This window comes from Scardinius erythrophthalmus, assembly GCF_964197995.2.
Source record: "Scardinius erythrophthalmus genome assembly, chromosome: 13".
Taxonomy (NCBI): domain Eukaryota; kingdom Metazoa; phylum Chordata; class Actinopteri; order Cypriniformes; family Leuciscidae; genus Scardinius; species Scardinius erythrophthalmus.
The window spans coordinates 24,570,998-24,690,910 of record NC_138233.1 but is presented as its reverse complement, the minus strand read 5'-3'; the positions used below and the strand labels follow the sequence as shown (position 1 = coordinate 24,690,910).

At 37.4% G+C, this 119,913-nt stretch overlaps 1 protein-coding gene across 1 annotated transcript; it reads right to left on the bottom strand.

Annotated features, from left to right (window-relative positions):
• Positions 1-6,892: 6,892 nt before the first annotated feature.
• Positions 6,893-117,947, bottom strand: htr4 (5-hydroxytryptamine receptor 4). Its single transcript, XM_081382394.1, has 7 exons — positions 117,611-117,947; positions 88,230-88,311; positions 72,635-72,748; positions 67,427-67,627; positions 55,327-55,480; positions 44,764-45,320; positions 6,893-7,367 (listed from the first exon to the last, which is right to left on the bottom strand). Exons 1-7 carry the CDS (start codon positions 117,684-117,686, stop codon positions 7,280-7,282), a joined length of 1,272 nt encoding a protein of 423 aa, XP_081238520.1. The 5' UTR covers positions 117,687-117,947; the 3' UTR covers positions 6,893-7,279.
• Between the last annotated feature and the right edge of the window lie 1,966 nt (positions 117,948-119,913).

The window sequence follows — 119,913 nt, the reverse complement described above, 5'->3', positions numbered from 1 at the left end:
TATAAAGTTCGGTTGGTTTTTGAGAATACTTTTAAATGCACACTTTCTCATTGATTTACCCATAAGGTCCGTCCTGTGATGCTTTTAAACAGCATTGAAGGAGTTCACTTAAATTCTGGAAGGTAGAAAGGTTGCAGAATGTACAGCAATGTAGTCTACATAAAACTAATCCAATGGTACAAAATGTAAACAAACATTTGACGTGCAAGTAGGCTAGTTCTTCTCATCAGCACTTTTGTGGAAAAAATAAGGTGAAGAGGGCTAAACGTGTCTATCCTTCATCGGTAACACTTTACAATAAGGTTCATTACTTAACACTTGTTAATGTATTAACTAACATGAACTAACAATGAGCAATACATTTGTTACAGTATTTATTAATCTTTGTTAATGTTAGTAAAAATACAGCTGTTCTCATGTTAGTTCACAGTGTAACTAATGTTAACTAATGAACTTTATTGTAAAGTGTTACCCCTTCACCCCATCTCTTTCTGCAGATCTGGGACATGCATCATCTCTCTGTCTTCTTTATCAATTCATTTTGTTTATCTGATTTCATGTTTATATGCATATTCATGGATTATCTAAATTCATTCATTATACATAACGACTGATTGCGCCGCCTAGGAGTTCATCCCAGGTTTCCACTTCATTGCAGTCAACTTTAATGGTGATTATTGACTTGTTCTCTCAACTAAAAAGTGACTAAAAAGAAAGATAATGAATATTTAAAATAGACCACATGAGGCGGTGGGACTGAATGAATAGGTAAAAAAAATGGACTCAACCTGCAAATGACAGAGCACTTATAAACAGTTAGTACAGCAATTAAATATCTAACTTAATATCAAGTTCAATATCACATTATATCCACTATAATGAGTCTTTTACATCCCTCCCCTCAAAAAGAAAAGCAAAAACTCCTGTCACGCCATATTTAGAAAAGCAGTCCATCAATATGTGCGTCTCTATGATTCTTAAATTCTTAGATTTGTTCCCTCCAGCCTTGAACATTTGGTTACATCCCTGCTTTGATCTTTATTACCCAGCAGCCTGAAGGACTCATCCGCTGTAAGTTACTTAAGTCTCTCTCATGTAAAATCAATGAAATAAATAAATACTGTGCATTAGGTTAGAAATCAGCGTGAGAACAGCTTTGAAAGCCACTTCCCAGGAGATGGCCATTTAATTAGCAAAACTGATGGTTTGCATTCCACATTTTCAGAGATATTTCGGGATAAACGTGAAGCTTTTTCACTTTTTCTCTCCCCTTTTCATTCTCACGATTTGCTTATTGCTGCTTATGCACACGTTTAAGATGTACACATGTTTGCGAACTGGTTTCCGGCACCGAAAGCGTGCTGTATGAATTGATGTCATTCCAGTGACTGATGTGGCCTGGGCAGACAGAAAAGAAAAGCACCATTAGATGTATCAAACAGCAGCCCCATAAAGAAAAACTGCTGTGTCTCACAGAATCTGAAAGCATTTCAAGCTCAGGTCAAAGTTATAAACCTTTGAGAGGATAACAACCACCTATTCAGTTTCCACTGCCTGCGTGCCTTGCTGCGTAAGCCTTATGAGTTACTCTTACAGCTAGGGAAAATAGCACTTTTGTCCAAAAAGGACTGAAAAGCATGCAATACTCTTATGAAAAGTCCTTTAAGTCCGCCTGATTCATTACAAGTCGAGAACAAAGGGCAAACGGCATGTAGTTTGTCTAAAACAAGGCTAACGGTCGACATTCCTTTGTAAATCATCTCATTACAGGGCTTCTCAACACACCTCAGTCTACCTCCGGTGACTTTTTCAACTCTTCAGTCAGTGCAATACGTCAGATTTAAAACTCGGGCTTAAGGCCTAAATTTAAAGGTTAGATTCATTATTAGCATCCCACGTGGGACGTGAAAGCTTGAAATATGCAAAAAGGCCAACACGAATTAGCAGAGGTCCCACAAGCACATTAAGCGGGAGGAAAATAAGCAAAATAACCTCATAGCTAAGTTGCATTAAAAATTGAAGAGCTGAAAAGCAAACTGAGAGCTTCACACGGAATTGCTAGGCTGTGTGTTTGAGTGCTAATTGCTATGTTCGATTTCCCACCGGCCAGTCCGCTTAGACTTTGATTAAGCCAGAGCTCACCAAGCACAAAGGCCATTATCACACTTGACATTTGAGTTGTGTAAATGAAGCATTTTGAGAATTTCACCTAAAAAAAACGCCAAAGTCTGTTCTCCAAGGCTGATGAGGGAGCACTTAACTCAGCAAGTCACTCCAAAATGCAATCAGGGGAAAAGACATTCCTCAGCCCTTCAGATAACTCCCTCAGTATGGCTCCCGTGATCAACCGCAAAGCCGAAATGGGGTCTCGGGTCACACGGATTTAGCGATGATGGCCGCGATGATGTTTTTAAGACCACGCTTGAGTTATTGACCCGACTGCATCACTATTACCTCATCAAAGTCTGAGAAAAGTTCTACAAGTCAGAAAGCTTCCTGCACACCAACTTGGAAACGTCGACGCATGCTCTTAAAAATATCCATAGACGTCATAATGCCAAGGTGAAAGTTCAATGAACGTGACTCAGGAGAGCATGAGGAGAGCTTTTAAAGCAGTTTATGGTCCATCAAATTGGTGAAGGGAAATGAGCTCTGGCATGGGTAAAGGTGAGTGTGGAGTTGTACGCTCTACTGGGAGTAAACCTGAGCAGTCTGCACCTCATTACTGCCAGTCTGTTGTTTTTCACATTGATGAATTATTAAATGCTGGGCTTCCATCTCTCAACAAGAAAGGTGGAGATTGTAAGCATCTTAATGTACATTAAGGGTAGGTATGATAGACAGAGAGAAAACACAAAACACAGGATTAATAACATCTCGTAGTCTTTAATTATAATTTGTTTTAGAGCTGTCACATAGCAACAGAAAAAGTAATACACATAGCTCCCTGAAAGAGAAGCCTTACATGAAAATATCAATCTTTAATCCACCAAAATAAATACTGAGTTTACAAAAGTTCGACAACTTCTTGGGAGATTTACAACACATTCATGCTTAGCACTTCTGCCTTCAGGGCTCTGAGGTGTTCGATTACGCTTCACACGTGAGGCTGCCGGCCAGGGAATTATTTCCAAAGAAATCCTGATGGGAATGTCTACCCTGAAGGCCCGTGAAGGTTCGGGGAGAAGGTTCTGAATGTTATTTATGTCATATCTGACACAAATCTTTTGGCCCGCTCTTTTAGAAGCAATAACTCATGGCTCATATGGTAGTGTTTTTGGTTCTGTCATGGTTATGGAGTGTCATCATTTTCTCAAATCCTTACATATCCATCGGTGCTCCTTTTCATAACTCAAGGGAAATCTTTTTCAGCTCACAGTCATGGTTCCTAAGCTTCAAACATTACCAAATCTCCATCTTTAAACAACATAATGACATCCAAAGAAAGGAAATTGTGCAAGCTGTTCACCGCCGTCACCAACAAATCAATTTGAATCAAAGGGTACATAATCGAAAGTGTACTAATGAAATGAAATCAATAATTTGGACTTTATAACTCATCAAAGCCCTGCAGTTGGCTGGGTTGCTGGGGAACTCCTTTGATTGTACATTATAACCTCTTACAAAGGAATATTTTCAACCACAACCAGCATTTATTGGTGTTCACTTGCACAGTTTCTCTGCGAATCACAATGTTCTGTACATCCTGTGAAGGCATGACCAAGTACATATTTGATTGTAAAAAACAAGTAGCCTAGCATACAGCTCACTTGGACATTGCTTCGAATGACACTGGATTCATGGTCAGCATTTGCAGATACACCAGACTGGAAGAAGAAACGCATTTGACTAAAGCATTTAAAAGGAACACACGGACCACTATCCAACCTTTTGCATAAAAATATACTCCTATGTACAATACAATCAAACTAAACTCTACCTTTAGGAATGAAATATCGCTTGATAAAAACATGAGAAGATGAGAAAAAAAAAAGCTATTCTCTCAAGCTAGGTAATGTAGCTCTGTTCGCATTCAAACAAATTAAGCCATGATAGACTCTTCCAATGGTTGACCGTGTCTTGTTTGTTCCTTCATCACGTCACCATGCCGCGTTTATGAAAACTGATCATGAAAGTCAAACTCATTCATCGACTTTCAACATATTAGTGACCAGAATACTGAATGACTTGTGGATGAATAATCTTCATATTATAAAAGTGCTAAAAGTGCTTTATTTGCAGGAGAGGTCATCATTTTAAAATAAACAGGACACTAATACATGAGGACAGTGCTGAGCTGTACATGTTTGAGATTTTTAGTGTTTCACTGCCTGTTCATCTCTGCAAATCAGCAAATAAAACCAAACCTGCTTTTCTGATGAAACTGGCAGACACAAATGTAATTATTGAAAAATATTTACATCTTTTAGATCAATTCAAGCAATTGGTGTAATTAATTGCAGGTAGAGGCACGGTTCAGCAGACTGGCAAATGCTGAAATGAGGGATGGAGATTGTTCTGGGTCACTTCTGCTATATCGAGGCTCTCCTAGGAGCAAGTTTGATGTTTATTGGGGTCCTCAGCTCTGGAAGAGAGCTTTATTATGGCACATCACTGCTTTGGGAGATTTTAGTTATAAATGTCAAGGAACAAAAATGCATGAAATTTCCCCATGAAATTTGCATTAAAAAAAAAAGAAGAAGAAGCTGTATTTACTCTCCAGATGCCTAGGAAGCATTCACATGACAGACTCTTAAAGAGATAGTTCACCCAAAAACCATCATTTACTCAACATCATGTCGCTCCAAACCTGTATTGGCTGTACATAACTTCGCTGATTTTCAACCCGCTTTATATTGTTGCCAGTAGTATATGTAAATGAACAATGTTTACTCATTCTCCGTGTTACCTGGACCGAGAAATTCACATTTATTTGTCAGAAAAAGACTTTTGTCTATACTTGTGCATTTTTGTATCCCTGCCCACAGACAGTTGGACTGACAGAGGGTTATTAACAAAACAATTATTGTATACGTGCAATACTGTATATAAACAGTACCTGTATACGTGACAGCGTTTTTCTTCGGGGGGGTTGGATGGAACTGACAGAATGGCATCCAGTTAGAAATGTCGACTACAAACACAGAGTTTTTTCAGATTTTCCATTGCGCCATTTGCTTCGTATTTACAATTCTTCACAGCCTTTAGCCACGCACTGAATCCTTCACTTGAAATCGAAAGTAACTCCCGCTAAACGTTTACACTTTGAATTCTTTCACCCGGCAACAATACAAGTCAACACTATTATGATTACAACTTTTCTTAGAAGTATTTACTACTAAAGCAAGGTGGCATTAGACTCTGGTAAGCATATCCATAGCATACTGGTGGAAGTAACCTTGGATGGCAACATGCCCAGTGCATTATGGGCGTTGAAGTTTTCCTACCTATTAGACATAAGGGAAGACAACAGCCCTTTTTTTCTCTGTTTTCTTTAGTCAGGTTGCACTGATTAAAATGTTTCGCCTTTCTACTGTATAGGCAGCCAAATTTTATTGAAAGCCCATTTTGCCAGCAGTAAATTACTTTAATTTCTTCTGTGGAACATGAATAGAGAATTTCCTCTTATTTCCATTAACATACTTCCACTAGGCTAAATATTTCAGGCAAAAAAGCAAGTCTAATGTCAATAGCGTAGAGATGTATGAAGCACAACTCACACAGAAGTCCCTTTCAGACCAAGTACCAAGTTTTCTGTTGGTCAACGCGGTGAATTTGCGACTGTTGTAAAATCCGTGTGGGAAATTCTCGATCGCGTTGATTTCTATCGAAATAACTGGAAAATTAGCTGAACATCTGTAAATGTGACTGCACCTTAAAGGTATAGCGGAGGATCTTTCCGAATTTTAGATAAGACCAGCCCTCTCCACTTTTTGAAAAGTTTGATTGATTCACCAGAATGATTGACAATTAGGAGGACCAATAGTATAGGTGATCCACCCGGAAGTAAAAAATCCTCCGCTATACCTTTAAGTTGTTATTCCCTTTGAATTACTGGCGTTTCTCATCATTGACATCCTTTTTGTGTTCCACAAAAAAAAAAAAAAAAAAAAACAAGCCCGTATGGTTGGAAATAACTTGAGGGTGAATAAATAATGAATTTCCACTTTTTGGGCGAACTATCCCTTTAAGTACTTTTGGAAGAACAACTTCAGGCTGTTTCCTTTCCTAAAACCATTTTAGCCATGCAGCAACCGATGGTCATCTTCGGCTAAGACTGAAACACTTTAAGACACGGTGAATCACGTCAGAGGAGATCCTCGTAACAGAAATCATTGTGAAAATGGAAGCATTTATGCGAAGCACAGAGCTGACCTGACTGAGAACGGCCACCCGTGGATCTGAGCTCAGAGCACAACTTTGTGACTAGTACATCTCATTCCCCAAAGAGCTTTAGAAGTCTTAAGTACATAAATGAGATTTCAGTTCAGAATATGAAAATGATCCAAAAAATGAGATAGTATGTTTGTTTTTCAAACCAATTTCAAGGCTAGAAGAAAAAGTTAATTTCCTGTCATATCATTTTGAGGAATTTTATGCTGTACCTTTGAAATAGACCGTATTCACTGAAAGATATATATATTAAAGAATAAAAGGATATACTGTATATATCCTTTAATCACGATTAATTGCTTCTGACATAAAAGTTTGTGTTTAAATAATATATGAGTATATAAATGTACATACACATATTATATAAACAAACTTTTAGATGCGATATATAAAATTTTGCGGGGGGAAACTGTGAAATCGCTCCTGCAATGCTCCCAGCTCTACCTCTTAATACTGTGATGTGATTTTTTTTTTTTACTCTTAACTATTTTTTTTATTTATAGAACAAAAATAAATCTTTATTTAGCGTTTGAGCCGTACCTTTCGGGAAGTGTTATCCTGACTCTAAAGCTAATGAAAGCCTCTCTGGATAAAGCTTGAAAGATGTATTTTTGGTTTGGAAATAATATTCCCAGGAGAACCAAAAAGGAAATAAACGCATTTGGGGGAAAAAACTTACCAACATTCCTTTACAATGGCAATTCATATCCTAAAATATAGACTTTTGGCAACATTGTTCTTTCCTTCATTGTTCAGCAGCTCTCTGAGCAAACAGTTCAGCTCCCAGTCCTCAAGTCCTGGAATGCTCCGGTGGCGTCTGAGCTGCAGGCAGGGCGGTAAGAAATGGCACCTTCCAGTGATGGTCCTCATGAGAGTTTGGCCTGTGTCAGAAACATGACTCCTGGGACTCTGTGTCGTTCTGTATTGACAGTTTCTCCTGTTCAATGTGGTTTCCATTGTGAAGAACTGAATACCTGAAAGAAAAAAAAGAAACCAGGACACCGCTTCAGTTACAGTGACACATGTAAAAGCACTCATATTCGTCTCTCTACAAGCTTTTAGAAGAATTTTCAAGCAATGTGGGGAAATATAAACCACCTCACCTCATTTGACAGAAGAGCCATTGTTGGCCTTTTCACTAATATGAAAAAAGGTTCTTTAACAAGGGCAGAATCTTTACATCACCTACTTCTGCTAATGGTGAGGGCCAAAAACAGCCCAGGTTTAAATATGATATCAAAATGGGGCTTTTATAGCTTTGAGGCCAACTATATGACAGAATTATCTTTTAGCACATGTGCACAATTACAATCTTGCTTACGTGACTTTTGTTCTTTTTCATATAATTTATTTATAAAGTACTTTTAAACTAATCAGTAGACCCAAGTGCTGTACACAAAATGCTACATATAATACACAATATAACAATACCATACACGTTTAAAGACCAGAGAATACAATTAAGTTTTTAACCAACCTTTTAAAACAGTAAAAGACGTAGAAGCTCGGACCAAAAATATTTTTGTTCAATCAAATACTTTCTAGAATGAGAATAAGGTCCCTTCCCTCATTACTGAACAGCAATGGATAGTAGAAATATATATTTTTTAATTGTTTAAAAATGGAGACATGCCATTCAACAGCTCTGATTCATGTATCTCAATCAGTAAAGGGTTAGATTTCCAGGGAATGCAAGAACGGACAAAATGTATACCCTGAATGCAGTGTAAGACAGGTAAATGCATTGAAATGCAAGAACAGGAAGGTTACTGATGTTGATGGAAGGTTACTGTAGTTTTTGCATAGTTAAATCTGATATAAATTAAGTTCTGCAGCAAAGAAACCCTCCAATACTTTTTCATACAACAAAGATTATAGGAGTGTTTCACAAGAAAATACGATTTCAGCCTTTAAAAAAAAGTACATTTAATAAAAAAAAAAAAAAAAATCGGAATTATTTACTAGCATTTTCTGAGTGAAAATTGTTTCAAAAGAAATCATACACCAAATTGTTTTTAGTGTAGCCAGAAAAAAAAAAACCTACACATACATTTGGGCATGTAGATAGACCTCCGCTCTGTCTCGTTTTGTTAAATTACTGAGACAGAAAACATTGCCCCATGCGATTGCTCCTTTTCTGTCTGTAGCCGCACCAGCCATGAACCTCCTTTTCTTTAGAAAAAGAAAAAAAAATCATTACAATATTTATTTATAAACAAGCAAACTAAAGGCAATTCCTGCAGAGCAACTGGGCATGAAATTTACCAGAACAAAAGGAAAACCTCTCAAAAACTCAACAATTCCGGGATTTTGAAAGGAAACATGCGTAAGCTTTTCAATGAAGCAGAACCCAAAATTACTACCACATTGCCACTGTCTAACTATACCGTTCACTGAGAGACAGCTCTGCACAGCCCGAGCACAGCCTGAGACATCTGTCAAATTAACATGATCTACTGCAAACATACTATCCTCCCCAATACCCTTCAGTAATAATGTCTTGATCATGCTGGTACATCCAATCTAGACATTAGCTGGCCGGATTAGAGGCAGAGCTCCTTAATTTACATGAACATGAGCTTTGGGTCATACACACACACACACACACACACACACACACACACACACACACAGGAAGGGTCTACACATCATTCTGACAACTTCATTCTTAATTATGTGTGTCCGGGCATCAGGGAAATGCACTAATCAGAGCCCCGAAGACTGATGGGAGAGAAGGCAGTGGCGTAGGGCTTGATTTAACCCTATTTTACTACATACACTCCGAAATGTATTAATTACAACAATTTTTAACAGGAACTTATTTACAGTAAATCTAGAGAGATACCAGTTCAAGTTTATTTTTGACATAAACTGAAACTATAGATGATGTTGGAGGGCTGGTGTGAAATAAACACACTGAAGTTTCAGCCTTCTCCTGGGAAATCATTTAGAAACGTAAAGGCAACTGCAGTAGAAATATGCATTTTCATCTTTCATCTTTCTGTGAAGGCAAACAAACATCATGACTTTAATTAAATACTTTCCAGTAGGAAAAATTTTATTTTTTTAAAATTGCTTTAAATAAACGCTTCAACTTTAATTAAAGTAATTTATTCCTGTGATGGCAAAGCTGAATTTTCACCATCATTACTCCAGTCTTCAGTGTCACATGATCCTTAAGAAATCATAATAATATGTTGATTGGGTGCTCAAGAAACATTTCTTATTATTATCAATGTTGAAAACAGCCGTGTGTTATGGGTTGGTTGCCAAATAAATAGCCTTTAATGACAAAAGCTCAGGAGAACAGATACAACCGAACAATCACAAACAAGAACGGACAAAGAACTAAGGAGAACTCAGGGCTTAAATACATGGAACAAACAAAAGGAACTTTCAGGGTCTGTTCTTTCTTTTGATATATGGCATGTTCAGATTTCATACAAACAAATATTTTGGGGGCCATGAACATTTTGTGAAAATTATTTAAAAAAAAAACGCTGGCGGTGACTGGTAACTTTTTTTTAAAAAAATTTAAAATTTCATTTTCAAAAAATGAAAACCAGTAAAAAATGCTGGCAGGGAAAGAATTGATATAACGTGTTTAAATATTCAGTTAGACACACAAGTACAAGCAGACTAACAATCGTCTAGAGATAAATGTTTTACAGTAATAAACCACAACTTAATATACCGTGTGGTGCCACTTATGAGAATAAACATTAAATATATTTTAGTAATCCTTTCATGTATATTCATACACAATGGCATTCAAAAGTGGCATCCCGATAGTGTTAAAAAAAGCAAATGTGACATAAAACGCAATCGTAACCTTTAGTTACTCTTCCATCGCAAATCGATGCGTATGGTCGTCTGCTAGTTATTTTAGTCGATAAAGTTTTAAATATGGATATTTTTCTTACACGAATGCATCGCTTTGCTTCAGAAGGCCTTTATTAACCCCCAGGAGCCGTGTAGATTACTTTTATCATGGATGGATGCACTTTGATGGACTTCAAAACCTAAACGGCCATTTGCTGCCATTATAAAGCTTGGAAGAGCCAGGACATTTTTTAATATAACTCTGATTAATTCGTCTGAAAGAAGAATGTCATATACACCTATGGCTTGAGGGTGAATAAATCATGGGCTAATTTTCATTTTTGATTGAACTATCCCTTTAAGTGATGCAAACTCCAAAATATATTCGTTTACAAATCATGCACTATGGTAAAGAGTGTTTTGAGGTCATAACGTTATTGGTGCAAGGAGCTGGGTGAAACCAAATCTTTATTAATTCATAATCTGCCCCTGTAATTGTGTATGAAAATGATTAAAAGTGCTTGATGTTCCTCTAGTGTTCATTTTGGTTGGAAACTGCAGGGATATGTACGTATTGGTACGTATTTAGCATTTTGCAAAAATGTTGCCACAGGTATAAGTATTTCCAATGAGCCGTGTTGAAAAATGCCATGTTTGGCAGGAAAAGAGTTTTCGATACTAGCATTTTAATGATATGCGTTTGAAATATGATTTCATAGCTGTTAAAATCACTCCATTACAACAAACCATGTTTCTTTGTTTGTGGAAACATGGTTTGATGCCGCTTTGATGGTCTTGCCGTACTTTATAGAGTACTATTATATTAGATCGTAATATTTATTAGATCACAATAAATTATCTAATAAATATATGCATGCTGTTTGCATTCTTTTAAATGATTTTTTTTTTTAATTAAAGCATTATTTGTATATTCAATAGGAAACACAAAGTTCTCAGTCACCGAGCCATGGGGTTTGCACCTGGACTCTGGATCAGGATTTTCAATGTGATCACCGAACGTGACAGACAACTCGCAGGTCCAGGCAGTCTTGCTGCAGTGATGACGTTACAGGCATCTGCGTTTCTCCACGCTCACTGACGTATGAAATTGGCAGCAGCTTACCTAAAATGCCTACAAATTCAGATCTGAGCTGCAGCATAACTCAGTCGCGGAGAGCAGAGAAACCGGAGTTACCACAGCAACCAGAGCAAAGAAATGACCAACCAACAGTGGCAAAATATGTTCAAGTTCATCACAAATACAGGATTTTTTGACATTGATATGGGAACGATCCCACCAATGTTTCCTGTGAGCTTCACGCGTGAAGGGTCACACGCTTCTAATGTTGCTGCAGCCCAGACAGACTCAGAATGACGTGTGAGAGAAAAAACAATTAATTTCCTGAACGAATGGATGCGGCATTTCAACTGAAGTCCATTTCCATGTCCATTGATTTTCAGTACGGAACTGAAGCTGTCAGAAATGTTGTACGTGGAAATATGCAGCTCTGATTAATTTGCAAGATAAGTGTCGCATCCTAGAACAGAAGTTCGTAGCGCGCAATAAAACAGAACAGCCTAATGATAAATAGCAAAATTAATAAAGGAACTGGTCCACATTAGATTAATTTTCTATTTCTAAAAAGTAGGATTGGGCTGATCAATCTTGAAATGTCAATACTTCTGATACTGATGTATATAAGCAGGATGTGATTTTATAATGATTTCAATGTAACCTTAATGCATATGGTACCACTCAAAAGTTTTTTTTTGTACAGAAATGAACAATTTTATTCATCAAGGACACATTAAATTGACCAAAAGTGACAATAAAGATGTATAATGTTATAAAATATTTATATTTCAAATAAATGCTGTTCTTTTTAACTTTCTATTCATCAGAGATTGATTTCTGAAGGATCATGTGACACTGAAGACTGGAAAATTCAGCTTTGCATCACAGGAATTTCAAAACCAATCAAAAATAATATTAAATGGTAATAATATTTCACAATATTACTGTTTTTACCGTACTTCTAAGCTTTTGTACTTTTGGTGAGCATTAGAGACTCCTTTCAAAAACATTTCTTCCCCAAACTTTTCAAAGGTAGTATATTTAAAGGAGAACTTGGTAACTTTTTTAACTTAATAAAACTGTCTAGAAATCGTTTGGATGGTTAAACAACCTGTTCTGGTGATATTGGTGACTTTCCCCGCTCCCCCCAGCGTTCCCAGGCGGAAAACCAACCTTGCAACTTGGGGACTACCGTCCCGGCAAGACAGAAATTGGAAGTCTTGTGAGAAGCGAGAACGAGAACGAGCGCGAAACACAAATTGCTTTACGGCAATTCGACATAAACACACACGCATGTATGATGTATTACCAGATTTTACCCACCTCAGTAGACATAGCTCCACACGATACAGTTGGCTTGCTCCGATCATAACAAACGCACATGAGCAGCGGTAGAGAGGGGGAGGAGGCCGCCGCAAGTGAGTTTTTTACGACTGTGTTGTGAAATATACGCCCCCCCACAGCTGTAGGGGGAGCTCGTGGGGAAAACATGCGACAACAAAAGGGAAAATCAGCGAAGAAGTGACTAGAGTTCGCTAGAGTTGCCGAGTCCTCCTTTAAAAGTGAAAACTCTGTCTTTGTGGTCAATTCGTTGCAAAGGAGTAGAATCATCTCTCCTTTCGCTCACCTGAACATCATCAGAAATACTGAAAAGATCAAGCAGTCAGTCAGTTATTGTCAGCCTTGATAGTACTTGGTAACAGATCAAAATGAAGTGTTATCGCCCATTCCCACAAAGAAATAGATTTTCCTTAGCAAGAACAAAGAGGGAATATTTGTCCTAACTGCCCACTGTAAATCTACAACTGAGAGAGAGAGGGATAGAGGGCAGAGAGGAGAGAAGGAGGGAGAGAGATTTGTTCATTATCACTTCTACGCCACAGTTTCCTGACATCATTAAAGTCAGAACGCTCTGTTTAGCTGTGCAAGTCACAGTCGCACCAATGCATGGCCATCTGGAGTGCAGAAAAGCAAAAAAAGCCATGCCTGAAATACTGTAGTGGTGAAGAAATGATAATCTCTGCTTTATTTAAAACTTCAAAAAACGCCTTATAATCAGTGCTAAATGTAAACTGTGGCATTTTTTTTATAAATTATTTTATTCATTATATTGTTATTTAATTTTTATATTATTTTTTGTTATGCCTCTGGGTTTTAATGAATTTAACAGACACACAAACTAGTACTTTTCCATCCTTCCATGTAAATGATTTTTTATTACAACCTGCCAGTATTAGGACAGTCACATCTACTGATTTATTTAGTACCAAGGGATAATTCAATGTTTATGCTTCTGTTTATTCCTAATTTAGTCTGTCATTTTGTGTCTGGCGCCATACTGAAGGGAGGGGTTGTGTCGGGCACATCATTTTGTTTCTATCATTACTGTGAAAAAATAGAAAAAAAATAATAATAATAATCATATGTTACATTTTTAAATGCAGGTGATTGGTGACTAATGCTAGATATGTTGGTCTGAAATCGAATATTGGCACAAAACCCAGAAACATGAAAGTTGAATTTGACTGCTGATACAATAGGTTAAAATCCACTATTGTCAGAATCAACAGACCTCGAATAAAATAAATGCTTCCAATAAATAACAGGCCTGAATCGCCACAATATCATTTTAAGCAGAGAGCTGAAAGGCAAACTATTCTTCCATTTACCACACATACATCTCATGCAGCTGTTGATAACAGAAGACTCATTTAATTGGAGCCCTAAAGCCTGTTTATCAAGCCCTCTAATCTGATAAACTGACCTCTTAGTGATGCAGTTTGTGACATGCTCACTATCATTTGAGTTTGAGAGAGGAGGCAAACCAGGGAAATCTCTCCTAGCTGAACTGTTTAGGATTAACCAGTAAAGGCAGGGCAAGATAACTTTCTTTGGTGTCTGATACCATCTGCAATTCCAGGCCACTTCACAAGAAGAGTGGCTAGGCAATATATTACGAACTTATCTATTCAGACATATTCCAGTTCGCTTCAGATCAGACAGGGCGCTGCAAAATGAGTCCAATCTCATCTCAGTGCCTGACGCATCGCAGCTCTCCTTCAGTGTCAGACTAACAGGCCTTGACAGTCCTTGACAGCGAAACACTACTCACTAGTACTTTTATGACTTCTTGATGTGAACTGGAAACATGTTACCATGCTTTTATCATTTATTTACACTACCATTTTGGGGGCAGCAAGAAATGAATACTTTTATTCAGCAAGGATGCATTAAACTGATCAAAAGTGACAGTAAAGACATTTATAATGTTACATAATTTATCTATCTATCTATCTATCTATCTATCTATCTATCTATCTATCTATCTATCTATCTATCTATCTATCTATCTATCTATCTATCTATCATCTATCCATCTATCTATCTATCTATCTATCTATCTATCTATCTATCCATCTATCCATCTATCTATCTAACTATAATATAATTAAATACTGTGCATCATTCATAATCAAACTGTATTTGTTAAATTATTCCAAATTTTGTTTAATTATGTGTATTTAGAATACATACAATGCTTGCATGAAATTAGCTTATGTAATCGAGACAAAGGATACAACAGATAATTGTGGAAATTATATTGTGGTGGAAATATTTATGACTGAATTTTCCAGAGGTGCAGGTATGTCCACAGACACTCTTACATATGGTCTCTTTGAATAACATAAAAAAAAAAACTAGCTTAAATAAAAATGGCATAATACTGTGTTTTCAGTGATTTCACTATGAGTGTTAACTGAATGATTCTGCACTCGATATCATTGACTATAGGCTCAGTCTCAGACGACACACACACCCTGAGTAACTTCCACTGTTCAGGGAGCACAACTACAATGAGCACTTTCAGAGGAAAAAATACTCAATAGATTTGTCTAAAAGTCTGAAAAAGATTAGAGATCGACCGATATGGATTTTTTAGTGCCGATGCCGATACCGATTTTTTTTCATCAGCATTAGCCGATGACCGATACGGGCTGCCGATTTTCTTGGGCCGATATTTGGAGCCGATACTGCATTTGCTCACTCAATTTAAATCATAAAAATGACACAATGATGATAACAAATGTTACAAGTCTCAATTTAAAAAAGGAACATTTATTGAACTTAAAAAAAAAAACAATATTTGACAACTATTAAAAACGTGAGGTAGAACAAGTAAAAAAAAACTTCAGTGCTAAAATTACTGAAAATAAATATTTAAGCATAATTCAAATTCTTTAAGTAAATTCTGAAATAAATATTTAAGCATGAATAAAATAATTACACTATTGCACACAGTAGCAACAAGCAAGCAGCATAATAAACTGTCTTTGCTATGCAGCCATGAACTGCGCTCTCCATGATGACATGGAGGAAGGATTAATTTATTTCCTGCCCTTTACGACTACATATATTTCTGGAGATGAGAAATAAAAACCCGCCCTGTCCAGCTATGATCAGCTGTTCGGCCGAGTATTCGATGCTGTCGTATTATTCCACCACGCTTGCGGCATTCTGAAAGGTTGAGATGTTTTTATCTCGATGCGGCGCGGACGCGCTTGGAAAAAACAAGCGCGTCGCTTCCATTATGAGCGCGCATACCGCGCGCCTACATTTGAATTAATGAACTTGAGCGCGCAAAAGACGCGATATGTGAACAGGCCCTAAAAAATGTATTTGTTTTCATCTCAACACGGCATAGGAGCGCCTGGACAAACGAGCGCGCTGCATCGCATGCGTGTCGCAACCGCGACGCTTCTTTTATGAGCACACGTCCAAACCTCAGCCAGGTGGTCGCTGAATAAAACTCCCACAAATATCACAGAACAACGTCGGCATTATTTAATCCTATGACCAGTGTTCGTAACAGCTGCCGTATGCATATGGATAGCCTCAAACTTAGCTATTTGCAGCTCCCTAAATACAATGACAAGCATTTTTATAGGCATTCGCGTTTTCCATTTGGACCCACAAACTTGCTTAGTTGCACGCACATATAGAGCAACGTGTTTCCACTTTTATGGTGTAAAAGTGTATGGCAATATTTCAGCTAAGTCAAACAGTTAAAATATGCTTTGAAAGTTTCAAACTTGCCGTTGTCTTGAAGAGGCTTCCAGCACTCTGCTAGTGTGGGAGGGGCAGTGCATGGGCTGCACGTGAACTGCAGCGTCTCCAGCAACACAGAGCTGCCTGCGCGCGGACGCCTGTCTGTAAATAATGCCGGGAAAAAACTATCGGCGAACACAGCAGCCGCGTATCGGCCGATGCCGATACACGTCAAACCCGCAAATATCGGCCCGATTTATCGGCCGACCGATATATCGGTCGATCACTAAAAAAGATCACCACCAAGAAAAATAAGTGTGGTCAGTCAGACGGCCCCTTCTAGTCTAAATGGGCATTTCTGTCATTTACTGTATGCCTTAAGTCAAACGTATGGCTACGGGACTCTAGACCTTCACTGTCAGCCAGATGGTAATGTCAATCCACGGCAGATCATGCCATTTCCTCAGCTGGCACGTATATATGTGTGTGTTTGTCTTCCTAGAACTGTCTGAGGCTTTTCAAACACACGCTCACAGACAGAAGACCTGATTATTGTGGAGTTGAGTGGCACCAGAACAGGACCATGCCCTGATTGTTTTCTGAAAGAAATAAGACACAGATATGGTGTGGAGGAGGCTGGCGGCAGGATTGAGAATGAGACAGACAGAAAGTTATGAAAAAAAGAGAGGAAAACAAAGGAAGGAAGGACAAATGTACTTATAGGAGATAAATAATCCTGCAGGGAAAGTAAAATCTGAATGCATCTGCACCACAAGGAAAATGAATAAACATGATATATCCCTAAATGAAAACTTCCATCTTTCCATCTAGGTCAATATCCAATTCATTTTTCCATGACAAAGACCAGAGTAAAATCTGCTAATACAATTTCTCAAGTCTTCCTTCTGGCGAAGGCTGAAGTTAACAGAAGGACAGCATCAATGCAGAACTCCTAATACCACACTGCATGGCAGAGATGGGTTTAATCCTAACATCCAATCCCAGCAGACCACTCTTTACTCTTTATACTCTTTACACTCTTTACACAGGATTATCCAGCAAGCCTAAAAGGCAACTGCACCAGGTAAGAACCAGCGATTAGCGCATGAATAATGGAAATAGCTAGACTAGTCTGTTATCAGTGAGGAAAGCCCTGTAAGATAGCAGCTGGTGTGTACCTGCCTGTACCGCCTCAGGTAACGGCTTATTCTTAGCATTCATAATTCAAAATCAACAACACAAATGGGTAACACTTTATTTTGATGATCCCTTTCGAACATTCTGTTGACTATAAGTAACTTCGCAACTACATGTCAACTAACTCTCATTAGAATAGACTGTCTGCATAATATCTTCAAAATATTTATCTTGATGTTCCTCCAAAAGACACGTTACTTATAGTTAACAGAATGTGTTCTGTTGACCATCAAAATTAAGTGAAACCCAAAAATGTTTGTTATACATTTGTAACAGTTTTAACCTATGAATCACTCACTCTTCAAATGTTTACAAGGATATATTTTCTTCTTTTGTTCTTTATCCGATCTTTTATCCTGTGTTTATCCCATTTTTTTTGCATGACAGGTTTAATTATTTTATCACACAGCCCTAAATGTTTCTTATGATTCATTCAAACAGTTCTTAAACAAATATAGATAATTTCAAGAGCATCACTATTGGAAAATAAATCACTAATGTGATCTCTTCAATAGGCTACCTTAATTTTTCTCATAGACAGCAATGACATTAAATGGAGCGTCACTTTAAAGTCTCCAGCTTCTTGTGTTTTTCTCTCCAGAAAAAAATGTGACGCACTTCAGATGTCGCAACAATGTCTGTGCTTAAATACATTTCATTCATACAGTTCTCATCAGTTGTTGGATTTTAGTTATATTCCTGGAATTATGATTTCAGTTCACAGCCTTTCTATTCCTGTCCAGTTCAATCTTCCCAAAAAAGAAAATCTGAAAAATAAATTAAGTGACTCATTTAAAAAAAAAAAAAAAAAAAAAAAATCTTTACATGACATGCTTCATTTCTAGGAAGTGTTCATGTTCTAACCATCAGTCGAGGATAATTTAGATTCTGTATTGTATATGGTATTTCTTTCATCTGAATGCCAGTCTTCTTCTTACACAAAAGCCAGTGATGGACATGACAAAATTGCTTGCCATTTTTTACAGCGATTTTCATGTATTTAAAGCAATAGTACATGAAAGCAGCAAAAATAATCCCACAGTATATTAATCCTTTGCTATAACGAGAATCAAAAGGACTTTGTGCTTTATGGCTGAATCAATTAATAAGATGACCTTAAGACATTTCCCAAAGGATAGGCTTGGGAATTTGGGATAAATTTTAGGCCATCATATCCATTTACCACACACACATCTCATGCAGCTGTTGATAACAGAATACTTGTTTAATTGGATTTTCAGTTATTTTAAATGCATCCCTTCATAGATATCCCTTTAAGCTAAATTAATCTTAATGAATGTACAGTATTTTTGAAGCTCAAATTCAGTGGCATGAGCTGGTCTAATAAATACCAGAGCACAGGAAAACAGTATTAAATACAGCAATAAATATCTATTAAAAGAGAATCAGTAAAGATTTTACTTCACATTTTTAGTCTTATCAAGGCCGTAACCATGTCTTGAACATTGAGGCCATGTCTCAATTTTGTATAAAGCAACTAAATAGAACAGTGAAGGAAATTCAAGGTCTAATTCTATTTGGAAAATAATTCTATTTTTTTAAATACTGTTGCATTACAATATGAGGCTTTGAGCACTTTTATTTGTATGCCTAATATGTCGAAACTAAAAGCATAAAAAAAATTTGTCTTGTCACACTCAGTTAGGAATTACATGAATCACGTAAATGTTCAATTAAAAAAGGACACATTTGAGGAAAAAAGTCAAGTCAGGTCAAGTCAAGTCACCTTTATATATATATATATATATATATATATATATATATATATATATATATATATCACTTTATACAATACATATTGTTTCAAAGCAGCTTTACATTGATAAAAGGAGAATGATTAAATGATGCTAAGCTTTTAAAATAAAATGTGTCATTGTTCAGCTGAAGTCAGGTCAGAGTTGTAAAGATCTTAAATTATTACATTAGTTAATTTCATCTATAGAGCAGTTCTGCAGAAAAAAAGTTGAGTAGTTTGCATCACTGTCAATCGTTTAACATTTATATTGTAAAACAGCTGACAAGTATTAATTGTTTCGTCTTACCTCACTCTATTTCAATGTAAAACTAATGCTTTGCGCTGGAATTCACGCTATGCTTCTGTGAAAGGTAAACCCTGTCTACTTTGATTTTGAGAGTCACTGCTTTTAACTCTTTCCCCACCAGCGTTTTTTTTTTATCATAAAAAAAGTTGCCAGCCACCGCTAGAATTTTTAATAATTTTCAAAACATTTTCATGTACCCAAGACTATATTGTTGTATGAAAAAGCAACATTTTCAGCAAAAAGCTGAGAAAAATAAGCATTTTTATCAAAGACTACATCTGGATGGGATTCAAAATGATGATCAAAACATAGATGAAGTAGATCGAGTCCATCAACACCCCCAAAGCACCATAGTCCTATAGTTTTGATGTGTAATGTTGATGATCACGTTATTTTACATATGCATCTACTTACATTATGCTATCGCTTGTTTTAGCCTCTTCTTCATATGTCTTTTGATCAGGAGATTCTGTACTCTTTCAGAAGATATGTTATAGCGCCCCCTACAGTATAACAGTGAAATCCATTTTATTCTAGCTTAATGCATTCTTTATTTATTAATACTTGTATGTGGGTATATTTAATAAAAAAGCAACAAAAGTTGAGAAAATCAAGTCTTTGTCAAAGGCTATGTATGATCAGGTTTAAACATTAAACGATTTAACGATTAACGATTGTTTAACGATTAAAACATAGATTGAGTAGATCGAGTCCACACCACAAGTCAACACCCCAAAAGTTTGCATTTCATGAAATGGCTGACATTTCATTCGGTAACATTAGGCAGTTTTGATTTATGTTGTTGAATGTTTGATGATCATGTACGCTGACACTGCCTCTTCTTAACTCGTTTTAGTGCTCCCTACTGTATAACATACCATATAACAGTGAATTCACATTACATCTTTACGTTTTACATCTGTGCCCAGAGGGTAAAATAAACTCAGAGAATACTGTATGAAAATGTATATTTTAAAAAGTCCTCAGTCACTATAAACAGACCGTGAAGTTAAATGGCAGATGGCGTGATCACAAGAAATGCAATTAGAAGAAAAATAGTGGTTTACGAGAGCAAAAGAGCAAAAGAGGAGAATAATGCACCTTTTGGAAAACAAAAAAATCACCAATATTAAAAGTTTGGCTGAAATTCCCTCAGCTGTGAAAAATACTGCTGGACGAAAACAAGGAATGCTGGGCATGGCTGGACTTGAAGTGCCCCATTATTCTCATGCAATGATTGCTGTTACATAACTTATAAGAGCTAATAATAGAGCTACCTGTTTGTTTTTCCTTTATGACCTGATATAGAAACAGCACTCAACCACAAAGACTCCTCTCGGTTTATCAGGGCTCGCCCCATTCTGCTTGAGTTAATGCACTCAGTGGGGATTCACAGTTTCCTTTTAACTGCAGAGATTTGACAACACTCTGAGCAGTTTACTGTGAACAATCCTAATGCTCACCACATTGATCCACTCCTCGAATACTGATTTGTTAGCATTAGTGAATAAAAGGGAAATTTTCATAAGGCTCTGAGTATGTTACCTTTAGGGGAGATTGCGTTAAGCTGTTCAGGGGTCAGATTTACTAACAGCTTGCGCCAGCGCAAACTCTTTTCATGGCGTTAAAAACTACTGTCAGGATTTACTAAAGACACGCAGTGAAAAATTAACGCTGAAAATGCACGGACGGTTACTCTTGCGGCTGACTTTATTGCATTTGCAGGAGTTTCTCTTTCACCAGGGGACACTCTGTAATAGTGCCACGCTACAGTAAATGCTCAGCCTTTTTTAAAGCCCACTTAGAGAGAAGTAACTAATTAGAGAGCACCGACTAAACTTTTCTGCAGAAAATGTGAGTGGCGCTCGCAAAACTCAGCCAGGGTATTGCTGATGTGTTTGGAGTGGCTGTTAGGCTGTTCTGAGGTGAGAAAAAAAACACAAATATAAATAAAAAAGGAAATAAACTAATTAAGAAACAAAGTTACAAACAGATTAAGTACTTAAACGAATTGCATGAAAAAAGAGATAAACAGGTGGAGCTGCTCAGTGAGGGAGCGAGATGCTGATAGTTCAGTGCATATGGCAGTACCATTCAAAGAGCTATGATGACCATGATGCTTATAGCTCTGTAAATGGCGCTGCTATCTGCACCACACAAGTTCTTCCTGACCCTCTTCCTGTGGGTCTTTGCTGTGTCTTGGGTGTACAATAAATCCACAAACAGCCATGAAATTAAAAACACAAATCAAATATGGTAGACCAAGATTACATTTGGCTTTTAAGAGAAATGGTGTAACAATCAGCTCCTTTGTGCTAGACTATTCCAAGCCGAGAAGGTGGAAATGAAAAATTGCAATGCCAGAGTTATGAGTACTCTATCCATGTACACCCACTCAATGGCTCCCAAAATTCACACTTTAATCCAGCTGTTTACAGACGCAAATGCACCGAGCCAAGTGACATAATTTTCTCAAGTAGAATAATATTCCTGCCAGAAGCCACTCTCACTGAGCTTGTATTTAAATAAATGAAACATTAAATAATCAAATAATTTGAGGTCTCTTACCACTGTGTAAATATATATATGTTCTATCAGGCAAATCCAATTATTTTAAAAGAAATACCACACACTGTTGAAAGTCATTGTGGAGCGACGGTGAAGATATTTTCCCTGTTCAAACAAGCGTGACATGTTTCAAGATTAGTTAAACCAGGCTTGAACATATGAGTGTATCTCATCATGTAACATAGCAAAGCAAAATTAAGCACAAATAAGAACCTGTCATTTATGCTGATTTTTTTTTAAAAAAGAAAAGAAATGGCCTTAGCTACTTAACCATTTGATGTTGGTGCATTGTAATTACATTTAAAATGCATTTAATTAACATTACACTTTACACTGTCAATTTCACCCCTACCTGTAACTCAACACGTACCCCAAAACCTCTAACCCCTTTAATCCTAAACCTAACCATACATCAAACTTATTAGCAGTAAACATGGGAATTTTCTTTAAACAAAATATAATTTATTATTTTTGGAAAATGAAAAAGAAAAAATGGCTATATATCTCAAAGATGTCTCAACAGAAGCTGCATTGTTGTAATTGCAGTACTTACAGTGTGTTTTGAACACTGAGTAAAATCATGTGCTCTCAGTTTTTTTTTCTTGACCTCAAAGAAACGTAGAGCTCTTGCTGCCTCCACTTAATTACTAGGGCACTTGATAAAAGCCACTGCTCCTCTCCAGTCAAGAGAACAAATACACGGATACATTTCACGGTCAAAGCTGCCGTTATATACAGCTCTTGGCCTCGTCCTGCTCGCCACATGCTGCTTAATATCTGTGTGCTCAAAATGTAACCGTGATACATTTTTAGTGATTATGTGATGAATAGAAAGTTTGAAAGAACAGTATTTATTTGATTAGAAATCTTTTGAAACATTATGTCTTTACTGTCACTTTTGATCAATTGATCAACAGTCTTTGCAAAAACAATTAAAAGTTGTTTCAAAGAAAAAAAAAACCTAAATATCTGAATAACTGGTTACTACAAAATGCATTTACCTGGTTAACACAAATTATGAAGGTTATGACTGTATGCTGGTGTTTTTTTTTTTTGGGGAGGGGGGGGGGGGCATTGTGCCTACCCTATAAAATAAATATACCAAAATGTATTTGAATACATTTATTTTATGCTAAGTACTGTATACTACAAATACATTTACATATTCATGTAATTAATATAAATACCCGGCAATTGTACTTTTGGTACTAAATTGATATACTTAAAGTCAGTTAAATTGGAACAACTAATTTTGTACTTAATGCACTTTAGTTATCCGGAAATAGTGCTGAGGTCCAACTAAAGATATACTTAAGTATATTTGATTGTGTATAGTGGAACTATTGCAGGTATACTTTAGGCACTATCTTGCATTTAAAGACTGATATTATACAGTGATCATACTATGATATTTTAAGCTTAATATTAAGAAATGTGCATTGTACAATAAAGAAGTACTCCACATAAATTTTTATTTTAGTAATATTTATATCTGTAAGTCTCAAGTGATATGTCAGTAAATATGTTAATGGATTTGTAATATTCGTAGTATGAAATAAATTTACTTGATATATTTTGGTATATTTTCACTAGGGTGAAAGCAGCATGTCATCAAAAAGCAGGAAAAGAGCCAAAGGTCCGATCTTTGTGAACCTAACAGGACTTTATAACATTAGGACCAAAGCGAGAGAATGAAATCTGACTGAAAATGTTATTGTCAGTCCCATCCCTCTAACCTCATGTCCACTGTAATAATCCATCTGCCCTGCCAAACGTCTTATTAGAAGCAATGGTCTATCGGCTCTGGTTATGATCCTTTGTTTTCAATAACCTGGGCCGCTTGGCCATTGATTTGCTATAATAACAGTCAAATTACCAGAAGCTCAAGGCTGTGAACGTTTCATAGCTCTGGATACATCAGCCCAGACAATTAGAAGAATATTGATGTCTGATGTGTGTTCACTCGCGGCCCTGCACGACGCTCCTCTGAGGTACGTTTGTGCATGTCACATTGAACAAAGTCTGTTCCACCGGTACAGGGAGATAATCATTCACTCTCAATGCTGAATAATAATGTTCTCTTAAGCTAACACAGAACTAGCTGCCCCTGACATCCTGTTTAAATGCTGCCTTCTCAATTTATCGCACCTATTGATCTTTAGAAACTTGTGATCTGAGAAGAAAGCCTCAAAACTTTGAGCTGATGAGACATCAACACTGCAAGTAAACATGAGTGAAACTGCAATTATTGGCAAAAGATAATTTAGCGAGACCTGTGTCGCGATCCTCACATGGTTCAACCACGAGCGTGTGCTCATTTGGAGGAAAGCCGGAGCCTGTCTCATGGAAACAAGCTATGAGCATTTATAGCACCTCAATCATGATACTTAGATCTGTTTTTTAATGCTTTGATATAGAGGTGGGCGATATGAGTAAAGCAAGACAAGGCTGTACATCATTATATAGTTCTTTTTTTTTGCTGGAAACTGATGAAAAAATAGTTTGCTAACATTTTAACATATGGCTTAATTAGTTAACATCACGCAGTTCATGAATTAGGTATTATGAATGAAAAAAAAACAATTTTTAACAGCATTATTAATATAGGTTGTAGATAATTAATAAATATTTAATAAATATACATTCTATTTATTGTTCATTGTTCATTCAATTAAAATGTATTAAAGTGTATAAATACGTATTACAACTAAATATGTAATGTTCAAAAGTTTTAAGTCCCTAATAGGGATGGGCATGATTAATCGACGATCGATAATCGATCGTTAAGAATTTCGTCGATCACGTTTATTTGTTATCGATTAATCTAATGCAGGTTGCGTTGCGTAGTGTGAGTCTTGAAGCAATGAAATTGATTTTAGCGCGGAGGTACCTGTGCATCCCGGCAACGTCAGTCCCCTCAGAGCGGGTGTTTTCAGCGGCTGACTGGCTGTCACCAGGTTGCGGTCGCATCTGATCCCAGATCATGTCAACATGCTTATCTTTCTCAACAGAAATCAGTGGACTGGTGCAGAAGTTCTATGGGAACTTCATGCGTTTTCTCAGATCGGATAGCTATCTGATTTATCAAAACGATTCCATTTACACCCGGTCATATAAATGTGTTTTTGCAAAACGGATATAAATCCGATCTTGAATTCCCGCGCTACATATTTAAATTGTTGCACGTCCGAAAGCAACTGATATGAGCTGCATTTTATTGATCATCAGCGAAAATTTCTAAATCAAAGACTGCAACAATATTGCGGCAACAGCCCTGGTAAGATCATTTCGGTTCTTTACTTTTAATGAAGATGATTGTGTTTTGATGAATGACTTTCACTTTGATTTGCGATAGTTTGCACGTTGGCTTGAATAGATGCTCATCTGTGGTGATGCGTGTTCCAGTAACGCCGTCATATCTGGCTATAACATGACATATAGCCTAGGCCTATAAAACGCTCTCACATGTTTATTTCTTAGCATTTTTGGGATAAGTCAAATTTACATAATAGTTTCAACAACCAGATGCATTTACTCTTGTCCAGTTTCGTCTGGAATGCGTCTCAGATCTCCTCCTGAAGTGGTTTGAGCGATCGGCTTTAAATCCGCCTCGAATGCGTTTCGGAGGGCATTTACATTTGGTCTTTTCACGATCGGATAGTTATCCGATCACAGAAAACGGATGAAGTGGCCATGGGTCTCTGTTTAAGAACGCCGGCTCGCTGTTCCGCTGTTTTAGAGCATCTTCAAGTATAACGTTACCGAACGTGCAGTTTCAATGCCACAAGTTGATCTTCTTGTAATAAAGATCTCATCGAGGACAAACAAACTGTATTTTTGTATTTTCATTGCATTTTTAATTTATAAAAAGTTGAAGAAATAATGAATTTCAATATAAAAATATTAATGATTAATCGATAGTCGATCGTTAATTCTCCCGACGATCGACTAAGAAAATTTAATCGAATGCCCATCCCTAGTCCCTAATCAGAAATGATAGTCTGTAAAAAAAACACGGTAAAACTGTAATAATATGAAATATTATTACAATTTAAAATAACTTTTTTCTATTTGAATATACTGTATATTAAAATGCAATTTACTCCTGTGATGCAACGCTGTAGTTTCACTATCATTGTTCCAGTCTCCAGTGTCACATGATCCTTCAGAAATCATTCTAATATGCTGATTTGGTGCTCAAGAAACATTAATTATCATTATCAATGTTGAAAATTGTTGTGTTGCTTAATATAAAGTTCAAAAGAACAGCCAAATTCCAATTATCATCTCATTTGATTATTTAATCACGACTTGCCTAACGGCACAACGTCACATACATCAACAACATATGAAGCAGCCCATATGGAAGACACTAGCACGCATTTCAGACGTGAATCACGGCAGAGTCGACGAAGAAGCGCGGTCGGAAGAGTGCAGAGACGGCTCTGCGTGAGTGGTATTTACGACAGTAACGTTAAATATAAGTACTCCACAGCGACTCTAGGGGTCGCTGTTTGAGAAAACGGACAAAAACTGCATAGTGTGCCTTTAAAAACAAAAGACTAATAAACTGGATAGTGCTATCTCCGAAATCTGATAAAAACTGCATATCATCTGAATTTTACAGTAATTCAGCCAGTTGTTATGTTGCTTCTTCATCACTCTCACGTGTAAATTGCATGAAGGAGACTTACAATGAAAGCAATGTACCCATAGCATATTTACTGCACTATAAACATGGCTTAGCACAATCCGAGGTATCATTCAAGGTCTGATATCATTTGAGGTGTTATAAGGAGTTTGTTCAAACCCCAACCCTCAGTGTGAATTCTATCAGAAGTGATGTTTACCTTTAGTAATTAATAGAGACTTTTTAAAAGAACACATTATTTCAACCTTTTGAAAGTATCATAAAGAACACGATAATTGGATTGCACGATATGATCCACCTGTGCAGGAATACTGAATGAATGAACCGCCGTTCACAGCGGCAGCGGTAAACAAAAATGCTGAATAATGAAAGCGCCACTATTGGCTCACTAAAGCATGAAGAAGTATCTAGCGCAGAATAAATCTGCATTTACAAATACATAAAGGACACACACAAATACACACACGCGTTACAAACCATTAAGCATTTTAAATGGAGACGACAGATGCCATGCTGAAAGAATACGAGGCGAAGTCAGATGCTGAAAGAAACCTTGAAGTGATGGGAAAGAAAAGAGTGTGTGTGAGTGTGAAAAGGACTCACTTGAGAACTCCCCACACAGCACTAGACAGGAACAGGCCTAGTGTTGCAGAACCAGAGGAGCAGTTTGGAGACAGAGGAGCAGCCGCTGGAGGAGAGGAGGACAGGGGGCAGCAGAGGGCAGCAGGACACACGAAGGACAGAGAGGAAGAAACAGGAGGAGAGAACAGGGAACGCAGGTTATTTCCATCCGGACTGATTTATTGCATACTTTCAAACAACAAAAAATACTATAGGAGGGAGAATTAAAACTGCAAATAGAAGGTTTGAGGATTATATTGGCCATACAGACATTGATGCTTGTCTGTGTAAACTTTCTGACATTTTGATTTGGAAAACATGAATATCTGAGTGAGAATTTGAACAGTCAAAGTACAGGAAGTCTACAATTCACTGGGGCCGTTCACACAGGACACATTCTCACATCAGTGTGCACAGGTTTTATATACACACAAATGTACGTCTTTGACCATTATGCAAAAAAATATGAAAATTCTGCTTTGCATCACAGAAATAAACTACACTTAATATATATATATATATATATATAATATAATTACAATTTAAAATAACTGGTTTCTATTTGTAATATATATATATATATATATATATATATATATATATATATATATATATATATATATATATATATATATATATATATTACAAATAGAAACCAGTTATTTTAAATTGTAATTATATTTCACAATATTACTGTTTTACTGTATTTTTGATCAAATAAATGCAGCTTTGGTGAGAATAACAGACTTCTTAAAACACTTTTGAATAGTAACATAGCTTGAATGATATCGAACAAGTTACAAAGTAAATACTGGTATTGGGTTAGGGATTTAAAAAGTCCTAACCCCAAGTATGAGCTTACAAAAACAAGAATGAGAGATACTGAAAGAAAACACGGAGAAAGAGAGAGAAATATGTTATAATTCGAAAAATCTGTTTCACTGTAACAAAAGAAAGTGTTATTCTTTGGGGTGTTGTAAATGATGCTGTATTCTAAGTTTATTAGCTGAGAAAGTGTAAGGTTATTGTAATAAATTAAGTAAAAAAAAAAAAAAGTTATATAGAACAGACTATAAACAAACAACCAAAACACATGCAAGGCAATAGGTCGGGCATGACTGTGAACAAATTGGGACAGCTTTGATACGTCACTATTTGCTACTCATGAAAAACAACTCAACAAGGTCAACTTGTGTCAATGTAAACACACACACACACACACACACACACACACACACACACACACAAACGAAACGAGTGCTACTATATCCCTTAATAAGATATTGAAAAACTTTGGCATAAAGTATATCCCACTTTGTGCAAAGTAAACACCTCTCAATGAATGAGAACTTGACAGATTGCCATGGGTTTTATGTACCGTGTAAACACAGCTCTTTTCCGGGTTTTAAGTAGGTGGCACTTAAAATACACAGTATCTATGGTTCCTCTTTGTTGGCTTCATAATAGGCCCATAACATAAATTACTCAAACACAGATGCTCATGACTCACTGTGCTGCCTCTAATAAAGGTTACGGATCAACATTCAATCCCCAAGCTGATGATAAGGATGCCATTCATATATGTGCGTTAAAGCAAACAGTGCTGACGCGCAGACTTATAGACCTCTGTAATGAAATCCTAACTCCTGTCTTTAAAAAGTCTGGCATCAATAAATAGTGCAAGTCAACTCTCCCTGCAGAAACCTTAAGCCAAGTGTAATAAAAAGGGATGCACACCGGCAGCATGAATATAAGAACTCTGAAGGTGCTCTTGTAAATTCCTTCGTCTCAGCCGTCACATCTTCAGTAAAAACAAAACCGTGTTTCAATACACTGTCTTTGCACTGTAAGGCCGATCACAATTCAGTATGCAAATATTGCGGTAACACCTATTTTTCCGTCAATAATGAATAACTACACAGGAACAAATGAGAACAAATAATATTAAGAAGATATGGTATGTAGATCTTCATTTATGGTCTCATAAAGCCCTTCGAGAGCATGTCTTCCTTCACCCTAAAACTGCATAAAATAAATAAATGGTAACACGTTACAATAAGGTTCATTAGTTAACATTAGTTAATGTATTAACTAACATGAACTAACCATGAGCAATACATTTGTTACTGTATTTGTTAATCTCTGTTAATGGTAGTTAATAAAAATACAGCTGTTCATTGTTTGTTCATATTAGTTCACAGTGAATTAACTTATGCTAACAATATTTTAATAAAGTATTAGTACATGTTGAAATTAACGAACAAAGATTAATAAATGCTGTATAAGTGCAGTTCATTATTAGTTAATTCTAACTAATGTAGTTAACTAATGTTAAATAATGAAATAATGAATGTAAAGTGTTACCAAATAGATTATATAAAAATAATTATTAAATAATATATTAAAATAAGGCCAATATTTAGAACTAATATTTAATGTATTGTGGGGTTGTTTTCATGACAATTAAGCACATTTCTTCTAAATTTTCATTAAATTAATGTGTAAACTGTTAAGGATACAACATAGTAGTATCTGTTGCTCTCCTTTTCATTTTTTTTTATTTTTATATTTAATAGTTAATTTAATTATTGTATATAATAAAAATAGCACCATAGCGAAACATTATTGAAACAATTCTAAGAATAATGAAACATTACTGAGAATAATGGGGGAGGGGGGCTCGATAGGAAAATGCTGGGACTCATTATGGTAATGAGAATTTGATGGGCTTAATTGTGATGCAAACAAAGTCACAATGCATAAAAAAGGTCCTAAAACAGGCTGCTATTTTTTTTTCTTGGTTGTCTTTTTGGAGGAAATGTGACCAAGGTCACGATCATTTTGATGAATAAATCTGAATCCATAACATGTATTTACCAAACTTGAGTAAGATTACAAACCTAGTTTCATAACCACATCATTTAATCATTTACTATAGAAGCCATAGGAGTGTGTGGTGAAGTGTGCGCACAGTTAATCTCATTTCTTGCTAGCACAAGCGCACTGACAGCACCAATCAGAAAAAAAACTCACTAAAAATGACAGATATTGCTTCCTTCTCACTAGGCATTTTGTTTGATCTGGCTGTCAGTCCTTGTTTCATTTCGAGGAAGTTTATTTTCAAAAAGCAAAGCACTTGAGGCTCGTCTACGTCCGAACATTGGTAAGAGCTGACATATGTGTGGTGTTGTTTCAGTCTGAGGTTTGTTGAAGAAAACATCCTGTCCCGAGTGAGAGATCGCTCATCCAAGATAACATATGCTTATCATCAAAATCCAGACCCAAGAGCGGGAAAATACTTCATCAAATGCAAATCCAATACGATGGCCTCATTTACGCCGACCCTCTGTAACTTGTACGACATGTATGAACGATAACGACACAGATGAATGATATTGTTGAAATCACTTTCAGAATGATTTTTTCCAGCTTTTTCATTCAGAATCCATCTGGTTTTAAAGAGCTTGAGAATTTAAAACGGCAGACAACATAACTGTAGTTTGCACTTATAACAGCTTAAACAGAGTGTTATCATATGCTGGTGTGGACCATAGACTGTAAAAGAAAAATGGACGTAGTGTCCGTGACGTGACCCATAGGTTTCTGAAGAGCATTTTTGAAGCCCAAAGTGGGCGGAGGCGGCCAGCGCCATATTGGCAGTGCGTCACCGCGCGTCACTCCCGGATAAGCGAAAATGGGCAAAGAGGCGGGATTGCTGAGGTGACGTGACGACAAACAGACCACAGACAAACGGCTAGTAGTGACAGCAGTGGCAATCCACCTGTCACTTATGCACAACTTTAAGGCTTAATATAATTTAAACGGATGAGTTATAAAAAAATTCACCCCCCTCACATTTTTCATGAATGGCAAAATTAGCTATATAGACCATAACCACTTTTTGTACCAGGCTGTAAACATATTTTTTTTCTGCTGTAAAGTTGGGCATATTAACATGGGGGTTCTATGGGATTGGCTCTCTTTTGCAGCCTGTCTCTAGTGGCCAGTCGATGAATTGCAGTTTAAGTCACTTCCGTGTTGGCTTCAAGAGAGAGACCGGAAGGTTGCCGCTTGGTGTGGACGCTAGTTATTAGGGGTGTAATGGTACATGTGTTCGTTCCAAACCGTGTCACGGTTCGGTGCATACAGTCAGACGACGAATACAGTCAGTCACAGGCGATCCACACTCCAATCCAGAAGAGGGCGGTACATTACACGCAGTAATGCAACGCTGTTTGCTTAACACCACAACAGTAAAAAAAGAGCAGAAGAAGAAGAAACGATCTATGTTTTCTTTATTTTACAAAAGCACAATGTTTTGTTTTTATTGTGAGTGTACACAAAAAAAAATAGTTTACAGTTTTGAATGATGTCTTACTCTTATTAGTATGTTTTAAGTTGTTAAGTTGTTAAGCTAGGTAGAAAAAGACTACAGAAGTGCAAAAAGTTGTATTTTTCATTATTTGATTTATTTTGTACTTTTATAACACAAGAGATGCTTTTCAGTTTTGTAGCTGATTGTGACCAAATACCAAATACTCTTTTTCAGAGTGCATTCTGTTTACTGCTTAGTGCTTAATACACTAAAGGAGGCTGTACTGCACCAACTACCTCAGGGGGGACTAAATGCCGCTAGTTGAAACAAATTGTAATTTGCACTTCAGTCTGTTCAAAATAAATAAAAAGAAACCTAGCATTGGGGATTTGTTTTAGTTTTTTTCCTGTTATACCAAACTCCTATCGAACCGTGACCCCAAAACCCTAATAGTTATCATTACAGTTTTCGTTATAAAGTACTTGGTGTGACAGGGCCTTTGCGTAATCCATGGCTAAAGTCATCAAAAACATCTTTAACAGTTTCCCTTCATAAACTCCATGGGTCATACATCAATATTAATGTTACAGGCAAAAACACTGCAAGCTTGATGGTTTTATAGGGGCTGGAGACAATAATTATACCTTTAAAATATGAGGCATGAATTTGAACTGGCATCAGTGGAAGTGTAATGCTGTATTAGACTGAGTTTTGAGTTTGCTTCTGAACAGCTGATGACGTGCACAAAAGCCAGCTGTCATCGGCACTGGCTGCGTGTTGTGCCGTGAAACGCACTTCCATCATTGCAGACAGGACTCACTCGCGCAGACATGCATGTAATCTGTCTCTCACTGAAACATATATCACTGCAGCTCAAGCGCAGCTAACGCATAAAACTGCTGTTGGTTTTAGTAGTGCCACCCGGGTGTTATGTAGCTAAACTTTGTTTCGCACGCACACTGTGTACTAAAGTTTGCACAGGGCAAAGTTTCTCACAACCAAAACCTAATTAGCTGCCTTGCTGTTTAAGATTTAGAGCATTGCTCCCTGAAGCGCATGGGAGATTCAGCTGATAGCAATTGAGTTGAACATTAGCATAATGCTAAGCTAACAACAATACAATTATGCGACCCACCTTTCTACAGTATGATGACTTAAAATGCTAGGTAGGAAGGGCACTATAGGTTTTAGTGTAGGAAAGGACTAATCTTTCAGGAAGAAGACGGCTTTTAAACAGACTGTCACTGAAATGTGCTGACTGGTTCATCGTGATGTGCCCTATGAGACGTTTGAACGACTGATATCTCAAGTGAATACCAGCAGACTGTGCAGAGGCTTGTGTGTAATATGTAGGTTTCTTGCCTCCCCAGACCCCATTTCAGATACAGCTCAATGCCCTCATCTCTCACAAACCACTAATGTGTTCAGTGCATAATGAGTTTATGGGTCAATGACAAATACGGATGTCTAGGATGCTGGGAAGGTGAAATCCTTGAAAAATCTCCCAATAAATGTGTGTGCTAGGTTATTAGGAATGAAATCCTTTTTTAATATTGGTTTCATTGGTACATTTTTCAAAAGCATCTGTATCATTTTCAAATAAAAACAAAACAAAACATATACTGTATTTATTTTTCTGACCACTACACAATATATATATATATATATATATATATTAGAAATGTAAAACTTAAAAAAATTGATAATAAATATATAGTAAATATTATAAATAATTAAAAAAGATTAATAAGTAATTAATCCATCTGACTAACTAATCCCATACAAATAAAAAAAAAATCAAACCACATTGACTATGATTTGGCAGACAATCACAGTCAATCATATTGATTATTTATATTTAATATTGTTATATAGATAAATAATATTAATATATAGATATATTAATATTAATTATTAATATGTAATATTTAAAGAAAAAACTGCTTCAATTCATATTTTTAAAGAAGTAATAATAATATCATGGCAAAATTTTGTTTTCAGGAATTTCAGTATTTTATGAGATTTTTTTTACATCACCTAGACATTTTGACCTTTTAAGGCCATTAACCATTAAGGCCATATTAAGGCGTGTAACCCATTGTTGGTGAGTGTAATGTTTTATGTTTCAAGTTTAGTTCATGTTATTTCAAGTAAAGTCAAGCCAATTCACGCTTTGTCAAGTCTTTTGTTGATTTTGTATCTGTTAACGTTTTCAATAAAATTCAACTCGCCTTCAGTGGACTATGTTACACACTTTTGTCACATCATTGACTCATATATAATAGCTCTGCGAGTTTATTTTAGGGATGGATTTTGATGCAGTCTGTCAGAAATGATTGGGCTTCCTCATTAAGCCAACCATAACTTTCACATGTAATTCTTAATAGGGGTGATTTATGACATGCAGTACGAGCCAGAGACCTCAGCCCAACACAAACACAAACCTCTCAGAGTAGCAGGCATCACATTTACTTCTCTGCCTGGCCTCCATTAAATCACCCATGCACACAAAAGTTGCCATTTATTTTGAATCAGGTGTGTGTGCTCTTGTCCTGAGAGAGTCCTACTGAAAGAACAATTAAGAATCCACTAGATCAAAAAATAGTGCTGATGTTAGATCAGGACCCTGGAGCATTTCTAGGCATTCATGACCCTGCATTTTTACTAAATCAAGTTTCTAAAGCAAGTGCTGCTTACTCAGTGAATATTTCTGCTCTGCATGTGCTTCAGTTAAACAGCCGAATCAAATTTAAGGTGAATAACACAACAGGGAAAAATGTTTTGTTGAAAACTGAGATCTTTTCACAACAATTTGAAGTGAATAGCTGATCTGTGTGTTTGGGGTCCTTTACATTTGTAGTGTGTCCTCTCTGCACCAAAGCTGAACATGAAAAATAATGATATATATTAGGATTTACAAACAAAACCCTGCTATTATTCTATGACAGCTCATGAGACAAGCATTAAACAGCAGTCATTAATGCCTGAACTACATCGCTACTGATTATTAATTAAAGTAATGCAGCTGATGCCAGTTATTAGACAGATGCATTGAACACTCCACAAAACAAATTAGAGTCTTAATGTATGCATACGTGCAGTATATATATAATACAGATGTTTTACATACAGTATGCAATACACTACAGACAATTTTTGTTTTTGTTTAGTACACTGCAAAAACCTTCAGTAACTTTTACATTATAATCAATAATAACACCCACCTACACACACACGCTTCCCCCTTATTTTTTTCTTGGATACATAATTTGATATGTAAGTCATAAAGTCAAATAATCCGATATTACAACACACTTTAATTTGGTGGACAAATGTTTAATAATAATATTGGGCCTGCTGTAATCTCTGGGCCGTAAAAAAAAATATAAAAACATATTTTAAAACATAAATTAAAATTGCTGATTTTAAGATGTAGAAGAGATGTTTTAAAGTCACAGCCTGTATAAATGTTTTATGTATTTTAAATAAATGAATAGATCAAGGCGAAACAAAAATGAGCATTACGTCATTGACCCATTTACCTTACAGTGCTGATCTTTATCAGCAATCATTTCTTGACAAAACCTGAGTCCACGCTTGCCACGCAGACATTCAGACAGAACCCAGAGGAGTCTTCATTGCCCAGATGAGTTTAACATCTCCATGTTGAGCTGCGGGTGAATTACTAAATAATTAAGACGGAAGACAGCAGGCCTGTGTTTAGATCTGTGTCGTCTGTGTTAATCTGCCTGGATCCCTAAACTCATTTGCCTGTCCCACAGCTCCTGCCTCCAGCGTCTCCGGCAGAGCCCCTGAAATCCCAACATACTTCACTCCAATGTTTATCAGCCAGATTAACATGTTGACAGCCCCACCATTTGGAAACAGTTCCACGATTAATGTCCCGGGCAGGTTTCCAAAGGGCTGTGAAAAACAAAGAGCGGTAGGACATACTGAAGAGCCGTTACAGTCATTTGCACAGCCCGATCTGGACCCGTTTTCACTGGGACGTATTTAGATAACAACTTGGTGGAGAGGCCTTTGAAGACTTTCAAACATCTGTGGATTCGTTGTGCAAGCTGGGTGAACAGCCAGTGTCTCTGATCTTGTGTGTTTGTATGCTGTGGAGGTCTGGAAGGCTATATTAATATCTTGGGTTTTAACATTGATAGTGAAAAGTTCCTGCTATCTGTATTAGTTAAGTATGAAAAAATTGCTTTATCACAACAGTTGACATAAATTGGACTGCTTTAATTGTTTAGTTAAAGGTGCACTAATGATTTCTGTATATAACCATAATAGTTTGGACTTGTTTGGGGAAGAATAAAAGCTGTTAAGTTCACACGTCTCATAGCGCACCAGCAGTCTCCACCAGTTAAAGCAAACATCCTGTTTGCATTGTTTGTAGCTGATGAAGCAACTGAAGCACAGCTGCTTATACATGAAGATGGATTTGATGAACAAGTAATCCAAATATATGTATTTCTCCCTCAAAATTTATTTTTGATTCATTTTTAGTTAACAGTTTTTCTGAATTGTTAAAACATTTCTTGAAACCATCACTCAATTTCTCAAAACCTTAAACACAAAACCACAATCATAGAACCTCTTAGCCTGGCAAACGCCCCACATCAAGATGTTAGGTCTGGGAACTCACCATTGGCAGGGCTCAATCCGAGGGGTGGGATAAATAGTTGTCTTTCAAATTCCCTCTGCACGCAATAGGACAGCACTGCAACCAACCAGAGCGTTTTCCCACCAGCGGAGCTAGTTGATAGATTAAACTTTTGCCGTATCTGGTCGGGAAAAAACTACGAACACATCTTCCTTTTTTAAGACTGATTTAAGTGCCGTTCTTTTACTTTGTTCTTTTCTCAAAGAAAAGCTTAACTCCAAGTCTTCCAGGGTCGCGGCCAAAGCCGGTTCGAAAGATCGTTGTTTGCCAGCAGCAGCAGCAGCCATTTTCTTTGTTTTCAAGTAGCAGGGAACCGTCGCAACTCTGTCATCATTATGTTAAGCCCGCCCGCCGACTCTATACACAATGTGATTGGCCTGACTAGAGTTTGTTTTTTCCATTTCGAAAGCCAACGGAGAGTTGCTAGACTACTGCAAAATAAAAAGTGCTGCCGCTAGGGTGCGTCTAGATTTCTAGGCTAAGAACCTCTGACTCTTCTGGCAATACTGTATCCACTGCAAGTATAGTATTGTACTTAATATTGAATAGTAGGCCTATCGAATGTCTGTAAATTCACCTCTTGTATACTGTGAAAATACAGTGACCTAACTGCAAAAGCCAAAAAGAAAAAAATCTAAATGAAAAGCATGTTATAGTACAGTTTTTTCCAATTGCTAACACACTAAAATGACATGCACAGCAAAATGATTTAAACTGACACAGAGAGCAAAGCCTCTTCTCAAGTCTTCAAAAGTCTGAACACATTTTCTGCTTTACACACATTTTGCAATTCAAAATGGCACTTTTTAAATGCACTGAACACGTTTCTCTGCATAAGACACAACAATCTGACATAAAGTCACACGTTTGCCATTTCAGAACACTGCCATTCAAAATAAGACTACATGAGCTAATTGGCCAATAGCCTACATGTGCCCCCTGGCCAAACACCTCAATGGTTGTTAACACTTCAGTCTTTTTCAGTTTACTGTTTTTTTGTGAGCATATTTTTGTTCAGTGCAATGTAAATATATCTGCTGTGCATATGTTGCACTGACTTGTTTAGTGAAAAAAAAAAATGTTTCAACAGCATCTGTGTGTATCTGCAAATATTTCTGTGCATGTGAACAATCTGAAGAATTTTCTACAGTTTGAACTATTTTAGTATTATGGCTAAAGATTAGAGTACTTTTCACTATGCCCAAAAGTTCTGATAAAGTTCCCTTGGCCTTTGGAATTAAAATAGCCCCACATCATCACATAGCCTTCACCATACCTAGAGATTGGCATGGAGTATTTTCCATAAGATCATCTCTCAATGCAAATCAAACCAGCTATTAGGCTAACTGAAATAAAACCATGCCAATCTCTAGGTATGGTGAAGGCTATGTGATGATGTGGGGCTATTTTAATTCCAAAGGCCAAGGGAACTTTATCAGGATGCATAGTATCCAGGATCCATGAAGTAACTGGCCTTTAAAAATAAAAATCTGCCTGCCTCTATGGGAATTTAACATAGGGGTGTCCAGACTTATGCACCCTGTATTTTAAGGAAGAACATTTATTTATTTACGATACATTATTCAGTCACAAAGAAAATTGGTGTCCTTAAAGGTTGGATTTTTCCTATTTTTTTTAATTAAGGCATTAAGTTCAATTTCCAAAAGATGATTTTTTATTCCTCTTTTTAGTCAACTTTAGCATGGGTGTCTAAACTTATGCATAGCACTGTAAGTAATAATAATTAAAGGAGCTCTAAGCGATGTTGGGTGAAGTCACTTCTTGTTGACGTTCAAAGTTTTGTCAAACAAAACGGAGGCTAGCTTGACCCTCCCTCCTCTTCATCCCCCACCCCAAATTTTTAACGTTAGTCGTTATCGTTGTCATCTCTCCTCTAGCTAAATTCCCTCTTAATGCTTCTGTCTCCTCCACTCCCCACACCCCCCTTCATGTGCATGCGCACTAACCCCCCAACCCCCACCCCCAAATCATTTTTTGTCAGTTATAGGCTGGAACACTGTTTGTTATGTTTTTCGTGGTCCAGGCTGGGCCAGTTTGTTTTTGTTGCCGTTTGTGGAGCCTGGGCTGTCTACAGAGACCGTGTTTTTTACAGTGTGTTCAGGGGACAGGCAGCTAGCGGATAGTGAGGAGATGTTTGCTGTATGTGACAAAAAAAAAATTGGCCTAAAAAACATCGCTTAGAACACCTTTAAATAAAATAAGACAAGGAGAAAGAAATATCAGTAAATTGGGACATAAGGCCTGTGACATGGAAATGACAGTGACATGCCACTCTGTAATTGCTGTCCCTATAAGGCCAACACTGTTGACAGCGTAGTGTGTCTCATTCCCTTGAATCATTTGGTTTGAGTGGTCACTGAGAGACCTGAAGCAGAAAGGACATTGGACACTGTCAAAACACATTATTCTGATCATGTCCAACTAGGTGTCACAGATAAGGGAAATAGCAAATGGCTTTTCTGGACATACACTGCAAACCTGAACGAAGAAATTATCCAAATGAAATGAGTTTATTTCACTCAAATATTGTATCACTCATTGTACTTTATAGAAAGATAAGGGAACTCAATAACTGATTATATTAAGCTGAAAATAAACAGTAAACTTGGAGATTTATTATTCAAATAATTCCTGTTCTTTTGAACTTTACATTCATTACATATATATGTACTAACATGTAGTTAAGGTTGCCTTTATTCGTGCATGAATCCATCTATGACTCTGGTATTTAAGGTTAATGTGTTGACTTAATAGTCCATCTTGAGGTAAGTATTAATTCAATCATTAGTACATACTTATTCGTGCTACCATTATCATTATTTTTTTCACAACAGAGTGGGCTAATACAAATTACACACAGAAATGCACTTAATTGTAATGAAAATACTCAAAATACAAATAAAAACTTTTTATTAAATGAAAAAGAGCTTCATTAATTTAAATGAAATATGAAACGTGTCTTATCAGTTTTCAGATTAATCCATGTGGAGTGTTACATCTACTCAAATTCCATTTTCGTCTAGGAACAACTTCCATTTCACTCGTCCTCTTTAAAATGCAGGAACTAAATGATAGATTAACAAATGCATTATGGCTGCCTCCCTATGCCAAAGTGTAGTGTGACATGGCCAAACACAAAGACATTGTCTAAATGGAGGTAGTCCATTGGAGTCTCCATGGAAACAAAATCCACAGATCTCTTTTGATGAAGTGATTTAAAAGACTTGCAACATATGATTAGAATGAGAAGAGACACCAATATTCACAGTGTGCTCATTATTACCACGACTGTTTTTGCCAAACATATGGCAAACAGAGCAGCACTGATCTTTATGGAAAGCTGCTGACAGAGTATCAGAATATTTTCATTTGGCCTCTTCCCAGCAGGCCTACCATACCTACTATAAATTATTGAAAAAATAAATCATTTATTTATTATTGATAACAGTATTGCTTTTGCTTTCTTTTCACTGCTTTGAATTGTGACTTAGTAATATGGAAGCTTGTTTTCGCCACGGAATAAAAATAAAAGTCAGAATTGCAAAATATAAACGTGCAATTGTGAGAAAAAAAGTCAGAATTGTGAAATAAAAAGTTGCAATTATCTTTTAACTTTGTTTTTATACTGTGGTGGAAACAAACTTACGGTTCAAGTGCTGCGTTGCAAAATTCAGATCCAGATAGTCTATTTAAATCATCTGATAATAGATCTTTGTGAGCATTTAAATACATGTAAATGATTGTGAGCATCACATTTTAACCAGGAAGTTCCTATTCTACTGGCTGTAATAAAGAGCTAGGATTAGGGTAGGATTAGGTTTAAGGATAGGGATATGGTTAGGACAACATTTTCAGACAGGAATATTGTTCAATGATCTTACTTGGCAAAATCACAGTGACCCAATATGCAAGATTATGCAAGATGCCTTATGTCATGCTGTACATTTTACTTGAAAAAAAAAGGACAAAAGAATGTGTCACTGCTCTGGTATGCTGTAAAATATGATCTTTAAACAAATATATATATTTGAAATGAAAAATGGTCTGTTGCTCCCACACTGCCACTATGTATGCTCCTCAAAAGCACAATAAGTTACATCATATTAATGTCTTTTATGGCCTTCATTCAGCATATTGTACATCTTTCTTTCATGTGTGGCTGCATTAATAACAAGTTACATCCTTGCATTCTAGATTTCCCTTGAGGGATTTGACCAGCTGTCTTAAATCTTTAATCTTTGCTGTATCAAAAATAACATGCTACATTGTGGTTAGAGCCAGAGGGAACTCCCCTCCACAGACCCCTCACAGCGAAGAGCATCTTTCGCTCCTCTCATCCTCTGATCTACATATCACCTCTATCAGAGCAGTCACCACTGACATTGTAACCTACATTACTACAGCAGGGCTCTCAAGTTTGTTTTGAAGACAGGCAAGAGTGACATTTTGAGAGAGAGAGAGAGAGAGAGAGAGAGAGAGAGAGAGAGAGAGAGAGAGAGAGAGAGAGAGAGAGAGAGAGAGAGAGAGAGAGAGAGAGAGAGAGAGAGAGAGAGAGAGAGAGAGAGAGAGAGAGAGAGAGAGAGAGAGAGAGAGAGATAGTGTGTTTTGTTCTGTTTGTTGCCTTTTTGGACTTGTTGCCTTCCACCTGCACTGTCTCTTCCTCTGTTTCCGCCTCTAATGGGCCTACCCTTTTCGCCACCTTCTCTGGGTCAGCATCCTCTAACCTGGCCTTTTTAGGGGACTTCCTCTCAGGGCGAATGAGAGGATGCTTAATTGCTTTTTACCTGACATCTTTGAAAGACAGATGCAATGATTAATGCATCCATGGCCAGGATATAATTATAAAATATGACATGATTTTAAAAGTGACCTATAACATCGACTATGCAATACAATTTAATTTATTTAGTGCTAATAAAATGATTAAGCCTATTTGGAGAGAGAAATGTTAATAATGTGACAATACGTCAGTCATCATGTGATAACGAAAATATGACTAGGCCTAGACTACTTGTTCTGAGCAGGTGTTGTCAGTGAACAGGCTGTAAAACTGCTGGCTAAGTTACAGACACTCATGAAAAACTGATGCTAATTATCTGGGAAACATTCACTAACAGCAGTCAAGTTGTCACTGTTTGTGTCAAACAAGTTGTGAATTTGTTGTAACATTAAAACAGGAGATCATGACTTACTCTGTGCTCAAAGTGATGCTCGGAGCTCCAGTGGTTTCCTCTGTGGATGAACGAAACTTTTGGAAGACGTTGTAGCAGAATCACGTGAACAATTACAGGATATGCTTTTTTTTTTCATTGGTTGTTGCGTTAAATCTTACCCAGATACAATAGTGCTATTTTCTGATTGGCTATTGTGTAGCCCCTTTCTTTTTTTTTATTGGCTGATAAGTGGCAGGCTCGACTAAGAATTCCAGGGGAGACGCAACAGGAAAGTTTAAAGGGTCAAATCATGACAGATCAAATAGTCTTGACCTTTTGAGATAAAACAGTTTGTTGAATTATGAAAACATAATGTAAGTAACTAAATGAGCTCCTACTTCAGAGTAGGGTCTAAACCAGTGCTATAGGAACTACCAGTGACGTTAGTGTATGCTGATTAGCCAAATGCATGTAAAACACCAGCACCCGCCATTTTTAAAAAAAACGCTGTGTACATGCACAGATTATAGCCTTTATATTTACTCCACAAACTTAACTCTACGCACATGGAAAACAGTGATAAATAGACCTCTCAACCTTTAAGCTAAGGAGAACCTTTAATACAACGCGACTTTGGACCAAGCAAAGCATGATAATGTATTTCTGCTCAGCTAGCGACATTGGGCATCAACCATACGGCAAACGCTAATAATTTTTCATATACCGTCTACTTTCTCTGTATAACAGTTCTATCTAATAACGTATTAGACAGGACTGTTAAACAGGTCGTAAACTAATGAAGACAGAGAATGGGAGCGCTGTGTGCTCAGGCTCTGGCGTTCTCAGCACCGTCAAAATAAATGTCTGCCGCACCATCGAAATAAAAGTTACAACAACAAGCACGGCTTACGTCACTTCAGAGTTCCTACTGGCGGTGCGAAGGCAACCAGGAAAATGTTCCTCGGGGAACTATTAGTTCTCGGGGAACCACCCTGGTGGCTAGTTTCTAGAACTAAGTACCTAGAACTACCCAGTGCCAAACCCCCTACTAGTACCTTTTGAAAGGATACTGACCCAGTGACAACTTTTGTACCTTTTCTTTTCTGAGAACATGTGAATTTTTTATAAAGAGCAAGTTCCCACACTAGGATTAAAACAATCTTGTACCCTCATTAAAATGACTGACCAAATTTACACATCATTCCTGCCAAGTAAAACCCAATAGCATAAATACTATTATCCTAACAGCAGAAGCATTTATTAATTAATTAAAGCGAAAGAAAATAGTTATAAACTGTTCTTTGGTAACAAAAAATGTCAGAAATGGACCTCGGCAAAATATAAATATTTTTTTTTAAATAATATACAACTCCTTTAAGACATATTGGATAACTGCATAAAACAGCAAAAGTTTTTATGAGACAAGACAAAGTTTTGTGATAAAGTATATGCATGAACAACACTTATAGACTTAGACAATCTTTCTTAGTTCCACGCCAAAATATTGCAGGACAGAAAAGCTCTTTTTTAGTGAAACAATAACCCTTCTCTGTCACAATGTTTCTGAGAATAGTTTAAAAATAAAGCAGATGGGGAGCAAGAGTTCTAGCAGATGTGCAGTCTAACTGAGATGACCAAATCTCGGGTTTATGTTCCCATGACACATAACAGCAGAAGCTACAATATACAGATGTTCATGCTCTGCTGTTTTCGGAGTAAATGTTGTTAGGTCAAGAGGTGAGCAAACTAGAAATGCCTGATGGTAGTAGAACACTACACCTGACTGAATGTGAAAGGTGTACACAGCAGGACATGGACTTATTCTTTGCTGCCTGTTGCTCCAAGAACGTCTACAAATGACCACCAGAAGGCAAATACAAGCCAATACACCAAGCAACCAATGAAAAGAAGTAATATATGCAAATGAATCAATCTGGAAGTCTTCTACTTTACTGAAAATGAACACCTTTAGGGGTGATTTCACACTTTGATTGCTTGGCCCGAACCTGAGTTTGATTGCTCCCCCTCCTTTGCCCCCGCTGGATTGTGTTCACACTGTATTTTTTGAGGGGGTTCAAACCGCTTCGGTCATCAAAGCGGCAGCTGTTTACACCTTTTGCTGGGTATCAAGACACAGGGGAAGGAGGCAAAGTGCATTGCGTGGCTCGCCTCACTTTTATATTTTGGTTTTTGAACCTTTGGTTTTGTTTCTAAAGCGCCATCTATCTGCCATGAATGCACTGCAAATGTTCTAATAAAAACAGGAGTCCATTTCTGCTAAAGGCGAACAAAAAATGTGATATACATTCTCTCTGCTTGCAGTGCATCAGTCCCAGTGTTACTGAAGCATACGTTCATTTCCACAATGTAGTACGGTTGCATTCATATCAGCAGCAAACCGTACCAGACATCATATGAACCGTACCCCAGACCACCTTTTTAAATCGGGGTACAGTTCGGAAAACAGCGTTCACATCAACCAAACAAACCCGGGTAAGCACCAAAAGAGCTAGTGTGAAAGCCCTCTAAATCAAAGAAAGATTATGGACCAGGCAATTTGTTGTCTTTTGTTACTGATTTTTGTCTTTTGTTTTTTAGATGTGGCTGTTTAAATAAAAAAAAAATTATTGTGAGCTTGCAGTTTATTATGGGTGGGGTTTAAGCAGACTAAATTATTGGACAAGTCCTTCATAAGTCAACAGAGAGAAGTCAGTCATTTTCACAAAACGATTGACCTTTTGATTAAACATTAATAAACATCTACAAAAAAAAAGAAAAAGAAACATAGTTCTGGACCAACTGTTCACATTAATATCTATAACATGCATTTACAAAATAGATAGGGCAAAAACAATTTCAAGCTGACTTAAATGTAGTCAATATTTCGTCATGTTATTTTCAGTAATTTTAGTAAATTTTTCTCTGAATTGACTAGAATTATTTTTGGATTTATGGACAAGAAAGCTTTTTTGTCTTGTCTATGTTATTGTATCGAAAGAAAATATCCTTTTAACGTCATTAAACATTTTTGTCAGTATTTTCTTGATGAGATGTTCCTGACCTTGGTTCCTGACCATAATCTGTCCTTTTTCCAAGTGTACATGTTACCAGATCCACCTTAGAAAAGAGAGACCAAGGGAAATATAATTCTTGTCTCACTTACTTCAGGACGTGTGTAGAGCCGTTGATCTGCGTGGCCGTGCAGGTCGTTCCAGGGCCTAGGATGGAAGATCGGCGGTAGCGCTTGTGTCCGCAGCAGAGAATGATGAGGAAGGCACGACGGAAGGACTTGTTAAGGAAGGCGTAGAGGATGGGATTGAGCATGGAGTTGATGTAGCCCAGCCAGAGGCAGGCCGCCCAGAGCTGCTCAGGAACACTGTAATCTATGAAGGGGTCCACCACGTTCGTGATGAAGAAAGGGGCCCAGCACAGGCAGAAGCAGCCCATGATGATACACAGAGTCTTGGCCGCCTTGGTCTCGGTGCGCATGCGGTGGTTGCGTTGGTGGTCTGCGCTGTCTGCGTTCCCTGCTCCTCCGGCCCGCTGCAGCATACTGATCTGTCGGGCGTGTGCCCGCGCCGTGACGTAGATGCGTTGGTACGCCAGCACCATCAGGATGAGCGGTACGTAGAAGGCCACGACTGAGCAGGTCAGAGCGTATGGCTTGTTCACCATGAACACACACACCGTGGAGTTGCCGGAGAACTTCCGCTTCTCTATCTGTCAAGAAGATGTTGACATATTCAGCTTACACAAACACAAAAGAATGTATACTCTAAACATTACAGGTACCAAAAGGGGGTTTTCACAGTGATGCCATAGAAGAACCATTTTTGGTTTTCCGAAGAAACTTTTTCCACTATAAAGTAGAAACCTTCTGTGCAATGGAAAGTTAACATGGATGTTAAGATTCTTCATGGACCTATAGATGCCAATGAAGAAGCTTTATTTTTAAAGGCTACTTGACACTGCACCATCAGACACGGATCAACATTGACAGTCACCAGATCACAGCATTTCTCAGACATTCCAAGACCAATTCCAATTCAATGTTCAATCAGCGAAAACAAGCATCGACCAATGCCAACGGATGCTGTCAGGGGTAACACGCTGATTGACAAAACCTGACAAATGTGTCTGTTGGTGCAGTGTGAATTGGCCTTAAGAGTTAAAGGGGGGTACAATGGTGTTTCATGTATTCAGAGTTGTTTACAGTGTTAAAGAGATGGATTCTCATGCTTAACATGGCCAAAGTTTTTAAAAAATATTTTGGACGAATAACGGAGAATTTCTGTGCCGAAAATCTTACTTCCGGGTTGGTACAAGTTTCGGCTGTTTTTTTTTTTGACCGTGGATCTAATGACGTAGACCAGAGTGGAACTCCTTATATGAGCATTTCTCCGGAAAAGCGCGACCGCGCACCTCAACGCGCTTCAACAGGAAATCATCGTCAGCGCTGCATAGTGTCTCCAAAGTGTTTTTGGTGAGGGAAAGCTTACCAAAGAACCCAGCGTTAGGAACAGTGGATGCAGAAACGAGTTGTGTAGACTGTTTGTTCACAGCATTTCGACGATGAAAGTTTTATAAACAAAGCCCAGATCGACGGATTCTCTCTATGGCTCTGGCTTCGCCCCCACACGGCCCGCCTCCAGACGCTCGTTTTTTTCCGGAAAGACTCGGTACAGCCTATTTTCTCTTATAAATATAATAAAACTAAAGACTTTTTGGAGATATGAAGGATGCAATACTACTCTATAGGTACTCAAGATTAACAGGAGATTGAGTGAAAATGAGCATTTCACCCCCCCTTTAAGGAAATTATTTTACTAGGTTTCTAGGTTTACCATTACCATAAGGTTGGACCCTGTCTTTGGCTTCAGGGAACAGTCATTTGAGGAGACCTTTTAAGAGCAGAGGTGACTACTTACAATACTTCTTCTGGTAAATCACAAGGACCTCTAGATGTGGAAGAGAACTTAACCAGAGGGCATGAATCTATAAATATCTTGCTCCCCAAATACACTATTTAGAGACTCTCACCTCTTCATATTAATGAAACATGCTTGACATTCAAATACTATGATGTACAGCACTATATCAGTTATATTAAGTTTGTAACTGGTAAATTAATTACACTCTCCTAGAATTAAATTCACCCTCTGATGCATGATGTCCTTTGGAATGGAAAGATTTTTAAAAGTCATATTAACCTTTCAGGGTGTGATGATTTAAATAATGATTAAAAAAAAAACATTCAAATCATCATGAATGATGACTTTTGACCCTTAGCCATAATTATATTTGAATTTCATCTTTATGGGCAAATATAAGTGGAAACTATGGAATGATATTCCGGACATTATTCAAAAGGAATTGCAAATTGTATTTGCAATTGCGTTTTCAAATTGTGGTCGCATAAAATGTGACATAATCCAAACGCAAATGCAAATCGCGCATTAACGTTTGCATTTTCGTTTAAGCGAACGCACAGTGACTGCCAAATTTAAAATGGAAATGCAAAGTCAGTTTGCAACTGTGTTTCCCATATCTAACGAGTCTTGACCCTGTCATATTTAAATAGCAATTTCAATTACCAAGTCTGCTTTTTCACTTTCTCAGCGTCGCGTATGTAGCCAGCCAAAACTCAAATGAAATCGCAATTCCCTTAGTATTTCCATTTCCGATGCCTTACACGGAAACCTGTCAATCAGCGTCAAGGGTGGGATTATGCTATGGGGCGTGTTCGTGTTGGGACGTGACGTCACTCACAGTCGACGGTTAAGAGGTGATGCCCTGAACAGACAGACGGCGATTTATTTTAAACAATGGAGGTAGTTGGTGAAATTGTGGAGGACCTGATGCTCGCGCAGCAAGTTGATGACAGTACATCCTCTACAGATGTAGGTAATGTAACAAAAGTCACAAAATTCCATGACACTGAGATAAAGATTTGGTTTTGGTTTAGTTTAAAATGAATATTTCTTAAACCATCATGTTGTCTTTGGGTTCTGTTTGGATCTCATTTGATATTTTCCCCCCATTCAAAAAAACATATCTCCCTTATCTCAGTGTCATGGAATTTTGTGACTTTTGTTACATTATTTGTCTAAACACACAAAAAAACCTGGGTTTCATTTAATTGGTCTGAAAGTAGCCTATGTATAATTTTGTTTTTGTCCATTTCACAGTTGAGATTAATTTAAAATGATTAAATCCCACATAAATCTAAACAAATAGACTACACCATAAATGTAAAGTGGAACAAACATTCTCTCTCTCTCTCTCTCTCTCTCTCACACACACACACACACACACACACACACACACACACACCAGCCGCGGCGCTACATTTTAGGTCCGGGCCCATCCATTTCTACTATGGTTTTGTACGTTTCTTCATTCGGATCTATTTGCGATCCATTCAATTCTAAACAACGCAGTTTACATGCTTTGTCCTTGTTACATTATTCATTAAGTGATAATAATAATTAGTCATAATAATAATTAGTGATAATAATTATCAGTGAACTTGATAAATGTTGCAGATATGTTTTACTATGCATGCAAACAAATGCCTTTCAACTTATGCGTGCAAAATTCAGAATAAAATGAATGTGCAGCAATTTGTACAAATAGAGAGTCTGTACTATACATGTTGTAGCCATTAAATAAGCTCATTTAGTTTCATATTTGTTAAAATATTATAATGTTATTTTTTCATCTATGTTGATTATGAAAAGTGAACCGCACGAGTAAGATAGGATGCGCAATATATCGAGAGATGTGGGTCAGACATGATTTTGACCACTTTTTGTTTTGTAGAAAGCCTTTTTAAGTGAATTTCGTTTTGTATAAATTGTATCTTAATTTTAATATTTTTTTTATCAACCAATAATTTTTTATTGCCTGGATTTAATAAATTAAAAAGAAAATATAGCAGACAATAAAATCATTGAGGCGCCCGCGCGGTCATTGCATTGCTCGTGAACAGGAGCGCATCTCATCCTAACTTAACGAAACTCAACGTATGCCTCACAGACATGAAATATATCTTAAGAAAGCCCAAAATGTATTTTTAACAATTTAAAACGAAAAGAAAAAGGCTACTCTCTGATTATGTAATCCATGATGTGCATTTCTCTCTATAGGCGCGTTCACTATATGGAGATGACGATCGTCAACTTCATCTTTACAGCTGTTGTTGCTGTTAATAAACTAAAAAAATAATAGGCCTATAATTTTATTAAACAATAAATTAAATTAAACTGTAATTGTCTTAAAAAAGCAGCAAAAAAAAATCAGTTTTTTTTTTTTAAACCTATGCTAACTACGCATTAAATTCAGGTATAGTTAGTCGCTGTCCTCGGTGCCGCAGAAAAGCACTGAAACGGAGATGAAGGGGAACCCGTTTTTTGTTTTTGGCTTATTTTAACTGGCCCATCCAGTTTTCTGGAGGCCCACCTACAATCAAAATCCTGCGCCGCTAGTGACACACACACACACACACACACACACACACACACACACACACACACACACACACACACACACACAGGTTTAACTGCAACAGACAGCATTTTTATTGAATTATTTCGCAAATTGAGAACACTTATTTGAAGGGGTGAGACCTAGCACCGACACTCATCTCTTGTGCTATGTCCAGTAAAGGACGTCCAGGTTCTTTAGTTGTCCTGTCCTTCACAAAAAGCCTATTATTAGCTACTTCACTGAGGTTGGCGAAGACAACATTAGGCTACTGATGTTGATGTTGGTCAAGGCCACGAAAACATTTAACTTATCCAAAATGAAATGGCTTCTGAGTAAGAGGACATCTGTAGAGGATGTACTGTCATCAACTTGCTGCGCGAGCATCAGGTCCTCCACAATTTCACCAACTACCTCCATTGTTTAAAATAAATCGGCGTCTGTCTGTTCAGGGCATCACCTCTTAACCGTCGACTGTGAGTGACGTCACGTCCCAACACGAACACGCCCCATAGCATAATCCCACCCTTGACGCTGATTGACAGGTTTCCGTGTAAGGCATCGGAAATGGAAATACTAAGGGAATTGCGATTTCATTTGAGTTTTGGCTGGCTACATACGCGACGCTGAGAAAGTGAAAAAGCAGACGTGGTAATTGAAATTGCTATTTAAATATGACAGGGTCAAGACTCGTAAGATATGGGAAACACAGTTGCAAACGGACTTTGCATTTCCATTTTAAATTTGGCAGTCACTGTGCGTTCGCTTAAACGAAAATGTAAACGGTAATGCGCGATTTGCATTTGCGTTTGGATTATGTCACATTTTATGCGTGCACAATTTGAAAACGCAATTGCAAATACAATTTGCAATTCCTTTTGAAAAATGTCCGGAAAATCATTCCATAGGAAACCATGACGATTTTTTTTTATTATTTAAAAAAAAATATATATTGGAATTAGCCGATAAGTTTTTCTGTTAGACCGAAATGTAGATATGTAGATATGTAGGAGGTGGGACTTTTATTTTGTCATTGGGCATGCATGTTTGACAAACTTTAAATCCTTGATTTCAATCTATGCTGCACTATATCCAGTGTGCCGCTATATCATATTCATATCATATTCACTGTGTGCTGTATGTAAAATTAGCACTACCTTGTCTTCATGTAAAAATATGATTCCCAGTGTGCACAGATTTACCAGATTACTGAGTGCACTGTTGGTTACAGTGTTTAGTTCCTTATCTATCTCTAAATTAAATAGTGTGATACCATAGCTATCTGCTTTATATCAGCCACCCTGCTCTCTAAGATACTGGCTGTAAAATAATGTAGTTGTTAATAGTAATTGTTAGACCCCTACCTACATTGCAGCTACAGTTGTCAGCTACAGCAGCTCATAATATATGCCTAATCATGTTATTTTGTTATTTTTGGGAGTGACATTCACCTCATTAAATCCATTCAGGTTGTCACTGCAGTGACGTCACTCTCTATTGGACCCTGACAGCTCGTCTAAGGTGCTGCACATAAAAATCTATGTGAGTGTCTCAAAGTCTGTCTCTCTCTTCCATATAGCTGCTCCCATCAGCTCTGCTGTCTTGCAGTTATCCATACTGTACAGTGCGTATCATAAAGAGGACACTGCCACACCTGCAACCCTCTCCACAAATTTAACTTTTTCTCAAACCCTTCGCCTGACTGGGAGGGGTGTGGGTACTGGTTTATTCATCTCCAACGAATGGAAATTTAATCCTTTATCATCTGTGTGTGACACTAGTTCATTTGAATCGCATGCAATCACTATCACCATCCCTATTAAAATCCATTTTGTAGTTGTTTATTGTCCCCCAGGTCAACACGGCAATTTCTTGGAGGAGTTGGATGTGTTACTCTCATCCTTACCTGAGGATGGTACTCCTCTGGTAGTTATTGGAAACTTTAACATCCACCTAGAAAAACCTCAGGCTGTTGATTTCAACACTCGTTTTACCTCAAGCGAGTATCTACTGAAGCTACTCACAGGTAATACCAGATAATCAGGTAAACAATTTGACCTTATTTACATGCGCTACTGCTCCACTGACCATACACTGGTCACTCTACTGCACACTTCAGATTACTTCCTCCTCACTCTTATCCTCAACCTGGCTCAGAAACCAACACACACTCCTCCACAGGTCACCATTCGGCAAAACCTACGCTCACTCTCACCCTCCTGCCTATCCTCTTTGGTCTCATCCACACTTCCTCCCCCAAATCCGCTCTCATCACTTGATACTAACAGTGCAACTGATACTCTTTTCTCCACACTAACATCATGCTTAGACAACTTCTGCCCCCTTTCCTCCAGGCCAGCCTGCGCCACCCCCTCTGCCCCCTGGTTATCTGATGTTCTCTGCGAACATCGTTCTAAACTCAGGGCTGCAGAGAGGGAGTGGCGCAAATCAAAGATCCCGCTGACCCTGGTTTCTAGGGCTGGGTAAAAAAATATCGATTTCTCGATATTAATTGATTCTTATTTTTACGAACCGATATCGATTCTTAAATCCCAAGAATCGATTAGTCATCCTGTTTTCAGTTGATGAATGAATGTAACATTGATCTTCTCTTCCGCCTTAATAATAGTAGTTACCACGCGAAATAAACATGAATGAACATCTGAAAGTATGTTAAAAGGTAGAGTACACCTTATCGAAATCCGTATCATGTGACATGGAATCGCTCAATCAGTGTTTCAACCATGGAAAGACGTCAGTAAAACAGCTTGTAAACAATGTCATGTAATGTCACATTTACCTCAGAAAAACCATATCCAGTGACCATACACTCGTTAGTCAGCTAGAAAAATTAACTCTAGAGAGGAGCATTTTGCACCATATTACATATTCAATATAATTTTTAATGTTCTTCAATTTTTAATGCATGTTTGAATAAATCTGGCAGGTTTTTATGACAGACACCATTAAATGTTAATATTTCATATTACTTTATTATTATAAAAATAAATAAAAGTGTAATTTTAGTGTTTGTATACAAATCAGTAAATTTTACCTTCAATATTATAGTAGGTTAATGAAGCCTAGTAGGCTACAATTGACTTCCATAGTTTACAGCATAGCCTAGGTTAAGAGATTTGTTTTCCTTGAGAAAATATGCCATGTATTGTACCTGATATCCAAAATAATCAATATTGAATCGAATCGAATCGGAATCTAAATCTAATCGAATTGCAAGCTTGTGAATCGAAATCGAATCGAATTGTGAAATTTGTGTCAATACCCAGCCCTACTGGTTTCTATCAATCCCTTCACTCTTCCTTATCTGCTAATGTCTCTACTGCTAAAATGACTTACTACCATGACAAAATGAACAATTCTTCTGACTCTGACTTTTCAAACCCTCCTCCTCCCCCTCCTTCATCAACCCTAACAGCTGATGACTTCACTACATTCTTCATAAAAAAAAAACCCAACAACCATCAGCATCAAATTTTCCACACCACAATTCGACATGCACATCTTAATAGTTGACACACACATTCTTCCCTCCTTCTCTCCGCTCTCGGAGGCAGAAGTCTCCAAACTCATCCTTTCCAATCACCCTACTACCTGTCCACTTGATCCTATGCCAACTCATCTCCTTCAAGCCATTTCTCCTTCAGTTGTACCTGCACTCACTCACATCATCAACATCTCTCTTCACACTGGTACCTTTCCCACATCATTTAAGCAGGGGCGCGGTTAACCCCACTGCTTAAGAAAACCACTCTAAATCCAGCACATCTAGAAAAAAAATACTTTTTTCAAACTCCTGGACAACAACCAGTCTGCAGCCACTCAACTGAGACTGCCCTGCGCTTGGTTATTGAAGCTCTAAGACTGGAAAGAGCAGCTGCCAAATCCTCAGTACTCATCTTGCTGGATCTGTCTGCTGCTTGACAGATCCTCCTTGTCAAATCTCCAAACGCACTCCAATGGTCCAAGTCTTACCTCTCAAGTAGGTATCGTGGAGAGGTGAGGTGTATAAGTCACAACATCTAGCTAACATCTGTGCCTCAGGGCTCAGTGCTTGGATCACTTCTCTTCTCCAACAACATGTCATCTCTAGGATCTGTCACTCAGAAACATATATTTTTCTATCACTGCTACGCTGATGTCACACAACTCTACCTCTCATTCCAACCAGATGATCCGACAGTAGCTGCTCACATCTCAGCCTGCCTGATAGACATTTCTTGCTGGATGAAAGACCACCACCTTCACTTAAAACACAACCAGCACAACTTCTACATTCAGCTAGGTTCGTCAACCATAATTCCATCCAGGGCAGCCAGGAACCTTGGAGTTGTGATTGATGATCAGTTGAACTTCACAGACCACATTGCTAGAACTGCCCGGTTCTGCAGTTATGACTTATTATACAACACTAGGAAGATCAAGCCTTTCCTATCGGAGCATGCTACAGCATCCTGAAAAACATGCACCTTGATTTCCACAAAATATCAATCAGCACAACTGTTTTCAACATTAATAATAACAAGAAATATTTCTTAAGCACCAAATCAGCATATTAAAAATGATTTCTGAAGGATCATGTGACACTGAAGACTGAAGGAATTATGATGAAAATGTAGCTTTTCCATCACAGTTAAATCACATCATAGTTAGTTTAACATTACATTTTAAAATATATTCAGATAGAAGCCAGTTATTTTAAATTGTAATAATATTTTACAATATTACTGTTTTAATGTATTTTTGATCAAATAAATGCAGCCTTGGTGAGCATAAGAGACTCATTTCAAAAACATATAAACAAAGAAAATAGCATTCACCACAAACTTTTGAATGGTAGAATATATACAAACATATTTCCTGTTTTTGGTCATATAAGCCCTTTAAAAATCACAGAAAACCATTTCAGATTTTATGAAGCCATGTTCCAATTAGAAATGTTATTGCTTTTAAGTAAAGTGCAATTAGTGACATCCATTAGAAACATGCTTAACCCCACAATTCACATCAACAACAACTAAGATTAAATGGCTAGATATTGTAAGTGAAGAGAGCTTGATGAGAGTAATTAACACAGTTTTTTTTTTAAATCTGATCTAGGTCTGTGAGAACCATAAAGTATACACATGCATACAGATATACTGTTTACAAACAGACTGTTAATGATTTGATCCACAGAAGGAAGTGCTATGATGAGAAACATTAATCACTGTTCATCTGAGCCTCTCTCCTGCCTGCTCCTCACATTACTCTGAGCCCTCCAAACCATAAACCCAACACCAACCCTATCATTAATAATGAGAAACTTCTGTACATTTTCCTCTCATGAACTGCAAACAAATTGCACATCAGTGTCAGACTGCTTTTTTCTTTTTCAGAATAAGCTGGACTTTGGCCCGTGCTATCATTGATATTCAAAATCAAACCGCTAATTAGTTCCTTTGAGAAGAGCTTTTGGCGTAACTGGACGCTTCTCTGAAAATGTGAAGTATAGGTAGCTATTAATGTGGAATAACCCAGGATACTCCAGACGGCATGCTAAGTGTTTACTTAAAAGAGAAAGCATTCATTAATTCTTTTAGATTTTTTTTCTCATTCAAAATGTAGTTTGAAGGAAGCTAAAATGAATACACAAATATTATCCTATACACATGGGCAGAGAAAACCAAAACTGTTTCCAAAGACCGAAAATGGCAAAGCAAAACAGACATGGTGTCACATGAATCTCATGAAACATTACATTTACAACATGCACATGAAAACCAGAGAGAAATACTTTCCACGTGACATTTCCTTTCTCTAGCATGAATTTAATTATGGTGCATCGCCCAGGGCCATTTTTGTTTGTTTACTGGAAAGTAATGAATTAAGTTCCCTACCTGAGACTTTGGCATTTAATTCATTCAATCATCCCAACCCTCAAAGCTGATCTTTATGAGAGCCCCTATGTACTTCAATTGCTTTAGAAACATTGACAGTGGCTTAGGTTCTCTGCATGGATGGATAATTGCCTTTTGAAAACTGCATATAGAGCAGAGAAGATGCCTGAAAAAGACTTGTGTCGCAAGTTTCTCTCATAATCACTCCCTGGATTTTTATAATCCACACTTGATTACAAGGTGAGAGAGAATGAAAGAAACATCATTGCAAGAATCAGACTGTCAGACTGCCTTCACAAACCTTATCAGCACAAACAGTCTACCATCTGACGGTTGTGACTCACCAAATCATTTATTCCAATACTATTCCAGCCTTGCATTATGGGTAAGAAGGAAATAACGGTTGGGATTATCCAGCATCCTCCGATCATTAAAGTCACTCTCAGTGGTGTCATCTTATTCCTGTAGACCAGTGGCTGGCAACAGATGGCATAGTACCTGTAAGAAAGGGTAAAATAAACAGTATATGTTGAATATTCTTCATTTGGCCATGCATAAAGTGTATACAAAACAATTGAGACAAAATAATTGTGCATGAATATGTTGCTGAAAAGTATTACGATGTGAAAGTGAAATACAATAACCTTGAAAAACCTGAGGGATGATGACCTGCAGTGCCCCTGACTGACAAAATGTCAACCTATCAAGCATCTGGAAAACAGATTCCGTCAACCTGCTATAGCATCTTAACCTTTCTGATCTGCCAGTCTATCCAGCTCAAGGTTGTTGGTTAAATGACACTTCTGACATTAACTATTAGTATTCAGAGATACCAAAGAGTCCTAAAATTATGTCAACACAGCCAGACATGTACAGAATTCCATTTGGCCCTAACAACAACACTGTGAAACAATTGTAAACTGATATTTATAGAAATTTAAAGACAAACTACCGTTCAAAACTTTTCGGTTAATTTGGTATGATTTTTTAAACGTTTTTGAAAGACATCTCTTGGAGAAGGCTGCATTTAATCAAAAATACAGTAAAACTGTAATATTGTGAAATATTTATACAATTTAAAATAACTGTTTTCTATCTTAATATTTTTTGAAATGTAATTTATTCCTCTGATGCAAATCTGAATTATCAGTATCATTACTCCATTCTACAGTCACATGATCCTTCAGAAAAAAAATGCTGATTTGCTGCTCAAGAAACATTTCTTATTATCAATGTTGAAAACTGTTGCTGCTTTTTTTTTCTGAAAATATCTTTGAAATAGAAATATGTTAAACATTATTAATGTCTTTACTGTCACTTTTTATTAATTGAATGTGTCCATGAAGAATTAAAAGTATTATAAAAAATAAATAAAAAATCTTTCGATCCTAAACTTTTGAAAAGTAGTGTATGGATTATACTGTATCAAATGGAATATTATTGAAAATTCATTCACAAAGGTCTATAACCATTTTGTTTCCCCAAGCAATACATTAGGTCATGAAGAGAGAAACCAGACTGACATGCAGCAAATGTCAATCTGAGCATTCAATTCAGTAATAAATCACTTGGGAAAAAAGAAAACTCTTGACTTTTAAATAAATGGCACTCAGTTAAAAAAAGACTTCTCAGTTTGAGAGAGGAAAAAAAATGTAAAAGGTAAATCAATCATTGACTTTCAATAGGTATAACTTGCGAGACAGAAGGACCTTGCAAAGGTGTCAATGTGAATACAAAAAAATATATAATAAAAGTGTAACTGCACAATACAAGCCCTCAAAGTATCTACCAGGTACTGCTATAAATGGTTATCAACTACTAACACAAAAAGCTTAAAAGGTACACTACTTTTGTTTGATTGAAACAATCTATGACTTGTTGAAAAACTGAAGATTTAAGGACCATGTCCCTAAAGGTCTTTACCCCTTGCCCAACCTTTCACCCTTCACTTCCCATTATGTTCTAAGTCTCAAATTTTGCCATCTACTGCACATAGTGAGATGAACCTCGGATGAACATTTTGTGCCTTGTGGCAGTCAAGGATGTATGGTTGGATAGGTCTGGTATCTCAAATAGTGAGAGAAAGGATTGAGGAAAAGCTATAGAGGACAGACTTTACTCACAATCCATTTGACTAAATGGGACAGGTCACTCTTTTTTCTCTCTCTTTAATCCAGATGTGTCAATACTTCAGTCTGCAGGTGTCGAGGTTACTGCTTATATCCATTTCTCTGGCCATGTGTTTACCACAGCATGTTTCAAGCTCTGCTTTACCCCACTGGAAGTGCAATCTGTCAATGTGCCTCTGCCCCTACATGTCAAGAGTTTGGGTTTTATTGGATTTATATTGGCATCAATGCATGTACAAATTCTAGAATCCTGTTTTTGCAATTCCATTTGGCGTTGCAGGTGGTGCAAAAATGACAGATTTCACCTGGCAAGAAACATAGCAGGTGTTCTGAGTCAACTGTTCTGTCTTATTGACAACATAACATAAAATGCCTGCGTTAGGTCCCAAATAACATTCTGGTGCAGTTTATTGATTCTTTATATGGGGCGTTTGAATGAGACTCACATATTTTTTTGGAAATTTCTTTGAAAAGATGGGCCATAGGTGATTTGCAGCAGTGAAGGTAAGTATTTGTTAGTGAGTCAGCAGAAGCCCTGACCAAACATTACTTACAGTCTTAAATCATTCCCAGCTAGTGTCAGATAACTCTCTGCTGCAATCGAGCACTGGCCTCTTTCTGAATTGGACTTAAATGTCATTTTCGGATGGGTCATTTTCAGTGTCGGATGGGTCAGATTTCTATGTTAGTATATTTAAAATATTATTTATTAATGTGATGGCAAACGAATGAATTTTCAGCGTCATTACTCCATACTAGGGATGCATAATATAGCGGCCACTATATGGGTATCGGACGGTATGTTCACTTTTAATATTATTGTTATCGGCCCGATAAGAAAATTTTGCCGATTTATTAAAGCTGATTTATTAAATGACTATGTTATAATTGTGTGCTTGGGACATGGCTTTTAATGAAACAAAATGACTTTTGTTTTTGTAACAAGGCTCTCAAAAATGATATAAAAAATGTAGATTTAAATTTATCGGCCAATATATCGGTAATCGGCTTTCAAATATAAAGAATTATCGGTTATCGGTATCGGCCAAATTTTTTTTTATGCGCTTCCTTGCTCCAGTCCTTTAGAAATCATTCTAATATTCTGATTTGATTAAAAAAATGGAAAAAAAAATTCAAAAAAAAATCTCATCATTATCAATGTTAAAAACTGTTGTATTGATTGATTCTTTACTGTCATTTTGATCAATTTAATGCTTTGCTGAATAAAAGTATTAATTTCTTCCAAACCTCCCCCTCCCCAACAAAATCTCACTGACCCCAAAATTTCTTATTATCAATCATCAAATGGCCAAGATGTCCTTAGGGATTTGGACCTTATATTTTCATTTGCGTGTCTGGCTGATATTAGAGTGATAAACAAATTACTGTACCACCGTTCGGCCTTTCACAGCTACATCCTATAGTCTGCTGTGAAATACAGTGAAGAAATTCTGTCTGGAAGACTTGTGATGCTTGGGCTAACTGTCAGCCATGGTCCATTGCTGCTAATGGCAACCACAGCCCTGTTAAAGGCGGATGTCACAGAGCCAGCTCTGTGTACTTGCTCAGCCAACTTATTGATTTTTCACCATGTTACCTGTATCTAAAGGGATGAAAGCAACCGCAGTAGAAAAATGAAGGCAGGCTTGAGACAACATTTCAGTTCCAATGAACAGTAGCGGCCCTGACTCACATGGTGCCCGAGGCAAGGGATGAGCTACATTTTTTTAATAGAATATATAATCAACTACAAAATAAGATTCAAACATATGATAAAATGCAATACAACACGCTTAAGGCAATCCAGGGTGGGGTTGCACCAGCCATTTGGAAGTTTTTTCTTAAATTGGAATGTTAAGTCCACACTAGAGACTAAGGGCCCTATTTTAACGATCTAGCACGGCGCTAAAAAATATTGTGCCATTGACTTTAGACCAGGTTTCAGTTGGTCAATGGCACAGTCTATTTCTGTTGCCTCAAAATAGCAACGCGCCAACAATGCACCAGAACGCACCTCGTTTTCAGACCAGCACGTCCATGGGCGCACAAATGGGCGCCAATGCATTTGCTATTTAAACAACGTGGTGCAGGACGTGAAAATTATAACTGTGTAAGATATGGTGTAAGATAGGGCACAATGTAACTACTAGCTAGTTTAAACTAATTATGTACTTTATTCGGTTGCACCATTTGTTCTTAAGGCAGAATGTAGCTTGTAGTTCGTAAGCTCTCTGTAAAGTAATGCGTAGTCGCATAATATGAAGTTTACCCTCAATGATTCATGCAGTCTTCAAATACGTGACCAGAAGTTGTGTTGAAATGCCATGAATTTCATCCTTCATTCTAACTTCTTCTGCCTCATGTACGTTTCCATTCAATACGATACTTAATCATGAATAAGATAATAAGGGCCAGATTTACTAAACAGGGCAAATTAGTGTGAGAGCACAATTCCAAAAAAAAGCGCAGATGGGAGTGGAAAGTTCAGCGCGTGATCTACTGACGACGCGCAAATTAAAGAACACAGATGCAGTCGGATCATTTTCATAATGACCAACACAATCTACCAGTTAGCATCTGGTTTAAGACGTGCTTTTTTTGGGCAGTAAATAATGGTGCAAACACCAGTAAATTGACAAGCGCAAACCTTTGTAATCACCTTGCATGATTCATTTAAATAATCTCCTCCCATAAATTTTGCGTCTGAAATGGAAACTCCTACAAATGCATATGCAATAAGGTCAGCCACAAAAATAACTGTCCACGCCTTTTCAGCGCTAATTTTTCACTGCGTGTCTTTAGTAAATCTTGACAGTAGTATTTCTAATGCCAAAAGAGGGTTTGCACTGGCACAAGCTTCTGTAAAATATTCAGTTTATACGTAGTTACCCTTCAACCAAGTTTAATGGTGCAACGCAGAAATATTTTGTAGTGCGTAAGTTGTAACTTAGTGCCCATTTACGTCAAAAAATAAGTTCAGTTGTAACTAGCTGGTGCGTGAACCTATGTGAATGAGGTAAAAAAATTACAGATATCACCATACTTCTCCATTTGATTGATTACAAGAATTGCAAGCCTTTTGCAAACAGGTTTTCTGAAATGTGGAGATTTCTGGCTCAGTGCATAAAAGAAAAAAAAAAAATTTTTTTGAGAAAACAGCCATTAAAGATATGTATCGTAATGTGAAAACTGAGGTATCTGTCAGAAGGTATTAAGCAGAAAAACACATGAAACAGGAGTAACAATCTTCATCAATCTACACTTCAAAATAGGCTATCAGTCCACAACTAAATTTACTCCTGAACACAACAAAAACCTCAGATGCAAACAGACAAAGTGTAATAAACTAACACTTAAAACTGTAGTTTTGGTGTTTTCCTTCCACTAGTCTGAAACAATATGTGATGAAAAGCCAAATGGCCCAAAAACTCAAAATTCATGGAAAATTTGACATGCTATGTTTACATGACGTCATGCCTTTAGCAATAAATGTGAATGATGTCAAACTGCTCATTGGTCATATATATGATTATTTGTAATAAATTATAAGTTAAAATGTTAAGTTTCTAGCATTCTAAGAATGTAGAAAAGCATAAAAATATCATAATATGTTTGCAGATATTTAGGAATCATGCTCATATTGCAGTACCCATTTCAATCACTAGTGGTCAATATTAACCTTTAAGGTACAGTATGTAACTTTGTTTTGTTCAAAATTAACACAATTTAAATAATGAGTGAAAACACCATAAATCCTTCTTCCAAAACATGTTTTTGTCTGACCCTGATTCACTAAGCCTGTTATAAGTGTTTATATTTTAAATCTGACGGGGTGGTTTTCACAGGAATTTGCGCACATACGTCACTCTCCCGTTCGTGTCTTGTCATATCCGTAAATAAAGAAAATTTACTCCGGGCGACTACGACGTGTGTATGGTGTGGGAGATGCATAGGTTATTTGTCACAACAAGCGAGAAATGTTGACAAGGAGCACGCTAAATCTCAAACCTTTGGGGAATCACCCATTTTAAAAACAATGCTAAACAGAGGAGAGTCTTCTAGCAAAAAGAGAACGTGACAGAGCTCGTAATAAAACCAGAATCAACATTGACTTGGGTTTTCGGAGATGATGAGAACTGATTTGAAATTTTGTAAAAGCAACATGGAGATGGTGTTTTTATTACTCAACAGATAGTAAGGTATTTTATTGAACAGATAAACTGCCATATGTAGCTCTCTAACAGAGTTCACTGTAAAGCATTATATATTGTGAAGGGTCATTTCATTATGGTTGTAGCACTGTGCTGGAATTTATTTTTAAGGAAGAACTGTGTCTGTTAATGAGTATAGCTACAGTAACGTCTTCAGCTAGTCAGCTTGAGATCCTTTCCATCAAAACTGGTTATTTCTCTTATGCCAAGTAGTGAATGTTTTACAAGCAGTAGAAAACATTCGCAGTCACGTAGATCCGAAGCACAACCAAAACAATGTTCATCTGCAAAATGCTTGGAGTTTTTTTTTTTTTTTTTTTACTGCTAGAGGGCAAAAAGTTATATAGTGTACCTTTCAATATATACAAAAAAACATCATCAACCCTTCTATAGCAAGCTGCCCATCAGGGAAATGCATGGCTTTCCTCTGAGAAGTCAAACTGAATTTCAAGAAGCACTGAACTACTGTCCTTACGGTGTCCATTGGCTTTACATTTGATCAGTCAGACAAATCAAATCTGTGATCAGAATCAACAATATGCAGTTCCCAAAGCATGCATGAATGATCAGTCATGCAAACGTGTTTCCCTGAGGGTTGGGCACAAGGGGAAATAGTATCGCGAAAGTCTGTGTAAAAATCCAATTCCAAGCTTGGCTGGCATTGGACAAGCTGTGATGTGGAGAAATTAACCTCCAGTCAAATTGAAAGCAAACGTCTGGGCTGAATGGGCAGTCACCCAGTTCTAATGACTATAAGCTCATAAGTAAGATCCACCTATATCTCTGTTATTATAGGCCAATGTCCCTGCTGACCATTTCCTGCTCTCTATGGCTCTTTCAAGTGACGCTTCACTCATAAATGGAATAATATGAATGCAGAGCTGTTTAAGAGAATTGCAGCTCATTTTTAGGGGGTTTATAAAGTGGCTCATACAAACACTCACTCTCAAGATAGTTCTAGAGATCTAGTAGTCTGGATAGAAAGCCCATGTGATGTCCATATAGATTCAAAAAAACATTTATGGATTCTGGAAGTAAACCAGCATGCTTGGAGAATAAAATGTTATTTTGAGAACACATATAGTTGTCATATAAAATGCACTATACAGAGCAGTGCAAAGTTCTTCACATTAAAATTGGAAGCTGAGATATGAGGGGAAAGTATCACACTCATAACACTGTCACATTGCCCAAGAGTGTACAACATTTTGTAACCGCCGCAGAAAGACCTCCAGACAGCTCCCCTGTTGCTCTTTTGTTCCCTGTGTTGAGGCTGATCAGGTGCGGCACTCCACATTTCATTTCTGTAGTGCCATCTGGGTCTCTTTCTTGCATGCTGCTGAGGTGTGCAAACAGTTGTGACAACAAAATCTCCTAGATCAGTTTACAACTTACAGACGTTTTCTTGCAAGGTCAAAGTATTTTGTCTGCTTAATGCAATGTTGTCAGTGTACTACAATACATACTCCAGAACCAATCTTTAATATGGAAATACATCCTATTTTCAAACTTTTTTGTCTTGTTTTTCAGTAAAAATAACTAAACATCCTATGCAAATGCAGTAGATACTATAACCTTTGCATGTATTTGTATGTATATTGTGCCATTTTACTTATGTAATGTATGACATTTCCAAGTGAAACTACATTTTGAAACAACACTATTTTTCGAGAATCGATTGATTCATGTAAAGTGGGTGTCCATATCATAATTGTTACATTGTCAGTCTGTTTTGATTTCTGTCTTTGTCTATGTTCTGTCTATTAGTTCAGTTTAGTCTTCCTCTGCCCCTGCCTGTTTGTTTCCATAGTTACTTATTGATTAGTTAGTTCAGTTCAGTTCAGGTGTGTCTTGTTAATTTGCCTCTTTAGTTCTGTCTATTTATACCCTGTGTTCTTTGTCAAAGTTATTTTATGTTGCATATGTAGGTTGTTCTGGTTTTTGTTCTGAGTTTATTTTGTTTAGTTTGAGACTGTTTATTAAATATTACTGCTGCACTTAGATCCTGTTTCTGCCTCTGCTTCAACTGAAATTGTAATGATCATAGAGCCAGACCTCTATAGAAATTGGGAGCCAATTGTGGAGTAGGAAAAACTTTTTAAACCAGGATTTTTTTCTGGATTTTTGAAGTTCACCCTGAAGTCGGATGGTAACAGTTCGTCTTCAAAAATATCAATATAATCTTTACAACATAATTGCCGTTACATTTCTGGCTCTGTTACTGAAAATGAATAGTTGAATAAAGTCTTTATTTTTGTTTGTTTTTTGCGCAAAAAAAGTATTATCGTCGCTTCATAAACTTATGATTGAGCCATTATAGTCACTTATGCTATTTTAAACATTGTCTTTACCAACTTTCTGGGCCGGCAAGTTTCAATTACAGAGAAGCCTATGGAGGAGTGAGACGGCTCTCAGATTTAATCAAAAATATCTTAATTTGTGTTCCAAAGATGAATGAAAGTCTTACAGGGGTTGGAACAACATGAGGGTGAGTAATTACTGACAGAATTATCATTTTGGGGTGCACTAACCCTTTAATTGCTTTATTCAATGTCTCTACCTGAAATCCACTGTTATTAATGTTTTAAATGCATATTAGTTAGGCTAGTAGTTTTAGCTGTGGTATTGAAAATGGAATATAGAATTGTGAATTTTCATTGGTATCTACATAACTAGATAACTGCCTCTTTTTTGCAAAAACAGTTTCATGGTTGGTAAAAAAATATTTAAGGCTGGTAAATTTCCCTAGCCACCAGCCATTGGCAGACATGCCAAAAAGTTAGTTTTTGTCCCTGCCTCTATATAAAACTTAAATGTAATGTTATTTTTATCCATCCAGTCAAATTTTGTAATGTAAACAACAATGACAGTTTCAACTTGTCCATGAGATAATCCACGGCTAGGGGTGCATTCACATTGGGCGGTTCTTTATCTTCATGTTGTGCATTACAATAATTTAATGTCATGTGAAAATCATTCAGATAAGAGTGAACAATACAGGCAATATCAAATATTCATTCTGTGAAAATAACTTTTAAATGGATAGTTTACCCAGAAGTGAGAATTCTGTCATCAGAAGATATATTTATATATATTTCTAAATCAATAAGCAGACATGTTTCTATTTTTGGACACTTCGATATCTTATTCAGTTATGCTTCTCAGGTAACTTTATACTTGTTTTATACTTTATAGGATGTCACAGGGTAAAGATGATATCAATGGGAACAATATTTTTTGTGCTATGATTAGAATGTGTTTCCAGTTTAAAAAAAATAACCTAATGAAAGCACAAATGCTTTGGGACAGTTTTGTGCATGTTGTATTCTATGAGTGTACCTATTTATAGTGCCATAAAGTATACAACCTTGCTTATCGTGGATATTTCACCAAGAAAACTATTTTCACCTGATGATATGCACAGCGATTATCAAGAAGAACAACAGAAGTTTCAAAAACATGTGAAAGTGGCGGCTTGTGACGCACTAATAACACAGCTAATGAGCACATACAATTAGTATTCAACCGGAATGAGCCAGATGAGTGGAGGCATAATAGAGAACACTAAATTAAGCAGCAAATCAACACTGAGACTGCAAATCATCTGAAGAGACTCACGCTGTATCGCAGACTCTAAACACATGCTGCTCGATGAGTTAGGTTTGTGTGAGAAACGAGAAGAGACCGCTACTAACCCGAAGGCCGAAGAAGAATTACATTGGAGAAAGCAGCTTTTAAGAACAAGGCGGAGCGCATTTCACACAGTCTAAATTGAGATGACATGGCTATTATTGCTGTGTGTGCTAAGTGAGTGCCTGAAGGACACCCGGCCAGCCTCATTGTCAAAACTCAGAGAGGCAAATGACTTGTGAAATAGCCAGAATGGGTGTTGTTTCCTTTCCACAAGACCCATGATTGTCACAAGTGCTGCCTGTAGCCACGCTGACTGGAACCTCTTCATTCCTTCGTACTCAGGAAAACATTACTGTCTTGATGAAAATCAAGGAAGCAGATCCCAGTGGAGCATGAATGCAAGGTGCGATACATAGTGATAATAACGGGAAAAGATGAACAGAAAAAAGATAGATAATGAACAGACAGCCATAAAAGTCACATAAAAAAACATCTGCCACATTGATATTAACATTTAAGGCTATAGTGGGTTAGAGGAAAGATATTTTCCATTCAATGAAAGTGTTTCAAAACAAGTTTCACTGTCTTTAACATGCAGTATTTAATATAATAATATACTGTATTTCTTTACAGTATATTATTTCCATAGTAAGTATTCTTTTTTAAAGTATGCTTAAGTGTACTCATTCACAAGGAATCATTGTAAATTGATTGCTGTTTTTTTTTTCATTTGCATTTAAATTATGGCTGTTGCATCAAAAGCAACTCATGATGACATAAAGATGAATCAATTATTTACTTCATATGTTCTCAAAACTAGAAGTAAGACTATAGTATGCATAGACTGCAATGCTGCATGTTTGATTGTAGGCAGGGAATGTACTGTAGCAACGTAGATAGTTACATCATTATTTGACTCTCAATTCAGTGGAACCGTGGGCCAGAATAAAGAAAGAGAGAGAGGTACACACGTCAAACGGAGAAAGTGCATTTTGTAACAAACCAAATATTATCAGTCCCCCTTCTCTCAGTGTGCCCTCATGCCCCCTTTAACAAGCGAGGCATTGGAAGGCGGTCTGTGTGACTGCAGGGGCCGAATGACGCAAACTAGGGAAGCAGCTGAGCACTCAAAGCTCTTCCTGAATTTCAGTCCTCTGGTCTAATGCATCACTCTGGGGTAAAGGACTGGGGCTGAAAGGGTGGTTCACGTCAGAGGGAAGTGGATACTAAGGCTTAGTGCTTTATTGAACTTCCAAGTGGAGTAGCTTTATAATGTGCCAGTGTCAGACAAGACGTTTGAGATACTAAACCATGTTCGAGTACCTCTTATTTTCTCCTTTTATTATTCACGATGGAGCATTTGCTGCCGACAGGAACAAGGCCAGAAACTAAATAGAATGTCCAAGCATAAAATGTATTATAGCTGAATGGCCATTCACAGAGTTTAGATGAATTGTCCTTTATAGTTGAAAAAAAGAAAAAAAAGGATAAGATCAGACTGGGGCAAACATGATGGTGTACACAAAGCCAAAGTAGATGGAAGCAGAACAAAATTACAGCTACTTCCACAAACAACCTTAATGTTTCACAAAGAGCAACAATCTTTTATGAAACCTTTAGTGTTTATGGATCATAAATCATAAATGTGTGCCAAAGCGAGCATAAGAACTGTTTATTCATATGTATTTGTCACCACTGTGACTTTGAGCAAGGCACTTAACTCTGGGTTGCTCCAAAAGGATTTTCTTTTAAATAATAGGTCTACTGTGAGTTACTTTGCATAAAAGCATCTGCTACATATATGAGGTTTTCAAACTTTATGATGTCAAGCACTATCAGATATGATAATCTCATGCAGGGGACCCATTTCTTAAAATATAAAGGTATATACTTATATTATATATTATATAAAAAATATATTGATCATTATTGCACATGTTAGTTAAAATGCAAAAAATGCATCATGGTTTATTCAAAAAAATATAAAAGAATTAATACAATTATTTTTTTCTCTCTCAAATGTTTCCTGAACCCATTAGCACCTCTTTGCGCTCCCCTGGTGTGAAAAGCCCTCTCCAACATGACTATTTGCTTATTCTAAGTTGTCCAGCAACAATATGTTTCTCTTTTTAAAGGTTTGCCTGTTGCTCGACTTTAAGAGTTTGTTAGGTTCATAATCACATGTGATCACTGCAATATTGGTGAACGATTTACTTGGCAAGGGACTTTGTGTGGCCACACATAGATCACCATGGAAACAGCATCCCTACACAGTCCGCAGAACTAAACTCTCAAGAGCTTGTCCTCGGTGGCGAAACAATTTATGGCTGCCATGACAACAGCAACTGCAGTCATGTGTCAAGACTATACGTTTATTGAATTTCAATTAATAGCACGTGATTTATACACAACCAAGACGCCTCATGAACACCCTGAACTGAAAGGGCAAGGTCTTTTTTCTTGTTTTTTACCTGTCAAGGGATATGCAGCACAGGTGTAGGATGGAGGCGGTGGTCAGCAGAACGTCTAGAGAGGTGCGGACCAGGCAGAAGGTCTCTCCGTAGATCCAGTTCTGATGGATCAGTTCTATGGCACCAAACGGCATCACCAGCACTGACACCAGCAGGTCAGCAAACGCCAGCGAGACGATGAAGTAATTGGTTTTGATTTTCCTGCAGCAGAAACAAAGATATATTACTTTCGGTAACACTTTAGTTTAGAGTCCAGTTCAAACTAGTTACTTATTAGCATGCATATTATAGGATATTGACTGTTTATTAGTACTTAAAAATCACATATTAATGCCATATTCTGCATGACTGTATTCTACATCCCTTAATTCTACATAATACCTAAACTTAACAACAACCTTACTAACTTTTAATAAGCAGTAATTAGGAGTTTATTAAGGCAAAAGTCATAGTTAATAGTTAGTTAATAGTGAGATCCTGATCTAAAGTGTGACCTTACTTTCTTCTCTTTAAGCTTTTTTTTTATTTTTTTTTAATACAGCTAAATACAATTTGAAATGTTTATTTTCTGTTATTAAAGATTTTTAGGTTAAAACAATTAGTACACAAGCATGGACACAAAATATTTTTTTCAAAGTTGCAATTAAATCTATAACTAAGTATAATTAATAAAATCAATAATTATTGAAGTGTTTTACAAGAAAATACTTCAGTCTTTCTACTGCAAAACTTCATGTTTAATTGAAATGCTGTTTCTTTGTAATTATTTGTGAAATTTACTAGCAATGTCTGAGTGAAAAAGTTTTTAAAATCCTACTACACCAATTTTTGCTTCAGTGTATTATAAATATTGTCCATGCGTGTGCCAACTAAATTTTCCTTTTTGAGTGAATTTTCCCTTTAAATTCAATAATGAATGTAAACACAGCAGCTTGACAAGATGTGTTCCCTCATGACTAGAAATTAATGTTCACTATTAAATCATTTGGAGAAAACAGTAACAAGATATCTACTGAACGTGTCTGCGTGTGTCTGTGCTATGTGTGTGGTACGTTGCTGATAGGTTGTCATAATGTCGCTCCCCTTGATAATGTCCAGAGGTCTGGGCACTCTATTAATGAGTAATAAAACTCTTGCTTGAGCTTCTGAACACAGATATCTATATATAGCTCACTGAGAAGCATTAATAGGCTCAAATCATTCTGTCACGTAACCATAACATGGAATAAAATCCGCATACCAGCTGTCTATGAACAATATACATCTTTGAAAGAATGCAGAGAGGGGCACTGATTGGCTTTCATGAACATTTGACAGCAATTCTGAAGAATGAAAAGCAACATGCATCCAATAATTACACCATCAGATAGTGTGCCAGTGTTTACAAATCCCTTTTGGATGCATCATTAAAGCAAAATGACACCAGATGTTCTATTTGACCCTAGCAGCCTCTTTTAAAGACATTTGTCGTTACTATCACGACATAACGTTTGGCACGTGACTCAAGTGGTAACATTAAGATTATTTTTAGACTATTTTTCTCAGGACTGAGTAGAGTAGATTTTTCTGGTAGAGTGGAAACATGACCTTTGAGTGAAAGAATCTGGGTGGCATGGGACAGGATAAGCAATTTATAAATCAGAAGGAAGTATAGTATGTGAAATAGAGGAAGGAATGTATGAATTGATGTGTGGCATGACGTTTGAGGAGATAAGAAGCCTAGCACTGCCTCCCGGCTTTAGACACAAAAGAAACCAACAGCTTTTTCAGTACAGAGCTCTCTAAACTCTTTCTTCTCTCCTTCACAAGTGTTCATAAGACATAAAACATGATGGCAACAGTTTGCAAGTGTATATATATATAAACAATCCATTTTCAAGGGACGGCTCCTTGTCAGTAAATGGCCAATGTTATGATTTGCTAACGTCATAGGAAACAGTGTCAACGTCCACTATTGCATGCCAGTAAGTGTTTTGAAACCTTATCCACTGTGCCTCGTTTACAAAATAATCTGTAGTCAAATGCTCTGAACAAACAAAATCCTCAGACTTGATTCAGGACCGCACTAAAATAAACCATTCACTTGTTTCCGATGCTGGAATCCTTCTGAAATCTCTACAGAGAGATACAAACGAGCTGTTTAAACTGGATGCGTCAAAGCGCACTCTTCTATTTCTCCTGTTATCGACCGACTTAAGTGTGTGGAGTATGTCAGAAACTGAACTCATATCTACAATGTCCAGTGTAGACAGCATCAGTGATTAAAATGGGTTCTATTTTCTTTTGAAGCGACACTAAGGCTGGGTATCGAGTACGATACTTTTTAAGCACAGACCGAATTGTCGTTTGGTACCAAATATAGATACCTAAGGGGTTAATCTCATCAACGCCAGTGAGCCAATAAGCATGCAGCATAATTGGCTGTGGCGAGGCATCAAGGAAAAACACTAGTTTGCACGATGCAATATTTGCGACTAGATAATGGCTGCCAAGACTGCCAACACAACAAATCTGATGATGCACTTGATAGTGCATGGAATAAACTTAAGAGCAGAAAGTTTCTCTGTCTTTGACTGCAAAAAGAACTGGAGCGCATCACAAATGAACCGAAACTCGGCGTACAGTATAGGCTACTTGAGACATACATGAGAAACAGGCATATAGAAAGCTTGAAATGTCTACTTTTAAACTAACCAATTCGAATCGAAATATAATATTCTCTGATTATGCAATCCAAATGAAAGGTGCATTTCTCTCTATAGGCACGCACGTTCACTTTACTGCATAGATGACGAGTCAGCAACGTCAACTTCATCTTTGCAGTCAACACTGACTCAGAAAACACTAGTTTAATAATAAACAATTAAAATGCCTCCTTGCTATTTTTTCCCAGACACATTCATAATCATTAGGCTACTTTTGCCAGTGCTTTGCGGCAAGCTTTATGCGTGCTGAGGCCGAGACATATATTCCACCCCCCAGTGGCCTATATGAGTCTGAGTCTGTAAAAAAAGTCAACAAACTGAAAAAATAAAACCAACTTTTTTGAGGTAATATTTAATGTAATTAAAACAGACTTCATAAAATTGGTATCAGAAAAAGTATCGTTCAGGAACCGGTATAGAAGTCAAGTTACCGGTACCGATATCGAAAATTATTGAACGATACCCAGCCCTACATCCAGAGTAGACAAATGTCAGCCGTTAAACTATTTTCCGATGTCTTGCTCTGGGGAAAATCAACAACAACTGTAAATTAAACGGGTAAATGGTCAAACAATGCAACCATATTATTTATTCATGCTCTAGTGCATGCTGGGAATTCCAGCACTCTGAGTAACCTGTATCTGTGCTGCTAGTTAGCACATAAAATAACTATTTATAAAATGTATAATAGAAAAGCTGCTTTGACATGCATTACTTCCATACTTCAGTTTGAAGGGAGAGTGGAAGACAAAAGAAGGTAATCTGTAATTAGAAATGTCTCAGTGTTTTTTGTCCATACAATTTTAGTAACCAACATGCTTGAAAATATCTTCTAAATAATGACAGAATTTTTGGACAGACACTTTTGGGTGAATTAAGAACCTAAGACGTTTTACAGATTCAGAAGGAAATTGACTGTCTCAGAAGGTGTGTATCAGCGGCTTCATTCGAATTTCACATTCGTGATGGTGTTGACACTTTCTAGACAGTCTGGAATTATGGTAATTACAGTAAGATATGATACAGTGTGGGTGGAGATCTGGAGCTTAAGCAAACAACCACGTTATTTCCTGTCAGACTTGGAATATTTCTGATAAAAAAAGGACTCCATTCAGCCAGTGGCATTCATTGATATAAAAACAATAGCAGCATAGTTTTCCAAGAACCCAGCAGGACTCCAAAGGAGTAATTAACAAGCTCCTAATTAAATACACACTGAAATGAAACCCAAAGAGACTATGTAGAAGTGTTTATGAGCTGGTGAACTGCTAAACTAAAAAAAAAAAAAGAAGAAGAAAAGAAACTCCCACTCTTGATGAGCTTCTTCAATGTTAACCATTAACCTGTGTATTATGTGTGAAAGACGAGATTAGATGACGGAGGAGTGTTCGGACGGCCTATTTTAAGGACATTTATCAGTATCATCATGACATAACATTTAGTGCATGACTCCATCTTTGACACTTCAAAGAGTTTCTTGGTAACCTTGATGAATGTAGATAATTGATATGACTTCAGAGATTTCATGACAAAAGCATGGTGCCTACAGGCTTGAGAGACAAAAGAAACCTACAGTACAATGTTGTTTTAATTACTGTTTTTACTGGGTGAGCATAAGAGGCTTTTAAAAAACTAAATAAAAAATAAAAAAACACAGATCACTAACTTTTGATTGATACTGTGTCTTAATATTTTGGATAAAATATTAATCTTGCAATTCATCATATAAGTCATATTGTATAATATTGCTTTTTTATCACAGTTTACTGGATACATATTAAAGAAATTCCCAGTTCTTTCTCCACTTTTTTTTTCTAATCAAAATGTGTGTTTTCTCAACAGAACATGTTTTCTTGGGAATACTGTTTTAATTGGTAAATGTATGTTTTCCCCCTGCAGGGTCTATGATTTAACTTTCCATTCTATTAGTCTTTTGTAAAATCCAAACTAACAAAGCACATCCTCCTCCAGGAAGTGAAATCCCTTTCTGTTGGAAAACAACACCACAAACACTAGTAATTATACATTAAATTATTAATTGAATTAATTATGTGATGTTTGTGGTGTTCACTGGTTTAAAAACATCCCAATTAAAAAGCATTCCATCTGTTTGACAAAAAAAAAAAAATGTCCTCACTCATGTAGGCGAACCAAGCAATGAGTAATTTTAGCTCTTTATTTGTCACCCTGTAAAGTTATAATGAATAAAGATGAACTGTCTGAATTTGATCTGAATATTTCTGAAAGTCTGCTATATCCTTTAATAGAAACACATGAATTATGTTATTTTAAAAATTGCAGAGTGAGAAGAAACTACATAACAATGTCTGCCATTCAGATTTAAACCCTGCAAAACCTAAAAAGAACCATTCAGCAAGAATTACCTCGAACATGAGTCATGTCAGTTCACTTGAGCTGCACAAATGAAATGCTAAAAAGGGATGTTTTCCCCCGGGCTGTCAGATAAGTGGAGAGCTGTGTGCGGAGATGGGCGGTTTCTGACCTGAGCTGCCGGTCCTTGCAGACGGCCACCATAACCAGCAGGTTACCCAGGACGCTCATGAGCATGACCAGTGACAGGAAGCTGATGAGAGCAACCGTCTTCACCAAACTGTTGCTGTGGTAACAGAGAGAAGACACAAACTTATTCAAAATCAGTTGATTGCATGGAACGAAGAAAATACTGATAAGTGTCATACTCTTGAAGGCGACTAACAATAGCACAAACATTTCAGTTCCAGAAGACACTACTGGTGCATAATTTTCAGTGAAGAAATGCTGTCTTTAAAATGCATTTAAAGTAAGTTTGATTTGCTAATTGTTAAATGTTGACATTTAAGAAAGGTTTTGCCACATCAATTCCCATGGAAACAGCTGCGTAAGAGCACTGCCCAGGAATAGAAAGCACATTGCCCACACAGTGTGGTCGAAAAAGACTATTCCTCCTTGTGAAAAAGATCATTTCTTTATGTTACTGATGACGTGAATCTTACCAACATGTAGCAGTTTTTGTTTCTAATCAATGGTGTTATAATGATTGAAACATTTATATTTCTGTATGTGCATTCGTTTCCAGTTTTTATTTACATTATTAGTGCAGTAAATCTGCATATTATTATGCTTTGTGAAGGATCATGCGACTGAAGACTGGAGTAATGATGCTGAAAATTGTGCTTTGCCATCACGGGAATAAATTACATTTAAAAATATTTTAACATAGAAAATAGTTATTTTAAATGGATATAATATTTCACAATATTACTGTTTATACTGTAATCAAATAAATGCAGTCTTGGTGAGAGACTTTCAAAAATATATATTAAAAAAATCTTACCATCCCCAACACTGTAAAAATGTCATTTCAACTTAAATGACATTAAACTGACTTTAAAAATATCTTCTTCTTTTTTTTTTTTACTGTGAAACATCTGAATAATAGTGTATATCTTGCTTTTTTGGATAAAATATTAATCTCACAATTCAACAAGTTAGCCATATTGTATCATATTCGTTTTCTTTTATCACAGTGGGCAAAAAAAGTATATTTTTAATATTTTCACATTAGTTCTGAGCATATATTCTAACATGAAAAACCATCATGTTACAGAGATTTAGATGGTAAACCACATTGTGAAAATCATTTTCTTGTGTATTTTAGAGTTAGATAGAAAAATTACCACAATGCCTCTTGTATAACCTATAAACTCAAAAGTAGCTCTTATCCGACGCATTGTTTTCCCTCAAGATTGACACTGACTATGTAATTGTAGGCTAAAGCCTGTTATTTTGACTGCAGGCTTTAAGAAGAGATAACCCCCTACCGCACATTAAATGAACAGCAGGGAATTTGAGATAACTGATAGAGAGTCAGCTCAACCATAGAACGTTAGACACTTCTTTTGTTCATGAGCTATAAAGCTCTACCTGTCTAAAGACATAGTAGAAATCTGTGTTGATCTTTCAATAAATGTCATGTCATGTCTAACGTGAATTTGTTGTTTAAAGAAACAAATTAGAATAAATCAGAAAAGACAAGACAGCATTAAATGCCCAGTGTGAATTTAATAACCTCGAATTAGACCCTTCACTTAGATTACTTGGATCTGCTACTTTCTGTGACAATATATTGTTAATTTCAAGAGTTTATTTAATCCTAGAGTGAGATACTGTACATTGAATTGGCATCCATCCATTATGGCAGGGCTAGAGACTACTAGAGTAAAGAAAGAAATACAAATAGACAGAGAATCGAATATTATAGGTGCTAAGAAGTGAAGAAGGAGATCTGAATAAGGAGGGAGATGAAGAAAAATGATCTCTGGAGTGAGGTAAGCAGTTGCTTATATGTCCTTGAAATTTGACTGGCCGGGATTAAATGAACACGCTCCTCTAGAATAAAACTTAATTTTATATTCATACCATTGAACATAAGTCTACAGTCCATAGAAAGTTTTTTAACAGTAGGCGCCTTTCCATTACAGATTTGCGCAAAACTTTTGTGATTTTTTCTAAATGTTGACAAAAAACTATTGCGAAATGATGCCGTTTCCATTAACCGATGTTATGTAATTTTTTCCTCTCGCGATAAATCATTCCAAAAAACATGGCGACAGATGTTGGTAGGTTTACGTATATACCAGCCACTGCACTGGCCATTATTATTAATTGAAGGAGACGTATGTGTGTTATCCAAGCATTAATGGTAAGGAACGACCCTTATACTTAAGCGGCTGGTGTTTCTGGGTGTTTCTCCCTCATATCTGCTTCGAGGTCTTGATTGTGGCATTTCTTTGAGGTTTAGAATCCAGTATTCCTGTAATTCTTTTGTCCTTTATGAATTTAATAAAGAACTCTGTCTCGTATTCTGTCCAAACATACCGTGTCATCTACGTCAGGTGACCTACAAATGCCATTGCATTCCACTGCAGTTTTGCGAAATATTTCTTTTTTGAAACCATTGGTCCGTTGTCGTGATGTAATAGGTAGGTGTGCCCTGAAGCCCCGCCTTCTTTGACATGAAAATCTTTCCCGGATAATTTCTTCTGTTCAGTCACTTGAGGTCGGACACTGACACTATTTTTTTCATTGTATAAAGTTATATTTAAACAAACATGACATGATTTTACTAGAGCGATTTTACATTGCTAAAATCAGTTGCTTTCTTACTGCTACTTTTTGCTGGGTATTTATTTTGATATGTAGAGGAAAGCATGTGGCATAATTTACACATTCATCTAAACTCAGCAGTGTGGTCGGCGTCGGGATGTTTGCTAACAGTATACTGCTGCTCACGTACTCCAAACTTCTTTTTACCCCTAAGCAAAGAATGAAAAAGAATGTCACTTGGCTGTGTTCACTGTGTGTAATGACTGGTGAGACCTATGACCCCTAGAATGTAATTGAACTGAGGGTGCAATCAGAACATAGCGGCTCAATCAAAGCACTCAGTGAGTCGACCATAGGTCATTTGGTACACGCTGTCCCTTTGGTTAGCTTCCGCTGCAAAACACCACATTTCTAGACAGCATGTTGGAATGCTTTATAATTTCTCATTTAAACTAATTAGGAGCTTTTGTGTCACAAGCGCATATTATATGAGTCTGAAAAGGGCCTTAATATAAAAACTCTACATTAAATGAAGTAGACATCAGTGTTATTGTTAACTTAATCTAAAACTAAAACTATTACAAATAATGATCTGTAATTTATATAAAGCTGAAATAAAAATGAAATATAAATATTAGATAATAAAAAAACACTAAATTTAAATGAAAATTATAAATGTCTTGGCAACAAACTGAAATAAGTACTAACATTTCTAGAGTTAAAACTGAAATAAAAAATAAATTAAAGCCAAATAGAAATGAATATAAAAACGTATATACTACAAAGGTCTTATTTATTTTTTGTGACATGGACTCTTGATTTTCCAAAAGCAGAAGACAGACTCACATCTGCTGTGAGTCAGTAGAGGGACTTTGACTTTGAGTAGTCTATCTGTAATATGATGTCATGTAATTAGGCCAAATGGTACTTAAGTCCTTCATGTTTTCTTTTCGGTGTGAGAGCCGTGTCAAAAATCCCAGACTCCAGACTGAACTCTAACTGAAAACACGCTTTTCCCTGAGAACAATGGCAACAGATCAAGTTAAATTAAAGTCCTCCTAAATCTACTTATAACATAATCAACTATTTATTATATAATTGTACTATTCATAAACACTACTATTTTAACAATTTATTACTTTCTCTGCTAGGAGAAAACGTCTAAAATATTGAGCCAGTCAAAAAGGGGGAAGTACGCTTTTTTTGCTGCAATCTCTGTTTTATTTATTATATACAGAGAACTTTTAATGCCAGAAAAGTGAAGTTATGCAGCCCTGTGTAAAAAAAGAAAAGAAAGAAAGAAAAAATTATCCACCAAAAATGGAACAAAGACAGCTGGAGAAAAAACACAGTACTCTGAAAGCCCAGCACTGCAGCGTAGCCGGTTTGATGTTTCATGTTGTCTGCCACGTCACGTATTCAGCCCTACCTGTTGTTTTTCAATTGATAGTGATATGAAGGTTAGAAGGAAATTTGTTCTCAATTGCTGGGAAACCGTCCAAGAGTGGAACCGCTGACAATCTAAACCTGAACTTAGGCCCTTCATTTTCATTAATTCTCTGTGCAAAATGGGCAACAACGTGTTCTGATTTCACAGCAACACTCGTGAAGGACAAATATGCTGATTAAAGGCACAATGTGCACAGTGTGAATTTACCAAGATCAATGAACAATTGACCCTCACAAAAGCAGGCATTTGCAATTCTAAATGTGCAGCGGTGAAGCAAATTCTCCTAACAAACCTTAATATGATCAGAATCTGTGAGTTTTGTAATTAACTAAGCAAACTTGTTAATAGTGTGGATAATGAACAACATTAGAACTTGCATGGGTTTTGATCACATGGCTTTAAAATCATAAACTGCTTCATTTGAATGTATAGAGTGAAGTGCAACAGTGCCTGTCAACTTTTTCAATGGCTTTGGTTTCTGAAGTATTTTTCCCATACATCTTTCCCATAGGGATTAAAAAAAAAAGTATTCATTTAAAAGTTAGAAGCCATGAACCAAACCAACCGGCAACAAGGTGAATCACAACATTATGTTAAACTTATTAAAGTTTATATGTATAAACTTTGATTTTAAGCAATTTTTTTAATTGTCAAAAAGACAAAGGATACAAGACTGAGTACTTAATGGCTTTAATGATAAAAAACTACAATTGCATTTACATTGTGAATGTCAATACAATTAAAAACAATAGAGAAATGTACAACTATTTAATGATATATATATATATATATATGTGTGTGTGCGTATGTATATATATATACAGTATGTGTGTATATATATATATATATATATATACAGTGCTATGCATAAGTTTAGACACCCATGCTAAAGTTGACTAAAAAGAGGAATAAAATTTAGAAAATTACGAAAAATCCAACCTTTAAGGACACCAATTTTCTTTGTGAATGAATAATGTATCGTAAATAAATAAATGTTCTTCCTTAAAATACAGGGTGCATAAGTTTGGACACCCCTATGTTAAATTCCCATAGAGGCAGGCAGATTTTTATTTTTAAAGGCCAGTTACTTCATGGATCCAGGATACTATGCATCCTGATAAAGTTCCCTTGGCCTTTGGAATTAAAATAGCCCCACATCATCACATAGCCTTCACCATACCTAGAGATTGGCATGGAGTACTTTCCCTAAGATCATCTCTCAATGCAAATCAAACCAGCTATTAGGCTAACTGAAATAAAACTATGCCAATCTCTAGGTATTGATTTTGAGATTTATTTTGCTGAATCATGGATAAGGTATAGTTTTTTCAACAGGAAACAACTCTTAAACATAATTATATATATAAAAAATGGTTTTAAATGGTTTCAACAAAAGCATATACCATCATTTAACAACCTCATAGCTCACAGTAAGTCTGTTGTTTAAGGTTTACAAGTTGTTGTTAAAATCTATTTCCCTATGGAGAAAAATGAATGGGATTTTTACTTCTGGAGCCCAACTGTTGGCCTCTATTTCAGTCCTCATGCTGCCATCGAGAATGGTGGGACATTTAGTTTTGTCACATAAGCCTGTCACTTCATCTAAATGAGAAGTCTTTCTGGCAAGCCATATCACTATTCTTTATCTACAGTGCAAAAAAAAAGCTAAATAGTTAACAATGACAACTAAATTATGGCCCGTTCTAATCAAGTGTGCCACACAAGTCCTAAAAAGTGACGCCAAAATGGATCCAGTATAGCTCATAAACCCCACCCTCTACATGTAATATTATAGGACGAGAGACAAACAAAAACAATCAAATTACACTTCCAATAAATTTTTTTCCAAAGATGGTTTCTGCCATTTTAGGTAGTTTTTATCACGTTAGATGTAAGTTCAAGTGTTCGTTAGTTATTTGATGCTATAAAAATGGGAGTGTGACTTCATGATTGACAGCTTTGATTGACAGCTTCTCTGGGTCACTGATCCAGACTGTTTTTCTGGATTTTCGGGAGGAGATTGGAGATTCTGCGGGAGTGTGGGTGAGGCCACTTCACAATCACTACTGCGCAGACTCGGGTCCTGAATCAGCGCAAAGATGTCAGCACCATATTGGGACATTGGCGGCTTCACTTTTTTACAATGGAAGAGAGCGGAGGTTCGTTGTCCATCTTTTTTACAGTCTATGATTCCAATTCACATTCTTCCTCCATGATTTCTTTCATTGTCATGTTCCCAACTCAGAAAGCCAGGGACATTTCCCTTCACCATGCAAACTTTGCCCAAAGTAAACTTTGGAAAACATCTTGCAATTTATTCTGACATGCTGCCCCAATAAATCAGCTAGCCCTAGCCTTTGCTTATTCTTTTTTTTTGTAATCTTTTTTTGACAAATGTGCCTTTGCTCTCCAAGACCAGTAAGTTGAGCAGACACCCTGCAGAATCATGAGATAAATCAGCAGTGACAATGCGAATGGATCTAGCTTTTGTCCACGGGGTCAGTGAATATTAGACCTCATTCGGCTATAGATTCGTATACAAGGCCACACACAACGTACACGACCTTCAGCACTGGTAGGGAGGGCAGACTGAAATACTCTTGACGTACAGTAAATCAGTATAGATTCTGTATAATGCATGTTATAGTATAATAAAAGTGTTTTAAAGGGTATAAATTCAGTCCATTCAAGGCTGTTTATCACAGGATATGCATCAGCCTGGTTTCACTGGAGCACTACTGCTATTTGCTGAATGCCTCAGGTGAAGTATTTCAAGAGAATGAGAAAATTCACATGAGACAAAGAGCACAATTTTAGAAGTGCAAATACAAGGCTTACTTTCCAAACATCCAAGATGTGATATCATTTCCCCAATTCCCTTTGCAGATGAACACTTCGCATCCCTGAATGAATACGGCATCTCAATGGAATTGAACTCTCATCCAATAGGAGCGCATTGGGAAATGCGTTGCCTGACTATTATAAATCATCATTTTTTTTTTGTTCATCCTGTTCTGCATATTGACAGTAATTAAATGGGAAATCTGTTAATAACTTGCACCTGGGAATGGGCTGGGCTACATGTCAAGCATGCCTTTTCTAAGGGCACATGTCACTCTTCCATCCTTGAGGATAAAAGAGTCTTTTGGGATGAATGTGAAAGAGTGTGAATCTCCAAAGGATGGCTGGCATGGACTCAAATGTGGATCATTTAGGGCTTGTAAGCTTCACACTTCTGGGTAATTTACAGGCATTTTTAGATGTCATGTCATCAACGCTGAATGTATTGTGGGGGCTGTCAGAAACCTATACCCTTGATGAGGAGTGTTTGAAAACATGTCAAAGCTCAGATTTTCTCCCCATTTTGGCACATGTCAGACTCATCTGAGAAAGTTAATGGGCACATGTGTGTAGGAGCCTATAGATTTATGTACTGCAATAGACATGTTAGGCCATTTTTCTTGTCATGCTGAGTAAAACGGCGTTCCATACCCTCAATGTTATCAGTGTTACACATAACATCATGATAATAAATCTGTGTTTTCTGTTCCACTTTATGTTTCTGACAGTGCTGAAATGCTGTAGTTAAATCACACCTTCTAAATACTAAGGCCAGATTCATTATGGAATCTGTATCATTTAAATTTAGCATTTCACACTGTTTACCCACAAAAATAATCAGTGGTCTATTTGTAGGCAAGCATCAATATTACTATTGCTCTTACTTAATCAATTTAATCCTACGAGTTACATTTGTGACCAATATTTAGTGGACCATTATTTTAAATAATGGTCCAGAGATCACTAGTAGTTCTTGAAGATTGACTAGGTAATACTTCATTAATTAGTGATACATTTTATGACCACATTGACCACATATTCTACTGGCCACATGAGCAAAAAAAAAACGTCACATCTCATACACGTTAATGTTGTGATTAGCAGTTAATTAATTAACTCTTTATAATTCATAGTTACTATAGTTATTAGTTCTTAATTAGGCCAATCTCATTCAGCAATTTTTGATCATATATTTGATATTACTTACTGATTAGTTAATCTTGTTTCCAGTTACTTTCCAGATAATAGTAGTAGCTGACGTGTTACTACTCATTTATCCTGCATTACTTCCTGCTATTAATGATGGACCATTATTCTAAAGTGTTACCAGATGCATACCAAACCTGTCATTAAACATTTACAACTGCTACTTTTGACATGTGTTAGACTTAATAAAGTAAAAAGATTAATGTGCGCAGTAGCCTATAGATTTGTGTACCGCATATCTTGGGCCAAAAAAAAGTAGTATGCCCAACCTGTCATAAAACATATTCAACGCCCACTGTAAAAGTATAATGATTAAACAGTCTATAATTAATTTATTAATAATATCTCTGGAGCTTAATAAATCTTGCTCACAGAACAATGTTTACAATGTAAATGGTCACAATTGAGACCCGTGGGAAAAAAGAGAGCACCATTTTTGAACAAGTAACTTATTATGTCTGATTACATTCTAAAAATGATTTCAAAGTATTGTAACAAAGTTTTGTTAAGTATTAAATAAATGCTAGGGAAAAAAGAGAGAAAAAAGTGTGTGTGAGAGAGAGAGAGAGAGAGAGAGAGAGAGAGAGAGAGAGAGAGAGAGAGAGAGAGAGAGAGAGAGAGAGAGAGAGAGAGAGAGAGAGAGAGAGAGAGAGAGAGAGAGAGAGAGAGAGAGAGAGAGAGAGAATTTTAAATTACTCTTTATTACAAAAGACAAAAACAGATTAACAAACAACCAATGGATTCAATAAAACATGATTATAAGAAGTGTGCAAAGACCACTTCTCCTTCAACAACAGAGCACACTGCTCCTTTGTCACACCATTTCATCTCAAACCAAGCAAGATCATTTACTGACTTGTAGAAATTAAAATCAATTAAAATTCTGGCTTTCACAAGAGCAAAAAACAAAACAACAACATTCTGTCCAACTGTCCGTTCAATCATATTTTTCCTGCTCATGTACATTGCTAATTTAGCTTGACCCACAATAAAATTCAGTAATTGACATCTATTACATTTCTTCCTTACATATTTAACACCTAAAATGAAACTTTCATTTGACAAGGTTTCATCCAAACAAGCAAAAATACTCCTTAATACACTGAATAAAGGATTTAACCTGGAACACTCCAAAAAAGCATGAAAGACTGTTTCCCTCTTAAAACAAAAAGGACACTCAGAACTCACTTCAGGGTTTAACACAGAGATAAAGGCATTGACTGCAATTGCACCGTGGAGAATTCTCCACTGCATATCTCCAACTCTTTTTTCTAACGGTGGTTTATACAAGATTCTCCATTCGGGCTTAACCTCCTCATCTAATTTTAAAAAAGAACGCCATGGCGTATCCACCTTGTTATTCAATATTTTTTTGTTAAAAAACAGAACACAAGCTTTGTACAAGTTTTTTCCATTAGTTGAAAGAAAATTTAAACACAATGATTCACCTAGTTTGAAAAAAATCCCCATACAATCATCTAATTTAGGTAATAAAACAGTATCTGGAAAGGAGTCCTCAGCATTAGGAATCCTTGCCCCTGTATGAAAGTCTGTTAGAGATTCCCTTTCCTCAGATGATAAAACAGACCTCAACTTTGTCAAAAATTCATCAACTTTACGAGTGGAAAAAAAACCAAGATGTAAAGCAGCTTTCTCGGTGTTCATGAAATTGGGACCAGCCACCTTTACCAAACCACCTAGTGTAGTGGTCTTAGATTTACATAGTAAATGACTTAGTCCAGGAAATTTTTGGTCTCTGAAAGAAATGTCCAATCGGCCTCCATGGATTATAGGCTCATTTAACAACCAAAAAAGAGAGTCCGAAGATGATGTCCTCTGATGATTAAAAAGACTCCAGACTCTAAAAAGGTTGCGATAGAACACTGGGACATTGGCAAGGTCCAGTTTAAGAGGGTCCATCAAAAAAAGAGCTCTGTCCAGCTGAAACCCACCCAAACTCTGTAGAATTGCACAGGCAGTAGCTCTCCAGCCGACACGAGTTGATCCAGACAGAAGTTTCTGTATGAATTGCAGACGAAAAGCTGCTGTCCTGCTCTGCAAATTCACTAACCCCTGACCACCTTCCTCTTTAGGCAAATATAAAACACTCTGAGAGACCCAGTGTAACTTATCCCAAAAAAAATCTACTAATAAGGCTTGAACATCTGATAAAAATTTTTGAGGTGGATCAATACAAGCTAACTTATGCCATAAGGATGAAGCAACCAAGTTATTAATAATTAAAATTCGCCCCTTGTAAGACATTTTTGGGGCTAACCACTTCCACTTTGCCAACCGACCTTTAAGTTTGTCAATAACACCATCCCAATTTTTCTGTATGATTGTCTCATTACCTAAAAAAATTCCTAAGCTTTAGTAATGGGGATCCACTTCCAATTGGGATTTTTTTGATCGGGGATACTAATTTGCCGTGACGAGAAAGAGACTGAATTAACACTTCATCGCTAATAAATGGAGGCACATTAGACAGCGTAACTTTTTTAGACGGCATTGCAAGAGGAAGAACATGTATAAACAAACCATCGACAACAATTCCTCGCTCAACTAACTCATCTGCTTTTTCTACTGCATTTAAAAAAATTACAGTAGCACTATTCATTTTTGATGCCGACAGAATGCTCTCATGCCCAACAATTTCTCCTATGGCCAAACAACAGTCCTCAACACTCACAGCCGACGCCACCTTCACTGCATGACGCCGCGTGAGTGTATTCAACACCCGTGCACCTGGGCCCGCCATGTTCCCTTACAGGTAGCACGCGGCCCAAAACTAACCCCCAGCACAGATTACCAAACACTAAAATAACCCCACAATGAAGAGAAAGGAGGAGAGAGAAGAAGAAAAAGAAAAGGAAAAAGAAAAAAGACACCAAAAACCTATATAACTTCAAAACAACAAAGAGTACAGAGGGAAAACTCCACGCACTCACCGCACACTCCCGCACTCACTCCACAAACGCCCACGCATGCGCACGAGAGAGAGAGAGAGAGAGAGAGAGAGAGAGGAAATTACTTTATTTTTTTGTAATATTCTACTGGGCCATTTTGGACTCAAATGTTTCCCACTAGATAAGACTGTGACCAAGAATAAACCACATACTTTCACTTGTATGAAGTGACATGTAGTTTGTTTCATTGGTCGATCCGAAGGAGAAAAAAATGCACCGTTTGACCGATGGTTGACCGTATCAACATTAACCGATCAAAGCTGTCGGTACTCGGTAGGCGGTTAAAAAAAAAAAAGTGATCTCTAAATTAGGCTATTATAGACAGTGGACTAAACACTACCACAGTTAGCCATCTCATTCCAAGATCTTTTTGTGTGAAGTGAACAAATCCCTCAAACTCAATTTTTCATAACTCGCCTGTTTTTACTTAATAAACCAATAAAAACATTTGGCGCGAGGTCACAGCGTTTGGGTTCGCACGCTCACAAGGTTTGCGAAAAGTAAAGGCTACAGGCTAAAACACTCGAGGTTAAAGCGGCGTCTCTTCGGAGCTGTCATTTTCTTAAATGAGACGCGGCAATGTTTCAAATGAGTTTCTAACGCTAGACAAACGCCTTTATTTTCAACGCGATCACCTTGTACCCAAACCATTTCGAAACTAAGGAGCCATTTGTCCTCCGATTACATACAAGCTCCTCGGCGCCGCGTTTGCAGGACTCATGTTTCGCGCTGTAGGGGATTTTAAAAAAGTGACGTGAGTGGAAGGGCGGCAGAGAGATGCGACAGAGTTGCGAAATTGCAGGCGCGGCTCGAAATGGCTGTTATTTCAAATAGCGTAGCATATTTTAAACTAATCGGTTAACCTGTTTCAACCGGCTAATGAGGCTCGGTGGTCGGTCAAGAATTTTTTTAGTTTTCGCCATCCCTAATGCTGGTAACAACAATTTGATATTAAATGGGTTCACAATAGTAATTTGAACAAACACCTATATATTTAGAGTACATTAAAGGATAGACCTGAACCATAGTGATACCATATATATCCGAATATCATATATCTCTTAACCAGCTCTTTTATAATAAGCTAGAAAACAACCATATAGCAACTACCACAAACATCCAAGGAACCAATGAGCAAAGCCCTGGAAAGCACCCAAAACACCCTTGCATTGTGGGTGTAATTTTTGCAGCACCAAACACCACACAAAAACACAAACTATCATTTTAATAGAGACGCTTCCATTAATCAACAAGTTGCTTAAGACTATAAAGTGTTCGAACAGCTTATCTTTTGATCAACTAAACTAAATCATTCCTCCAGAAACAGCATCAAAGGCTCGCTGTTTGCTGTTTGTTTCTGATTGTGTTATCATTATTACAGCTGGGAATCTCCAGGGTGAGGTGGACTATGCGTCCGGGTAGATTTATTGCAGCCGAGCAGATCCAGTGAATAATCCAAAAAGGCAGCGCTCCCGTTTGAGCAGCGCTGGGTTTCCCTGTCCCCTGGGGCCTCCCTCTGCTCTGAGCCGCTGGAAAAGAGCCAGCAGCTCACACAGAGGTTTCTGGTCTTTCTGCCTGGCTAACACAGAACTGTACATAACACACAAGAGGCCGTGCACCTTTAGTTATAGAGATCGTATAAAAAGCAGGGCTATTCTTATGTAACAAAATTAAATTGTGTCGTATGAAATAAGGTTTTACATGCTATTTCAAACAAAGGACATAAATTGTGCATGACTTCTCTCAACTGCATCTCATAAAGAGAGAGCCAGGTCGTGTATAGATCTGTTGCCCCGCTCATAGCAGCAGTTCACAGGTCAGTTCAATAGGAAAGTTCACAACAGCCGAGTAAGTTGCAGGGTGAGTTGCGGAGATCAAAAGGCAGTGACATCTCTAAAATAGCATGTCTGAAGATGTTGATGCTATCAACATGCTCAAGTAGGGAAAGGAAAAGCATCCTTCTGTCTGTGTCCTTTGTTCTCATTTAATGTTCGCTTTAAATGTGTCTCTTTTATGGGCACTTTGGGCAGTGTGGTCTCTTTAGAAAATCCTTTTTAAAATAAAGAAAAAAGAAATATGTTTGTTTCATTCACATAGATTCAGTTGAATCTTCCTGGGATTTACCTCTTATGATGATGCAGAGGACAGGCTCTAATTATAAAATGATGGTCTTCAAATTTTATTCTGCAGTGGTACCATCATTCTTTCTTAATTCATGCCTGCTCTGATTAAAGTTACCCCACCATGATAGTCTCAAAACACTACATCAAAGAATTCCTCATCTAAGCACGCCACACACCTGGAATACCCTCAGCTGTCCTCTTCAGCATAAACTGCATAAACTGCAGTCGCTTCCAAGACACTCTGAAGAGATTCTTCAAGAAGAGTGGTGATCCAAAATGTCATACACAGTGACAAAGGGATAAGGAGTTCAGCCTTTCCCGAGAGAGAAGGACATTATGCAGATAAACTACTAAAAGGAGGAAGATATTGCCATGTGGTTTGTTGTGATATAGAGCACATGGTGGTATCGGCGATGTTAGCCGGTATGAATGAAAATGTTTGGAGATGAAATCCCCGATGAAGCGTGACACTGCAGGTGCAGTAATAATCACACACTCAGACAGCAGTGTTGTGTTTCCTCAATGGGGGATCTGACACTTTTGTTATAGAATTCTTAGAGGCTTGGATCGCTGCCGGAGCTGTCTAGCTTTACCATACTTTCATTCGAATTGTAAGAATGACATTGTACCCGAATGAATCTCCCTTTCTTTTTTCATATTTCACATTCAGTAGAGAAATTTGAATTGACATAGTGGATTTGTACAAAGCCCCTAAAGGTGATGGAAAAAATTTTAGGATGGGAGAATTTTTTTTTTTTTTTCAAATCTTTTGCGTTCCCTCGCAAAACTTGTACATTCCCCTGAGAAATGTTGCGCTCCCTCGCAAAACCTTTGCATTCCCACGCAAAACCTGTTGTGAGCTCGGACAGACACTTCCTGTTTAATGTCCCACTGGCAGTGCTTCAGAGCTCTGTACGTTAATGGAGTGTTTCATAGTGTTTGAACTTGGACTCAAAAAGAAAGAAATGCAGTTAACTCAAGGAGCTCAGTGAAGTTGGAAATATATTCACATAGGCTATTCGAACTTACCGGATCAATATTCTTGAGCTAAACGTTGTTAAAACACAAACGACACCTATTTATAATCACAGTAACCTAGACAATGAGCTACAACCCAATTCTCCTTAAAACAAGCTTTATAATATAGGCTAAATTGTGCAAAAGTGCACTATAACCCAAAAAAACTACTTGAAAGTTTGTTCACAGTTTGTTAGTTAGCTATAAAAAAAAAACTAGAGATTTTTAAGGTCCTTGCACACTGAATCCGAAATTTTCGCATGCGTTTTTTCGTATCCGTCATTCTGTCGCTCTAAACTGTCAAAACACCATTCAAATGCTTGTTACGGATGCGAAAAACGCAGAAAATTGAACCCGATCCGATTTTTTTTTTTGACGGACGAAAGTTTCGGAGGCAGTGTGAAAGTGTGATTGACATAATGTGAGGTTGTATTTATTTTTTAACGTGCGAAAATTTCGGACGTGAATTTCGCGCTCAGTGTGCAAGGGCCTTTACAGTTAATTATATATGTATGCTCGAATAAATTTGTCATGTTTATGAAAATTACCTTATGTGCAACCAAGTTGCATACAAACATTTCACTTTTTATTTGAGTGTAATTATTATATCTGGAAAAATACTAGTATAATAACTGTTCTTAATTTTAACCTCTAATATTATAGTAGTGTACCAAATAAGAGGGTTCCCTGTATAGTTACAGCATTATTTTTGGAGAGGTTTTATTCCCCTTAAGAAAACCAAACTATTGACATAATTCTGAATAATCAGCTAATCAGATACCGAATCTGCAGAGAAATTTGCTTATCAGACCACCTGTAGTCAGCACTTTGAACATACAGTAAACATCAACATAACAGCACCGTAACATCTCACTGACAGCAGTGGATCTGACAACAACACAAATAAAAAAAGAACACACACATGCTATTTATAAGTGTCATTACTGTGTTGTTTAGTAGCTTGAGAAGCTGTGATGTTACAGGATACTGATGGTTTTTAAGTAGATACCGGAATGCAGAAAGCTAATACCAACATAGAAAGACCATATTTCATCTGTCCTGCTGAGCAAACAGGCCCACATCCTCTGGAGACCTTCAAGCCCCCCTGATGCTGTAGCTTCCCAAGAAGTCCCAGAGACATTGCATTCCTGCTATTTCTGAGGGAACCAGTGCATTTACAGCAATGACATTTCAAAAAAGCAGGTGCACATATGGTAGTATGTCAATGTTGCACCAAGCAAGTGAATTCATGCAAAGGCCTCAGGCGGGGTTAAAACACTTTCATTGATTTATGCATGAACCAGGTCTATTTATAAGGCATCTTGGGGATCAAGGTCGGCTAAAACAGTTAAAGGAAAAAACTGACAATGGTGGTGGTGCTCTAACCTCTCATTGGTATCTACTTCTTCCAACTCAGGCATCTGGCTGATGGAACTCAGATTCATGTACCCGTAGATGCGGAGCGGCCCTGTGAAACGAGGAGAAACAAGGGTTACGTGATGGAGCGGTCAGGACACAGCATTTATTTTACCTCATAGCCCATCAGTTTATTTTATGTAGGCTGTTGTGATGATTTGCTTTTGCTTTTTTCTCTGTACAGATAATAAAAAATAGCTGCACAATGAAATTAGGTCAGCCTAAATTTAAAAGGAGGGAAAATACAGTATTTCAGTGGATGATGTGTGATATCTATTAACCCCGGGAACAACGTGAGAGACCGGCTGTAACGTGGCAGGAAAGATTTACAACTGTTGTTGAATGTCATGTGTCACAGAGGAGGGTAAAATGACAAATGAGCTCAGCAGCCAGTTTATATGAAAACAAGAAACGTGCTAGTAAGGTAAAGAAAAAAAAGAAAGGATCTCTCAATATATAAGACCCAGACAAAGTTATCCATGACAAATCCAGTTCTATTAGATGTAAGGATGTAAAAAATTATTTTACAAAGAATGTACAAACACCCACACCACACACACACACACACACACACACACACACACACACACACACACACAGATCAAAAGGAAAATTATATCCACTATAGAAATTTACATTATTTTTCAGGCCTGGAAATCAAACCTGAAGAACTGGTGTTATATGTATTGTATCTATGTGGGAACCCTGCTCATAGACCCTCAGTTTTTATTGGTTTAACTCATGTAACAAACACTGCTGATTGCAGGGGAGTGGAGAACATAAGAGTTAGCGAGTTAAAAGTAACTTTTTATGTCTGTTCAGTCTTCACCCCTAGTGTGCCAAACAATAAATTCACGGCTTACATAATGCCCATAATTAAAACCAATTTTTACTCTACATGGACAAGGTAAATTATGTCCCTTACTGTATTGTATTGCACTTTATGGTGACAAATAATCTCTTTCAAATTAATGCAGCCTTTTTCTTATATTCTAACCTGGCATAAGGAACAATGTAATCTCATTTAAAGGGATAGTTCTGCCATATATTCACCCTCATATTGTTCCAAACCTGACTCATGGCATATTTGAATGTACATTGGGCCCTATGATTTCCACAATGCAGAAAATGCAGATGGAATTGTGGAATTTTGTGCCAATTTCTGATGAAAAAATCTAAAGTAGGGCTGTACAATTTAATCAAATTGTGAAGTGGACAAGAATATTAAATTGCAAAAATACCATTATTTAAATATAAAGTCTGCATGTTCTTCTTGTCCATGACTTCATGTTTTATGAATTCAATTGACTAGACATTTTCATTTCTATAATCACCTCTTTTCTCACAGTGTCTGAATCGTCTCAATAAAAGATCTGGTCTCTCTAAACCCCTCCTTTCTAAGAGCCAACTCTGCTCTGATTGGTCAGATGGATCAGTCTGTTGTGATTGGTCGACCGCTTACAGCATGTTTTGGAAATTAAATGTCCATTATCATATCTGATTTTCAGTTCCTATGTAGATTTAGGAAGTGAGACTGGAATTGCTGATGACTCATTTTGGTATTTTAGAATCGATTCTTTCGAATATGACAATAGGGCCTACATTTATTTGTTGTGCACAAAATTTACAAAACAGTTATATACACTGCATGAAAGGTAGGTATATTTGAAAAAGCATAATTAAAATTTAATTAAATTTAAAATTAAATTAAACAATTAAAATGAAATCCAGATTAATTAAAAAAGTAAACACAGAACTTGGGGAAAAAATAAAACAGATTTCATAAGACATAGCATTTTTTGTTTGTTAAACGTTTAATAAATTGTTGTTAAATTGTATACATTTTATGACTTCAATTAATTAGACATGCTTTTTGACTGCTAAAATTACTAACCATTAAATCGGAATCCAGGTGGAAAAAAGAATTTGGGAAAAATTCCCAAACGCTAAAGACATAGTACATAGGACGCTAGTACATAAGACGCTATGTACATAGACCCAAACTGAGAGCAAGATCTGAAGGTAAAATTTTCAGTGAACAACTTTTAGCCGATTAATCACAAAAAGCGATCAGATGCATTAGCGCAAGAGTGCTTTTTTGTTCTTTTTGTAATTCAACAGCATCACCCCCTAATAAAATGTATTCATTGTGTGGTATAGAACACAAAAAAAGCATAACACAGCGATACACTGTGAGAAGACAAGAGGCAGTTTTGTTTTCAATAGTCAAAGGAGGAGAAGCTTCAGTATGCTGAATTTTGGAGTCTGTTTACAGCACTTCTCATACATTCTATGCTGTCCGCAAACAGTGACTGCACTGCAGTCAAACTTCAACAGCAATTCAATGACATTAAAGGTATAGCGGAGGATCTTTCCGAATTTTAGATAAGAACCGCCCTCTCCACTTTTTGAAAAAATGCACATGCGCAACACTCTACCTGCTCCCGAGAGGGAACGCCTATTAAACGTATGCGAGGTTCTCCTCGTGCACGCTCTGTTTACAAGAACTGTCGGCATCGCTCATACAAGATTACTTTCCAAAAGAAGATTTGCACTTTTTCTCCAAATAGCATGCCAAACTTTACCTGTCAAGTAGAAACTTCGCGACTGAGGCATCAGTGGGAAGCCCAACCTGTGTTTTCAGCGCACGCCATCGTGTGAAACAATCTCCCAAAAACACTCTGATCTTGTTTCTCTCTTCTGAGGCCTTTCTCTTCTTCTCATAAGGTTCGTACAAACTTTTTCTCTTGCGACCCTCAGACATTTTCAAAGGACCCGGTGAAACGGCGAGATTCAATGAATAGCTCTAGCTCACCACCCTCACCACACATAAACACCTGAAAGTGCGCATGCGCAGAAAGCGAAAACTAAGGGACGAGCACGTACGACGGCTTTACGTAAGCATATCACCAGAATGATTGACACTTAGGTGGACCAATAGTTTACACTACCCACCCGGAAAAAGAAAATCCTCCGCTATACCTTTAAGCCCATAATGTTGTTATCAAGGCACACATGAAGTTGAACGGTACACTTTCTCAAATAGAGCTGTGGAGTTTGAGATCTCCCCATAATAAGAATATCTCTGCTCCTGTGTTTCACGAAACAAGAAAGACATAGAAGTCTGGAATGACATGAGGGTGAGGGTGATATAAATAATAATGGAAATATTGACAAGACACAGCTAGTTTTCTTTTTCCACCTAACCTAACATGAACATTAACAAGGTTAAGAATGTCATAAGAGTGTCAGAACTATAAGAGTGTCAAAACTATAAGCTCTTAAGACTTCACTCAAGTTCCAAGGGCACTTATGAGAGGTTTGATTCATTCTGCTGGAGAGCGCTCCATGTCAAATGAATTGTCTCCTGTTTTCTTTCACATATGAAGCTAAGAGATTTGTTACAGCAATAAGTGTCTAGGTTCGGCACATGCACAGACGTATAAATCCATGCTGGCACAATAACAGCAGCTCTGCAGTTGGGAAGCGTGCCCACATTAAGCACACACACGCACACACACACACACACACACACACACACAGAGAGAGAGGGGGTCTGGTAAAGGTTTACAGTAAACGTGGCTGGACTGGTTGGATTCTCATCAGCTCTGCCAGAGAGGAGAATTCCAGCATGAGCCCACCAACATGGATGTTAAACCTCCAGACAGGACACAATCCTCCCGGTTGCTGCCCAGTATGTGTTTTACATTCTCTTGAACGTACAAACAGCCACATGAGGAGCTCTACTGATACATATACCTGCAGCAGGCAGATAGAATGACACCCATTTAAGAGAAGTGCAATCATCACTGTGAAGTTTAAATGACTACACATCGACCGCAACATACATCAACAGGATATGAGTTATGACATAATCTAATAAACATAGACAGACAAGAAGAAATGACTAAAGCAAACAGCACCTGAAACAGTTTGACAAATGACATTAGTTTTAGCACAACAAATGCCAAACATTTGCCAAAGTCATAAAACACAGACACAGTTTGTTCTAACTCAAAGCACCTTTTGATTTTGCAAGCAAATTACTTCAAAAGCCTTTTAAATTCTGAGTGAATTAAATAAACCAGATACTTATGAAATCTGAAAGCTACAAAATGAGTTTGGCCCACAAGGGGCTTTCTAATCTATTTAGAGTTGTCAGGGATCAGCCAGGCTCCACCACCACACAATCACAGAGATCACTGTCACCTGAGTACTAATCACCCGCACCTGCATGTCATCTGATCATCAGCACAGTCAGCACAAAATCACTGACTACACACAGTGACATAGTCTCTGTTCCATAACAGAAGACCAGACCAACACAGCGTGAGAATGAGTTCCCTGGATCCTTGCCAGGAGGTTGTGTATGTCCTCAAGCGTGCACTTTCCTCTACCACTTCCACATCACCCATCATTACTTCCCATTCACCAGCAGTAGCCTCCAGCGGCAGTCAGTGGGTTGAACGAGCGCTCACTCCTCACCACCTATCGGCAGGGATTAAATCCTTGACTGCGACTGCATCTCGCTGCACACGACGATGCCATGGGTCTTGAACAGTTCATTCATCTCGCAATCCAAACCAATCGTCGTATGCAGCCCTGCTTGGAAGACCTACAGGGCCAACCTTCACCTTCTTCGCCTTGCCAGCCAGAGTTTACCAGCTCTCCAGAACCAGTCCCTATGCAACTGGATAACACTCGTCTGTCTTATACTGAGTGGCAGAGGAGGCTGACCCAGGGTCTATGTCTGTGGCGATGGTGGACACATCATTTATGCCGGTCTCATCCGTCCACCACGACCAATGGTGAGTGTCATCCATTCCTCATCAGTAAATATGAAACCACTTATTACTGAAGTCATCCTTACTGCCTCACATGTTTCTCTTCCAGAACACCCCCTCCTTGACTCTGAGTCAGCTGGGAACTTTATCTCCGATTCCCTCTGCTGCCAGCTCAACCTCCAGAAGAGGTCCAACAAGGTCCATTATCAAGTCCACTCGATAATCGGCAAACCTCTCAACAGGAACAATGTGTGTTTCACCATGGGACCTATCCAGTTGCAAGAGGGACCGTTAAACAGAAACCATCTCATTCCTGGTTCTGGAGAATTCCATCGCTGGTATAATTCTAGGGCGCCTGTTGCACTATAATTCTAGTGCAACACGATCCGGATCTCTCCTGGACCACCGGAGAAGTCCTGAAGTGGGACGATAGCTGTTTTCCACATCTGCCTCAACTTGTGATTCCTCTAACGGTCCATTCAACCTCCATAGAGGGCCCTGTGGAACATTAGTCCATAGAGATTCCAGCCTGCTACGCCTCCTTCAGTGACGTTTTCTGCCCCAAACGGGCATCGTTGTTGCCACCACACCTGCCATGGGACTGCACCATCGATCTCCTTTCGGATGAGCCAGTGCCCCACGGTAAGATCTATCCCTTATCACTCCCAGAACAGAAGGCCATGGAGGAGTATGTTGAACAGGCTCTCCAACAGTTTACATCCGCCCTTCCACTTCCCCTGCTGCTTCGTGTTTTCTTCGTTGCAAAGAAGGACGGAGCCTTGCGGCCCTGCATAGACTAGTGCTGGGCGGTTTACCGGTTCATACCGAATACCGTTGTTTATTTTTGTTACGATATGAATTTTTAATATACCGCAATACCGGTGTATGTCGCTTTAATCGGAACGCGGCGCTGCGCGACAGTCTCACCCCTCATTTACAACACACGTCTGCGGCACATTACAGCTGCGACAAGGTTTTATTCCGTCCTCCACACGCGTGCGGCAAAATAGACTAGGCGCCTATATTTAGCGAAGCGGCGCGGAGAGCCGCTTCTGGGAAGCTTCGATCTGAAACACAAGCATTGACTAGAATGGGCACGAGACGTGTGGGGGTGAGAGTGTCTTTTTTTCTCGCGGCGCGCGTGTTTTTATACTGTATTAACGTATCTGAAGTGAACTGACGGTCTTTAGAAAAGTTTCTTTGTTATTACGATTGAATCTTTCTTTATCTTTCCTGATAAAGCAGTGTTTATGAGCGTTGCTGCTTTGTGTACAGCCGTTACCGGGGAAACCACTGTTTCTGCCGCTCCTAAAGCGCGTCCTGCTGGCACCCTTTTTGTAAACAGCCTTGCAAACCTGTATTATTAATATTAGTGTGGATTTTTTCTATAATATTCACTCATGACAATAAAATAGGGCATTATAAGTAAATCTACTGCAGTATTTCCTCTCTCACTCAGTAGAAAATGTGGTTAACACCCATCATGCTTAAAAAAAAAAAAAAAAAACGGTAAAAACCGTGAAACCGGTATAATTTAGAAAAAAACCGTGATGTTGATTTTTGGTCAAACCGCCCAGCACTAGCATAGACTATCGAGCACTCTACAACATCACTGTAAAATTCCGGTACCCACTTCCTCTCATCCCAGCAGCCCTGGAACAACTTCATTGAGCAGCCGTGTTCACTAAGTTTGACCTCCGCAGCGCGTATAACCTCTTCCGGATACGTGAGGGGGACGAATGGAAGACGGCCTTTGTGACCCCCACTGGACACTACGAGTACCTGGTCCTACCGTATGCTCTACTAAATGCCCCCTCCGCATTCCAAGACTTTATGCACGTGGTGCTCCGGGAATTCCTTCATCGTACCGTGATCGTCTACATCAATGATATCCTGATCCTCCAACGCCTCAGAACATCACCACTTCCTCAATGTCAAGAAATGCTCCTTCCATCAACTAACCGTCCGGTTTCTCGCTATAACATCAGTGAACATGGCATCCAGATGGACGAGGGGAAGGTGAATGCAGTCCGGAACTGGCCCACACCTACCACCATCAAAGAGCTCCGTTTCCTAGGATTTTCTAATGCCGGTTCATCCATAACTACAGATCCTTCACCTCCCCGTTGACCAACCTCCTTCAGAAAAAGCCCAAGTCTCTGTCCTGGACACCAGCTGCCAACTAGGCTTTGCAGAGCCTTAAAGACTCGTTCACAAGTGCACCGCTCCTAATCCACCTAGACCCCAACAAGCTGTTTGTCGTCGAGGTCGACGCCTCCACTATAGGGGTCGGAGTACTGCTATCGCAGCAGCAGGGGAATCCAGCACGTCTCCATCCATGCACCTTCTCTAAAAACTATCCCTGGCGGAGGTTAATTACGATATTGGTAACCGAGAACTACTGGCCATCAAGCTCGCCTTGGAGGCATGGAGACACTGGCTGGAGGGTGCTAAGGAGAGATTCAGTTCTCACGATCACAAAAATCTTCAATAAGTCAGAGATGCTAAACTCCTCAACCCCAGACAGGCAAGATGGGCTTTGTTTTTCACCCGCTTCCATTTCACCATCTCCTATTGTCTCGGTACAAAGAATCTCAAGGCTGATGCTCTATCCCGTCTCCATAATTCTGAAGAGAAAACCGAAGACCCGGAGCCCATCTTACCTCAAAAGATCACCCTGTGCCCCATCCAGTGTTCCATCCATCAGCAGCTTTCCTCCTCCAGTGTCCCCGAGCCATCTACGCCGTGGTGTCCACCTGGTCGTTCCCTGGTCACAACGCAATAATCTTATGCACTCGGCACATTCTTCCGTGGGCACTGGCCATCCAGGGGCCAACTGCACCCTCTCACTGCTACAAGATCGCTTCTGGTGACCCAACATGGCCAGGGATGTGAGAAGGTTTGTCCAGGGATACACAGACTGCGCCATCTCCAAGAGCCCACGCCATCTTCCATCCGGCAAGCTCCTTCTCTTGCCTATTCCCCGATGCCCCTGGTCACATCTAGAAGTAGACTTTGCCACCGAGTAACTAATCACCTGCACGTCATCTGATCATTAGCACAAAAGCACTCACCTCACAGTCACATTGTCTGGTCTTGTTTGAGTAAGGACTCTTTTGTTACTCTGTTACTCTTACCTTCCCACGATTGATGTTTAGTGTGTTCGTCTACCGTCCTGTTTCTCCAAAGTCTCCATCATCTTCCTGGTTCCTGTCATCAATCAGCTACTTATCACTCTCTGGTTCCTGTCATCTAATCCACGACCTCCATCATGTGCAAAAGAACCACAGACTCTCAGTATATCTCACCATCATTATTCAAAGACATTCTCCATTATCATCACCCACTGGTGCTCACTGCGACTTGTTTCAATAAACCTGTTTCTTACCAGTAACATTTTGTCTTGAGTTTCTGTCGTGGCATGTAAGAACCGAAAAGGAAAAAAGGCTCCTCAGTATTTACATATTACGCTCCTTTAGAAGCAAATCTTGATGTAGTCAATTCAGGAAAAAGTACACACATCACACAGTACAGTTTAATTAAAATATTACTTGTTTTAACCTATAAAAATGGCCACAGAACTTTCAAAAAGGACAAGCAGATGATTCACAGAACATAAGATGTGGAGGTGTCATTGCTGCTGTTAGGTGATACTGGACAAAGAATAATGTTTCTTTTTTTTTTTTTTTTTTTTGCAGTGATCAATGTCTTATCTGTGCTGATATGGAGGATCATTCCAGTGGTAAAACCTTTCTTCTGTCTGCCTATATCCATCTCAAGTTACACTGATGGAAGTAATCCCAGTTTCAGAGAGCATGCTTGCAGACTAGGGCACATTTTGATATTGGAAGCTAGTGAAAATGCTAGTTCTAATCTGACTGGCTACGTACTAGTCATTCCTTGTTCTATCTATTCCAAAAAAACAGCTTTGAGAATTTCAAGTTGTTACCCACTGAAAATCTTCCTTTCTGCCGTAGCCCACATATCTCATGTGTGCATGCACAAACTGGGTTTGTCACGAGTCACACCAGGTTAGACGCCAAACATCATTGGTTCTTGAGTGTTGCCTATGCGACAAGTATGAATATATACAAATGTTAATGGTCTTAAATACTGTAGGTTTGTGAAGATATGAGAGAGAAAAAATAATGACAGAATATTAATTTTTGGGTGTACTATCCCTTTTTTGAGACACTTGCTATAATACCAAGTAAATAAGATATTGTTGAGAGCACCAGCTTATTCAACTTTTTTAAAATTGTCCAATTGTCCATAAGAGACTACTTTTACATATACTGTAGGTTTGTGAAGATATGAGAGAGAAAAAATAATGACAGAATATTAATTTTTGGGTGTACTATCCCTTTTTTGAGACACTTGCTATAATACCAAGTAAATAAGATATTGTTGAGAGCACCAGCTTATTCAACTTTTTTAAAATTGTCCAATTGTCCATAAGAGACTAACACTAACTTTTAAACAACAGCGTGTATGTACAGTATATCATATTTTTCATTATCACCACATAGATGTTTTACACCTGTTTTTCCAATAGTATAAGACACTAATCAGAGGGACAGATCATTTGTTCATGTAGATCACAGATACACTGCTCCTCTCCAGGTAAACTCTATCTCCTAGATCAAAATTGAAGGATCTTTTGAATTTCAAGCGCCAACTCAGCCACCCACTGAAAACTGAGATGGCCTTTCAAACTTTCTTCCATCTCAATAAAGCAAGCCTGGCTGAGTCAGCCCTCTTCACAGGGGAGATTCAATTAAAGCTGGAGAGATAGTCTCCCAGATGTGAGGAGGGTCTCCAGCACATGAGGTTCTCCCAGTATAGCACTCTGCGAGTAATAGAAAAAAATGAGTGCAGAGAAAGGTTCCCCTTTCCAAGTCTCATCATTATGCCTGAGGCTGTGTAACGCTCCGAGGAATTTCACATTTCATTTAAATGCAAATTTTGGGTTTAATGATGATCTGGGGCATCTACCTTTTTAAACTCTTGTATCTGCTGATTCTCTGGATCATATTTTTTTGGGCCATTCATTTGTTGCTGGTTTGCACTATATTGTTGAATATTTTCATTTTCACCCTTAAACTAACGTGGTTGCAACTGAGTCATATGTCTCTTTTGCTTTGTAAATTACTAATAATGGCTTACAATTGAATGCCATAATTTCAGCAACTAAATCACTGTGCACTTTCTTCACCATTGGAGATATAAAGAAAAATGTGCAAATGTTGCCAAGACAAGTCAATTGAATAGCTTGTTTATTTTTTTTAAGTGTGCGCTGTATAAGAATGAAATGTTTTGTTAAAACATATGGACATGAGTCTGCTCAGGAATGGTTGTGTAATATCTTATTGCAGTCGGTCAATAGTGGTGAGTGCTAATGGGAAATAAATGATGGGAGATGAATTTCCCACAATAGCAGGTACAACTTAAACTGCACTCAAAAAACACTCAGCATGCTGTTGCTCTTTAGAAGAGACATATTAAACCACTCCATGCAGCGATTACTGTGCAGTGACCGCAGGTTCTTTGAATGGTAGGAAAAGAGAAAAACAAAAATCAGCAGTGAGACTAAATATCTTAAAAATTATTTCTTCTTGACACTACTGAGATCAAATTCAGGGCAAAATTTAGAGAGATAAAAAAAAAAAAGAGAAATAGACCCCAATAATAGTTTCTGGAGAGATCTCAAAAGTCAGAGGTATTTTATCATTACAAAAGAGCAATGCAATTTTCTGGGAGGCCTCCCATGATGGGAAGCATAAGATGACTCACCAACAGAAAATTTGACCTAGATGAATCAAGACACTTGATCTGGATTTTAGGAATGCATGTAAATAACTTCAAGTGTGTTAAATCCTCTAAATTTCCAGGCCAAATCTGTATTAAACCAAGAGATATGTGTCGATGGGAAATAAAAATACAAATTCTGGAAAATAAAACACTATATGGTAAATAAATAGATTGTAATAAATAAAATAAGGTAATTTCTCCAACCTGTGATTAAATACAACTTCGACGTACCCTCCTAGTAAAGTCCTGATAGGGCACAAATCTCTCCTTTTAAAGACTTTTATCAGACGTGCAGAATGTAGTCTTGGTAAATTAGCCAGTTACACTCTGGTGATTTCACAGATCTAACTGCTTTCTAGAGAGGCCTGTAAATAGCCCTGCCTTGTGCCAAAATCAAGTCATTTCCCTGAGAACAATATAGTCACCACATCTAATTCAATAGTGGATGCAATGGTTTTACAATCTTAACACCCCCTGGAATTTTACGACCAATTACCGCCCGTCTAGGTGCCTTGATGTATCAAAGGCTGAGAGCAGAGTCCAAGGACTCCCATACTGTGTAGCGTTTCCTTTGTGCAAACCACCGTCACCGACCACACACTCTACTATAGGCCACACGTTTATCAAAAACACAATCAAATGGCATCAAATACATGTTTGAATTGTTCTTTTTGTGCACTATGCACATTTGAAGCATTCAAGCCTAGTGGGCAACCAACCTAGACATAGCCCAGCCACTTCGGTTACTGAATAAATTTGAATCTCTCAAACCCTACTTAGACAGGGGATCATTGGCATGTTATGATGCCCAACAATGCTGTTTAGATTGAAGCTGAATGGGCTTTGAAACAACCACTGACTGCAGGGACTCTGACCTGTATGAACATGACAAAACCCAGAGCAGTGAAAAACTCCATGAGAGACTCTAGTTGACGAATTATTCATCACAGCGGCGAGTCATTCTGAAAGCCTGTCTTCTCAGTGGGTTTTAACTCAAGATGGACTGTCATCCTGCCCTCAAAAGCACAGTGAAAATCATTTCAAAAGTAGAAAACATGTTACTTTGCATCTTGAAGTTGCTTTATGGTTCAGTTGCTCAACACAAGGGTGTCCTTGCTGTGATAAACTTACTGTTCTGTGCATGAACTCAAGGCAAGCTTAGTTTGATCTGCACTTACTTTAATGTATGTGCTGAACTAAAGTAAATGCTTTAGGCAACAAACAGACTTCCAATTAAAAGCCTAAGTAATAAATTGTAAGTTTAAATCCTAGAAAAATGGGATTCTTCCAAAGCTGCAACGACTGCCTCAGGCAGGCAGAGAAAATGAAATGCTGATTTGAAATGAGAATGCTGATTGTCTAGCACACTGGTTCTCAAAGTGTGGTACGCGTACCACTAAATTTCGCACGTACGATCAAACCGGAGTGATCAGTCTTGGCTGGTGTCTGGAGTGTACGATCACGCCGGTGTGAGTAGAACGGTCAGTTCATCAACTGCTAAATTCAAATGTACTTTCGCAGTTGACTGGCGCTGAGCCAGAGATGTACGCGCTCAGCGCTGTCATATATCACTATTCAGTGTTTTCAACCACATAATGTTTATTTTAGGTTTCAGACATTTCAATTCACATAAGTACTAAAAAAACAATACATTTAGAGTTTGTAAAATACACACTGCTGTCTATGGAAGCGGCAATAATAATCCTTTCGATTATAATTAGACGACACGTTTTATTCATATCAGATACACATTGTGTAAGTAACTTTGAAGTTTACTCTATTCTTCTCCTAATTCACCGGCCACTTTCATGTATTTTGGGAGAAGTGGATGAATTCATGTGTTTTAAATCCAACAGATCCGATTCTCTGAACTGCGTCTGCGGCACAAACTAACATGGCGCCGCCCATTGTGCATATAACTCAACTAATGCGATCGTTTAAACAACAAAACACTTCCACTTGCACATATTTGACACTCGGAATATCAGATATTTCATGCTATAGCTAACAAATTTGTGAATATTTTGAATAAAAAAGGAAATAATAGCAGATCATAAATTATTTAGCGCTATTGTGGCTGCGGTGTGTCACCTGACAAGCAATAACGTGTCACCTTGGAAACAATAAAGTGATAAGTTCTAAATAACGGTCGCCTTGAAAAACTCACGGAGGTCAGCCAGAATATTTAAATGCACGTGTAAAAAGGTTAAAAATGAATACACAGCCTGTGTTCATTTTTTTTTTATTATTAATTACATACTTTTTAACTTAATATTTTAAGTACAGTTTTTATTTAACTTTTAAGTACAAAACATTTTCATAATATACTCTTTAAGTAGGCTACAGGTTTTATTTCACTTTTAGGTGAAATAGGCCAACATTTTAATTTAATCATTATTTAAGTTTTTTTATTTACCTGTATGTAAGCAGAACAGTGCAGTGTTAACATTCAAACTCTGTTTTTACAATGTTTAAAGTGGCTGGCAATAATACATATTCTTAACTGCCTCATTTTTGAGCTGTGCATAACTGTAGCTGAATAGTTAGGCCTACTACGCTACTGTATTTTCATATTGATTATTATGGTGGTACTTGGAGAGCCACATATTTTATGAGGTGGTACTTGGTGTAAAAAGTTTGAGAACCACTGGTCTAGCATCTTAAATGAATAAAACAGATAGATGTACCAAAAAAAAAAATAATAATGCTCTTCCGATGTCCTCTGGTCAAATTATAACCTTGCGAAATGTGAGAATGAATGAGTGTCACATTCCTCCATGTAGTCAACAAATTTCCTCTGAGAACACACTCATATTACTATTCTGCTAACCAAACTGAGGCTGTCCATGAGAGAACTCATCTGTTATTTGAGGCAATTCTTTGCACTAAAGTGTAAAAGCAAGACTGAAGTAATGTAATTCATGGAATTTGCTGAAATTAATTTCACAATGTTTGCAGTCATCATTTGTACACCGTTCTGTCTAGGGTTGCCAACTTTTTACCACGCAGGATATGGACGCATGTGATGGAATAAAATCTTGTGCTGCAAGAAGGTCTCACCTTTCAAAGATAAATCTCAGCAGCTTGACAATGAAGAAATTTGAATATGAATATATCCAAGATCCCAAGCAAATGGAACACTAATCACCACTATGGTGACTTTTACAATAACAGTTGTAAACAATATAATTTCTTACAGTGGCATGGTTAAAGATGACTTTATAATGTGAATTCACAGTAAAACAAGAGCAGTAAATTACTGTAATGTCAGCATTATGTTGCTGTTGATTAAGAAAATGACCCAGCATGCATTAATTTCACTGTAAATGTAGGGCTACAGTTATTGCATATTTTCAATATTCAATAACTGAATAACTTTTATTGTAAAATAATACTCTTTAAAGGGATACTTCACCTCTGGGAAGATGAATGTGCATTTAAAATAGGTCATTTAAGTAGAAGAAATGTGGAGAAATTTTTGAATTTGGAGCTTTCTAGACTGAGAAAAGCCAGAAAATGTATTTTTGGCTTATGTGGATGAAAGACAACAACTCCCAGAATGCACTTGCTTCGCTGCCTTAGGAGGCCACGCCTACCGGTTAGAGAGCACAGTTGAAAACAACAAGGCTAGCCTAAGTAAGTGATGAGTTTGCCAGGGATTTAGAGACCCAAAATGTCCGGGATTCGGCTTTTTCGTTCTACAGTCGCCATTCATCATGTTTACTGTGGCGAGCAGGACGAGGCTGACGGCCGCGGGAGAACGGCGCGAGGCCGGTGGCGTCATTACTGAGACGCGCCGGGTCTCGCATCTCTCACGGAGGAGCGGAAATTTTCTTAGCAAGGGTAAAGCGCACATCAACCGATCACTTGTTTAGCGTTCATGTAAACACTACAGTCAGATTCACTGATCGGAATTAATTCAGTTAGATTGAAACGAGAGGTGTGCATGTAAACAATGAATGGCGACCGCAGAACGCAAAAGCCGAATCCCGGACATTTTTAACAGTCTCGCCCGCCGGACAAGTCCGGGAAAAGGAAGATGGTAACCCCTACTTACTCAGCTTTCTCCTATTATTCAGCTTTCTCCACAGAACAATAGCATGCTAGCTTAGCTTCCAAAGAAAGACGGCTGACACTGTGTACATTCTGTGAGTGAGATCCCACCCTCTATGGGCGGGCTGAAAACATGCGGAACAACGCCATCTACTGGCTGTAGTCTTTAGCCTCTGGACAGAAAATCCTCCGATGACGCAAAATGACGATTTTTGCGTCATCGGAGGATTTTTTCCAGACAAAAAATACATAAATCTCTCCTCTCAGGGGGATATGAGGGGGGAAAGCATGGTAATTCGAAAATACTACAGGTTTTCTACTAATACAAAGCTTAATGCTAAATCCTGAAGTAACCCTTTAATCCTGGAATTTCTCTTTTTCTACAGTGCAATTAAATACAAAAATATATTTCCCTTTTTTGAGGGATTTTTTCTACAAGAAATATTGAAAATATTCAATAATGTTTATGTTTATGTCATTTTTGTTTAAATTATCAACATTTTAAAGTTGCATTTTCTTTAATTTTTATAATGGAATATTTCACTGTAAAGAATCTGAAAAGCTGCTAAAAATAAATGATGAAAGCATGGTAAAGTTTCCAAAACAATTTTAAAGAGAGAGAAAGAAATATGTTAGTTTTAGTAAAAATCAATAATTAGAACATGCAAATACAGCTGAAGAATCAAAATGCATTGTCCTGCCTAATACATGACAGTCTGCAACCCTTTTTGTACCCCACATAAATTAGGATTGTAGTCATTCACACAGATCCGACAAAACAGCGTAGATTTGAGAGTTGATAATCTGTATGTGTCCTTATCATGTTTAAGCAATCCTTTATTCTTCTTCACCAATAACTGTAATTACTATGGAATGTCTTTTGTCATTTCATTTCAATTCATGGAGGGGTTAATAATAGCAACCGTGTTTCTCAGCTCTCCAGCTGGGTAGATTGAAGAGCAGGGATCTCAATTTGCAAGCATTCAAGGTGAGCTCCTGCCATTTTCATACATCAGTGAATGTGAAGAACCACTGACATCAGTACAGATATTACTCTAGCCAGCCTCTCTGGACTGACATGGTAGACTAATGCAAGAGTTGTCAGTGATATTCAGTGAGAGTTTATACATATATATATATATATATATATATATATATATATATATATATATATATATATATATATATATATATATGTATATATATATATATATGTATATATATATACATATATATACATATATATATAAATAAATCCCATTGAAATTGTGTATATTATGAATATAATTCAAGTATAAAACAAGTGAAAATCACGACAAAAGAGCTCATCAATGACCACTCAATCCGATGAAGCATTGCAAATGATGGTCTATACACTGCTTGCTTCAACACAAAGTTAGTAATGTTGTGATTCATCCAACGCATTCTCATCCTAGGGCGTCATATACTGACGCTTTTGACATTTCGTCTACATTGAACGCACATGGCACCCTTTAGCGTCAATATGAGACGCACAGAGCTTTGTTCGGTTATGGGTAGGTTTAGGTCTGGGGTAGGGTTAGGGTTTGACCGCTAGGAGGCGCCTTCTGGCCCATATCTATCTGCGTCTCATATTGACGCTAAAGGGTGCCATGTGCGTTCGATGTAGGCGAAATGTCAAAAGCATCAGTATATGACGCCTTGGGATGAGAACGGGCTGGATTCATCTCAGAGCTGGTTGGTTTGGTTTGAAACTCTTTACTGAAGAATTGACTGAAATGGAGAAAATGAATGCTTCCAGAACAAAGACCGCTGAGGAAGTGGCCAATCACTGTAATGATCTATTGTCTGCTCGAGTCTACCTGCAAACCTCAATGCTTTTTGACAGAGAACTTGCATCTTGTTTAATCTGAAAATAAATTGTCGCAACAACATAAATGAAGTGACACCAGAATGGTAGCCATAAAAAACTAGAAGTGTAAGAAGGATAGTGTCTAGAGTTACCAGTCTACCATTTTCTAGGAACCATTTTTTACCAGTCAGGGGTGTGTGTCCCGAACAACGCCGTAACTCGCTGCTTAACTACTACAGTACGATGCATCGTTGAAGAAATCAACTAGCTAGTCACGACTGTTTCCCGAAACTGCATTGTCGCAAAGTGGTCGTTGGTTTATGACGTCACGCACGTGGTGGAGTAATAAGGTAATAACTTCTTTTAATGAATCTGTTTGAGATCGAATTAATGCTAGATGTTTTGCTATACATTACAGACATGGCATCTATAGTCCTCTATTTCTCAGTTATTTTGCTTCATTTCCAGATTCAATCATAGGCTCGTTCTTACATAGTAGAGCACATTCGCACATGTGCACTCTTCAAAAACAGTGCTTTGAATCTCTTGATAAACTAAAAAACGTAAATTACATTTGTACATATTCTAAATGAAAGACATGTTGTACTGAATGTCAGCTTGCTTATTTTGCTCAAGATAAGGATTTATTAAGTCCACATGTCATGCAAATTAGAAACTATGCTTCTAACCACAGGTCGAGAGCTGTCGTTCCAAATACACAACTTTGCGATGCTGTTTGCGAATGTTCATTAGAACGACGGTTTCAGGAAACACTGACTCGCTGAACTATGCTGGTAACGACGAAACTTGCGAACATAGTTGGCTAATGATGCTTTAGGAAAACGCACCCCAGACTAGTTTTCTAGTCTACTATGACAAGAAAATGTTATTTAGCAATATATATTTTTTGTTTACTTCTTTAGAATTACCAAAGTAAACCCATGAGATGAAGGCTTATTGGCCACAACACATAGGTGTGCTGTTGCTTGTCACCTGTTTTTAAAATCTAAGCCATAAAAAAATAAAGTTTTTTTTATATTTTTCTAAAACTAATTAATCGAGTGCCTTGGATTGTTTTTTGAAACCCATGAGAATTTCTACACATGCATTTCTCTTTTTTTTAAAAGTGGATTTATAAAGCAGAGGGCAAAATTATGCATTTAAGATCCTGAACATAATGCAAGGAAGAAAGTGATGTACGACGCGGTATACTTGCTTCATTTATTTCATTTACAACATACTGTAATGTTTGAAATATCATGCTGAGTTTACAAGGGATGTTTTTTCTATTTATTTTAAAGCTTATTTTGGGTTATTTGGGGTATTATTCCATTTCCATTGTAAAACAAATATTTTACAAAGTAAAATGCCGGACAAAATAAGCCAGTCCACAAACCCCATTTGTGCCGCATCCAAATGGATTTAATGGATGAAGCCCAGGGGGGGGGGGGGGAGCTTGGGGGAATCCATTTTCACATTGTAAAGTGGGCTATAGCTCTAAGTGTTTATTTTCTGGAGTCAGCGGGTGTGGAGGACGTGGTGGCATCTCATATAGGGGTTATAAAGCTGATGCACTTCTGCCAGGGTAAACTACGATGATTTCTCTCTTGCCTTTCTTCAGAGGTAAATACTTCACAGTTTGCTGTCTGGGATTCATGCAGTCCTAGTCTAAGTGTCAAATGTGGAGCTTTTGAATTGCAGCAGACCTGGAATTCAGACTCTGTGCAAACTCGTGTGCAGAACAGACGCGGAGGACTTGGATGGATTGCGGAGCGCTGTTTTTGTTAGAGTTAAAGCCAGTCTGCTTCATCTGAGCTAGTAGGGGTTTGCAGAGGCAAAGCGATGTGCAATGCGGCTGCACAGCACTGTAAAACAACATACATGGATCAGGTACAAGCAGCTAGAGGTGCCGGATTTACCAGTCAGGTGGCAAGCTTTTCAATACCCTGTGGCATGGATTTACATATAACCCTGAAATAATGACTTTCTTGGAATCAGCTGAGATAATGTCACAGCTCATTGCACTGCATGCATTAAAATGACAATGCACAGAAAATAAATTTGACTGTTTGCAGAGGTCACCTTCAAGAAAGAGCATATCGTTTTTATCTGATTATTTACCACACGTGAATTTAAACTGGTTCTACACTGTAAAAAAAAACTGTAAATTTACAGGAAACGGTCTGTATTTTTTAACAGAATTTTGTCGTTTTGTCATTATACAGTGAATACCTGTTATTTTACAGATATTTGTTGTAATTTAAAGGTCCACTATTAAATTTACAGGTAATTGCTTTTATTTTGGTTTTACATTAATTTTACGTTTTTAAAAGGAAATTCTCTGTAATTTTATAGGGTTATGTGTAATTTTACATAAAAAATTAAGTAATATTTTACAGATTATTTCTGTGGAATTAGAAAACAAAGAAAATAAGGTATAACTGCAGAAATCAGCAGTCACTAAACATGTTTTCCTTAAAGATTATTAAGCATGTGGGGGTTAAAGTGAGTTTTAAGATTTGTACACACATTAGGCAAGCCTATTTAATTATTTATAGTCTTTTAATTTTGTCTTGCAAATAGATGTTCATTTTGATCATCATTTGTAGGCTATTTGCCCGAAAATTTCATTTAGGCCTATATTTTATGTCTTTTATGAATCGTTTTTCCAAATCTGCGTGGCTTTGTGTGCGTTTGTATGTATGTGTGTGTGTGTGTGTGTGTGCCCGCGCGCGCGCGCAGATTCAAATTATCCGCCATTACGTTTCGTTGCTGCTAGTCCCGCCCACAACAGTTAGCTACAGATCTGTCTCTGTCGTCGACCTGTGTCAAGGGCAAGCGGGAGATTTGAAGTTTCAGTCTACGCTCGTGAAGTAGTCGTGGATTGTGATCACAGTGGTTCAAAGCTATAATCGTATTCGACAGAAGCAACCAGCCGTGAGCAGGAGCGCTGAACACATATTAGTTGTTTGTAGTCTGTCAGTCAGTCCAGAAATAATGCGCCCTTTTTCAGTGAGCCTGGTTCGTCGTCACAGCGGACCTCATCCCGACCGATCAACGGCTGAGGTAAGAGTCTCATACTACATGTGTGTACGATATTTTATATTACATTTGTGTTAAGTGGTTAGACAGTTTCCATGCTAACGTTAGCATTCTTAAATGATGTTCAGTTATAACTGGGTCAGGGCAAAACACTGAAAATGCAGCATGCGTTTTTAATTATCGATCTGTGTTAAGAAAGATCAGTTGAACCCAACCCACATCTCTACTTATTAACTTAAAGACCTAAAACAATCTTTAGTAGACTTGTTATTCATATTAAAGTCCATAATTGTGTATAAAATCTTCGTTATGATAGTCAGTAACATTAAATCAATAAATGGCGGGATATTTTGAAACACTGTCTGGAAGCTGAAAACTTTTCTCTTAAAAAAATACTTTATTTTATTATAATAAAATTGTAGTAAACACGTTTTTAGCTGATTTTTTACCATTGTAATAGCCACAGTTTTACTAAAAATAGGCCTACCGTGTTTCTTTTGTTTATTTCGTAATAGTTAACATGACTAACTTTATTAAGACTGTTAAGAAATCAAAATACTGTAACTTAAGGTACTTGTTGATGATACAGGAAAGCCTAGAACAGGAATACTAGAATATGAATACAACATGATGAACCCCTAGGACCTAGGTGTGCAGCTAGGTCACAGTAAATCATATTCATTTAACTTTACTTTCTATAAATGTAACTTAGCTAAAATCACATGGCAGCTCAAAATATTACTGTTAGCCTTTCCAGCTCAGCTTCAAGATCATAGTCATTTGAGTTTTTGCATTGTCCCAATGGAACATATTCTGACATGTGTAAATCTAATACTGAGTTTTAAAATAACTTGTGTGTGTGTGTGTGTGTGTGTGTGTGTGTGATTTCAGGTCACGTGGAAAGCAGATGATCATGGCAAACAAGGTATGGGAAGAATTCATTAAAACATAAAAATCATAACGGTTCTGATTCCATATGTTCATAACAGTCTTCTGATTCCATATGATTGCACTAAAAGTATGCACAAGGTTTGGATTTGCTACAGCAAGATTACGATTGTGTTAGATTCCACCCATCTTTCTTTATTTTTTTATTATTTTTTTAACTACCCACTAAGCAAAATTATGTCCGAAAGACTTCTTTTCAATGTCTTTGTTACAAAAATCAGACGTTGAAATGCCGTCCACTGAGGAGCCAGAATGAAAGTTATGACGTCTTTTTTTGACGTGTTCTGCACGTCCGATATAGACGTTCATCGAACCTTCGTACAAGGTTAAAACTAGTTCAGATGTGGCCATTGTGGACATATTTCAACATCATTTATGGTCTCATTTAGACATAATTACTTTGACTATTGCTGTCAGATGATCTTAGTGAGAATTAACAGAGGTTTAGATGTTGATATTAGTTTAATTTGAAGTGTCACCATTGTGGCGATCCGTGTTTGCTTTAGTTGGGCTCTTGGTCCCCGTTCCTTTTATTTGAGCTTTTCTTTGGCTGCTGTAACAGTGTGTTTGTGTAACACAATTGTTGTGGCAGGGAAAGCCTAGAAAAAGTATGAGGTGTTATCAGTTCAATGTTGATGATGACATAATTATCACAAAATGAGCCTTTAATATTGTGTTTAAAGTTTTGTGTTTATATTTGCCGTTAATAACCACCAACCTTTTGGAACTGCATTATTGGTGAAGGTGTATTTATTTGAAGGTGTGTAAAAAGCATGTGCACATTATGTTTTGAGCAAGAGTATCATACAGTCACACACAGACATCAAGATTTTGGATATGAATCACAACAACGGTGACAACCAAAAAAAGCTTGGGAATTAAGGATGAGTTTTGTACTATGAAAGCTACCCATCATGCATTGCAGCATGAAGCTTTTTTTTTAATTGTCACCATTGTTGGAAATCATATGCACAATCTTGATGTCTGTGTGTGACTGTATGATACTCTTGCTCAAAACATCATGTTCACATGCTTTTTACACACCTTCAAATAAATACACCTTCACCAATAATGCAGTTCCACAAGGTTGTTGGTTATTAATGGCAAATATAAACACAAAACTTTAAACACAATATTAAAGGCCCATTTTTGTGATAATTATGTCATCATCAACATTGAACTGATAACACCTCAAACTTTTTCTAGGCTTTCTCTGCCACAACAATTGTGTTACACAAACACACTGTTACAGCAGCCAAAGAAAAGTTAAAGTAAAAGGAACGGGGACCAAGAGCCCAACTAAAGCAAACACGGATCGCCACAATGGTGACACTTCAAATTAAACGAATATCAACATCTAAACCTCTGTTAATTCTCACTAAGATCATCTGACAGCAATAGTCAAAGTAATTATGTCTAAATGAGACCATAAATGATGTTGAAATATGTCCACAATGGCCACATTTTAACTAGTTTTAACCTTGTACGAAGGTTCGATGAACGTCTATATCGGACGTGCAGAACACGTCAAAAAAAGACTTCATAACTTTCATTCTGGCTCCTCAGTGGACGGCATTTCAACCTTTGATTTTTGTAACAAAGACATTGAAAAGACGTCTTTCGGACATCATTTTGCTTAGTGGGGCTCTGTCATTTAGAAACATGACTTTTCCTATCACTACTATCTTAATGACACATATCTTTTAATCCAGCTAGATGATCTGACGGTTGCTGCTCGCATCTCAGCCTACCTGATGGAAAATTCTTGCTGGATGAATGACCTTCACCTTTAAATCAGCCTTGCCAAGACAGAACTGCTTATGGTTCAGCTTTCAGCCAAAACATACTTGCTGTGATCCTGCTGATTTGCCTTATCATTAGGAGGATCAGGCCCTTCCTATCGGAGCTACACAACTCTCTTGTTCTATCCAGACTGGGCTATTGTAATGCTCTCCTGGCAGCTCTTCCAGTGTCAGTCAAACCTCTGCAACTGATCCAGATGCTGCAGCAAGAGTTGTCTTTAAAGGTAGCCCTATGCCTAAACTCACTACTTCAGATCTGTGTGTCTCCAGAAGCATGTGCTCTGCAAGTGAACGGCGCCTTGTGGTGCCATCATCCCAAAGAGACACAAAACCACTTTCACTGACATTTACCTGGACTGTTTCCTGGTGGTGGAATGACCGGCGCAACGCAACACATTTTCAAGAAACTGCTAAAGATCCATCTTTTTCATAAACACTTCACCCAATAATACTTAATCTTTGTTACAAAAAAAAAAAAAAACACCTTTCTATGTGTACTGTACTAGACTAACTGGGACTTGTCACTGCACTTGTTGCTTTTTATTATCTTTAATTATTATCTTAATTGGTTAGTCACTTTGGATAAAATGTAATTGTAAATGTTAAAATAAGTTATACTGTAAAGGTATACGGTAATTTCTTTTTATTGTGGATATTTTTACATGTTCTAAATTATATACTAAGCTTCTATTTCCTATCAATCACTTATCTTGATGTTTAGTGTTTGTTCAATTACTAATACTTTAAATATGCAGGTAATTTGTACTCATACATTTAGTTAATTTAAAAGAAATTGACTGTACATTTGCTATTATTAAGAACGTAATTAGAGATGTTGTGAAATTGGATCTGTACAAATAAAAAATAAAACTGTAAATTTACAAACATTTGTATTTGAATTTATGTACTTGTGTGCATTTTTTATACATAATTTCATTGTTATTTTACACATAAAAACTATATTAAAAGAAAATTACTGTAGATAGACAGCATTATTATATAAAATAATTTTATAAAACCTTAAATTTACAGTATTTAATTGTTTTAAAGGTGTATATGACTTTTTAAAACATTAAAAATCCCAGTAATTACATAAGATTTAATGTAATATTAAAGATATAATCTGTTATTTAATTATGGAAAATTACTGTATTTTAACGTGATTGTTTTTTGCCGTTATTTTACGGTAATTTTCTGGCGCCCCAGCTGCCGGAATAATACCGTTTTTTTACAGGTTTTTTTTTTACAGTGTAGCATGGAAATAGAAATGGCAAAAACCTGAGCAGAATATCAAGTCTGCTTTCTTTGGAGAGAAAGGCATCTTTATAGAGCCTTGGCAGCAGTAAAACTACTTGTAATAAAAACAACAAGCCTAATTATTAAGGTCTACTGGTTTATGCAGAACAAATATTATCCTTACTGTGTCAATACCCTACTAATGTCAAACACTCAGTGACTTCTGCCTCCCCACCATGCAAATTAAAGTAAGATTTACATTTGCAATGGTTACGGCAAGACAAATTGATCTGATCTAAAGCATACGGAACATTTTTACATTCCCAAGGAAACTGTATATTTCTTCTATTGAGTCCAGAGACGACTGACACAGATAAATCAGCGTCAGGGCCGGCCACATTTACGCAAGCCAGGAGAGCATGTGGAAGCGCAAGTGCTCTGTTCCTGGGTTTGTTTTCTGTCCACCGGCAGGAGAGCTGACAGCGGCAAGCTTGTTTTTTTCTTCAAATCTCCTAAGTAGCCTCATGTCAGTGTTTGTGCACGGCAGAACAGCCAATTCGCTCCACGAAAAGAGTGAGACTTTAGTGAATGCTGCTTTTTGGTTAAAATAAAAATCATTGTGCAACTCTGGAAAAGCTCCTATAGTGTTTTATAAACAAACCTAGAGTACATTTCCTGAACTAATATGCACACTCGAAATCAATGTCAGATGCTTAATTGTCTAGTTTTGCATCTTTGTTACTATTGATTTCCATTAAGCACACATTCAAACCCACACAAGCAGTATCTTGGAAAATGGCCCAGATGCTACCAAATATGTCCTATCGTTTCAGTTCACAGAGGGATTGGAGTGGATGTTTGAGCGAGCGAAGCCAAAATTCAAAACATATGACATATGACCAAGAACAATTTGAAATAGTTAAAGTAATAGCGTAATTGTGTCCATAAAACAACTCTGCTTAGTATGTACTCCAGTCTCTGAGCCACTGTAAAAATGTACTTTCTCAGAAATAACTAAGTAGAGCCTTTTAGTCCCTCTCAAAGTGCAGCGTTGGTAATAACAGTGCTTTCGTGGCTCCAGCACTGCAGGAGATGGTCGGCTGTGATATTCACTGTAATGCTGGTGGACATCATAAGGCTAATGAAGAGAACTCCAGGTATTTCTGTGGGTTCATGCCTCCCGTGAGTCCCACTCTAATACCGTGGCCATCAGTCCTCTGATATCTCACACTAGGTGCCAGAGTCCCTGGACTTGAAAGATGTACTGTGAATGACTGAGAAACTGTTACAGGACTCTTGGAACATCGATAACCTACAGCACACGGTGGCTGTTAAGGTTAAGGAAACTCAATATTATATGAATATGAACAAATGTTTAATAAATGTGTAAAAAACATAAGATAGATCTGGTGTTTCTTCATATATTTTAAAGCATATTAAAACATTTACAGTTTTGATATGTTCCTTAATAAAATGTGACATTTAATTGCATGTTATAAAGCAAATTCACGCTATTATATGTGATTTCAAGAAAAATGTGTTACTATGGGCTGCAAAATTTTGTGTAAACTTTGAATATTTAGAATAATTAGTAAAAGGTATACAATAATTTTATTCATTCAATTCTATGTTTATTAAAAAATCATTCTGATAAATAGACAAAGAAGTGAGATGAACCACAACCCCTTGTTTACATTGAGAGAATTGTGTCGGCACCTCATTAAAACTTCCTAAAAGTCTAGCCTAATCCTGCAGAAATCTAAACACTGAGAAGACCATTAACAGTGCTGTAACACATTAACATTGTGATTGACAGCAGTGAGCTGGATCTTCAAGTTCTTTCTCTAGACCAACTAATGATCTTTCCTCTACAAGCTGCTCAACACCAGGGACAGAATGAAATCACCCCAATCACTTCAGTGACCTAAACTCATTAATCCTTATAGATTATTTTTGCCAAAATCGAAGCATGTTTGACATGGCTCCCACTGAAAACGGAAAACTTTATTCAATGGATTTACACCTTCGGACCAGAGTCACATTTTTTCTTTGTTTCTCCATGAATTCAAAATCAACGTTTTTTTGGCTTTTAGAATGAATATGTTAGCCTTACTGTTATCTATAAGCTAGTGTGCTCCAAAACAATGACAAAATTCGCATTTAGAAGATATCAGCATTCAAAACTTACAGTCTGTGACTTCTGCAAAAAATGTATAAATGATTTTGACTCATTCTGCACTTCAGCTTCTAATCAGATTTTCTGTCCAATCAAATCCTCTCTAGAATCTGAAACGTTCCGCCCCCTACATTATAAATAGATGCTGAAACTGCAGCTAAAATCGGTTTACTCATTTACTATTTTCTACATTGTGAATGGTACAGTGCACTATATAGGGCATAGGGAACGATTCAGACAGTGTAAATATGCTTTTCATTGGGGTGAATGAAGTCTGGTTTCACGTCAGTTTAACGCACACACAGTCTGCTCCGGTCTAGAGACACGATAGCATAGTGCGGATCATATGCGTGAGTCGCCGCAGACCAGAAAATGTATCGGACTCATTTGAATTCTGCACAAAATGCTATATTTTAAAAAGATAAGTAGGAGATTAGGAGGAGAAACTGTTAGAGATTAGGAGGAAACTGCGGCTTTAACAAGCTCAACGGCTCTGGCCGAGCTGTGATATAAACTAAACGCTATTGGCTATTTTTTAAAAAGGGGAGGAGCTGTTCGATATGTCCCGCCCTGTCTTCCTGTTTCAGTGGAAATGAGGTCAACACATTGAATAATGCTGCGCGTTTCAAGGCACTTCAGTGGACTTGACCACATGGCTCTGTCTTTGTTTGTGTTGGCCATGTGCTTCTCTTATCCCACCTCCTTGTTTCCGTTACCATGCCCCCTTGTTTAGTCGTTGTCCAGTCCTCATTGGCCTGATTGTGTTTACCTGCGTTCATTTTGTATGAGCAGTTCTTGCTTGTCTTCAGGTCTTTTCAATCAGTGCTATAATTTTCCCTGTCAGTTCCAGCTTTGTATTTATTTCCTTTAGTTTTTTCAGTTTTTTCTTTGTTCCTCTTTTTATTCTAGTCTAGGTCCAGTCTTTATTTTGCTGTAGTTCTCCCAAGCCTTTGATTTTATTGCTAACTAATCTTTCATTTATTTTCTCTCCAGTTCTCAGCAAGGTTGCAGTTATTTTTTAGATATCCGTTTTTCTTTTCTTTGCTAGCTCCAGTTATAATTTAGTTTCTTGTTTTCTGTAGTCAAAGTTTTATTTTTGCTTTTGTTATCTCTCTTTTGTTGTCTTGTCTTGTTGAATCTTGTCATGTTCTTGTCTGCCCTGCTTCCTGTGTCTTCCCTGGTCACTGACTCTCCTGACCTCAGCCAGTCTAATGTTTCTGCAGTTACTTCAAGTGTCGAGGCTCTGGTTTCCTGAGCCGCTGCCTTGTCTCCATCATTGCCTTAGCATCTGGAGCTGCCTCATCCCCGACTAGCCTGTTCTCCTGTCTTGTGCCCTGCCCTTTTGTTTGGACTAGGTTCCTGCCTCACCTATCTTATGCTGCATGTTCGCATTAACCGAGCTTCACCTTTGTTTCTCTGCAGAGGGCTTTAATGCAATGTAAAAGAGAGCTTATTGATCTTCTGGCTACAGCCTCTTACTAAGCCATCTATCAAAACACATTCGTTCCACGCCAATATTGACTGCTGAATCCACTATTGCGTAAACGCAAATTGACCTAGGACCCTTTTGGATAAGTGATAACTCCTCCCATTGCTAAAGGTCCATATATGAGCACAGAAGACTGCACTCTTTTAGGACACACTACGCAAAGCATCCCACCAGAGCTTTTCTGGATTATCTCTATTTCTGCGTTCATTTAACTTAAAATGAAAGCTTTAAATGAACAAATGCCACTGTGTCCTGCAAAATGCCTCAAAGAGTCCTCCAATCTGTGACACTCCCATGAGGGTAAAGTATATATGATATAAGGTAATTGTTTTGAAAGAACCCAAAAAGTTTTGCCTCATCCGACTGTGGTGAACTCAAAAAAGTTGGCTTTGGCATGCAAGCTTCAAATGAGTGCAGAAGATATTTTAAGAGAGCAGTAATTTCTTCCCTGGTATGTTCACATACACGTCTGTCTCTTTAGGTAATGTCTTTATCAGGATCTTACATATTTGGATTGCTTAGCAATTGCAAGAAAATGTAATAAAAACAAAAACCTTGAATTCTGAGAAACCTCCAGCTCTTTGAGAGCTCCTGAAGTACAGTATTATGCATTTAATATGATGCGTAGCTGCACACTAATATTGAACAGAGAATGCTGTTGGATTTCCTCATTTGAACACTATCTGGTTGACCAGTGAATTTAAGGAGGTCAAAGTCTTTAGTCTTAAGAATGGTTTTGTAAGTCATTCCAGTCTCATTAATATCGACAAATCTTTTTCTGAAAGTCTGATTTTATCATGTCGTTACTGAGTTCATAATCATAGTTGGGAGCATATTCTGCGATAGCAACAGCCAAAGTCTGTGTTTGTTTTATAGGGAACGGCGCTGAAACTTGCACCTGATTGTCATCTCACTGATTGGAACATCTAATTGAAATTACCCTTTTTAGAGAGACGAAAAATCTAGATTCACATTTCTGGCATTTACAAATAGATTGCGAGTAAAAACATGCTCTGTGTTTTTCAAGCTCTTTAGGTTACATTCAAGACTGATTACAGATATTCAAAAGAGTTAAAAACGTTCTACCACCACTGTATGAGATTTACAATCATTCATATATCAAAAACACAGACAACTCTAAAGTGTTCACTCTCTTCTCTCTCTTTCTGCGTCACTGGAGAACTTCATAATTGCAAATCATGGAGAAGGATTTCTGCCTGGTGAGGGGAAAGGGCGCTTTCTAAATGTGACAATCATGAAATTACCTTGCCATTAAATTTACCGAACTGTCAGCATCTAGTCAACACAGCTGATTATGTGGATTGTAAGCCACTAAAATCCACAGTAAAATGCTGAAACTTAAGACATTTGAAAAGGTCTTGCTATGCAAAAGCTTAAGTTGTCATTAGCTAAACATAATTTCAATAGAATGATAACACGATGCTATATTTAAGTGCCAGTTGTTTAATTACAGCCTCTTAATATTTAAATATGATAATGCATCAATATTTAATGGAAGCTTTAATTAATCCACATTTCAAGCACCTGAAAGTCACACCGTCTAGATCAGTCAAGTTGCTTCTTGCACCTTTGGGCAAGGTACACAGATCCACTCTGTCCTTAGAGACAGTTTGTGTAGATTACATAACGCTGTGCCAAATATGAAGAATGTCTGTCATAGCCAATGACATTTGTATGCATGAATAATAAATGATCTTCACAGACATGGGAAGCACTAACGGTGTTTATGCCACGCCACTTGTTGAAATTTAAACATTAACACATTAAAATGTGTTTCAAACGGGGATTCGCTTGAGTAGCCTATTTTGATTAGGAACTGAATGCGAAAGTTGTTTTCTCTGCAGAACATTATTGAACGAAATACCAGAAGTTCATAAAAACAGGATTAATTATGCTTCATGTCGAAAAAACTGAAATTGACAAATGTGACAAAGTAATTTCTCTCAGTTTATGTGATTTCTTTATGAAAGACTGTGACAAATGAGCACACAATAATATAGCTATCTCCCATATAAGGACACTTTTCGCTTTTAAGCTGTGTATGTTTCACAGCAGTCCAAACATTTCTGTGTATTCATCTTTAGTACAGAAATAAGTGAATAGTTTTTAGTTTTTCGGGGCAATTATAAAGCGCGTTAATGATGAATGAATCACTCACCATTTCTGTGAGGAGCACGCGGGTCAAAACCATGGCACGACTCTAAATCCTCCTGTAGAAATTCACATCCTCTCATGGAAGAGAGTCGCTTGCAAAGAAAAGGACAACTTCTAGGCTTTACCGGGTTTGCGGAATGTCCACTGTCGGCGGAGGGCACAGTTGTGGGAGTTTAACGTGTGACGGTTATGTCAGAGCAAACTAGATACGCGCGTGAGAAGCGCGCGGGCAGTTCCGTGGCTCAACGGTCAGTCCGGCAGAACCGAGATCGAGCGCCCTTCGGTTTCGACAGTGAAAAGCAAACTGAAGTCTCAAGTCCCTCCTCTTTCACACCACTTCCACCTCCAATGTGTTTATTGCCCTTTTCAAGAAACGCGTGTCTAGTGTCGTTGTCGTGTGTACAACATTAGGAAGTGCGCGCGTTTATGTTTTTTGGGCGTAGACACGTAATGCATATGTTACCGGCAAAGTGTGTAATCCGGCATTCTATAGAATGCCTAGGTAATGTATAGAATTAGATAATGTATTTTTGCCAAAAATCATCAGGCATTTTATAGCTACATTGCCAAGGCATTCTATACAATACCGGGATTTCACACTTTGCCGGTAACATATATGCATAGGCTATTCTTCACAAAGTTATTTGTTATGTCAATGAAAATAAATTAGGCTATTAATAATGGTCATTTAGATGTTTTTGTGAAACTAACTCAATTTGCTCATTAGCCTACGGCATCTGCAGCTTGCTATTTAAGTTCTTACTAAATATAAATATATTTATATTTAGAACATCACCGTGATATTACCATTACTAGTAGATTACATAGATAGATAGATAGATGGAATATAATTTTTCCCCTTTATTGGGGGGTACACTAATTAAAATGTAAAAATCGTCTCATGTAATCAAATTTTAAATCTGATCAGTCTTTCCTGGACTGTCATGTCTACAGTTGAATAAAATTCAGATGAAAAATTCAGATGATTCAGAAAAAAAAATGGACACCAATTCATTTTTGACTCTGGTTAAAGTGTGTGTCTCACCGCTTTGACGTTGTTATAAACTATAATAAAAGGTACTTGTACATAATATAGTTTAAAAATGTACATTTCCACAACGAACAGTCATTAAATATTACTTAGAAGTGGTATTGAGGAAGATAAAGACCATAAAGGGAACTGAAAACAGCACACAATTGAAAGACATCAATGAGAAAGAAACTGCAAAACATCAATAACTCGCATGAAATGTCAGTCATTTTTATTTTTTGAGTGTTGCAGTTAAACATGGATTTGCTCTCTCTGATCCTCTGTATAACCTTTTTAATCCGTGTGTCTCACAGCCTTTTTTAGCTTCTCTAATTCTCTAATCTATATAGCCTATAGTTTAAAAAATAGACATACATAAGACATTAGAATCTTCACTCACAAAGCTTGAAAAGCCAAGTCCAAAAACAACAACTCTGTTTACATAGCCACATTATGTGACAAAACTAAGCTATAAAAAAAAAAAACTTGGGTTACACTTTATTTTAAGGTGTCATTGTTACAGTGTAATTATATATTTAAGTACTGAGTAAAATTAAGCAACTACATGTATTTACTATATAGGATTAGGATTTGGTTGAGGGTTAGCTGCATGTAATTATGTATAATTTATTACTATGGTAAGTAACATATGTAACAAGGACACTAAAATAAAGTGTTACCAAAACTTGCAGAGGAAATATAATAAATTAATCTCACCACCAACCCTGATGAAAACACCAGCATGTTGTGATTTGAATGCTGATGTGCAATTGTCCTCTAAACCATCATAAATCAACCTGAAGCAGCAAGGATATTCTTCTTTACTCAATATGTTTTTGAAAGCAGGAATGGTTTATATATATATATATATATATATATATATATATATATATATATATATATATATATATATATATATATATATATATAAAAGAAAGAAATATAAGAAATATTTATGAACAATTGTCCAAAATTCAGAAAACAGAAATTCCAAGACCTCACAGTCTTGTTAAAGAGTCAATGGGGCATGAGAACCGGAGGTCTCCTTAAATTATTTCCTGGAGGAATGAATGATATATTTTGAAAAGACTTCATTAAGAGCATTTTTCCATGCCCTTGAGCCTCACACATTTCCTTGTCTCTAACCCCAGTGTTCTCTCTGTACAACCAATATGTAATTATGTCCAGTCCAGTCATCAGCCAGAAAGGACCACTATTATGCCTCTGTTCTCTGTCTTGCCATATAAAAATGGAAGGCACTTACTAAATCAACAAAA

Excerpts from the sequence above, each read along its gene's own strand:
- htr4 (XM_081382394.1), bottom strand. The coding sequence starts at position 117,686 with ATGAGAGGATGTGAATTTCTACAGGAGGATTTAGAGTCGTGCCATGGT. Across the intron at positions 72,749-88,229 it reads GAAGTAGATACCAATGAGAG|CAACAGTTTGGTGAAGACGG; the intron begins GTTAGAGCACCA and ends CTGTTACCACAG. Across the intron at positions 67,628-72,634 it reads TGCAAGGACCGGCAGCTCAG|GAAAATCAAAACCAATTACT; the intron begins GTCAGAAACCGC and ends TTTCTGCTGCAG.